Here is a 144179-nt window from a genome sequence, read left to right on the forward strand (position 1 = left end):
CAATTTACATTATCTTGAGCAGAATTATTAAATATGATAAAAAGAAAAGGTGAAAGTAAAAAAAAAACAGATACATTAACTTCTTTTTTTGTTCAAATATTAAAACAATCCTCAACAGCTGTTTACCCAATTTAAATTAAACCATTTAAATCAGGTGAATAAAAAAAAAACAAATATTTAGATCCACTTTTCGTTAGCGCTCATCATATATGATATATGGACATACGCACATACAAACATAAAACATATAACACAAGTGTGCACACATAATATGATACATACAACACATAACATAATTTATAGTAAAGGCCATATAGCTTTTTACAGGTGAAATCTCGATTGCAATGTATAAAAACTCTATAGTCAAAAAATAGAACTGATCAGCAAAACATTAACGTAGGTCTGTATGAGCTCAAAAGACAAAATAGAACTTCATGAAATGGGAAAGGGCAATAATAAAATAGATATTGAAAAAAGCATCCTGGTTCTGTTGCAAATGAAAGAATAATCAAACTGGAGTTTTGGATATTTGCTCTTATAAATTTGAGCCAAATCATCTTCTTTTGGTATGTGGAAATCAAGTTAGTTAACCTTTCTGGAATCGAAATCCACTGCTGTTGTCCCTTTAGAAACACACAAACAGACCCCCGACTCTAGAAAATCACTGGGTCAGGACCTTTACATTCTCCTGTTAGAATATCCTTTCATAGTACCTTGGCCTTATATACATCTTTTGGATACATATGCCTTACTGCAGCACTAAGTCCTGATGGATCCAAATTTAAAAGGTTTATAGTAAAAAAGGTTATTTTAAGGTTATCTTTGGGGAATATAAACCCATTCCCAATTCCCTCATTTTGCTTTAATAAGTACAGTTTAATACTTTGATGAGCTCTTTCAACTATACTTTGTCTCTGTTGATTGTATGAGACTCCTGTTACATGAGTAATGCCAAATGTTGAGCAAAATTATTTAAAAGAGGTAGAAGTGTAACCAGGCACAATATCTGTTTTTAACTGTTTTTAACACCCACAGTGGCAAAATTTTGTAAGCAATGAGCTATAATATCTTTAATTCTTTTCTCTAGCATGAAGGCAGCCCATCAAAAATCCAGAAGAAGTATCAACTTTAACATGCAATTATTTTAATTTTCCAAATTCTGGCAAGTGTGTGACATTCATCTTCCAAATATGGTTAGGTATCACTCTTTTAGGATTGACTCCAAGATTAACTTGTGGTAGAAAGGTCACAAAATTTTGACATTGTTTTATTATTTGTCTAGCTTTTTTCATAGTTATTTTAAAACACTTTTGTAAAGTATTAGCATTGACATGGAACTTTTTATTTAAATTTGTAGCTTCTTCTAGTGTAGAGAAAATATGTATGTCATGTGTAGTTTTATCTGCTAAATTATTGCCCAAACTAAGGGCTCCAGGCAATCTTGTATGTATCCCGATATGTCCAATAGAGAATGAATATTTCTGTCTCAGATTAGACTTTGTATAGTGAAAAGCAAAAAGAAAGCAGTAGAGGAAGAGGAAATCTTACCAGCAACTTCAAGGGATACTATAGCCTAAACAATATACTGACTATCAAAAAATAAACTAAATACAGAATCTTTAATCATCACAAAAGCTTGAATTACTGCATTAAGCTCTACCATTTGAGCTGATTTTTTGGGTACTAAAAATGTAAAAGTTTGATCAGGTGTAACTATTGCAGCTGTACCATTACTTGACCCATCAGTGAACGTATTTGGAGTATTCATGATACGTATTTTTCTTGTCATTTTTAAAAAAAAATGAAGAATGCAATGACCAAGAGACAATAAAGGATTAGATAGTAAGTGGTTATCAAATAAAACATTAATTTGCACATGATTATTCTCAAGTATTTAACTAATTAGCTAACTCATTAATTTGACCCATAGTATATGGAGTAATATTTTTATTTGGAGAAACTCCAAACACTCCCTTTGCTGCTTTTATTCCTTTGAGTATTAATTGTTCAATAGCATCAAGATACCTAGTAAGAATAATATTTGGAGACTAAGATAAATGTGTCTATAATAATAGATCTTTTTGCCAAAATAGTCCTGTAGGAATATTTTCGTTGGTATTACAATAAATAATAAAGGCAAACTTATATCAGTTCTATCCAAATGCATATTTTCCATATATGTTTCAATAATTTTTAATGCCTTTCTCGATTCAGGTGTTAACATTCTGGGTGAATTTGAATCTGATGGTCCTTTTAGGATATCAAAAAAAGGTCCCAATTCCCCTGTTGGCATGCCTAGATAAGGCCTTATCTATTTTATGTCTCCTAATAACTTTTGAAAGTCATTAAGTGATTTGAGTTGATCTACTCATATTTGAATTTTTGGTGGAAGGACTATTGTTGAGGATATTAGAACTCCTAAATAATTAATTGGAAAATTTAATTTTACTTTATCTATTGCTATATCTAGATTGTAATTTTTAATAAGTTTGTAAGTGTGGCATAACATTCTAGCAATGTGTTTTCATCTTTCTGTGCTAAAAATACATCATCCATATAGTGAAATATTTGTAGTTCAGGATTTTGATTTCTAAGTGGCTGGATTACGTTTTTAACATTAATTTGACACATAATTAGGCTGTTAGCCATCCCTTGAGGGAGTACTTTCCATTCATATCTCTGATCAAGACTATCCTCAGGATGAACTGGAATTTTAAAAAAAAAGTCTTTAATATCTATAATTAAAATATATCAGGTGTTTGGCAAAGCAGACAATTGAGGAATCTCTGATTAAGCAGGTCCAATAATAACCATCTCATTATTAATGGCTCTTAAATCTTACAATAATCCCCATTGACCAGGTCATGGGCTGCTTGTATCTTTTCTTTAGTCATGGCCCACATAGAAACCCATACTTGTCTTTCTGATTTCCAAGTAATTTTTATTGACTCAGTGGCCCCTTCTGAAAATCCAACCCATGTCTGTACGTTGCTTGATCTATTTTTATTTGTAATGCTATATCTTGTTCTTGTTTTTCTATAATTTTTCTTTTTCTAAAACCTTGTCTAGCCATAATAGTGGGTGCATTTTGATTGACATTATTTGTTAATATCATACCTAATAGATGTAGGACATCTCATCCTCATAAATTTATGTTAAGATGATCCAATACATATGTTTGTATAGGTAGTTCACATCCTTCAGGATCCTTCCAATTTAATACTTACCACTGCACTTCTATGGGGATTATTCTCCACTCCTTGGCCTCAAAATATTTGATTTGCTTGTTGTAATGGCTAATGGATGACAATACCTATTATAGAAGGTTGCCAATGAGGAATTCTGCAAGGAGTCGGCTAAGCAAAATGCAGCAGCTGGTAATCCTCAGAGAAATCTAGATGTGTTTTTAGGAAAGAGTCTTATGGGGATCAGCAGCAACAAATTGCATATGATCCTGGCGTATACTTACAAATTGCTATAAGTGCGGTTAGGGCATAGAAGACTTTACAATAACATGGAGGTTTACAAGGTCAATTATCTAAGGTAATAAAAGGAACTATTGAACCTTATGCTGAATCTGTAGATAGGATTATTCAAACAGCTACCAGAGGTTTACAAGGTCAATTATCTAAGGTAATAAAAGGAACTATTGAACCTTATGCTGAATCTGTAGATAGGATTATTCAAACAGCTACCAGTGTTTTGGGAAATACGGAACAAGCAATGCCATTAAAAAAAATTGGCACATGAGCGAGCAAATTGTTGGTGCAGAGTAGTCATTAGACCATGAAAACATGAAGATTTAAACACATATATTAAATTACGTAGAAACATTAATGAACAAGGGCAAATCGTGGCAGCTGCAGTACAACAGGTTTTAAATGTCAGGCCAAAAACATGCTACATTTGTATACAAACAATACACTTTAAAAGGAATTTTCCCATACGAGGAGGGTTTAACAAAACTAGGTATAAAAGGAATAAAATACCAGGTATTTGCCCACGATGCCATAGAGGAAGCCATTGGGCTAATGAATGCCATTCTTAAACCACCATAGAGGGTACTCCATTATTAAAAAATAAAAAAGAACCATAATATTGTGCAGAAAGGCATAGGGCTCCATTGCTAAAAAATAAAGAGGGAAGACCCAATGCTCCAGGACTCAAGACCACAAGTATATAGAGCACTGGAGGAACTCAGCAACCCCATCAGAGTATTGCCCAGGAGACATTGTCCATTAAATCCCTCACTACATAAACCAGAGGAAGCCCACTATTAAATATCTGCGCCTCTACCAGAACAGTACTAACTCCAGAGGTGAGATTTCAAATAATTCCCAAAGGAGTAAAAGGACCTCTTCCCCCCCAAAAAAAAGAAAACCCAGTAGGGTAAGTATTGGGGCACAGTTCTTATACTCTAAAAAGACTTATGATAAGTCCTGGGGTAATTGATAATGATTATTAATGTAAAATAAAAATTATAGCCAGTTATCCAAAGGGTATATCAGTAATTTCACCAGGAGATAGAATAGCAAAGTTACTAATAATACCTAGCATACATGATAAATTTTTCAGTTGTACTGTAAAAAGAGGTTCCAAGGGATTAGACTCCACAGGTGTAGACTGGGCTATGCTTTTTTTAAATTTAGATTCTCGTTTTACGCTAAAAACTAAATATGCAAGGACATGAATTTAATGATCTACTGGATGCAGGTGCAGACAATAGCATCATCTCTTATCAAAAATTGCCAAAACATTAGCCATTACAACAAGCAAATCAAACACTTTGAGGCCAAAGAGTGGCTAATAATCTCTATAGAAGTGCATTGGTAAGTATTAGATTGGAAGGATCCTGAAGGATGTGAAGGACCTATACAACCATATGTATTGGATCATCTTCCCATAAATTTATGTTGACAAGATGTCCTGCATTTATTAGGTATGATATTAACAAATAACGTCAATCAAAATGCACCCACTATTATGGTTAGACAAGGTTTTAGAAAAAGAAAAATTATAGAAAAACAAGAACAAGATATAGCATTACAAATAAAAATAGATCAAGCAACGTACAGACATGGGTTGGATTTTCAGAAGGGGCCACTGAGTCAATAAAAATTACTTGGAAATCAGAAAGACAAGTATGGGTTCCTATGTGGGCCATGACTAAAGAAAAGATACAAGCAGCCCATGACCTGGTCAATGGGGATTACTGTAAGATTTAAGAGCCATTAATAATGAGATGGTTATTATTGGACCTGCTTAATCAGAGATTCCTCAATTGTCTGCTTTGCCAAAAACCTGATATGTTTTAGTTATAGATATTAAAGACTTTTTTTTAAAATTCCAATTCATCCTGAGGATTGTCTTGATCAGAGATATGAATGGAAAGTACTCCCTCAAGGGATGGCTAACAGCCTAATTATGTGTCAAACTAATGTTAAAAACGTAATCCAGCCACTTAGAAATCAAAATCCTGAACTACAAATATTTCTCTATATGAATGATGTATTTTTAGCACCGAAAGATAAAAACACATTGCTAGAATGTTATGCCACACTTACAAACTTATTAAAAATTACAATCTAGATATAGCAATAGATAAAGTAAAATTAAATTTTCCAATTAATTATTTAGGAGTTCTAATATCCTCAACAATGGTCCATCCACCAAAAATTCAAATATGAGTAGATCAACTCAAATTACTTAATGACTTTCAAAAGTTATTAGGAGACATAAAATGGATAAGGCCTTATCTAGGCATGCCAACAGGGGAATTGGAACCTTTATTTGATATCCTAAAAGGACCATCAGATTCAAATTCACCCAGAATGTTAACACCTGAATCTAGAAAGGCATTAAAAATCATTGAAACATATATGGAAAATATGCATTTGGATAGAACTGATATAAGTTTGCCTTTATAATTTATTGTAATACCAACGAAAATATTTCTACAGGAGTATTTTGGCAAAAAGGACTTAGTCTTTGAATATTATTCTTGAGGCTATTGGACAACTAATACTCAAAGGAATAGAATCAGCAAAGGGAGTGTTTGGAGTTTCTCCCAATAAAAATATTATTCTTTATACTATGGATCAAATTAATGAGTTAGCTAATTAGTTAAATACTTGAGCATAATCATGTGCAAATGTAATGTTTTATTTGATAACCACTTACTATCTAATCCTTTATTGTCTTTTTGGTCATTTCTTTCTGTAATTTACACGTATTATCCCAATCTGCTGGCATCATATTCAAGTTGTTATTGAATTTGACCATGCTTACAGTAAAGGGTGCTTGAGGACCACAGGTTGTTACAGCCTTCTTTAGCTTCTTCACCTTTTTGAAACTTAAAGCATGGTGAATTTGCTGCGCTATTGCCTGCTGAAATACAGGGCATGTTAATATTTGAGATCCTGTCTTAGGATCCTTATATCAACTGTGAGGGTTTAGGGCCTCCCAGCATATGGTGGTGGCACTGTTTGTTAGACACTTATGCCCTCTGGTGATAGAAATCTGATAGTAGCAGTTTCCTGTAGAGGTAGCACTGTTGGTTGAAAACTTACGTCTTCTGGTGATAGAAAGGTGTTAGTAGCAGTCTCCTGTTGTAACTCTTCCTGATAGCTATTTCTGTTCTAAACTTTCTTTTTCTGTCTGACAAGCTCAAGAGAACTTCTCTTTTAATTGAATCTTTTTCTCTTTCTGACTAATTTGAAAGACCGTCTCTTTTACTTAAATCAATATGTCTTCTCCTTCCCCTACCATTGTCTGAACTGAAGGCTTTGGACTAAGCAAACAAGTTATGAACGTCCACAATGGAAATGTACCAACTGGCAGAGTCCCTGGGCTTATTAAAAAGTATTATTCTTTTTAAATCTTAACCATTATGGTTCCATTTTGATATATTTAACAACTTCTCCTTAAAAAGCCATGGGCTACATTTTTGTATTGTATCAATGTATGCCATGACTGCTCTTGATTTTACTGGGATGCCTCCTTCCTCTAACAATTGACTTAACACTCTTTTGGTTTGTTTTTTTACTAATTTCTAGTCCCATATTTCTACTATAATACAACCCAACAAGGTGATGCCAAACAAAACCGAGACAGAATGAAACAAAAATGGAACAACACAAAATCATTGTATCCACCGTTCTATCCTCCTTAAATGTCCATCTTTCCTTTCTCCCTATCTATTCTTCAAATGCAAGTAGTTTTTCCTCAGATGTGATCTGTTTTTCTTTCCTCTCAATCATCTCCAGGGACAGGCAACTTAAAACAAAAGTGAAACAAAACAAAAGAAGAATCCTAAAATGGATACCTATTCTCTTGCCCTGCCCTCAGAGACAAGTAGTTTACCTTATCACTTACCATCAGTTTTTCCGTTGCAGCCCACCAAATGTCCAACAGTCTGGCTGGGCACAATTCAGAAGCACCTTGTCAAAAGAAAAAAAAAAACCTTTATTTTTAGAACACACATGCCACACCACACTGCTCTTCAGGAAAACATTCATAGCTAAACTGCCTTCACCACCTTTCCACAAGCCTCTCAACCTCCGCCACACCTTTTTCTCTTGAGGCTAATTTGCTGGGTCACGTAAGTGGAGCCAAAATAAATTCCCCAATTAGAACCTCCATGGTCTGAAAGGGTGGGGAAACTACCCAATGAGCATCACCACAGAGGAGCCAAACAGATTTTGTGTTGTTCCATTTTTGTTTCATTCTGTCTCGGTTTTGTTTGGCATCACCTTGTTGGGTTGTATTATAGTAGAAATATGGGACTAGAAATTAGTAAAAAACAAACCAAAAGAGTGTTAAGTCAATTGTTAGAGGAAGGAGGCTGAAAGTTTGCTAAGGCTACTGTGAGCCAATTGTCAGCTGGCAGCTGGAAGTTTGCTGGCAGCTGGAAGTTTGCTGGGGCCCCTTCTGCTGAAACCACTGTGAGCCAATCATCAGCTGGTAGCTGGAAGTTTGCTGGGGGCCCTTCTGCTGTGGCCACTGGGAGCCACTCATCAGCTGAAGCTGGTGCTGGCAGCTGGAAGTTTGCTGGACTCCCCTCGGCTGTGGCTCACAAACTAACCCTAATCCTAAATCTAACCCTAACCATAACCTAATTCTAACCCTAACTTTAACCTTACCCTGAATACTAACTGTAACAATAACCCTAAACTTAACCTTAACATTAGCCTTAACACAAATCAAAACACAACTCTAACACAAAAAATAACACTAAACCTAAACCTTACACTAACTTAACACTAACACTATTTTCATACCCTGCCTTAGCCCTAAACCTTATGATAAACCTAACACTAAAACTAAACCTAACTTATACCCTAACCTACCACTAACCTCAACCCTAAAATTAATATTAACCCTAAACTTAAACCTAACAAAACACAATAGAATCTTTAAAACTAAACTTAATGCTAATCCTAACCCTAACACTAACCCTAACCCTAAACCTAACTGGACTTCTTACCTTAATTTTACAACTAAAAGTAACTAAAACAGTAACCCTAACCTAACACTATCCTTAACCCTAACTGTAACACTAACTCTAATTCTAAACCTAATCAAAACCCTAATACTAACCCAAACACTAAACCTAATACAAACCCTAGTTCTAACACTAACCCTATTTCTAACCCTAACCTTTACACTAACATTAAACCAACACTTACTCTAAGCTAACACTAACCTTAACTCTAACACTAAATCTAACCAAAACACTAATACTAATCCTAATAAAACCCTAAATTTAACCATAACCCTAACACTTACCTAAACCTAATAGGAACTCTCACCCTAACCCTAACACTAACCCTACCCTAAACCTAAAACTAAAATGAATTCTAACCCTGAACCTAAACATAACCTAAATCCTAAACCTAGACTATCACTAATGCTAACCCTAATAATAACCCTAACACTAATTCTAAATCTAATTCTAAACCTAAACCTAGCAGTACCCTAAATCTTATCTTAACATACACCAACCCTAACCCTAAATATTCCCCTAATCTAACCCTAACCCTAACACTAACACTAACACTAGAACTAAAGGTAACACTAATTCTTTTCCTAAAACTAACCCTATTTATAACCTAACCCTTACCTAAGCCTAAACACTAACACTAACACTAACAATTACCTTTAACCTTACAATAACAATAAACCTATCTCTAATCCTAACACAAACAGTAATCTTTACCCGAACCCTTATTCTAAAATGAACTCTTACCCTAACCCTAAAGCTAACAGGAATCCTAACACTAATTGTAACCTTGTTTATTTCTAACCCAATTCCTAATATGAACACAAAACCTAATCCAAACCAAAAACCTAAACCTAAACCTAATTTAACCCTACCCCTAAACCTTACATAACACTAACACTAACCCTAAAACTAATTCTAAACCCAACTCTATCCCTATCACTTAACCTAACCATAATCCTAATGCTAAACATAATATTAACTTTAACTATAACTAACCCTAAATATAACCATAACCTTTGCCTAACCCTAACCCAAACCATAATCCTACTCTAACCCCAAACCTAAAATTTTCCATAATCTAAACCCTAACCCAAACTCTAAGCCTAACACAAATTCTAACACTAAGCCAAACCCTAAGAATTACAGTAACCCTAAACTTAATCCTAACACTAACCCTAACCATAAACCTAAGACTAAGTGTAACCCTAACCCTAAACCCAATCATAAAAGTACCCCTAACCCTAACCGTAATTTAACACTAACCCAAAAACTAACCCTAACCCTAACAATATCCCTAACCCAAAACCTAACCCCAACCCTAACACTAACCATAAAACTAATCTAACTCTAAAACTAACCCTAACCATAACTCTTACATAAACCGTAACCTAACCCTAACATTCTCTCTAAACCCAACCCTAACCCTAAACCTAAACCTAACACTAACCCTAAAACAAAATCTAAACATAACACTAACACTACTCTAACTCTAACTCTTATGTTTATCCTAACCCTAACCCTAAACCTAACACTAACTTTAACCATAACCCTAAAATGCCTAAACCTAACACAAACCCTAACCCTGACATTAACCCTAAACTCATCTTAACCCTAACACTAACATTTTTGTAAACCTAAACCTTACCCTAACACTAAGCCTAGCCCTAAACATAACCTTAACCTTCATACTAATCCTAAACCTAACCCTAACCCTATTATAAGCTCTAACCCTAACACTAACACTAAACCTCACCATAAACGTAACCCGTTTCCTAACACTCACTCTAAACCTATCGCTAACACTAACCAAAAATCTAACTCTAACACTAACCCAAAATGTAATCCTAACCTTAATCTTAACCCTAACTGTAACCCTAACCCTAACAATAACCATAAACCTACATCTAACCCTAACACTAACCTTAATCCTTACTTTAACATGAATCCTAAATCTAATCTTAACCATAACACTTACACTAACCCTAACCCTAACTCTAACATGAAACCTAAATCTAATGCTAACCTTAAGCCTAACACTAACACTCAAGCTAATCGTAACCCTAAAACAAACCCTTAACTTTAAACTAACCCTAACACAAACACAAACAAACCCTAACCCTAACCCTGTAACTAACCCTAACCCTAAACCTAAACCTAATACTAACTCTAACACTAACTCTTGCTCTAATTCTAACTCTAATCTTAACTGTAACCCTTATGATTACCTTAACCCTAACCCTAACACTACCCCAAAAGCAAACTTTAACCCTAATTCTAAAACTAACTCTAACCCTAACATAAAATGTAAGCCTTAACCTAACCTTGTCACAAAAGCTAACCCTAAACCTAACACTAACATTAACCCTATCCCTAACTTGAAAACGAATGCTAATCCTAAGTGTTATTCTAATCTTAACTGTAACCCTAAGCCTAATCCAAACCTTAACCCTAACATAAATCCTAACAATGAACCTAACATTATTTCTAACACTAACACTAACTCTAACCCTAACCCTAATTCTAACACTAAACCTATCCATAAACCTAACATAGTCTCTAACACTAACCTTAACCCTAACACTAATCCTAACCCTAACCCTAACACTCAACTAATCCTAACTATAAACTTAACAATAACCATAACCCTCACCCTCACAGTAACTCAAACCACACCCTAACCCTAAATCTAATCCTAACATTAACCATAACCCTAAATCTATTCCTTACCCTATCCCTAATCCTAACCCTACTTCCATTCCTAATCATTACCTAAGCCAAACACTCATACTTATGCTACCCTAGTCCTAACACTAATTCTTATCTTCTCCCAAAGCTAACTCTTTTACTAGTCTGAACCCTCGGTTATGTTCTTGCTCTAGGCTTAACCCCAAACCTGACCCTTATTCTGACCCTAACACTATCCCTAGATCTAAACCTGACACTAACCCTAAAACAGACCCTAACTCTTCCCCTACCAGTAAACCTATACAAAAACCTAACATTAACACTAGCAGTAGACCAAACCTAATCCTAAATAGAGTCATAGCTATAGCCCTAGCCCTAAACAAAAACCTTGAACTAGCCCTAACAATAACCCTTAACCTAACACAAAGACTAATCTTATGCCTAGAAACAATGCTATTTCTAATTCTGGCCCTAACCCTAACCCAAACACAGTTGTTTACCTAACACAAACCTTAGTTCCAAACCTTACCCTAACCCAAAATCTAAACTTAACACTAGACTTATCCATAACTCTAACCCTAAAAGTATCCATAACTATAACCCATAGCCCTAACACTAGCCATAAACATCCCACATATCTAGCCCTTATCCTAGCCCTAAACCTAGCCCTAATTTTTACTCTAACCGTAACACTAGAACTAACCCTATTGCTAACCCTCCACCCAGTCCTAAACCTAGCTCAAACTCTAACTTTTTCTCTAATCATAACACTACCCTTAACCCTAAGCCTACTAAAACAAGTCCTAACCCTAGGCCTACCTCTAAAGCAAAACTGAGCCATAGCCCTAACCTAACCCTAGCCTAATGGTAATGCTATACCTGACATTAGCTCTATCCTTAATTATAACACTAGCCCTAAGAGAAAACCTAACCCTACCTCTAGTTCTAATCCTAGCCCTAATTTGAGTCCTATCCCTAACCCTGATCAGTAACACTGATCCTAACTCTGACCCTAACATTAACCCTGTCTCTAATCATCTCCCTAAACCTAAACCTAATCTAAACACTAGACCTCGACCTAGACCTAATGCTATCTCCAATTATAACCCTAGTTTTTACATTAGCCATTGTCCTACACTAGCCCTTACCTAAACATAAATCTAGTCCTAATCTGAGCCCTAATTCTTGTTTAATTATAACCCTAACTCTATCCCTAGCTCTAACAGTTAACCTAAACCTAAACCTAAACCTAGTCCTAAACTATAATCGAAACTAAACCATAGCCCAATTCCTAACTATAACACCTAGATATAATTTTATCCATTACCCTAATCATAATCCTTAGCAAATTCTAACCCTAGGCCTAACCCTAATCATAGCACTAACCTAAGCATAACCCAGTTCCAAATGTAGCTCTAATTTTTTTCATTACTGGAACCATATTTTTCACCAAATTCTATCACTAGGCCTAACACTAACCCTATGCCTTTCCCTAACCCTGTCCATTATACTAAACCTAACCTGAACCTGAAACCTAAACATATTCTTTATCTTAATCCTAATGCTAATTTTAGCCCTAACCCTAATCCTTAACTTAATTCATACCCTAATTCTGACTCTGACCCTAATATTACCCCAAGCACTAAACCTGATCCTAACCATCAACATAGCCCTTACAATAGACCTGGTCATAAACCTAAACCTAAAATTATTCATAACCATAACCCTAGAACTGACAGTAGCCATAGACCTAATCCTAAACCTATCCCTAGAACAAAATCTACCCCTAATCCTAGTCCTAAACCTAGATTAATTCTAATCCTAATCTTAACCAGAGCCCTAACCCCGATTTTATCCCATGCCCTAGCCCAAAATGTAGCTGTAACAACACACCTTAACCTAACCCTAACGCTAACCTGAACCCATTCCTAACGCTAACACTTATCCTAGCCCTAACTCTAGGCCAAAACACAACACTTACCCTACGGCTAATCCTAGCCCTAATTTAAACCTAATCCTAAAACTAATCTAATCCCTAGCCCTATGACTAATTCTCACCCTAGCCCTATCTGAAGTTCAAAACATATCCCTTTCAATGAATCAAAACCTAGCCCTATACTTTGCCCCAACCTTAACTCTACCCATCATCCAAGCCCTAAATCTGCTTGGAAACCCTAACCATAAGCCCAAACTTCAACCTAACATAACCCTAAAACTAATGGTAATTGGAATACTAGCTCTAACTCAACCTAGCCCTAAAACAATATCAAGTAATAATCTTAACTCAAACCCTTAATCTAAATCAAACACTAAACTTACACCTATCCCTAAACTTAGCCCTAATTTGAGCACTAATCCTAACCATAGAAATAACTCTGACCCTGACTGGGACCCTAAAAATACACCTAGCTCTATACATTGCCCTAATGCTAACACTAGAACTAGCCCTAATCAGAAAACTAGTTCTGTCATTACTCGTAGCCCTAATGCTAACACAAATCCTAGCATAATGTGAGCCCTGACTCTAAGCCTAACCTTAATCCTACCTCTAATTCTTTTCTTATACTAAGCCAAACACTCTCCCTAATGCTACTCTAGTCCTATTCTTAATCCTTGGCCTACCCCAAACCCTAACTCTATTACTAGCCCTAAATCTAGCCCTCATTCTAGCTTTAACACTAATCATAACCCTGACCCTTATTCTGATCCTAACACTAACCTTAGATCTAAACCTGACCCTAATCCTAAACCGAACCTTAACATTATCATTACCAGTAATCTTATATTTACACCTAACAGTAACACTAGCACTAGACAAAACCTATCTTAAATAGAGTAATAAATCTAGCCTTAGCCCTAAAAAACCCTAGCACTAGCCATAAAGATAACCCTTAACATAACATAAAGACTAAAAATATCACTAGACCAAATTCTAGTCATGATTGTGGCCTTAACCATAAAACAAATCCTAACCCAACAATGACCCTAAACCTAATAGAAACCTTAGCTGTAAACCTTATCCTAAACCAAAACCTAACCCTAATATAGACTTATCCATAATTCTGACCCTAACACTAGCCATAACCATATCCTAGCTCTTACATTACCTGTAGCCCTGACGTTAATACTAAATGTCACACAAAACTTAGCCCTTATCCTAAACCTAAACTTAGCCTAATCATAACCCTAACTCTAATGGTAAACCTTACCCTAGCCTTAACCCTACCTCAAACTCTAATCCTTAGCCTAAAGATAACCCTAACATTAAACCAAATTTTAGCCATGACTCAAACCCTAACCCTCGCCCCAGCCCAAACCTTAGTTCAAAGGTCTACACTTACTCTAAACCTAACACTAACATTAACCCTAGGCCTAACCCTGACCCTAACGCTAAACCTAACCCCAACATTTGCCCTTACTTTAGCTCTAACCCTATCCATTATTCTAAAGGTAAGCCTAACCCAAATGCTATCCCTAGGCCTAAGGATAACCCTATCGCTAACACTAAAGCTATCCATTAATCTAAACCTAACCGAAACCATAAACTTAATTCAATCCATTACTCTATCCATAACTCTAACCCTAAAGCTAATTCAATCGTTAATCCTAAAACTTAACCTATACCAAAATCCTCCCAAGACCATGACCCTAATAATACACCTAGCTTTAAACCTGATCCTTACTGAAACCTAACCCGTAAACTAGACCTAGCCGTAATCTAACCCTACAACTAACACTAACCATAAATCTAGACCTGACATTAGCCCTATTCCTAATCCTAGTTCTATCCAAAACACAAACCCTCATCCTAGCACGAAACATAGCCTTAATCTTAACTCTAGCTCTAATCCTAATTCTAACCCTCCCCCTATACCTAAACCTATCTACAAACTCATTCCTTCCCCTACTCATACTCTAACCCTAGGCCTAACTATAAAACTAACCCTAGTTCTAAATCTAGCTCTTACTTATCCCTAACTATAAACCTAACCCTAATCATAGCCCTTAGACTAACTCTAACTCTTGCTCTAGCCCAATTTCTAGTTCTAACTCTATCCATTAATAACCTAACACTAGCTCTATCCATAGCCCTTAATGTAGCCATAGCCCTAAACATAGATCTAACCATAACAGTAAATACAAGCCTAAACCTCACCATACCACTAGCACCAACATTATCGCTAATCCTAAAAGTAGCCCTAGCTGTAAATTAGAACTGTGACAAAGCCCTAATGCTAACGCTAACCAAACCATAATCCCAGACTTGACATTAGACCTATCCCTAATTCTTACCCTATCCCTTACACAAACCCTAACTCTACACCTAGCCGTAACGCTAGCCCTAATTTGAGTCTATCCCTAACTCTAATCAGTAACACTGATAATGACTCTGATGGTAAATGAACCCTATCTCTAATCATCACCCTAAACCTGAACCTAATCTACACACTAGATTTAGATATAATGCTAAACTTAACACTTGTCCTAATCATAACCCTAGTTCTAACATTAGCCCTAGTCCTAAATAGCCCTAACCTAAATCAAAACCTAGACCTAATCAGAGGTGTAACCCTAACTTTAATTTTTCCCAAAGAGTTAACTCAAACCTAACCATAAACCTAAACTTTGTCCAAACCAAAAATCTAACCCAAAGAATAACCCTAATCCTAACCATAATCCTAGCCCTATTCCTAGCTCTAATCTTATCCATTATCCTAACCATTACCATAATCAAATTTTAACCCTAGGCCTTACCCTAACCAAAGCTCTAATGTAACCTTACCCTAGTCCTAACTGTATCTCTAATCCAATCTATAACCCTAACCATAAACCTAACCAAATTCTATCCCGAAGACTAAACCTAACCGTATCCCTAACCCTAAACCTGTGCATTACTCTCATTCTAAACTTAACCCTAAACTTAACCATATCTATTACCCTAACCCTAACACTAACCCTAATGATAATTTGAGCCCTAAGCCTAATCCTTAACCTAACTCATATCTTAACCCTGACTCTTACCCTAAAAACACCGCTAACTGTAAACTTTAACCTAATAATTACAATAAACGTGGCCAAAACCCTTAGCCTAATGCTATGCCTAACCATAATCCTATACCTGACTTTAGCCCTATTCCTAATTCTAGCCCTAACCCTGACACAAATCCTAGCCCTAATCCTAGCCCTAACCCTAACACAAATCCTAGCCCTAATCCTATCCCTAAGCCTAGCCTTAATCCTAACCCTAACATTAACCCTAGCCCTAACCCTAGTTTTATGCTTTGCCCTAGCCCTAAATGTAGCCTTAACATCATACCTTACACTAACCCTAATGCTAATCCTAATTCTAGCCCTAAACCTAGGCCTAAACCTACCATTAACCTTGGCTCTAATCTTGCCTTAATTTAGTCCTAACCCAAAAGCTAACATTATCCCTAGCCCTAAGACTTACTCTAACCCTCACCTTATTCCTATCCCTATTTCTACAATTATCCATTACCATAACCAAAACCTTATCTCTATTTGTAGCCCCAACCCTAGCCCTAACGTTTATCCTAACCCTAAACCTGGATCTGACCTAACCTTTAGCCTAAAGCCCACTCTAACACTAGCCCTAATTAAAATGTTAATTAGAAAACTAGCCCTAACAGTATCTTAGACCTAAAACAAACTCAAGCTATAACCCTAACCCTAACCATTAACCTATAACACACCCTAACCCTAAACCTAGTCCGAAACATAGTCCTAATTTGAATGCTAACTCTAACCCTAGAAGTAACCCTGACCCTTACTCAGACCCTAACAATAACCCTGGCTTTAAACATTGCACTAACACTAACCCTAGAAGTAGCCCTAATCAGAATCCTAGTTCTTTCATTAGATTTGCCCTAATTCTAACACAAATTCTAGCCCTATTTTGAGCCCAAAACCTAGATTGAACCCTAAACCTTACCCTAACACTAATCCTCACTCTACCTCTAACCCTATTTCTTCCCCTAAGCCAAACCCTTACCCTACTTTTATCCTAGACCTAACCATAATCCTTAGCCTACCTCAAACCCTATCTCTATTACTAGTCCTAACCCTAGCCCTCATTCTAGCTCTAACCCTAACTTTAACCCTGACCCTTATTCTTACCCTAACACTAACTCTAGGTGTAAACCTGACACCCTAAAGTGAACCATAACCCTACCCTTACCGGTAAACCTATACCTAAACCTAACAGTAACACTAGCACTAGACAAAACCTAATCCTAAATAGAGTCATAAATCTAGCCTTAGCCCTAAGGGAAAAAAAAAAAAACTACCACTAGCCCTAAAAACAACTGTTAATCTAACATATAAACTATCTCTATCCCTAGACCCAATGCTAGTTCTAAATCTCACCCTCACTCTAAACCTAACCCTAACCCAAGCAATGACAATTACTCTAAAACAAACCCTAGATCTAAATCTTATTTTAACCACAAACCTAACTAGGAAACTATACTTATCCAAAACCTTAACCGTAAAACTAGCCATAAACATATCCCTATGTCTTAAATTACCCATAGCCCTAATGATAGCCATAAACCTCACACAAAACTTTGACTTTTTTTAGTCCTAAACCTAGCCCTAACTATAAGACTAGACCTAACCCTAACCCTAACTCTCGCCCTAATTCTAATTCTAGCTCAAACTCTAACCTTAATCTAAACATAACCATAACCCTAACCCTAACATTAGCTCTCACTCTAAACCAAAACCTCATGCTAGCCTAATCCTAGCTCAAATGCTAACACGTACAACAAACTTAATTAACCCTGACATAAACCATAGGCCTTACCCTAACCCTAGTCCTAATTCTAACCTTAAGTCTAGCCCTAAACTTAGCCCTAACCCTATCCATTACCCTAAAGTTAAGCCTAACCTCAGGCCTAACCCTAACACTATTGCCCTAGCCCTATAACACTATTGCTAACACTAACACTATTCATTCCTCTAAACCTAACCTGAACCCTAAACCTAACCCTATCAATTACCCTAACCCGAATTCTAACTCTAGTCCTAATTCTAACCTTAACCCTAGCCTTAAGCTTAGCTCTAACCCTAACCATTACCCTAAATATAAGAGTAACACAAATGCTAACCATAGGCATAAAAACACTAACACTATTGCTAACACTAAGCCTGTTTATTAGTTTAAACCTAACCTGAACACTGAATCTGACCCTATCAATTTACCTAAAGTGGACCCTAACGCTATCACTAATTGTTATTCCAGCCTTAACCCTGAATCTTAACCTAAACAAAACCCTACCTGAACCCTGACACTAATAATGCACCTAGCTTTAAATCTGACCCTTAACCTAAACCTAAACTTTTCACTAGACTTAGCCATAATCTAACCCTAAAATTAATCCTAACCCTAAAACCAGACCTGACGTTAGCCCCAGCCCTAATCCTAGCCCTAACCCTAACACAAACACTAGTCTTTATTTTAGCCTATACCTAGCCTTAATCCTAAACCAAACCCTAACTCTAGCCCTATCTCTAAATTTAACCCTAGCCATAGACCTGAACTTAGATTTAAATCTATCTTTTCTTTTAACCCAATCACTAACCCTAACATTAACACTAACCATATCTCTAGCCCTAACCATATGCCTAACATTAACTCTAACCCTAACCTTTGCTGAAGACTAAGTAAGTATCTCCAGTCCTATTTCTAGTTCTAACCCTATGCATTACAATAAATCTAACACAAATCCTAACCTTAGCCCTAACCCTAGCCCTAGACACTATATCTAAGCATAACTCTACATTTGACCCTAACCCTAAGCCTAATCCTTAACCTACCACTAGACCTAACATTATTGCTAATCCTAAAACTAGCCATAACCCTAGCCTTATCCCTTAAAAAAAAGAGCCATTGTTCTAATCCTAAATATTTACCTAAACAAATCCCTAGCCCTAAAACTTTCCATAATCTTCTAGCTCTAATTTATGTCCTAGTCCTAAAATTAACCCTGACTGTGACTTATATTCTAACACTAACCTTAATTCAAAATTTCACACTAACCCTAAAGATGATGCTAACAATAGATCTAGACCAATACTCACCCTAATCATAACCTTAGATCTTATATTAGCCATAGCTCTAACCTTAGCCCTAAATCTAACAAAAAGTCTAGCCCTAATCTGAGCCCTAATCCTAGAAGTAAACCTAAATCTAAACCTAACCTTTGCCCTAATCTTCCCCTAACACTAGCCCTAAACCTACCTCTAACTCTATCACTTACCCTAAGCCAAACCCTATCCATAATGCTAACCTTAGTCCTATTCCTAATCCATAGCCTAATCCAAATCCTAATCCTATTACTAGTCCTAAATTTAGCCTTCATTCTAGCTCCAACCCTAACTCAAATCCTTACCCTAATACAAACTCTCAGTCTAATCCGACCCTAACCCTGAACCAAAAACTACAACTAGCCCTACAAGTAAACTTATACTGGAACATACCCTAACACTAGCCCTAGACCTAAACCTAATCCTCAATAGCCATAACTCTAGACTTAGACTAAAAAAACCCTGAGCCCTAGCCCTAACATAATCCTTAACTAAATCAAAAACTAACCCTATCCCTAGACCTAACTCTAGTCCTAACTCTGCCTTTCATCTTAAAATTAACTCTAGCCTGAACACTGACCCTATCACTAACACTAAACCTAGCTCTAAACCTGAACCTAACCAAAAACCTAAACCTAACACTAGACACAGCCTTAACTCTAACCCTAATACTAGCTCTAATCAGATCACTAGATCTTACATTACACATACTCTTAGCCTGGGCTTTAACCAAGCAAAAACCCTAGGCATAATATGAGGCCTGAACTTACCTTATGAATAACCATAACCCTAAATGTAGCCCTTACCCCAATCCTTGCCTTTCACATAACCTAGCTCAAAGCCTAACCCTTAGTCTAAACATTACCCTAGCCCTATTCCTAAACCTAAACCTAATCTTAGTCCTAATCCTAAACTTAATCCTAATACTAACACTAGCTCTAACTCTAACATTACCATAACCCTACCTCTAACCCCAATAATAACCCTAGCCCTAAACCTAAGCCTAGCCCTAACCCTAATCATAAACCTAAAACTCAACCTAAACCTAAACTTAATACTTGCCATTAACTTAACTGTAAACCTTACCATAAATTAAAACTAAACCTATCCTTAAACCTAAATTTATCCATAACCTAAACTTAACCTTAAACCTAATCTTATATCTATTCCAATACATTAATTTAAAACTAACACTGACCCTAATGAAAACCCTAGCCCTAACCCAAACCCTAACCATAACCATAACAATATCCCTAACCCAGACCTAACACTAAACCTAACACTCACCCTAGCCCTAACCGTAGCTTAATCCCTAACCGTTACCCTAATACTAAAACTAGCCCTAGCTCTAACCATAACACTAACTCTAGCCCTAACCCTAACCTTAAACATAGCCCTTATGCTAGCCCTATTTAGCCCTATTTCTACTGGTAACATTATCCTAGAATTAAGATTAACTATAATTCGCACACAGTACCTATCCCTACTTCTAACCCTATCCATTATAGTAACTCTAGTCATAACCCTTGAACTATGATTAGCCCTAGTACTAACTCAAGATCAAAACCTATTCCTAAAACTAGCCCTAAACCAATGCCTCAGAGTAAACCTGAAACAAGCTGTAAACCTAATGCTAATCCTAAAATCAGCCCTAACCCTAGCCCTAGCCCTAAAACAATACTGAGCCATACCCCTAAAACTAAACCTTACCCTAGATCAAACCCTAACCAACGAAGCCCTGACCCTAGCCCTAATTTGAAACCTAACACTAACCCTAAACATAACCATGACTCTGACTCATATCCCAAACTAAACTTAGTTCTAAATATCAGCCTAACCTTAAACCTAACCCTAAAACTAGCCTTAGCCCTAAACCTAACTCTAAAACTAACCTTAATTGTAACCCTAGTTTTTACAATAGCCATAACCATAAAACTAGCCCTAACCCTAATATAAAACTAGTCCTATTTCAAGCCACAACATGAGCTTTAAACCTAAACCTAACACACTGACACTAATACTAGCTCTAACACTATTTTATACCCTAAGCCAAACCCTCACCCAAATGCTAACCGTATTCTTAGCACTAATCTTTAGCCAAACAAAAATCCTCAGTCTATAACTAGTCCTAACCTTAGCCTTCATTCTAGATCTAACCATAATCCAAACCCTAACCCTATCTCTGACCATTATTCTGACCCTAACACTGATCTTAGGTCTAAATCTAAACCTAACCCTAAACCAAAACCTAACACTAGCCCCACTGGTAACCTTATACCTAAACCTAACCCTAATACTAGACCTACACATAAACTTAATCCTAAATGTAGCTTATAACTCTAGCTCTAGACTAAAGACAAACTAGACGTAGCCTTAACAATAAACCGTAACCTAACCCAAACTCTAACCCAACCTCTAGACCTAACCCTATTATTAATTCTGGCTTTAATCCTAACCATTACCCTACCCGAGCACTGTCCCTGACACTATCAATAACCCTAATTCTAAACTTTATCCTAACCCTAAAACTAACACTAAAACTACATCTTGTCCTATCCTTAATCATAAAACTATTCCTAATCATTACATTAGTTCTTATATTAGTCATAGCCTTAATATATCATAAAAGCTAGCCTTAATCCAAGTCCTACCTTTGCTTTAACACTAAAGAATACCTTAACAATAATCCTAGTCCTAACCATAACTCTAAGCCTAACCCTAGACCTAATCTTAACCATAACCCTAGCCCCAAATCTAGCTCTAGTCCTATTCATTATAGTAAAATTAGTATAATCCTTATGCTAACCCTAGTCGGAACTCTAATCCTAGCACTAGATTTAACCCTTTCCATTACCCTACACCAAACCTGAACCCTAAACTTACTGTGTCATTACCTAATCCGTAAACATAGAACAAATTTGAGCCCTAAACCTAAACCTTAACCTAAGCCAAACCCTAATAATACCCAGAGCTCTAAACCTGACCCTAACATAAAATCTAACCTTTAGAATATACCTAGCCCTAAACCTAACCCTAAAACTATCCCTAACAATACCCTAGACCTGATATTAGCCCAATCTATAATCCTACTTCTAACCCTAATACAAAATTTAGCCCACATCCTATCAATGAACTTTGCCTTAATTATAATCCTAACCCTAACATTAGCCATAGCTTAACCCTGAATCTTACCCTAGTCCTAAAAGTAGCTATATTACCATCTCCTACCCTAAACCTACCCTAACACTAAACTGAGCAATAAAACCCTAAAACAGGTCCTAATTGTAAACCTAGTACTTACATTAGCTGTAATCCTAAGCCTAGCCATAACATAACCCAAAACCTAGCCCTAATCCAAGAACTCAACATAATTTTAAACCTAGCCTAACACCAACATTAGTCCTAATTGTAACCATAACTCTAGCCTTAAACTCATCTCTAATTCTATCCATTACCAAACCATAACCCTAAATATAATAATAACCCTAGGCAGAAACCTAACTTTATCTTGAATACTAACACTTCCATTATGCTGAACCTAAACTGAACCCTAAACCTAACCCTATTATTATTCTAAACCTAATCTTAAAACTAATTCAAGCCCAAACTTGAAACCTTAATATATCCCAAACCCTAACCCAGACCTTGACCCTAATTATACCCCTACCTCTAAACTTGACAATAACCTAACACCTAACCCTTAGCCTAGATGTAGCCATAAACCTAATCCTCAAACTATCTTTAACTATAATATTGGACCAGAAATTAGCTCTAGCCATAATCCTACCCCTAACCCTGAGAAAACACCTAGCCCTGATCCGGGCAACAGATCTAGCCTTAAGTATAATCCTAACTCTATCTCTACACCTAACCCTAATTCTTAAACTCACCCTACCTATAAACCTAGCTATAATGTAATCCCTTACCCTAAAATGAAACCTAACTTTAACCCTAACCCTAGGCTTAAGCTAAACAAAGAACCTAGCCCTAATCATAGCCCTAATTTAGCTCTATTATTACTCTATCCAAACCCTAGCCCTAAGAGTAACTCTAACTCTTGAGCTACTCTTATCCCTATACACTACCGTAAACCTAACCCTAGCACTTGCCCTAAAGTTAGTCCCAGCCCTGACCCTAACTCTAAATCTAATCTTAAGCCTAACAATTACACTATCCCTAATCCTAAAGCTAATTGTAAATCTAGCCCTAACCCTATTCCTAACAGTGAACCAAAACTGAACAATAGCCCTAACCAAAACCTTAACTTAAACCAAACACCAACACTACACCTAGACCTAAACCTAGCTCTAATTCACTTTAAAACTAATCCTGACCAGGACTCATATTCTAACACTTACCCTAGCTCTAAACAGCATCCTAAACTCAAATCGAACACTAACATTAACAATGGCCTTAATTCAAGTCTTAATGCTAATAATAATAGTAACCCTGACCCTGACTCCTATCTTAATAAAAACCATAGCTATAAATATTACCCTAACCTAAAACCTAACCCTACCACTCAACCTACCCCTAACCCTAACCATAAAACTAACCATAATAGTAACCCTACATCTTACATTTAGCCATTTGTCAAATTCTAGCCCTAATCCTAACACAAAAACTAGTCCTAAACCGAGACATATACATAGCTTTAGCTCTAACTGTAACACTAACAATAGCTCTAAGCCTAGATCTAAATTAATCCCTCACCCTATGTAAAATCCTGAACATAAGAGTTACCCTAGACCTATCCTTACTCCTTAAACTAACCAAAACCTTAACCCTGTTAATAGTCCTAACCCTAGCCTTCATTTTAGCTCTAAAACTATCTCAAGCCCTAACCCTAACCCTAACCCTGTCCCTTATTCTGACCCTAACACTAAACCTAGGTCTAACCCTAACCCCAAACCTAACCTAACCCAAAACCTAGCTTTAATCCAAGTCCTATACATAGCTTAAACACTAAACTTAAACCTAAACCCAACCAAAAACTAGCTCAAATCCTATACATAACCCTACCTCTAACCTTAGGTGTAAACCTATCCATTACCCTAACAATAACCCTAACCCTTAAGCTAAACCTAGGTCTAGCCCTAACCCTATTCATTACACTAAACCAAACCTAAACCTTAAACCTAACCTTGTCATTACCCTAAACATAAACCCTAACCTAATCCAAACCCTAACCCTAACCTTGATTCTAAAAATAACCCTAGATTTAAACCTGAATCTTGCCCTAAACTTATTCCTTACACTGGAATAAGCCATAAATCTAACACTAAATCTAGCCCTAACTTTAACCTGCGACCTGACATCAGCCCTAGCCCGAATACTATCCCTATCCCTAAAAGAAACCCTAAACCTCATCTTAGCCATTCACTGAGCCTTAATCATAACCGTTACCCTAACTAAGCCCTAACTCTAATATTAACCCTTGCCCCAACCCTAAACATAGCCAAAACCATATCCCTTACCCTAAATGTAATCCTAAATCTAACCCTAAACCTTTTTTTTTCTAAATTGCCCTATCCTTAGCCCTAGCATTAACACTAAATAAAAACCTAACTTTAAATCTAACCCTAACTTAATGCCTAAGCCTAAAACTAGCCCTAACTCTGATGCTAATTTTAAAACTAGCCCTAACACTAGCCCTAACAAAAACCCTAGCTGTAATTTAGACTTATCCCAAACCCTAACCCTAACCCTAGCCCAAAGAATAATTCTGACTCTCACACTGGCCCTTTTAATAGTTCTAATTGTATCCCTTTCCATAAACTTAACCCTATCCCACATTCTAGTACTAACCCTTACCCTATCTTTAACCCTAGCACTAACTTTAGATAAAAACCTAACTCTAAATTTAACCCTAAACTGAAGTCTAAACCTAAATCTAAGACTAACCCTAACAGTAATCCTAAAAATTTTACTAACCCTAACCTTAGCCCTATAACCAAACTGAGTCGAATCTCTAACCCTACACTTAGTTGTAACCCCAGACCTAATTAGAGTTTAAAGCCAAACCCTAAAACCAACCCTGACCCTTACTCTGACAATAACACTAACATGAGTTCTAAACATCACCCTAACCCTAAACCTAAACCTAATAGTAAACCTAGCCCTAAAACACTAAAATTAGCCATAATCATAACCCTAGTATTTACATTAGCCATAACCCTAATTCTGCACCAACGTAACCCAAAACCTAGCCATAATCATAACCATAACCCTAGCCCTTAACTGATTTATACCTCTATGCATTACTATAAACCTAACCTTAATCTTGATGCTAATTTAAGCCCTACTTTTCAACCTTAACCTGACCAAAACCCTAAACCCAAACTTGACCCTAATAATACCCCTAGCTCTAAACCTGACTCTAACCCTAAACCTAAAACTTACACTAAACATAACCAAAATCCTAACCCTAAAACTATATTTAATCATAATTCTGGATCTGAAATTAGTCTTAGCTGTAACCCTAACCCTAAAAAATAAAACTATCCCTCATCCTAACTTTAAACATAGCCTTAATCATAACCCTAACTCTAACCACGGCCCTAACCCTAAAACTAACCCTCACTCTACCTCTCAACCTAGATAAAATGCTATCCTTACCCGAAAATTTGCTTTTAGTTTAAACCTAAACTCTAAACTCTAACTCTAAACTGCAACCCTAAAACTAACCCTAATCACAACCCTAAACTAGGCTTAAATTAAACATTAAGCCTAGCCTAATCCTAGCCCTAATTTAGCCGTATCTCTAACCCTAACCCTAACCCTAGCCCTAAGACTAACTCTTGTCCTAGCCCTAGTTCTAAACCTATCCCTTAATATAACCCTAAACGTAGCCATAACCCTTGTAGTATCCTTAATTCTAGCCCTAACCCTGAATCTAACCCTAATTCCAAATATAACCCTAACCCTAAGCCTAAGCCTAACACTAACACTAGCCCTAATTCTAAGTCTAAGATAAAAAAAAAACAAGTATGAGCCCTAAACCTAGAACTTAACTTAAACCAAATCCTACCACTAAAACTAGACCTAACCCTAGCCCTAATTTTAGTCCTATTCCTAACCTTAAAACCAACTCTGACCCTGACTCGTATCCTAACATTCACCCTAGCTCTAAACACCACCCTCACAATAAACTGAACCCTAACAATAACCTAACAATAAATTGAACCCTAACAATAACCCTAGCCATAATTCAAGTCGTAACTCTAATCCTGAAACTAAGCCCGACCCTTACTTTTATCCTAACATGAAACCTAGCCATAAATATTACCCTAATCTTAAACCGAACCCTAACACTAAACCTAACCCATACCCTAATAATAAAACACTAGATATAGCCTTATCCCTAATTCTAAAACTAGCACTAATTGCAACACTAGTTCATACATTAACATAACCCTAAACCTAGCCCCCCAAAAGCCGTAATTTGAGCCCTAAACTTAGCTTTAAACCTAACCCTAAACTTAATCCAGAACATAGCCCTAAACTTTACCATAAACTTAGCCAGAATTTTAAGCATAACCCTCGCCCTATCACTAGCTCTATACCTATCCATTGCCCTAACCATAACCATAACTCTAATTTTATTCCTAGGCCTAACCTTAAACTTATTTCTAACCCTAACCTATTTTATTAACGTAAACCTAACCTGAACCCTAAATCTAACCGTATCATTACCCTAACTCTAGCCCTAATGCTAATGCAAGTCCCAATACTAAATCTTAACCAAACTCAAACCCTAACTCTTCCCTTTTCCATGATAATATGCCTAGTTCTAACCCTAATTCTACCCCAAAACCTAAACCTTAAACTAGTCCTAGACACAAACCTAACCCTAAAACTATTCTTAGCTATAATCCTAGACCTGAAATTTGCCCTAGCTCTAACTCTAACCCTAAACTTAACACAAAACAAACTCATAACCCTAACCCTAACCCTAACCATATCCATAGGCCTAGCCTTAAATTTAGCTCTAACCCTATCAATTACACTAAACATAACCCTAATTATAATGCTAAATAAATCTAACCCTAATCCTAACCATAACCTATCCATTATGCTAAACATAACTTGAAATTTAAACCAAACCCTATCATTATTCTAACCCTAAACCTAATGCTAATTCGAGCCCTAACCTTAACCCTAACCTAAACAAAACCCTAAACCTGACCCTGACCGTAATAATACCCCTAGCTCTAAACTTGATCCTTCCCCTAAACCTAACACTTAAACTAAACATAATCATAAACCTAACCCTAAAACTATCCCTAACCGTAACCTTAGATCTGACACTCACCCTAACACTAATCCTAGCCCTAACCTTAACACAGCCCTAGCCCTCATCCTAACCTTAAACCTAGCCTTAATCATAACTCTAATGAAACCCTAGCCCTAACCCTAATTCTAAATTTCACTCTAGCCCTATCTCCAGCTTTAAACTCATTGCTTACACTAAACCTCACCATAAGGCCAAAACTAACCCTACGCTTAAACATAACCATAAACCTAGCCCTATTACTAGCCCTAATTAAGCCCTATACCTAAACAAACACTAAACTTAACCATAAGGCAAACTCTCACTCTAACCCTAGCCCTATTTCTAGTTCTAACCCTTCCCATTACTATAATCCTAAACTTAGCCACAAACCAAGACCTAACAGTAGCCCTATTTTTAGGCCTAGACCTACTCCTAGATTTTATCCTAAATCTAAATTTAACTAAACCCTAAGCCTAAACCTAAACCTAACACTATCCCTAAACCTAATGCTAAGCCTAAAACTAGCCTTAACATTAGCCCTAGCCCTAAAATAAAACCGAGCCCTAACTTTAAAACTTAACCTAAACCAAAACCTAACCTGACACCTATCCCTAACCCAAGCCTTAATTCGAGTCCAAACCCTAACTCTAAAACTACTCTTACTTTGAATTTGACCCTAACACTAACCCTACATCTAAATGTTATACCTAACTCTACCACTAGACCTAGTCATAACCTTAATTTAATAAATTACCCAAATTGTAACCTAGTTTATACATTGGCCATAACTCTAAGACTGGCCCTAAGTGTAACAAAAACCTCACCTTAATGCAAGACCTAACCTTAGCTTTAACCCTAAAACTAAAGCTAACACTAGCCCTAACCATAACTTTAAACATAGCATTAATGATAATTCTAATCCTGTCTCTTACCCTAAACTAACCCTAACAATAATGCTAACACTAGGCCTAACCCTAATTTTTAGCCTAACCCAAAACCTCACCCTATTACTAGTCCTAACCCTAGCCCTTATTCTAGCTCTAACCATAACATAAAACCTAAACCTAAACCTGACACTTATTCTGACCCTAAGGGTAACCGTATGTCTAAACCTGACCCTAATCATAATCCAAACCCTAACATTAGCACTAGCAATAAACCCATACCTAAACCTAACCCTAACACTAGTCTTAGACCTAAACTAAATCCTAAATCTAGCTATAACTCCAGCCCTAAACATAAACAAAACCTAGCCCTAGCTCTAATGATAAAACTTAACCTAAGACAAATGCTAACGCTACCCCTGGACCAAATTTTAGTAATTATTTTGGGTTTAATCCTAACCCTAATTATAACCTGAACACTGACCCTGAACCCAACACTAACCCCAGCTCTAAACATCATAGAAATGGTAACTCTAACGCTAACATTTGATCTAGCTGTAACACTTTCTCAAAAAGTAGCCCTAATCATAATCCTGGTTTATACATTATTTGTAGACTTAACACTAGCCCCAACATAACCCAAAATCGGTCTCTAAGATGAGCTCTAACCTTACTTTTAACCTAATTTTAAAACTAGCCCTAATAAATATCCTAACCCTAGATCTAACCCTAGCTTTTATCCTGTCCATTGCCTCAAGCTAAACCCTAAACCTAAAGCTAAACCTAGTCCTAACCCTAATTCTTAGCCTAACCCAAACCCTTACCCTATTACTAGTCCTAACCCTAAACTTCATTCTATCTGTAATCCTAGCCAAACCCAATCCCTATCCCTGACACTTATTCTGACACTAAAACTAACTGCAGGTATAAACTTGATCCTAACCCAAAACCAAACTCTAACATTAGCCCTACTGGTAATCCTACACTTAAACCTAAACCTAACACTAGAACTAGACTTAAACCTAATCCTAAATCAAGCCATATCTCTAGCCCTAGAACTGAACAACAACCTAGCCCTAGCCCTAACAATAACCTTTAACCTAACTCAAACACTATTTCTACCCCTAGACCTAGACCTAATTCTAAATATGAAACTAAAACCAACACTAACTCTAATCTGAACACTGGCCCTGACTCTAAGATAATCCTAGCTCCAAGGCTCAGCATAAACTGAAATCTAATGCTAACACTAGACCTAGCCATAACCCTAACTATAAAACTAGCCCTAATCATAACCCTAGCTCTTACATTACCCATGGCCTTAATTCTAGGCATAAACTAACACAAAACCTAGTCCTAATTTTAGGCCTGTACATACCTCTAAGTGTAACACTAAATCTAATCCTTGCCCTAAATCTAACCCTAAGCCTCACTTTAGACCTAACGCTAGCTCAAAGCCTAACCTTTAAACTTAAGATAACCCTAGCCCTGTCCCTAGTCCTGTCCCAAACCCTAACCTAACACTAGCCCTAATCTTAACCATAGCGCTAAACATAGCTCTAAATATATCAACTACCCTAACTGTAGACCTAATCCTAAAAATATCCCTAGCCTAACCCTACCTCTAATTCTATCCATTACCCTAACAATAATCCTAAGCTTAATGCTAACCCTGGGTTTAATCCTAACCCTATTGCAATCCCTAAACCTATTCATTGCCCTAAAACTAACCTGAACACCTAATCCTAAGCCTATTCATTACCCTAACCCTTAACTCTAACCCTAATGCTAATTGGAGCCCTAAACCTAAACCTTAACCTAAACCAAATCTTAAGCCAAACACTGACCCTAATAATACACATAGCTGTAAACTTGACCCTTATCCTAAATCTAACCCTTATACTAGACCTAACTATAAACATAAACCAAAAACCTATCTCTAACTGTAACCCTGTACCTTACATTAGCCATAGCTCTAATGCTAGCCCTAATCCTAACACAAACACTAGCTCTCATCCTAGCCCAAAACCTAGCCTAATCATAACACTAACCATAATTCTAAACCTTTCCCTAGCCCTAAACCTAGTTATAACCCCATTGTTTACCCTAAACCTAATGCAAGCCCTAACCCTAACATTAAACCTAACACTAACCTTAACCCTAGGACTAACCCTATAACTAACCCTAGCCTGAATCTTAAACCAAACCCTAATGCTAGCTTTTAGACTAACTATAACTCTTCCCCTATCCCTAGCCCTAATTCTAACCCTATCATTAACCGTAATCTTATTCCTAGCCATAGCCTAAAATCACCCTAGCCCTAACCTTACACTTTGCCCTAACCCTAGATCTAAACATAACTCTAAATCTAAAACTAATTCTACATCTAAACTTAACCCTAACACTAGCCCTAACTCTTAAACTAATTCTAAAACGAATACAAAGCATAGGGTTAGCCCTAAAACAAAACTAAGCCTTATTGTAACCCAAAAACTAGACCTAACCTTAGCTTTAACCCTAACCATAGTCCTAACCCTAAAATTAACCATAACTCTAAATGTAACCCTAAGGCTAAACTCACCCTATCACTAGGAATAACACTAACATTAATTGTAAAACTACACTTAACTTTATCCTTAGTCTTAAAAAATAACAAGTCATAGCTCTAACCCTAACCCTTAACCTAAACCAAATATTAACCCTACATCTAGCCCTAAGTCCACCCATAATTCGAGTTCTACGCAAACCCTAAAACTAATCCTGAGGCTGACTCTGAACTTAACACTAACCCTAGCTAAAGAAATCACCTTGAACTTTAAACCTAACCATAAAATTAGACTTTGCTCTAACTGTAACCCTAAAATTAGCCCTAATCATAACCCTAGTTCTTACATAAGCTATATCCATAACACTAGTCTAAATGCGAGCCCCAACCCTAGCTTTAACCCTAACTCTAAATCTAAACCAAGTCCTAACCCTTACCCTAAACCTAACCCTAAATTTAATCCTTGTCCTAACCCTAAAACTAACACTAACCTTAACACTAACCCTAACCCTAACCCTAACCCTAGCTCTAACCCTATCTATTATCCTAACTTTAACCTTAATCCTAACCCTAACCTAACCCTTAGCCTAAACGTAACACATTTGATAACCCTAACCTATCCATTACCCTAAATATAACTCTAACTCTAATCCTAACCAAACAGTAAAGCTATACATAACACTAACTCTAAAACTGGTTCTAATTGTAAACCTAATTCTAACATTAGCTGTAGCCCTAAAGCTAACACAAAATCTAGCCAAGCCCTAATCCAAGCTCTAAACCTAGATTTAACCCTAATTCTAATCCTAAACCTAGCCCTAACAATAACCCTAACCCTAGCACTAACATTAGCTCTAACCCTATCCCTTACCAAAACTCTAACCCAAAAGCTACCTAGTTCTAAACCTAATTCCTAGCCTAACCCAAAACCTAACTCTATTACCTGTCTAACCCTAATTCTCAATTGACTACTCTCACTACCCCAAACTCTAACTTTCACCCTGACTTTTGTTCTGAACATAACACTAACCATAGTTCTAAACGTGACCCTAATCGTAAACTGACACCTAACATTGTCACTACCTGTTACCATAACACTAGACTAGACCTAAACTTAATCCTTTATCTAGTGATAACTCTAGGCCTAGCCCAAAACAAAAACTTAGTCCTAGCCCTAATAATAATCCTTAACTTAACCCAAATATTAACCGAACCCCTAGACCAAACCCTAGTTTGAATGCTGGCCCTAATAATAACCATAAACCTAAACTGAACACTGACACTTACCCTAACACAAATCCTAGCTCTAAACCTTATCCTAACAAGAAACATAACCTTAACACTAAACCTAGGCATATTACTAATCCTGAAACTAGCTATCACTATAGGACAAAACCTACCTCTAACTCTATCCATTACCCTAACCCTAACCCTAATGCTAACCCTAGCCTTAACCCTCACATTAACTAAAATTTTAATCCTCATCCTAGTCAAAACACTAACTCAATCCCTAATCCTTAAACTAACCCTAACACTAATCCATGACCTAAACCTTAATCCAATCTTAACCCTAGCCCTAATTATAACCTTAAACCTATCCCTAACTCTAGATCTAAGCCTACATATTACCCTAAATCTAACCCTAATCTTAATGATAACCCTAGCCCAACCTCTGCCTCAAAACCTACCCATTACCCTAACCCTAATTGTCACTGTGATGATAGCCCTAGCCCTTACCCTAAACGTACCCTAACCCTAACTCTAGACATAACCATAAACTTAACCCTTCCCATAGAGCTAACTCTTTTCAAAGCCTAACCATTACCCTAAAGTATTCCTAAACTTATGCCAAAACTTAAGCCTAACCCTAAACCTAACATGACATCAAACTCTATCAAATACCTTAAACCTAATGATAACCTTAGCCCTACCTTGACACTAACCTTGATCCAAACAATAACTATAGCCTATACTTAACCCTAAATCTAAAACTTGACATAGTGCTAACCCAGGCTCAAACTCTAAACCATATCCTAAATGTAAACCTAACCCTCACCCTAGGCCTAAATCCAAATCTAGCCCTAATACAAACAATAACCCTAGCCTTAAACCTATCCATTATCATAAGAACAACCATAACCCTAAGTTTAATCTTAGGACTAACCCTAACCCATTTGCTAACTCTAATCTTATCAATTACCCTACACCTAACATAAACCCTAAACCTTAACCAATCATTACCCTAACCAAAATCTAAGGCTAATTCAAGCTCTAGACGTAAACCTTAACCTAAACCAAACCCCAAACCTAATTCTAACCCTAATAATATCCCTAGCTCTTAACCTGACCCTTACCCTAAACTGACCCCTTACACTAGACATAGCCATTAATCTAACCCTCAATCTATTTTGAACGTAAGCCTAGACCTGACACTAGCCCTAGCTATAATTTTTGCCACAACCCTAAAACAAACCCTAGTCTTCAATCTATCCTTAATTTAGCCTTATTACTAAACCAAACCATAACCCTAGCCCTAACCAAATTCTATCCGTTGACCTAATCCTAAAACTAGCTCTAACCCCATACCTTTCTCTAAACCTAACCCTATCCCTAAACCTAAGCTTAAAACTAGGCCTAATGCTAATACAAACACTAGACCTGATCTTAGCCCTAATTTTTCCCAAAACCTAACCTAACCATAGCTCTAAGACTAACTCTACCTCTCTCCTTAATCTTATTTCTATTTCTAACCTATACCTTACCATAATCCTATCAATTGTATTTACATTACCTCTAACCCTAGCTCTAGCCTTGATCCTATTTCTAACCCCAACTCTAAATCTAACCCTAACCATAAGCTAAACCTCTTACTAACACAAGCTGTAACAATAATGCTAATCCTAAAACTAGCCCTACCCTAGCCCTAGCTCTAAAAATCAACTGAGCCATAGCCCTAAACCTAATCTTTAATATAAACCAAACCATATGCCAACACCTAGCCCTAAACCTAGCTCTAATTTGCGTCTTATCCATAATCCTAAAACAAACCCTTACCCTGACTCTACCAAAACATTAACCCTAGCTCTAAACATTACTCAAAACCTAACCCTAAACCAAACCCTAGACCTAGTCCTAACCTTAGCCCTAAAACTAGTTCTAATTATAACCCTAGTTCTTACATTGGCTGTAGCCCTAAACCTAGCTCTATCCTACCCAAAACCTATCTCTAATCAGAGCCCAAACATCACCTTTAACCATAATCATAACCCTAAATCTAACTCTAACCCTTACCCTAAACCTAACTTTAAACTTAATTTTTGACATGCCCCAAACCTAACCCTAACCCTAGCCTTAATTCTAACCATAAACCTAGCCCTCACCCGAGCTGTAACCTATCCATTACCCAATTCCTAATCCTAACCCTAATGCTAACCCTAAGATGACCCTAAACCTATTACTAACCCTAAACTTATAAATTTCAGTAAACTTACCTTAAGCCTAAACCTAACCATATCCATAAACATAATCCTAACCCTAATAATCTTAACTCTAAAACTATTTCTAATCATAACCCTAGACCTGACATTAGCCCCAAAACTAATGAAGACCTAAATCTAAAACAAAGTGTAGCCCTAATCTTAGCCCTAATCTTAGCCTTAATCCTAAACCTAACCCTATTCATAGACCTACCCTAATATTAACCTCACCGTAGTTCTAAAGCTAGATGTAACATCACAGCTAACAATAACCATAACCATAACCCTAGCCATAAACCTAGGCTCAGCCTTAATAAAAACCCTTGCTCTAATACTAGCCCTAATTAAGCCCTAATTCTAATCCTAAATCTAACTTTAACACTAACACTTACTCTAACTCTCGCCCTATCCCTATTCCTAGTTCTAATCCTATCTCTTATGATAAATCGAACCCTAGCCCTAACCCTAGCCCTAATCTTCACTGTAGTCCTAAACCTAGATCTACACATAACTATCAATCTAATCCTAACACTAAGCCTGAACCACACTCTAACACTAGCTCTAACCCTAACGCTAATTTGAAACTAGCCCTAACCCTAGCCCTAGCTCTCAAGCAAACAGAGCCATAGCACTGACCCTAAATATTAACCTAAATCAAACCCTAATCTTAAATCTAGCCATAAACCTTGATCTAATTAGAGTCCTAACTCTAACTCTAGAAATAATACTAACCCTGACTCTGACTTTTAACACTAACCCTAGCTCTATACATCACCCTTCCCTAAACTTAATCCTAACACTAGACCTCAACCTAATCCTAACCCTAAAACAAGCCCTAATCGTAATGCCAGTTCTTAAATTAGCCATAGCCCTAAACCTAACACAAAACCTACTCCTAATCCAAAGCCTAACCTTAGCTTTAACACTAACCCTGACCCTGGCCCTAACCTTAACCCTATCCCCACTCCTAATTCTAAATCTAATCATATTCCATGCCTGAAGACAAACCTTCAGCTTTATTGATACCCTAGTACTAACCCTAATTCTATGCTTACCCCAAACCCTAACTCTGCAACTAGTTCTAAACCTAGCCCTCATTCTAGCTCTAAACTTAATCTAAACCCCAAACATAATGCTGACCCTTATTCTTAACCTAACTCTAAACCTAGGTTTAAACCTGACCCTAACCCTTATCCAAAAACCTAACACTAGCCCTACCAGTAACCCTAACCCTAAATCTAAAACTAACACTAGCCCTAGACCTAAACCTAATCCTAAATATAGCCATAACCCTAGCCTTAGTGCTAAAAATAACCTTTAACCTAAACCAAATAGGAACTCTACCCTAGACCTAACTCTATATCTCATTCTAGACATAACCCTAAACCTAATCCTAACCTGAACCCTGACACTTGCCCTAACAAAAACCATAGCTTTAAACATTATCCTAACCCCAAAATTAATCCTAAAACTATACAAAACTCTAAATCTATCTATAACCATAAATCTAGCTCTTACATTACCCATATACCTAACACTAGCCCTAAACCTCACACAAAACTTAGCCCTAATTACAGCGCTAAACTAAACCCTAAGTATAGCCTTAACTCTAAACCTAGCCATAAATTTACCCTAAATATCGTTATAGCCCTAACCCTAGCCCAAAATCTAAACATAACCCTAACTATAGCTCTAATACTAATTGTAACCATAGCAAAAACCCTAATTTTACACAAACATTACACTAACCATAACTCTAAAACTAATACTAACCCTAACCCTAGACCTTTCCTTAACCATACTCTAGCACAGACTACAACCCTAACCCTTGCTCTAGCCCTAAACCTAGCTCAATCCCTAACCCTTACACTTAACCTAACTCTAACACCAACCCAAAACTTAACCCTATCCCTAATCTGAGCCCTAATCCAACCTCAATCCTAGCCCTAAACTTAGTTCGAACCCTACCCAATACCCTAACTCTAAACGTAACCCTAATAATAACATTAGACCTAAAGCTAAACCTACCCTAACCCTAAACATAAAACTAATTCTACAACTTACAATGAACCAAAACCTAATCCTAAATCTAAGATAGCTCAAACCCTAACTCTAATCCTAAACCTAAACCTAACACTAACCTCAACCTAACCCTATCTTTAACCTGAAATCTAAACCTATTACCATAATCCCAATGAAAACCCTGTTTCTAACTGTAACAATAACCATGACTATAACCCTAGACTAAACCCTAAATTAACCTTAGCCATAGCAAAAATCTTAGCTCAAACACTAAACGTTTCTTAAACCTAATCCTAAGTGTAACCCTCGGCTAACCCTAGGCCTAAACCTAAACCGATCACAATCCTTAACTATATCCATTACCTTAAACGTAACCTGAACCCTAAAACTAACCCTATCTATTACCCTAACCCTAATTCTAAACTTAATGCTAATTTGAGCCTTAACCCTAAGCCTTAACCTAAACCAAACTCAAAGAGTGACTCTGACCCTACAATACCCCAGCTCTTAATCTGACCCTTTCCCTAAACATAACATTTTAATTTGATCTAGCCATAAAGCTAACCCTAAAAATATCACTAACTATAAACCTATATCTGATATTAGTCCTAGCCCTAATTCTTGCCCTAAATCTAACACAAAACCTAGCCTTAACCTAGCTTTAAATCTAGCCCTAATCCTAACCATAGCACTAAGATAAAACCAAGAAACAGGCCTAAAACACAAACCTTACCTTAAACCAAACCCTAGCACTACACCTAGATCTAACCCTAGCCCTAATTCCAGTTTTTATCATAATCTTAAAAATAACACTGTACCTGACTTATATCCTAACACTCATCCTAGCTCTAAACACCACCCTAAAATTAAAATGAACCCTAAACCTATCTTTAACCCTAACCACAAACCTAACCCAAGCCGTAAACCTATGCCTTACCCTGAGCAAAACCTTAATTCTAATGGTTACCCCATACCTATCTCTAAACCTTAGGCTAACCAAATCTTAACCCTATTAATAGTCCTAACACTAGATCTCATTCTACCTCTAATGCTATCCCAGACCCTAACCCCAACCCTAATCCTTACTCTGACCATATCATAAACCCTAGGTCTAAACCTGACCCTAACCCTAAACCAAACCTTAACACTAGACCTACTTGTAAACTTATACCTAAGCCTAACCCTACCACAAGCTCTAGACCTAAACCTAATCCTAAATCTAGCCTCGACTTTAGCTCTAGACTTAAACATAATTCTAGCCCTAACCCGAAAAATAACTTTACTTAACCCAAAACCTAACTCTACCCCTAGACCTAACCCTAGTCATAATTCTGGCTTTAACTCTAACTTTAAATCTAACACAAACACTGATCCTGGCTTTAACACTAAACCTAACTTTAAACCTGCAACTACCCAAAATCCAAACCTAATTTTAGACCAAGCTATAACCCTAAATCAAAAACTAAATTAACTAATGTAAATTTGAGCAATAAACCTAAAACCTTATCTAAGCCAATTCCTAATAATTCCCCGAGCTCTAAACCTAACTTTCACACTAGACCTAGCTATATGCCTCACCCTAAAACTATCTTTAATTATAACACTAGATGTGGTATTAGACCTAGCACTAATCCTAGCCCTGAATCTGAAAAAAAAAAACTAGCCCTCATCCTAAACCTAAACCTAGCCTTAAACATAACCCTAAACCCAAACTTACCCCTAACCCTAACTCTAAACCTCACCCTTTCTCTAAACCCAGCTATAACACCATTCTTTATCCTAAACTTAAACCTAACCCTATTCCTATCACTAGGCCTAAGCTGAAGACTAATCCTAGCCCTAATTTTAGCCCTAATTTGACCCTATCCCAAACCCTAACTCTAATTTTAGCCCTATAGCTAACTCTAACTCTCACACTAGCCCTATCCATTGTTCTAAACTTATGCCTTACCATAACTCTAACCCTGGCACTAGCCCTTTTCTTATCCTGAATCCTAGCCTAATTCTAGGTCTAACCTAACTATACATGTAACCCTAACTCTAGGTCTAAGCCTAAAACTAAAACTAGCCTTAACTCTAACTCTAAAACTATAACAAAACCAAGCAAAAAACCTAACCCTAAACCTTAACTTAAACCAAACCCTAAACTACTACAAAAACCAATCCTAGTCCTAATCAAGTGTTAACCCTAACCTTAAAACTAAACCTGATCCTGACTCATCAGAACACTCACCCTAGCTCTAAACATGACACTAACCTTAAACCAAACTCTAACACTAAACCAAGCCCTAATATGAGTCCTAACTCAAACCCTAAAACTAACCCTTAAACTGGCTCTTATTTTAAAAATAACTCTAGCTCTAAATATTACCCTAACCTTAAATCTAACACTAACACTACAACTACCCACTAACCCTAACCCTAAAGATAACCCTAATTGTACTCCTAGTTCTTACATTATCTGTTGCCCTAACCCTAGCCCTAACACAGACAAAAAAACTAGCCCCAATCTGAGCCCTATACTTAGTTTTTACCCTAACTGTATCCCTACCCCTAACTCTAACCCTATCCCTAACCCTAAGCAAAACCCTAACACTAATTGTAACCCTAGACCTATACCTAATCTTTAGCCTAATCAAAACACTCTTCATATTAATAGTCTTAACCCTAGCCCTAATTTTAGCTCTAACCCTATCCCAAACCTTAACCCTAATCCTGACCCTTATTCTGACCATATCACTAACCTGGGTCTAAACCTGACCCTAATGCTAGACCAAACCATAACACTCGCCCTACCAGTGACCTTATACCTAAATCAGACCCTATCACTAGCCCTAGGCCTAAACCTAATTTTAAATCTAGACATAAATCTAGCTAAATAACAAAACAAAAACATAGCCTTAGCCCTAACAATAACCCTAAAATTAACAAAAAGACTAACCCTACCCTACAAAAAAAAAACTAGTTCCAATTCTGGCTTTAACCTTAACTCTAACTCTAACCTGAACACTGACCCTGCCTTTAACATTAAACTCTCTAAACCTGACACTAACCAAAAACTTAAACCTAACGCTGGACATAGACATAACCCTAACCCTACAACTAGCCCTAATCATAATTCTAGCTCTTACATTACCCATAGCCTTAACTCTATGCATTAATCTAACACAAACCTAGAGCGAATTCTAGTTCTAAATCTAGCACTAAGCATAACCCAACCCTAAATCCTAACCATAGCCCTAACACTGAACTTAATTCTATTTCTAAACTTAGCTCTAAACCTACACCTTTCCTAAATCTACACCTAACTGTATTGATAAACATAGCCTTAACCCTAACAATGAACTAACCCTAACCAGAAAACTAAAAATAGACCTAATCCCAAAACTAACACTCTCCATAACCTTTACCCTAGCTCAAAACCTAACATTTAAAATAAACCCAAATATAACTTTAGCCTTAACATTAACGCTAAAACTAAATCTAACCCTAAACCTAAACCTAAACCTACATCTGAGCCTATCTATCACCCTAACCCTTATTCTAACCCTAATTATTACCTAGCCCTAACTTTAATTCTAACTCTAAACCTACCATAATCCTGTCCCTAAAAATAACTCTATCCCAAAACCTAACTCCAATCCTACCCCTAATTCTAACCATAACGATAGCCCAAACCCTTGTTCAAACTTTATTACCCTAATCATAACCCTAAACCTAATGCTAGACCAAACCATTAGACATAACCCTAACACTAACTCTAACTCTATCCCTAGCCATGACTCTTACCTGAAGCCTCAAACCAGCCCTAACACTTACTCAATTCCTGACCCTTATCCTTAACTTAACTGTAAGAAAATAATAACCCTAACCTTAACCCTAATCCTAAATTTAAAGCTAGATTTAATCTTAGCTGTAATCCCACCCATTATCCTAACTCTAACAATAAACATCATGATAAACTTAGCCCTAAAGATAAACCTACACTATCCCTAACTGTAAACCTAATCCAAGAAGTAACCATAAACCTAATCTTTGCTATAGTCCTAATCCTAGCACAAACTCTAAAAATTATGCTAAACTTAACACTAACCCTGGTGCTAACCCTAACTCTAACCCTAATCTGACACCTCAAATTCTCCATTATCTTAACCCTAATAAAAAACCTAATCCTAACCCTATACCTAACCATAAACCTAACCCTTGCTATAGTCCTAATCCTAGCCCAAACTCTAAAAATAATGCTAAACTAACCACTAACCCTGGTGCTAACCATAACTCTAACCCTAACCCGACACCTAAAACTGTCCATTATCTTAACCCAATAAAAAACCTAATTGTAACCCTAGACCTAATCCTAAACCTAACCCTTTCCTTAGCACTAACCCTAGCTCAAACCCTAACTTATACCCTGAACATAACCCTAGCCTTAAAGTTAACCCTAACTCTAGCCCTAATCCTAAACATAAACCTAGCCAGAACCCCATCTCTAACCCTATCCATTACTCTAATGGTAACCATAAACTTAATGCTAACCCTAACACTATCCATTACCCTAAATCTAACCAAAGGCCTAAATCAAACCTGAACCTAAAACTAACCTATCCATTAACCTAACCCTAACTAAAATTTAATGCTAATTTGAGCCATAACCCTAAACCTCAACCTAACCCAAACCCAAAACCTTACTCTGACTATAACAGTACCTTTACATCTCAACTTGAACCTCACCCTAAACCTAATTCTAATTTGAAACCCAGCCCTTACCCTAGCAATGGCCCACAAACAAAACAGAGCTATAGTCCTAATCCTAACCCTTAACCTAAACCAAATCCTAATGCTACACCTAGTCCTAACCCTTTCCCTACAATGAATAATGACCCTGACTCTGACCCTAAAACTAACCCCACCTCTGAACATCATCCTAACCCCAAACCTAACCCAAACACTAGGCCTAGTCCTAATCCTAACCCCAAAACTATCCCTAACTGTAAAGCTAGTACTTCCATTAGCCATATCACTAACTCTAACAGAAAACCTAGAACTAATCTGAGCCTCAATCCTAGCTTTAACCCTAATCATAACCCTAACCCTAACACTAACCCAAACCCTAGCTCAAAACCTCTTTTTCACCCTAAGCCACCCTCTCACCCTTATGCTATCCAAGTTCTAAACCTAATCCTTAGGTTACCCCAAATCCTAACTTTATTACTAGTCCTAACCCTTGCCCTAATTCTATCTCTAACCCTAACTCGAAGCCTAAGTGTAAACTTTACCCTTATTCTGACACTTACACTAAACCTAGGTCAAAGCCTGATCTTAACACTAAACCGAACCCTAACACTAGCCCTACCAGTATACCTATACATAAAGCTAGGAATAACACTAGCAGTAGACCTAAACTTAATTCTAAATATAGCCATAACTCTAGCCCTAGTCCTAAACAAAAACCTAGCCCTAATCCTAAAATAACAATTAACCTAATGCAAAGGCTAACCCAAACCCTAGACATAACCCTAGTCTCAATTCTCACCCTGACAATTAAACCCAATGCTAACTCACACACTGATGCTTACCCTAACACAAACCCTAGCTCTAAACCTTATTTTTACTCAAAACTTAAACCTAAACCTAGATATATTTATAACCATAACTCAAAAATCTAGCCATAACCATTACCCTAGCTCTTACATTACCCATAGACCTAGCACTAGCCATAAACCTCACACAAAAGCTTGCCCTAATACATGCCCTAAACTTTGATCTAAGCATAACCTTAACTATAACACTATCACAAACCATTAAGCTAATGCTTGCACTAGCCCTAACCCTAGCACAAACTCTAACCCTTACTCTAAACATAACCCTATCTCTAACCTTAACCTAACACTATCTCTAAACCTAAATCTAACCATAGCCAAAATCAGAGCTCTAATTTTATCCATTTCCTTAAACATAATCCAAACCCTAATTATAACCCTAATTCTAAACCTCACCCTAACCCTAACCCTAACCTTAACACTAATTGTAGCCCTTTTTTCTAACCCTAAGCCTCACCTGAGACTTAACCCTTCCTCAATCCCTAACACTTAACCTAAACTGAACCCTAACACTAATCCAAGGAGTAACCCAAACCCTAGCCCTAATCATAAAATTAACCTAAGCCCTAACACTAGCACTAAACCAATCCATTACTGTAAACATAAGCCTAAACCAAATGCTAGCCCTAGTGCTAACCCTAACCCTATCCCTAACACTAATCCTATATGTTACTCTAAACCTAACCTAAACTGTAAACCTAACTCTATGCATTACTCTAACCCTAAACCTAATCCTAATGCTATATTTTGAGCCCTCAACTTAAACCTTAATCCAAACTAAACCCTAACTCATACTCTGATTTTAATAATAACCTAGCACTGACCTGACCCCTACACTAAAACAAACCCCTAAACTAGTTTTAACAATAAAACTATCCCTAACACTATTCCTAACCATAACCGTAGACCTCATATTATAGTTAGCCCTAATCCTAGCCCTAACACTAACACAAACCCTAGCACTCATCCTAGCCCTAAACCTAAACATAATCCTAACCTGAACCTTCACCCTAGCCTAGCCCTAAATTTAACCCTTGCCCTAGCACTGAACCTTTTCTCTAAAACTAACCCTAACCCTAGTCCTAAACATAGGCCAAACCCTAACACTAATTATAGCACTAATCCTAGTCCTATTTGAACCATAAGCTTAATCCTACCCCTAAACCTAGTTCTAAGACTAACTCTAACTCACACCCTAACTCTACTTTTATTTATAACCCTATTCATTACCATAATCTTCACAATAGCGCTAACCTAAACTCTAAGCCTAGCCATAGACCTAACGCTAGATCTAACCATTTGTCTAAGTCTAATCCTAATCTTAAGCCTAAATCTTATTCTACAACTAGCTCTAACACTATTGCTAATCCTAAAATTAGCCCTAATCTAAGCCCTAGCCCTAAAACAAAACTGAGTCATTGCTCTAACCCTAAAACTTAACTTAAAATAAATCCTAACCCATAACTAGCCATAACTTGAGCTCCAATTCAAGTCTTCGGCCTAATCTTAACCCTCACCCTGATTCATATCCAATCACAAACCCTATGCTCTAGATATCACCCTAACCCTATAACTAATGCTAACACTTGACCTAGCCAAAAACTAACCCTCATTGTAACCCTAGTTCTTTCATTGACCTTAGCCAAAACCTATCCCTAGTTCTAACACAAAAATAGTGCTAATCCATGCCTTAACACTAGAGTTAATTCTAACCCTAACCCTAAACTAGCCCTAAACCTAACCCTAATTCTAGCCCTAACCCTATCTCTAAATCTATTCATTACCCTAAGCAAAACCCTATACATAATTCTAACTCTAGTCCTACTCTTATTCTTAGCCACACCCAAACAATTACCTTTTTACTAATCTAACACTAGCCCTCATTCTAGACCTAACCGTAACCCAAAACTTCACCCTAACATGACCCTAAAACTAATTATAGATCTAAACCTGACCTTAAACCAAAACGGAAATCTGAAACTACCCCTACCATTAAATTTATTCTTAAATGTAACCCTAAGTAGCCCTAGACCTAAACCTAGTCCTAAATCTAGCTATTACTCTAGCCCTTGTCTTAAACAAAAACTTAGTGATAGCCCTAACAATAACCCTTAACCTAAAACAAACACTAACCCTAACACTAGACCTAACCCTAGTCCTTTTCTGGTTTCACCATAACCCTAACTTTAACCTGAATACTGGCCCTGAAACTAACGTTAAACCTAGCTCTAAACCTGATCTTTATCCAAAACCTAAAAATAATATTAGACCTAGCAGTTACCCTAACCTTAAAACTAACTTTAATCAGGACCCTAGATCTTACATTATACATAGCACTAACCCTAGGCCTAAACCTAAAACAAAATTTAAATAACCCTAACTCTAATTGAGGCTTAAACCTATCCTAAGCATAACCCTCATGCTAACCCTAACCCTAGTCCTAACCCTAACACTAACCCCCACTTTAGTACTAACCCTAGCTCGAAACATAACCCTTAGTCTAAAGATAACCATAGCACTATCCATAACCATAACCCTAACAATAGCCCTAATCCTAACCTTTACCCTAGACCTAACACTAGCTCTAATCTTAGACATTACCCTAACTCTAACCCTAACATTAATGATAACCCTATCTCTAAACGTAATTGAAATGTTAAACCAAACCATAAACCAAAACGTAGACCTAACCCTAAACTTAAAACTTGCCATAGCCTTAGCCTCATCTCAAACCCTAAATCTTATCAAAAAAACCAACAGTAAACCTAGCCCTAAAACTAAACTTAAAACTAAACCTAACATTAACTTTAAAGGTAACCTTCCATCTAACCCAGTCTATTACCTAAACCGAATCCTAACCCTAATAAAAACCCTAGCACTAGCACTAAAACTAACCCTGACCATAACAATAAACCCAACCTTCATCCTAGACCTAACCCATATGGGAAATGAACCAGTGACCTTGGCATTATCAGCACCATATGAGCCACCAAAATGCTGCAGTCTAGCTTGGCACAATTCACGAGCTAATTGTCAAGCAGAAATGAACTTTATTTTTAGAACTCAAACCGCGCCAAGTGAGCTCTCCAGGAATTCCTTCAAAGCCCAACTGCCACCACCAGGGCTTCCAGCCAGCCTCTCAACCAGTCTTAAGGCAGATTGGCTGGGTCACATGGACAGAGCCAAAAGAGTCCCTCAATGAGAAGCTCCATTGTCTAAAATGGTGGGGAAACAGCCCAATGAGAGTCACCGCAGAGGAGCCAATCAGCTGGAAGTACTAGACTAAAGCTGCTGTGAACCAATCAGCTGGAAGTTTTCTGGGGCCACTTTGGCTGTGGCTCTCAACATTGTAACACTTAGACATATCCCTAAAACTAACTAAAATCCTAGGCCTAATACTATCTCTAATTCTCACCCTAGCCTTAGCCCTAGTTCTAACAGTATCTGTTACCATAACAATAAACCTAGCCATAACCCTTGCCCTATATTTAAACCTAGCCCTAATCCTAGATCTGACTCAAAATCCAAATCTAACCCTAACTAAAAGCATAAGCTTAACACTAACACTAGCCCTAACCCTAATACTAATCTTATAACTAGCCCAAACTCGAAACCTAGGACTAAAACAAAACTGAGCAATATTCCTAACCCTAAACCTTAACTTAATCCAAACAGTAACACTTCACCTAGACATAACCCTAGCCCTAATTTGAACCTTAAAATTTATCCCGACCCTGACTCATATCCTACCACTGACACTAGCTCTAAAGACCACCCTAAAATTAAACCAAACCCTAAAAGTAACAACAGCCCTAATTAAAGTCATAACCCTAACCTTAAAGCTAACCCTGAGCCTAACTGATATCCTAACAGTCACCCTAGCTCTAAACACAGACCTCACCTTAAACCAAATACTAACAGTAACCCTAGTGCTTATTTCAGTCCTAACTCTAACCCTAAAACTAACCCTGATGCTTACTCATATCTAACAATAACCCTAGCTCTAAATATTACCCTAATCTTCAACCTAAACCTAACACTAGACCTACCCCTAACCCTAACCCTAAAACAAACCCTAATTGTAACCCTGGGTCTTACATTAGCCAATGCCCAAATCTAGCCCTAATTCTAACTCAAAAACGTATCCCTAATCAGAACACTAAACCTATATCGAACCCTAACCCTAACACTAGCATTAACTTTAGCTCTAAGGCTATTCCGTAACCTAAGAAAAACCCTAACCCTAATGGTAACACTAGTCCTATCTCTAATCCTTAGACTAACCAAAACCTTAATCTTATTAATAGTCCTAAACCTAGCCCTCATTCTAGCTCTAAACCTATCCCAAACCCTAACAATAAACCTGACCCTTATTTTTTTGCTAACACTACCTTAGGTGAAAAACTGAAACTAATCCTAGACCAAACACTAACACTAGCCCTAGACCTAAACCAAATCCTAAATCTAGCCTTAACTCTAGCCCTAGACCTATATGTAAACTGACCCCTAGCCCTAACAATAATTGTTAACCTAACTAAAACACTAACCTTAACCTAGACCTAAACATAGTCCTAATTCTGGCTGTAACCCTAACACTAACTCTAACCCAAACACTGACCCTGTTTTTAGAGTAAACCTATATCTAAATTTGACCCTACCCACAAATCTAAACCTAACACTAGACCTAGCCATAAGCGTAAACCTACATCAAGCCCTCAACATAACCCTAGCTCTTAAATTACCCATAGCCCTAAACATAGGCTTAAACCTAACAAAACCTAGAGGTAATCCTAGGTCTAAATCAAGCCTTAAGCATAACCCTACTTCTAAACATAGCCCTAACTCTAACCTAACCATCACATTTGTACTAATCCTAGCTCAAAGCCTAAACATTACTCTAAACATAAGCTTACACCTACCTCTTAATCTAACCCCAAAACTAGCCCTAATCCTAACCTTAACCCTAGCCATAAACCTAACTCTAAACCTACCTATTACTCTACACCTAAACCTAACCTTATTGATAATCCTAGGCTTAATGCTAAACTAAACCTAACTGGAAAACTAACCCTAGACCTAACCTTAAACCTCACACTTGCCATAAATATAAACCTAGCTTAAACCCTAACCCTTAATATAAACCTAAAAATAACCATAGCTCTAACTATAAGCCTAAACCTCAGTCTAACTTTAAACCTAGCCCTAAATATACATCTACTTGTATACATTACCAGAACCATAACCCTATCTCTAATGATGTCCCTACCCTAATCCTACCTCTAACTCAATGAGTACTCTAATCTTATCCCTAGAAGAAACCATAAACCTAACCCACACCCTAACCCTAATCCTAGCTCAAAACCTATCCCTTACACTGAACATAAACCTAAGCCTAACCCTAGTTTTAACCCTAACAATATCCCTAATTCAAGACCTATTTCTAACCATAAGCCTAGCCCTAAACTTAACTATAATCCTATCCATTATACTAACCATAGCCCTTACCCTAATGCAAACCATAGGCCTAACCTTAACCCTATTGCTAACCCTAACTCTATCAAATCTCATAAACCTAATATTAACTCTAAAGAAAACTTATCATTACCCTAATGAACACAACAGTGCTAAGTCATGCCCTAACCCTAAAACCTGACCTAAAACAAACTCTAACACTGACGCTGACCCTATTAAATCTCCTAGCCATAATACTAATCCTAAAACTATCCCCAATCATAAGCTAAAACCTGACAGTAGCCATAGCCCTAATCCTAGCCCTAAATCTAACACAAACCCCAGCCCTTATACTAGCTCCAACCCTAGCCTTAATCCTAACCCTAAATCTAACTTTAGACCTGACCCAAGAACTAACCCTAGCCCTAATCTTAGAACTAATTTAGTCTGATTCTTAACCCTAGCCTTATCCCTAGAACTAAGACTAACAGTAACTCTCACCCTATCCTCATCCCTATGTCTAACCATATCACTTAACAGAACCCTAATCCTAGCCCTAACCCTAGCCCTACCTCCAGCCCTATCATTAGATCTAGCCCTAATCTGGATCTAATTTTAACTCTGAATCAAACCCTAACTCGAAGCCTAACTCTAACCCTAACCCTAACATTAAATCTAAATTTAACCCTAACCCTAAAACAAAACTGAGCCATAGCCCTAAACCTAACCCTAATTCTTAAACTAAACCAAACCCTAACCCTAACACTAACCTTAACTCTAATTCTAGTTTTAAGTTGAAAACTAGAACTAACACTGACCAAGACTCTGATCATAATATTAACCCTAGTCTAAAAATCACCCTAACCCTTACCCTAAACCTAACACTAGACCTGCCACTAACCCTAACGCTAAATTTAACCCTAACTGTAACCCTGGTACCTACATTAGCCTTACCCCTAATCCTGGCACTAACTTAACCCCAAACCTAGCCCGAATCCAAGCCCTAACTCGAGTTTTAACCCTAGCCCTAATCATTACGCTAGCCCTAATCAAAACCATAACCCTGGCCCTAACTATAACTCTAACGCTATTCATTGCCATAACCATAACCCTAGGTCTAAACCTAACTATATCCCAAATCCTAAATCTATGCATTTTTTTAAACCATACATAAACCATAAACCTCATCCTATCATTACACTAACACTAACCATAATGCTAACTAGAGTCCTAACTTTAAATCTTAACCTATCCCAAACTTCTAACCCAGAGCTTGACCTTAATAATACCCCTAGCTCTAAACCTGACCCTAACCCTAAACCTAACCCTTACATTATATGTAGCCATAACCCTAACCCTAAAACTTTCTTTAACCATAACCCTAGGTCTGATATTAGCACTAGCCCTAACCCTAGCCCTTTTCTGAAATAAACCATAGCTTTAATCATAACCCAGCCCCAACCATAGCCCTAATACTCACCATATATATAAACCTAGCTATAACGCCATTCATTACCCTAAATTTAACCCTAACTCTAACCCTAACTCTAGGCCTAAGGTGAACACTAACTTTAGCTCTAATACTATCCCTAATTTGAAACTATCTCTATCCCTAACTCTAACCCTATCACTAAGACTAACTCTCACACTAGCCCTATCTTTACTTCTAAACCTGTACATTACCATAATTCTAACCCTATCTCTAAACCTAGCCATAATCATTGTCTAATCCTTATTCCTAATCCTCACCTTATATCTAACCCTAACTCTAAATTTAACCCTAACCCTAAGCCTAAGCCTAACATTAACACTAGCTCTAGCCCTAACACTAATCATAACACTAGCTCTAACCCTAACACTTGCAGTAAAACAAAACTTAACAATAGCCCAAACCCTAAAGCTTAACTTAAACAAAACCTTAACACTACACCTCAACCTAACCCTAGCCCTAATTCGAGTCTTAATCTTAACCTTAATACTAACCCTAACTATTATTAATATCCTAACACTCACCCTACCTCTAAACACCATCCTAAGTGAAAAACAAACCCTTTTAGAAACCCTAGTCTAAAACCTAGCTCTATTTTTATCCCTTACCCTATGCCAAAACCTATACCTAATTTTGAAACTAATACTAATCCTAATCTTTAACCAAACAAAAACCCTAAACCTGTTAGTAGTCCTGACCCTAGTCCTCATTTTAGCTCTAGCCATAAGCCAAACCCTAACCCGAAGAATGAACCTTAAACCTGGATCCACCCTCATTCTTGAGCAAGGTCATAGCAAATTTTCAAGGCAAGTTATTTTAACATGGGGTATGCTGGCAAAGAAATTTTGTTGCATCATTTCTACTTGGCAATTGCCCTTAGCATACCCTAACACTAATCATAGGTCTAAAACTGAACCTAAGCCTAAACTAAACTCTACCACTAGCCCTACTGGTAAACTTATACCTAAAATTAATCCTAACAATAGTCCTAGACCTAAACTTAATCCTAATCTATCCATAACTCTAGCCCTATACCTGAAGAAAAAACCTAGCCCTAGCCCTAAAAATAACACTTAGCCTAAAGCCAAACATTACCCCTTCCTTTAGATGTAAGCCTAGTCCTAATTCTGGCTTTAAGATTAACCATAACTCTAAACTGAACACTGACCAAGACACTAACAATAACTCTAGCTCGAAACATCACCCTTACCCTAATCCTTACCCTAAAATTATACTTAGCTCTAAAATTAATCCAAAAAGTGAACCTAATAATAACAAAGTTTTCACATTTGGCATATCCCTAACCTATTGAAAAACCTAGCCCTAACAAAGCTCTACCCTAGCTTTAAAGCTAACAATAAACCTAACCTTAGCCCTAACACTAAACCTAAGACTAAGCCTAACCCTAGACATAACTCTAAGCATAACATTAGCCTTATCACTAGCTCTAACCTTATCAATTACCCTAATGATAACCCTAATGCTTCTGCTAACCCTAGGCTGAATAATACTATTCTAACCCCTCCCTCTATCCATTACCTTACACCTAACCTGAACTCTAAACCTAAAACTATCATTAACCTATCTCTAACCATAATGATCACTCAAGCCTTAACCCTAAACCTTAATCTAATAAAAAGCCTAAACCTGACTCTGACCCTGATAATACCCATAGGTATAAACCTGACCCTAACAAGAAACCTGACCCTTACAATAGATGAAGCTATAAACCTAACCCTAACACTCCCCCTAACTGTAACCCTAAACCTGAATTATCCCTAGCTCTAATCCTAGTCTTCATCCTAACACAAACCTTAGACCCCATTGTAGCCATATATCTTGTCTTAATCAGAAACCTAACTCTAACCTTAACCCTAATTCTAATTCTCACCCTAGTCCTAAATGTAGCTATAATCCCAACTCTTAACCTAACCTAACCCTAATTCTAACCCTAACCCTTACACTATCGCTAGCCATAAATCAAGGCCAAACCCTAACACTAACCCTAGTCCCAACCCCACCCCTAATTTAGCACTATCCCTAACCCAACCATAACCTTAGCCAGAAGACTAACACAAATTCTCAGCATACCCTTATACCTGGTCCTAAAAATACCCTTAACATCACCCTAAACCTAGCCCTTAACAGCCGTAATACTAGCCCTATTCTTAGCCCTAGCTCAAAGTATCCATAAACCTAACACTAGATGTGGTTCTAAACCTGACCCTACCACTAGCTCTAATCATAACAGTAGTTAATACATTAACCATAGCCTTAACCCTAGCCCTAACCTAACCCCAAACCTAGCCTTAATCCAAGTCCTAAACCTAGATTTTTTTATTTTTTTTAATATTCATTTTTTTAGTTTTTCAGTGGACACAACATCTTTATTTTATTGGTATGTGGTGCTGAAGATCAAACCCAGCACCCTGCACATACCAGGTGAGCACGCTACTTGAGCCACATTCCCAGGCGCTAAAATGAGTTTTAACCCTAAACGTAAATCTAACCCTAACCAAAACAAAGCCCTAATCCTATACATAAACCTACCCCTAATCCTAGGTCTATCCCTATCCATTACCCTAATTATCACCCTATGGTAATCCTAGGCCTAACCGTAACACTATCCATTAGACTAAACAACACCTAAACCCTAAACCTAACACTCTTATTACCTTAACCTGAAACCCTAATGATAATTCAAGCCCTGATTCTAAACTCTAACCTAACCCAAACTCTCATCTTGATCCTGACCCTAATAATAAACCTAGCTTTAAAAATGACCCTTAGTATACACCTAAACCCTACACTGGACCAAGCCATAAACCTAACACTAAATCTATCTCTAAATGTAACCCTAGACCTGATATTACCTTTGCCCTAATAGGAGCCCTAACGCTAACACAAACTTTACCCTCATTCTAGCCCTAAACTTAGCTTTAATAATAATCCTAAAAATAACCATAGCACTAACCCTAATATTAACATTAACCATTGACCTAGACCTCAACCTAGCTATATAGCAATACCTTACCCTAAATGTAATCCTAACTCTAACCCTAACCCGAGGCCTAGAGGGTTCATGCTAACTGTTTGAAACTTCACATACTCAATAAGTTATCTGTGTACATTCTCTAGTTTCTTCCTTGTAAAAGTATCTATAAGCTGAAACACGCAAAACAAATTTATCCAAGACCACTTTAGGAGAAAACATGGCAATATTTATGTACTGAAATACCTCCCCCAATTATTTGGCCAGATTTCTTTGATACTGTGCAAGATTCATATGTAAGCTTTGCCCACTAGTCTCCCAATATTAAAACTTTTATGATAAACAATTCTCTTAACAGGTTAGGCTTAGGGTTATGGTTAGAGTTAGGGTTAGAACTAGTGTTAAAATTAGAGTTAGGTTTTTTCAACCTTTTGGATACTGGTCAAGATTTATCTTTTTCCTATTCTTAGTATGCTTCCCATATTTGGGCCTCCTATTAAAATGGTTTGCTCTCAGGAGCAGTTTTAATTTTCATGTTTCCCTTCATTTTGAATTATAGGGGTTTATAGAAATGGAGCTGAACTCAAACAGGGTTTGTGCTAGCTGCTTGAAACTTCACACACTCAATCAGTTCTCAGTGCACATTCTCTCATTTGTTTCTTGTGGTAGTAGCCCAAAGCTGAATTAGAAAGAAACAGCTTCATCTGTGAGCACTTTAGGAGCAAGCTTCATTTTTTTTTCATGGAATACTTTGATATTGTACAAGATTCATCCTTTTTCTAGTTATATTAGAAAACTCAAGTTAGGGTTTTAAATGTTTGTCAGTTTACTTTCAGGACAGTTATAATTTTTAAATTTCACTTTATTATTGGCTATAGACGTGAATGAATATGGGGCTGGAAATCAATAAAAAGTTAGTACTAGCTGCTTGAATCTTCACACACTCAATTAGCTCTCTGTGGACACACTCCAGTTTTTCCTTGTGAAAGTACCTTAAAGTGAAGCATGAAAAAGTAATTTATCCAAGAACCCTTTAGTAGAAAACAGAGAAATATGCACGTACTAAAATACCTTCTGCAATTATTTAGTCAGATTTCTTCAATACTAGACAAGACTCATCTGTTAGCTTGCCCCACTGGGGTCCTTTATTTGGGGATTACTTTAATCAATAGTTTTATGACAGGTTAGATTAGATTTACTATTAGTACTGGGCACGATTCATCTTTTACCTGGCCTTACTATATTCTTCAGTTTCGGGCCTCTTGTGTAAGGGTTTTGCTCTCCTGAACACTTTGTAATTTAGGTTTTCATTTCATTTTGACTTATTTGTATAAATGAAAATGGAGCTTGAAATCCAACGGGGTTGGTGCTAGCTACTTTAAACCTCACAAACTCAATCAGTTTTCTATGATAATTCTCTGTTTTTTTTTTCTTGTTAAACTAGCCCTAAGCTGAAGCATTCAAAGCAACTTAATGTGAGAGCACTTTAGGGTAAAACAGGCAAATATGCATGTACTGAACTACCTCCCCAGTTATTTAGTCATATTTCTATGATATTGTGAAAGATTAATCTGTTAGCCTACACAACTTGGCTTCCCAATTTTGGGACTTTTAGGATTAAAGGGACTTTATACAGGTTAAAGTTAGTGTTAGGGTTAGTTTTAGGACTAGGATTAGAGCTAATGTTAAGTTAAAAATTAGTTTGGTTTTCAAATATCCATGATACTGTACAGGATTAATCTTTATCATATTTTGATTATACTTCAAAGGTTTGGGCCTTCTACATAAAGGGTTTCACTTCAGGAACAGTTTCAATTTTTATGTTTCTCTTCTTTTTGCCCTGTAGGGGTGAATGGAAATGAAACTGGAAATCGAACATGGTTTTGGCTTCCTAATTGAGACTTTTCACACTCCATAAATTTTTAGTGAGCATAATCTATTGTTTGCCATGGATCTAGCCCTAAAATTAAGTAGAAAGTAACAGCTTAATCTCTGGGTTCTTTAGGAGCAAGCAGAATACCCATGTACTGAAAGAGCTTGAATTTTTTTTTTTGTTGGATTGATTTGATACTGTAGAGGATTTATCCTTGACCTACCCTTAGTAGGCTTCCCAAGTTTGGGTCTTCAAGGTTCAATGGTTCAGTGTCAGGAACAGTTTGAATTTTTAGGTTTCACTTCATTATGGCCTATAGGTGTGAATGCAATGGAGCTGGAAATCAAACAGGGTTGGTGCTAGCTGCATGAAACTTCACACACTAAATCAGTTCTTCTTGGCACTCTGGTTTTTCTTTGTGAATGTACCTTAAGCTGAAGCATGAAAAACAATTTATCCATGAGCACTTTAAAAAAAAAAACAGGGAAATATGAATATATTAAAATACCGCCCCCCAATTTGTTAGTTAGGGTTTGATCCAGCATTATGGTTTGGGCTAAGTTTAGTGTTACAGTAATGGATATAATTAGAACTAGGGAAATGGCTAGAACAAGAGTTAAGTTTAGATTTAGAACTAGGCTAAGGATTAGGGTTAATGTTAAAGCTAAAATAGGGCTAGGATTAGGGCTAAAGTTAATGTTAGGTTTAGGCCTAAAGGTAAGACATTGTTTAGGATTAGCATTGGAGTTAGTATTAAGTTTAGGGGAATGAATGAGTTATAGCTAAATTTAGGGATAGGGGGTGGTTTAGAATAAGGATTAGGGCTAGGTTCAGGCCTAGAGGTAGGGCTAGTTTTAGGATTAACATTGGGGCTAGGATTAAGATTAGAGAAGTGGGTGGAGTTATAGATAGCTTTAGGGCTAGGAAGAGGGTTAGAATTAGTATTAGGCATAGAATTAGTGTTTAAGTTAGGATTAAGGCTAGGTTTAGGGATAGGGTTTTTGTTACATTCAGGGCTAAAACTAGGGCTAGGGCTAATGCCAAGTCTAGGGTGATGATTAAGGATATTTTTAAGTTAGATTATGGCTATGTATAGTATCAAAGCTGTGTTTAGGTTAAGAATCAGTTATAGAGTTACGGGTATTATTAGGTTTAGGGTAAAGTTTTGCATTTGGTTTCAGTCAAAGTTTAGGTTTAGGGCTTTAGTTAGTGTTATGTTTAGCCTTAATCTTAGGGTAATGGATAGGGTTAGGTTAAGGTTTCAGTTAACATTTAGGATAATGGATGGATTAGGTTTAGCAATAGGGTTAAGGTTAGCTTTAGTTGAGGATTATGTTTAGTATAATGGATAGATTAAGAGCTAGTGTTAGGGCTAGGTTATGGTTTGGATTAAGTCTAAAATTAGAGTTAGGTTTAGGGATAGGGATAGGGTTTGGTTTGCTGTATGTGTTAGGTTTAGGGCTAGGGTTATAATTAGGTTAGGGTAAGAGATGCAGTTTTAGGTAGGGTAATGGGTAGGGCGAGGATTAGGTTTATGTTCACGTCTATGGATATGTTTATGGTTAGGATTTGGTTTAGGGTTAGGGTTATGGCTAGCTTTTTCAATACAGTTAGGGTTCAGTTTAGGGTAATTGAAAATATTAGATTTAAGTTTAGGGTTAGGGTTTGGATTAGGAATAATCTTAGAATTAGGTTTAGTGTAAGACAATATTTCTGCTAGGGTTATGGCTATGGTGAGGTTTAGGTTTATGGTTAGGTCTTGGGATATGTTTATGGTTAGAGTTAGGTTTAATGTTAGGGATTAGGTTATAATTAGGGTAATTGACAGGTTTACAACTAAAGTTTGAGCTAGGATTAAGGTTAGAATAAAAGCTAGGGTTAGGTTTATGGTTTAGGATAAGGCTAGGGTAATATTTAGGGAAAGGTTTTGTCTTTGAGCTAGTGTTGTCTAAGGCAAGTATTAGTTTTAGGGTTAGTGTTAGGGCTAGGGTTAGGTTTAGGATTATGCATAGGGCTAAGTTTAGGCATAGAATTATGGCCAGATTTTGTGTTAGTTTTAGGGCTAGGGTTAGGACTAAGGTTTGGGTGAGGGATACTGTTAGGTTTCAGATTAGTGTTAAAATAGGGTTAGTGCTAGGCTTATGTTTAGGAGTAATATTAGGGTTTGGGTTATGGCTAGGTCTAGTGTTAGGACTAGGTTTTGGGTTAGGGTCAGGTTTAGAGAGAGGTTAATGTTAGGATAAGGTTCAGTGTCTTGGATAAGTTTAGAGTTAGGGTTAGAGCCAGAATTAAGACTAGTGTTAGGTCTATGGGTAGGGTAAGTGTTTAGTTTAGCTTAAAGATTTTTGTTAAGGCTAGAGATAGGATTTTGTTTAGGCTTGGGGCTAGAATTATAACTATATCTAGGATTAGTTTTTGGTCTAGATCTATTTTAGGGATTAGGTATCCGTATAGACTTACCTGTAGGGCAAGTGTTAGGGTTTGGTTTAGGGTTAGGGTCAGGTTTAGACCTACGGTTACTCTTAGTATCAGAATAAGGGTAAGGGTTATGGTTAGAACTAGAATGAGGACTAGGTTTAGGACTAGTAATACTGTTAGTGTTTTAATTAGGCTAAAGATTAGGGTTAGGAGTAGAGTTAGTATTTGGTTTAGAGTTTGGCTTAGGGTAAAGTAAAGGGATAGGCCTATGGTTAGGAATAGGGTTAGGGTTAGAATTAGGGTTAGGGCTAGTGTTAGGTTAAGATTAGGATTTAAGCTAGGGTTAGGGCTAAAATTGAGGTTAGAATTTGTGTTAAGGTTAGGGCTAGGGTCATGACAACAACTAATGTATGAACTATGGTTAAGATTAGGGCTAGTTTTAGGAATAGGGATAAGGCTAGGTCTTGTGTTAGGCTTAAGTTAAGGTTAGGGTGATGTTTAAAGCTAGGATTAGTGTTAGGATTAGTGTCAGGTTCAGGGTTATCCTTAGAGTTAGGGTTAGGGCTAGGTGTAGGTTTATGGTTTGGTTTAGGTTAAGGTTTAGTGTTAGGAATATGGCTTGGTTTTGTTTTAAGTCTAGGGCTATTGGTAAGGCAAGTTTTAGAATTAGCATTATTTTTAGGGCTAGTGATAGAATTTGATTAAGGATTTTGGTTATGGTTAAATTTAGAGTTAGGTTTTAATTTAGAATTAGTTTTAAAATCAGAGTTGTGCTAGGGCTAAGGATAGAACTAGGGATAGGGCTAGGGCAAGAGTTAGAATTAGTCTAAAGGCTAGCTTTAGGGTTGGGATAGAATTAAATTAGGGTTAGTGTTAGGCTTATTGTTAGGGTTAGGACTAGGGTTAGAGCAAGAATTAGTGCGAGATTTAAGATTATGGGTAGGTTTATGGTTATGGTTAGGTTTACAATAAGGGATGGGGTTAGTTTTAGGGCTAGGGAGAAAGTTAGAATTAGGTTTAAACCTCAGGTTATTGTTCAAGTTAGAATTAAGGCTAGGTTTATGGCTAGAATTAGGGTTACTGCTAATTTCATATTCAACTTTACAGTTAAAGATAGTTTAGGGTTAGGTAAGATGTAGTGTAAAGGTTAGGTTTAGGGTTTCATCAGATTTAGAGCTAAGAGTATTGTTTGGGTCAGGGTCTTGATTAGTGTTTGGGATGGGTTAAGTTTTAAATTTAGGGCTCAAATTACCATAGGTTTTGGATTAAGGTAATAATATAGTTAGGTTTAGGTTTCAACTTAGGTTTGGGGTAATGTATAGGGTTAGGATTTGGGATATGATTAGATTTAGGCCTAGGGTTAGAATTAGGGTTAGGATTATGGTTAGGGTAATAGATAAGGTTAGAGCTAGGTTTAGAGCAAAGGTTATGGTTATTTAGTGCTAGATTTAGGGTTACAGTTAGGGTTAGGGTTAAAACTTGGTTTAGAGCTCAGATTAGGCTATCATTTGGGTCAGTTAGGGCTAGGGTTAGGATTATAGGTAATATAAGTACTAGAGTTATATTTAGGGCTAGTTTTAGGGTTTGGTTGAGGGTTAGGGATAGGTCTAGTATTATGTTTAGAGTTATATTCAGGGTGATGTTTAAAGCTAGGGTTAGTGTTAGTATCAGAATCAGGGTTAGGGTTAGTTTTAGGGTTCTGCTTAAAACAAGAATTAGGGCTAGGTTTAGGCCTAGGTTGTAGGGTTAGGGTTTGGTTCAGGTTAAGGGTTAGGGTTAGGGCTATGGCTCGGTTTTGTATTAGAACTAGGGCTAGAGTTAGGGCTAGTTTTAAGAGTAGCTTTAGGGTTAGGGTTAGGGTTAGTTATATGATTAGAATTAGGCTTTGCATTAGAATTAGATTTAGAGTTAAGGTTATATCTAGGGTTAGGTAGGGCTAGAGCTAAAAAAATGGCTAAGGTAAGGCCTGGGGTTATGGCTAGGTTTAGAGTTTTAATAAGGGATAGGGTTACAAGTAGCTTTATGGTTAGGGAGAGGGTTTGACTTAGTTTTCGGGCTAGGGTTAGGGTTAGGGTTAGGTCTAGAGTTTGCTTTCTGTTTATGGTTAGGATTATGATTAGGGTTAAGGCTAGGGTTAGGGTTAGGTTTAGGGTTAGGGTAATAGGTAAATTTAGAGATAGGATTAGGGCTTATGTTAAGGTTAGGTTTAGGACTAGGTTTAAGGTTAGATTCAGGAATATTTCTAGGGTTATGTTTATAGTAAGTGTTAGGTTTTGAGCTAGGGTTAGGTCTAAGGTGAGGGATAGGTTTGGGTTAGGGCTAGGGTTAGGGTTAGAGTTATGGTTAGGGCTAGTTTAAGGCCTAGGATTAGCCCTGGGTTTTTTGTTAGGTTTAGGCCTATGGTTAAAGTAAAGTGGAATGTAAGAGCTAGGATTATGATTAAGGCTAGTTTTAGTGTTAGGGTTATGCCAAGGTCTAGTGTTGGGTTTAGATTTTCAGTTAGGTTCAGGTTTAAATGATGTTTACTGTTGAAGTCAGAGTCAGGGTTTGGGTTAGAGTTCAAGTTAGGGTTACAGCCAGAATAGGATTAGATTTAGGTCTAGGGGTAGGGTTACTCTTCGTGTTAGAGTAAGAGTTATTGTTAGGCATAGGACTACGTTTTGTTTGTTTGTTTGTTTGTTTGTTTGTTTGTTTTTTAGGTCCAGGCCTAGTGAAAAGGCTAGATGTGGGATTAGCTTTAGGTCCAGGGCTAGTATTAGGTTTTTGACTAGTGTTAGGGTCAGGTTTAAAACTAGGGTTTGTGTTAAAGTAAGGATAAGGGTCAGGATTGGCATTTGGGTTTGGGATATGATTAGAACTAGAATGAGGGCTAGGATCAGGACTATTAATAAGGTTAGGATTTTGGTTACCCTAAACTTTAAGCATAGGTCTAGGACTACTATTAGGGTTAAGGTTATTCATAGGGTAAGGAATAGCCTTAGAGCTAGGATTCGGGCTAGAGTTAGGGTAAGGGTTAAATATGTTTACGACTTAGATTAAGGTTAGTTTTTGGGTTAGGGTTAGAGCTAATTATAGGGCAATGGCTAATGTAAAAACTAGGATTACAATGAGGATTAGTTTTAGGTTTCAGATTAGGGGAAGGTGTAGTGTTTGGGTTACGTTTAAGATTACAATGATATTTAGAGTTAGGGTTAGTGTTAGGATATAAGTGGTGGTCAGGGTTAAGGTAAGGAATTGAATTAAGAATAATTTTACTTTTAAGTTTTAGTTTAAGGTAAGGAGGGTGTTTAGAGCTACGATGAGTTTTAGGATATGGGTCAAGGTCACGGTTAGATTTAAAAATAAGGTTAGGATTCGAATTAAGGCTATTATTAGGTCTAGGTGTAGTGTTAGGATTTAGTTTAAGTTAAGATTTATGGTTAGGATTATTGCTCAGTTTGTTTTACTGCTAGGGTTAGGGTTAGGGCTAGTTTTACCATTAGCATTAGGGTTAGGGCTAGTTTTAAGTGTTTGGCTTAGGCTTATTTTTAGTTTTAGATTTTTAGTTAGGGTTAGATCTAAGGTTAGGTCTAGAACTAAGGATTAGGGTTAGAGTTATTGTAATAGATAGGTTTAGACCTAGGGATAGGGATAGTGTGAGAGTTAGAGTTAGTCTTAGGTTTAGCGTTAGGGTTAGGTTTCGGTATAAGTTTGTCGTATTACCAGTGTTAGGGTTTTCTCTAGGTTGAGGGTCAGTTTTTGATCTAATTTTTGTGTTAGGCTCAGAATAAGGGTAAGCATTAATGTAAGGGTTTGGGATAGGATTAGAGTAAATGAGGGCTAGGGTCAGGACTATTAATAGGTTTTGGATTTTGGTTAGCCTAAGGATCAGGGATAGATCTAGTTTTACCATTAGGATTACAGTTTCACTTAGTGTAAGGGAAAGAGTTAGAGCTAGGTTTAGGGCTAGAGTTAGGGTAGGGTTAGGGTTAAAGTTAGGTTTTGGTTTTCGATTAGTGCTAGTTTTGTGTGAGGGTTTGGACTAGGGTTAGGGCAATTTCTCATATAAAATCTAGGGTTACAATTAGGGTTAGTTTTAAGGTTAGGGTTAGAGTTAGGAGTAGTTTTAGTGTTAGAAAAAAGTTTAAGGGTAGGGTAATATTTAGAACTAGGGTTAGTTTTAGCATATGAGTCAGAGTCAGGGTTAGTGTTAGGACTCACATAAAAGCTAGGGTTACTGTTAAGTTTTGGTTTAAGTTTAGGATGGTGTTTCAAGCTAGGGTGAATTTAGCATATGAGTCAGTGTGAGGTACACTTTTAAGGTTAGGGTTAGGACTCGAATTATGGCTATGGTTATGTATAAGTGTGGTGTTAGGGTTTGGTTTAAGTTAGGTTTAGGTTTAGGCCTATTGCTCAATTTTGTTTTACTTCTAGTGGTAGGGTTAGGGCTAGTTTTATGATTAGCATTAGGATTAGGTTTAGTGTTAGCATAAGGCTTAGGCTTAGGGTTAGGCCTAGGACTAAGGATTGGGCAAGGGTTATGGCTAGGGTTAGGGTTACGGTAAGTTCTAGAATTATAACTAGTGATAGGGCTAGTGTGAGAATTATGGTTAGTCGTAGGGCTAAGGTTAGGTTTAGGTTTAGGAATAGGCTAAATTAGGTCTAGGATTAGGTCTATGGATAGTGTTCAGTTTAAGCATAAAATTAGGGTTAGATTTATAATTTAGTTTAGGGTAAGAGATGGTATTATGCTATTTTTTGAGGTAAGGTGATGTTTAGAATAAGGGTTAAAATTAGGGTTATGTTTAAGTCTAGGTTTATGACTAGAAAGAGAGCTATGGTTTGTTTTAGGATTAGGGTTAGGATTAAGAGTATGGCTAATTTCAAGTCTAGAATTATTCTTAAAGATAGTTTTATGGTTAGAATTATGGGTACATCTAGTGTAAGGTTTAGGTTTAGGGTTAGGGTCAGGTTTAGGGCTAAGGGTATTGTTAAGGTGAAGGTCTAGGTTAGGGTTTGAAATAGGTTAAGGCTTAAAGTTAGGGATTGAATTAGAAATAGGGTAAGAGTTTGGATAATGATAGCCTTCGAATTAGGATTCATGTTAGGTTTAGGAAAATGAATAGGAATATAATTAGAGATAGAGTTAGGTTTAGGCCTAGGGTTAGCAATAGGGTTAGGGTTATTATTATGGTAATGTATAGGGTTAGGGATAGGGTTATGGTTATTATTAGGGCTAGGGCTAGGTTTAGGGTTATTATTGGGGTTTAAGTTCAAGTTAGGGATCAAATTAGGGCTAGGATTCGGGTTAAGTTAGTGCTAGGGTTAAGATTTCAAGTAATGTAAGTACAAGAGTTACGATTAGGTCTAACTTTAGGGTTAAGACTATGGTGGTTAGGTTTAGTGTTAGGGTTAGTGTTAGAATTAGGGTAATGTTTACAGCTAGGATTAGTGTTAGTGTGAGAGTCAGTGTCATAGTTAGTTTCAGGGTTTGGCTTAAAACTCGAATTAGGGCTAGGGTTAGGGTTAAGCATATGGGTGTATGGTTAGGGTTTGCTTTTGTTTAAAGGTTAGAAATTGAGCTTATGGCTCAGTTTTGTTTTAGGGCTAGGGCTAGGATTTTGGCTACTTTTAGAATTAGTTTTAGAGTAGGGATAGGTTTAGGTTTAGGCTTACGCTTCGGGTTCAGGGTTAGATTTAGAGATAGATTATGATCTAAGGTTAGTGCTCAGGCAAGGGATAGGGCAAGAGTTAGGACAATATTTAGGGTTAGGGTTAGGGTTACGTTAAGGGATAGGGTTAGAACTAGTGATAGAGCTAGTGTGACAGTTAAATTTATTTTTAGGTCTAGGGTTATGATTAGATTTAAAGACAGGGTGACATTAGGGCTAAGATTAGAGCTGGGGTTAGTATTAGTGTTAGAGCTAGGGTTAGGTTTAGGATCAGGATTAATCTAGGTTTAGGGCTAGGATGAGTGCTGGGGTTTTTGTTCATGTTAAGGCCAGGGCTAATTTCACATATGAGGTTATGGTTGAGAAGAGGACAATTTTAGGATTAGGTTAATGATTAGGTCTAGTTTAAGGATTAAGTTTAGGGTTAAGGGTCAGTTATAGAGCTAGGAAAATTATTAGGGTCAGGATCAAGTTATAGTTTGGTTGAGGTTAGAGTTTAGAGTTAGGGCTCAAATAAGCATTAGGGTAAGGGTTAGGGTAATGATAGATTTCTGTTTAGGGTTCAGGTTAGCTAGATGGTTATTGATAGGATTAGGTTTAGCAATAGAATTTGTGTTAGGCCTAGGGTAAGCATTAGGGTAATGGTTAGGAAAATGGATAGGATAAGAGCTAAGTTTAAAGCTAGGGTTATGATCCAGAATAGGTGTTGAGTTAGGCTTTGGGTTAGGGTTAAAACTAGGGTTAGTGTTAGGGTTATGCTTAGCATAAGGGTTAGGTTTTGAGCTAGGGTTATGGTTAGGGCAAGGGTTAGGTTTGGAGTTAGGTCTAGAGATAAGATTAGAGTATGATTAGGGTTAGCATTGGATTAGGAATAAAATCTTAATTATGGTAGGGTTAGGGTTAGAGTAATGAATATCGTTAGATGTAAGCATAGGGTTATTGTTAGTGTTAGATTGAGGTTTAGGTTTAGGGTTATGGCTATCGTTATGTTTAGGCTTGTGGTTTGGGTTTGAGTTTGAGCTAGAGTTAAGTCTATGGAAAGTGGAGGTTAAAGGTTAGGTCTAGTGTTAATTTTCTTGTTAGTTTTAGCGTTATGGTAAAGCCTAGGGTTATAAACATGTTTAGGGTTAGTTCTAGGGTAATGGGTAGGTTTAGAGGTAGGTTTAGAGCAAGGGTTAAATTTAGAATTAAGGCTAGCTTTAGGGTATATTTAGGAATAGGTGTAGGTTTATGTTTAAAATAAGGGTCAGGCTTTGAGCTAGGATTAAAACTAATCAAGTGTTAGGTTAAGATTTGGATTAGGGTTATGCTTAGGCCTAGGTTTAGCTCTAGGTTTTGTGTTAGGTTTAGGTCTGGGGTTAGGAATGTGAGTAATTTAAAAGCTAGAGTTATGATTAGGGCTAATTTAATCGTTAGGATTTTGGCTTGGTCTAGTGTTGGTTTAGATTTTTGGTTAGGGTAAGATTTAGAGTTAGGTTTACTCTTAAAGGCAGGGTCAGTGTTTTGGTTAGAGTTAGAGGTAGGGTTACAGCCAGAATTAGAACTAGGTTTAGGTCTAGGGGTTGGATTAGTGTTTGCGTTAGGTTAAGGGTTACTTTAAAGTGCCAGGGATAGGTTTTTGTTTAGGTCTAAATCTAGTGTTATGGTTTGGTATGGGGTTAGGTGCAGGATTAAACCTAGGATCACTGTTAGGGTAAGAATAATTTTCAGGTTTAACATTAGGGTTTGGATTAGGGTTAGAGGTAGGGTTACAACTATTAATAGGGTTAGGGCTTTTGTTAGCTTAAGGATTAAGGATAGATCTAGAATTACCATTAGGGTTTGTTTCACATTGGGTAAAGAATAGGCTTAGAGCTAGGGTTAGGACTAGAGTTAGCATTGGGGTTAGGGTTAATCTAGGTTTAAGATTCAGATTAGGGCTAATAATTGTGTTAGGGTTATGGCTAATGTTATGGCGATGGTTAATGTAAGAACTAAGTTACAATTAGGGTTGGGGTAGGTCTAGTGTTAGAGTTAAGTTTAATATTAGGGTGATATTTATAGATAGCTTAGTATTAGGATATAATTAAAAGACAGTTTAGGGTTAGGGTTAGAACTCAAATAAGGTTTACGATTTCTTTCAGGGTTCATTTTAAGGTGCGGGCATTCTTTAGAGCTAGGGTGACTGTTAGGATATGAGTCAGTGTCGGGGTTATTTTTAATGTTAGGATTATGACTCAAATTAAGGCTAGGATTACTTTTAAGGTCTAGTTTAAATTTAGGTTGGTGTTTAGAAATAGGGTGAGTGTTAGGATATGATTTGTGGTCGGGGTTAGTTTCAGGTTATGGTTAGGACTTGAATTAGTGCTAGGGTTAGGTCTAGGTGTAGTGTTAGTCTTTGAGGTTTAAGATTAGGACTATTGCTCAGTTTATTTTTTAGAAAAATATATAGAGAGAATTTTTAAATATTTTTTTTTATTTTTTTAGTTTTTGGTGAACACAACCTCTTTTTTATTTTTTTAGATTATATTTTAATTGTTGCTGAGGATCAAACCCAGCACCCTGTTCATGCCAGGCAAATGCGCTAGCGCTTGAGGCACATCCTCATTTTCTATTGCTCACTTTTGTTTTAGTCCTAGGTAATATGATTACCATTAAGATTAGGATTTGTGTAAGCTTAGGCTTATGGTTAATTAAGACTTGGAGTTAGGATTAAATCTAGGATTAGGTCTTGGTCTAAGTATAGGATAAGGGTTAGGGCTAGGTTTAGGGTTATGGTAAATGATAGGGATAAATTTGGGATAAGAATAGGGTGAGAGTTCTAGTTAGTCTTAGGGCTAGGGTTATGGTTAGTTTTAGGGATAGGGCTAAATAAGGGAAAGGATTAGAACTAGGCTTAGTGTTCAGCTTAGGCCTAACCTTATGGCTGGGTTTAGGGTTAAATTTAGGGTAAGGGATTTGTTATAGCCACGTTTAAAGGTGGAGTGAGGGTTTGAATTAGGATAAGGGCTAGGGTAGGAATAGGGTTATGATTAAGGCTAGGTGGAGGGCTAGAATGAGGGCTAGGGTCTATTTTAGGGTTATGTCTAGAATTAGGGCTATTGAAAATGTCAGGTCTAGTGTTACAGTTAGGAGTAGATTTAGAATTAGGTCTATGTTTTAATCTAGTGTAAGTGTTAAGTTTAGGGTAAGGGTCAGTTTTATAGCTAGGGGTATTTTTAGGTTCAGGATTAGGGTTATGGTTTGTATTAGATTAAGATTTATGGATAGGTCTCAAATGAGCATTAGAGTTAGATTTAAGATTAGGACAATGAATAGGGGAGGTTCAGGGTTCAGGGTAGGTTAAGGGTAATGAAGAGATATAGGGTTTGCAATAGGGTTAGGGTTATGGTAAGGCCTAGGGTTAGCAGTAGAAATAGGGTTAACATAAGGGTAATGTATAGGGTTAGGGTTAGTGTTAGGTTTAGGACTAGGGTTAGGGTAATTGTTAGAAATAAGGCCAAGGTTATGTTTAGGCCAAAGGTTAGGCTCTGGGCTAGGAATGGTTTTAGCATTTGCTTTATTGTTAGGATGATATCTAGAGCTAGGGCTAGTGTTTGGATGTGACTCAGAGTAAGGGTTAGCTTTAGTCCTAGGACGCGAATTTGAGCTATGGTTATGTCTAGTGTTAGGGTTAGGGTTTGGTTTAGGTTAGGATTTGGGTTAGGGTAGTGGCTTAGTTTTGTTTTAGGGCTAGGGCTAGGGTTAGGGTTAATTTTATGATTACTGATAGTGTTCAACTAGTGTTTGAATGAGGTTTAGGCTTAAGGTTAGGGTTAGATTTAGAATTTATAACCATAATTTAGAGTTATGGTTAGATATTAGGGTTAGGGCTAAGGTTAGGGCTAGTGTTAGGGTTATGGTAATGAACAGGTTTAGAAATAGAAATAGGGCTTAGTTGAGAGTTGGTGTTATTCTTAGGGCTAGAGTTAGTAATTTGCTTACGGTTTGGGCTAATTTAGAGCTAGATTAGCACTAGGTTTAGTGTATTGGTTATTCCTGTGGTTAGGGCTTAAATTAGGGTTAGTGTTAGTGTTAAGTTTTGGTTATTTGAGGGGAAGGGATGAGGTTATGGCTAGTTTAGGGCTAGGGTGAGGGTTAAAACTAGGTATAGGAATAGGGTGAGTGTTCGGGTTAGGATTAAGGCTAGGTTTAGGGCTAGGATGAGCATTGAGTTTGTGTTAGGGTTAGAGGTAGGATTAGAGATAGGGGTAATGTCAAGTATAGGGTTATCTTTAGGAATAGTGTTAACTTTAGGTTTATGGCTAGGTCTAGTGGAAAGTTAGGTTTAGGGTGAAGGTCAGGTTTTAGAGCTAGGTGTATTATTATGGTCAGAGTCTGGTTTAGGGTTTGGTTTATGATAAGGTTTAGAGTTAGGTCTCAAATTAGTGTTAGAGTTAGGGTTAAAGTAATGGATAGTGTTAAGTTTAGGGTTCAGGTTAGGTTTATAGAAATAGATAAGATTAGTGTAAGTGATAGGATCAAGATTAGGCCTAGGGTTGGCATTTGAGTTTGGTTAATGTTTAGATTAAACAATAGGGTTAGTGCTAGTGTTGGGGCTTGTTTTAACATTAGAATTTTGGCTAGGTTTAGAAATAGGTCTAGAGTTAGTTTTAGGTTTAGCAGAAATGTTAAAGTCTCACCTAGGGTTAGGGTTAGGGTGAGGGTAACAGTTAGAATAAGGGTTATGGTTAGGGTTAGAATCAGTTTTATGGCTTGGGTTAGCATTAGGGTTAGGATTATGTTTAACTTAATGGATAGAATTTGTGCTAGGATTTGTGTTATGGTTACAGTTAGGGTTAGGGCTAGGTTTAGTGTTAAGTTGAGCGTTAGGACTATTGTTATGTTTAGGGTAAGGATTGGAGTTTGAGTAGGGTTAGGGCCATGGCCAGTAATAGGGTTAAGGTTAGTGCTAGGGACACAGTTAGGGTTATTCTTAGTTCTATGTTTAGGGCTATGATTAGAGCTAGATTGTGTGTGAGGTTTAGAACTAGTATTAGGTGTATGGGTAATGTAAGAGCTAGGGTTATAGATTATGTTTGTGGTAGATTTAGGGTTTGTCTAGTGTTGGGGTTATTTTTCCAGTTAAGAAAAGTTTAAGAGCAAGAATTTGTGTTACGGTAAGTCTCTAGAGCTAACTCTAGGCTTACGGTTAGGGATAGATTTAGGGTTATGTTTATGGTTAGGTGTAGTGTAAGGGTGAGATTTAGGGTAAGGGTCAAGTTTAGAGCTAAATGTATTATTAAGGTCAGGGTGGCTTGCAGTTCTGTTTAGGTTAAGGTTTAGGTTTAGAGCTTTTATTAGCGTTAGATTTAGGGTTAGGATAATAAATAGGTATAGGATTATTGTACAGGTTAGTTTTAGGGTAATGAATAGTTTTAGAGAATGTGATAGTGTTAGGGTTAAGCCTAGGGTTAGAATTAGAGTGAGAATTATATTTAGGGTAATGGATAGGTTTAGAGCTAGGTTTAGGACTATGATTATTATTAGGATTAGGGCTAGGGTTAGGGTAGTGTATAGAATTAAAACTATGGTTAGGGATCTGTTTAAGGTTACGATTAGGAATAGTGTTAGGTTAGGGTCTGGGATAGGGATAGGGTTATGTTTAGGGTAAAGTTTTGGCTTTGAGCTAGGTATAAGGGGAATGTTAGGGTTAGGGATAGTGCTACAGTTAGTTTAAGGTTACACTTAAGGCTAAGTTTAGGCCTAGGAATAGGGCTAGGTTTTTTTTTTTTTTTGGAATAGTATTAGGGCCATGGGTAGTTAAGAGCTAGGGTTATGTTTAGGACTAGTTTTAGGGCTAGGGTTATGGCTAGGTGTAGTGTTAGGTTTAGGTTTTGAGTTAGGGGCTAGGTTTATGTTAGGGTCAGTGTCAGTGTTCATGTTAGAGTGAGTGTTGGGGTTAGTGCCAGAATAAGGACTAGGGTTAGGTCTAGAAGTAGGGTTACTATTTGGGTTATGTTAAGGGTGATTTTTAGAGTTAGCACAAGATAGTTGTTCAGGTCTAGGGCTAGATTTATGGCTGGATTTAAGATTAGGTTTAGGTCTAAGACTAGTGTTAGGTTTAGGTTTACATATAAGTTTACCAGTAGGGCTAATGTTAGAGTTTGGGTTTGGGTTACGGTAAGATTTAGACCCACAGTTTGTGTTAGGGGAAGTATAAGATTCAGGGTAGAATTAGGTTTTGGGTTATGGTTAGAAATTGAATGAGGGCTAGGGTTTGGACTAGTAATAAGGTTACAATATGGGTTAGGCTATGGAATAGGGTTAAGACTAGGGTTAGCATTAGCTTTATGGTTTGGCTTAAGGTAACAAATAGGATAAGAGTTAGTGTTAGGGAAGTGTTAGTAACTGGCTTATGGCTAGGTTTAGTGTTATGATTAAATTTAGGGTTAGTTCTCGGATTAGGGGCAGGTTTGGGTTAGGTTAAGGCTAGTATTAGGGCTACAGCTAATGGGTGAACTAGAGTTATGATTAGGGCCATTTTGGGGGGTTAGTGTTATGGCTAGTTCAAGTGTTAAGGTTAAGGTTAGTGTTAGCATAATGTTTAGAGCTAGAGGTAGTGTTAGGGTCAAGGTCAGTGTTCAGCTTAGACTTAGCTTTAATATTAAAGCCAGAATTATCATTAGGGTTAAGTTAATGGGTTGGGTTAGTTTTTGGGTTAGGCTAAGTCTTATTATTAGGGCCAGGGCTAGGTTTTTGTTTATGTCTAGGGCTAGAGATATGATTAGAATTAAGATTAGGTTTAGGTCTAGGGTTAGTGTTAGTGTTAGGTTTAGGAATAAATTTATTTCTAGTGCTAGTGTTATGGTTCAGTATAGGGTTACAGTCAGGTTTAGACCTACGGTTACCATTATAATCAGAATAAGTGTCAGGTTTAAGTTATGGTTAGAGCTAGAATGAGGGCTAGAATTAAGACTAGTAATAGGATTATGGTTACGATTAGGGTTACTGTTAGGGTTAGGGTTAGCTTAGGATAAGGGATAGGGTTAGAACTAGGGTAAGGGCTACAATTAGGTTAGGGTTAGGGCTAGTGTTAAGATTAAGTTTAGTGTTAAAACTAGGGTTAGGTTTCAGATTAGGGCTAAATTTTGGTTAGAGTTAGGGCTAGGTTTAGAGTTGGAGCCAATGTTTGCAGTAGAGTTATGATTTGGGCTTGTAATAAGATTGAGGTTAGGACTAACACTAGTTCTAGGGTTAGGTTTAACATTTGGTTGATGTTTAGAGCTAGGGTTATGATTAGGATCAAAAGTAATGCCAGGGGTAGTTTTAGGGTGAGGGTTTAGACTCAAATTAAGTCTAGAGTTAGGGCTAGCTGTAGAGTTAGGTTATGGTTTAGGTTAAGCTTCAAAGTTAGGGCTATGATTTTGTTTTGTTTCAGGGCTAGTGCTATGGTTAGGGCTAGTTTTAAGTTTAGCATTAGGTATAGGACTAGAGTAGTAACCCTAACTCTAAATCTCACTCTAAATCTAAGATTAGCACTATAAATAAACTTTTTTATAAATCTAACCCTAACACTAATCTTAGGTTTAGAGTTAAATTTACAGTTAGGGTTACATGTAGGGTAAGATCTAGGGCAAAGTATATGGCTAGCATTAGTTCTAGGTTTATAACTAGAATTAGGGTTATGATAAAAATTTGGTTAGTACTAGGGATCGGGCTAGGGCTAGAGTGAGATATAGTCTTAGGGCTATGTATACTGTTAGGTAAAGGGCTTAAGTAGGGCTAGGAAAAGGGCTAGGTTTATATTTATGTTTAGGCTTAGGGTTAGTTTTGGCCTTAGGTTTAGGTTTAGAGTAAATAATGGGGTTAGACTTTGGTTTAGGGCTAGGACGAAAGTTAGAATTAGGGTTAGGGCTAGGGTTTTATTAGAGTTATGATTAAGGCTAGGTTAAATGATAGGATGAGTGCTGGGGTTTGTGTGTTGGTAAGGGCTAGGGTGAGTGTTAGGGCAAATGTCAGTTTTATGGTTAACATTAGGGATAGTTTTAGGGTAAGGTTTATGGTTATGTTTAGTGTAAGGGTTAGATTTAGAGTAAGGGTCAAATTTAGAGCTAGGAGTATTATTAGATTCAGGGTCATGTTTAGGGTTTTGTTTAGGTTAGGGTTTAGAGTTAGGGCTCGAATTACCATTAGAGTTTGGTCAGGAAAATGTTAGGGTTAGATTTAGGGTTCAGGTTAGGTTTAGCATAATGGATAGGGTTATGGTTAGGCATAGGGTTAGATTAAGACCTTGGTTAGCATTAGAATTAGGGCTATGTGTAGGGTAATTTATAAGCTTAGAGCTAAGTTTAGGTCTGGGTTTATAAATAGAATTAGGGCTAGGGCTAGGGTTAGGGTTAGGATTATGATTTATATTAAGGTTAGTGCTAGGATTACAGCTAGGGCAAATATTAGGTCTATAGTTACATTAGGAATAATTTTACGGTTATGTTTATGGCTAGGTCTAGTATAAGGTTTAGGTTTAAGGGTAAGTTCAGGGTTAGAGTTAGGTATATTATTACGGGAAGGGTCATAGTTAAACTTTGGTTTAGGTTAAGTTTAGGATTAGGGCTAAAATTAGCATTAGGTTTAGGGTTAGGTTAATGATGAGGTTACGTTTAGGTTAATGACTAAGGTTGGGATTAGCAATAAGGTTAGGGTTAGGCCTAGGGTTACCATTAGGGTTATGGTTTGGGTAATGGAAAGGGTTAGAACTGGTGATAAGACTAGGATCATGGTTAAGATTCTTGCTAAATTTAGGGTAAGATTTAAGGCTAGATTTTTGGTTAGGTTTAGGGTTGAAACTAGGATTAAGTCTCAAATAAGGGCTAGGTTTTATGTTTTGTTAGGGCTAGTGTTAAGGCTATGGCTAATTTATAAACTACTATTACAATTAGTGCCAGTTATAGGGTTAGGGATAGGGTGATGTTTAGAACAAGGGTTATATTTAAGGTCAGTTTCAGGGTCAGGGTTAGTTTTAGTGTTAGATTCAGGACTCAAATTAGAACTAAATTTAGTGCTAGGTGTAGGGTTAGGTTTTGATTTAGTTTAAGGGTTATAGTTATGGCTATGGCTCAGTTTTGTTTTAGGGCTAGGGTTAGGGTTAAGGCTAGATTCTGGGTTAGTGTCAGGTTAGGGCTAGTGTTAGAGTGAAATTTTGGCTTAGGTTTAGGGTTAGATTTAGAGTTAGGGTTGATCTAGGTTTAGGGCTATGCTAGGGCTAGGGCTAGGGTTAGGGTTATGGTAAGAAATATTTTTAGAACTAGAGATATGGTAGGGTGAGAATTAGATTTAGATTACTTCTAAGGACTAGGTTTAGTGTGAGGGTTCGGGTTATGGTTTAATTAGGGCTAGGATTAGGAGTAGGGTTAGTGTTAGGTTTAAGCCTATGGTTTCTGCCAGGGTTAGGGTTAGAACTGGGGTAAGGGTTAAGTTTAGAGTTATGGGTGGTGTTATAGCTAGGTTTAGGGTTAGGGTAAGGTTTAGAATTAGGATTAGACCTAATGTTATAGTTCAGTTTAGGATTAAGGCTAGGATTATGGCTAAGATGAGGGGTAGGTTTCCTGATAAGTTTAGAGCTAGAGATAATATCAGGTGTAGGGTTATGGTTAAGTATAGTTTTAGGCTTAGATTATGGCTAGGTCTAGTAAAAGGGTTAAGTTTATGTTAAAGTTCAGCTTTAGAGCTATTATTTGTATCACGGTCAGGGTCAGGGTAAACGTTTGGTTTATGTTAAAATTAAGGGGTTAGGCCTAGAATTAGCATTAGGGTTAGGTTTAGGGTTAAGGTAATGGAAGTGTTTACTTTAGGTTTAAATTAAGGTTTAAGTTAATGGAGGGGTATGGATTCAGCGATCAGGTTAGGGTTATCATTAGGGTTAAGTTTATGTTTAGTGAAATGGATAGTTTTAGAGCTAGGGTTAGGGCTAGGTTATGGTTTGGATTAAGTCTAAGATCAAGTACCGGTTTAGGGATAAGGCTAGGGTTTGGGTTAAGGTGAGTATTAGGGTTAGTGTGTTAGTTTAGGGTTAAGTTTATAATTAGGTTAGGATAAAGGTTAGTGTTTGAGCTAAGGTTAGTACAAGGGTTAGGTTTAGGTTCACTTCTGAGTTTAAGATTATGGTTAGAGTTCGGTTTAGTGTTAGGGATAGGGTTTTAATCAGGGTTACGGTTAGGGTAATGGATATGGTTAGAGCTAAAGTTTGGGCTAAGGTTAATGTTAGGATTAGGGCTAGGGTAAGAATTAGGATTTAGGATAGGACTAGGGTTATTTTTAGAGTAAAGTTTAGGCTTTGAGCTAGGATTAGGTCTATGGAAAGAATTAGAATTAGAGTTAGGATTAGGGTTAGAGATAGGTTTAGGTTTATGCTTAGAGCTTAGTTTAGGCGTAGGTTTAGGGCTAGGGTTAGGTCTATGGGTAATGTAAATGCTAGGGTTATGTTTTGAGCTACTTTTAGTTTAGGGTTATAGGTAGATCTAGTGTTATGTCTAGATTTTATTTAGTGTCAGGTTTAAAGCTAGTTTAAGTGTTAAGATCAGGGTCAGTATTCAGGATAGGCTTAGGTTTATGGTTAGAGCCAGAATTAGGACGAGGTTTAGGTCTAGGGGTAGGGTAAGTGTTTGATTTAGGTTAAGGGATATTGTTAGGGATAGTGCTAGAATTTTGTTTAGGTATAGGGCTAGAGTTATAGTTATATTTAGGATTATCTTTGGGTCCAATTCTAGTGTTATGCTTAGGTATAAATATAGGTTTACTGATAGGTCTAGTGTTACATTTTGGTTTAGGGTTAGGTTCAGGTTTAGACCTAGGGTTACTTTTAGGTCAGATGAGGGTCAGGGTAATGTTTAGAGGTATAATGAGGGTAGAGTTAAGACTAGTAATATGGTCAGATTTGAAGTTAGGCTAAAGTTTAGGGTTAGGACTAGGGTTAGCATTTGGGTTAGGGTTTGGCTTAGGGTTAGGGATAGGGTTAGAGCTAGGATTAGGGTAAGGGTTAGGAATAGTTTTAGGGTTAAGATTAGGGTTTAAGCCAGTGTTAGGACTAAAATTAGGGGTAGAATTATTTTTATTGTTAGGGCTACGGTTAGGGTAAAGATTAAGTTTTAAGCTAGTGTTAGGGCTAGAATTAAAAGTAGAATGTTTTTTAGGGTTAGGGATAAGGTTATCACGACTAATGTATAAACTAGGGTTACAATTAAAGCTAGTTTTAGGGTTAAAGTTAAGGTTAGGTCAAGTGTTAGGGTTAATTTCAGTTAGGGAGATTATTAAAGCTAGGATTATTGTTAGGGTCAGCGTCAGGGTTAGAGTAATTTTTAGAGTTAGATTTAGGGTTAGGTGTAAGGTTTGGGTTTGATTTAGGTTAAGGGATATGGGCTAGAGATATGGCTTGGTTTTGTTTTATGGCTAGGGCCAGGGCTTGGGCAAGTATTAAGATTAGCATAATGATTAGGGGTAGTGTTAGGGTTTTGTTTGGCTTATAATTACACTTAAATTTAGAGTTAGGTTTAGATTTAGAGTTAGGTTTAGATCTAGTGTTAGGATAGGCCTAAGGATAGAAGTAGTGCTAGGGCTAGGAAAATAGTTATATTAAGTTTTAGGGCTAGGTTAAGGATTAGGATAGGACTAAATTAGGTTTAGGTTTAGTGCTAGACTTAGTGTTAGTATTAAGCCTAGGGTTTGGTTGGGACTTAGGGTTAGGTTTAGGGTTATGGTTTGGTTTATGGTAAGGGATGGGGTTATAGGTAGGTTTAGGGCTAGGGTGAGGGTTAGAATTAGAGTTACGACTTAAGTTATGGTTCAGGTTAAGATTAAGAAGAGGTTTAGGGCTAGGATTATGGCTATGGTTAAATTTAGGTCTAGGTTTATGGTTAAAGATAGTTTAAGGTTAGGTTGTTGGCTACGACTTTTATAAGCATTAGGTTTAGATTTAGGGTCAGGTTTAAAGCTAAAGGTATTATTAGGGTCATGGTCATGAATAGTCTTTTGGATAGGTTAAAATTTAAAGTTAGAACTCAAAATAGCATTAAGGGTAGGATCAGTGTAATGGTAGGATTAGGTTTAGGTTTCAGGTTAGATTTGGGATAATGGATAGGGTGAAGATTAGGGATAGGTTTAGGTTTAGGCCTAGGGTTAGCATTAGGGTTATGGTTATAGTTAGTGTAATGGATAGGGTTAGAGCTTGGCTTACAGCTAGGTTTAGGGTTAAAGGTAGGGTAAGGGATCTAAATAGGGATAGAATTTGGGTTAAGTTAAGGCTAGGTTTAGGGTTACGGCTAATGTAAATACTAGGGTTATGATTAGGGCTAATATTATTTTTAGGGGATAGGACTAGGTCTAGTGTTAAGTTTAGGTTTAGGGTTAAAATGATGTTCAGACCTAGGGTTAGTGTTAAGGTCAGAGTCAGGGTGAGGGTTAGTTTAGGATTTGGCTTAAGACTCAAATTATTGCTAGAGTTAAGGCTAGGTGTATGATTATTGAATGGTTTATGTAAGGATTAAGATTAGGCCTATGGCTTAGTTTTATTTTAGAGCTAGGGCTAGGGTAAGGACTAGGTTTAGGTTTACAATTAGGATTATTGCTAGGGCTAAATTTATATTTAATGTTATATCTAGGGTTATGGACAAGGATATGAATAGGGCTAGTGTTAGAGCTATGGTTCAGGCTAGGATTAGGCTTTCAGTAAATTATATGGTTAAAACTGGAGTTAGGGCTAGGGTGAGAGTTATAGTTAGTGTTATAGTTAGTCGTTAGGCTATTGTTATGGTTAGGGTTAGGGAAAGGGCTAAATTAGGGCTAAGATTAGGGCTAAGGTTAGTGTTAGGATTAGGTCTAGGGTTAGGGTTAGGGTTATGATTAAGGCTATATTTAGGGCTACAATAAGGACTAGGATTTGTACTAGGGTTAGGGCTTGGATTATGGCTAGGGCTAAAGTAGGATCTAGGGTTATGGTTAGGAATACTTTTAGGGTTAGTATTATGCCTAATTCTAGTGTAAGGGTTAGGTATAGGATAATAGTCAGGTTTTCAGCTAGGGGAATTATTAATGTCAGTGTCAGTGTTGGGCTTTGGTTTAGGGTTGAGTTTAGGGTAAGAACTGGAATTAGCATTAGGCTCAGCATTAGGATATTAGGATAATGATAAGGTTAGGTTGAGGCTTCAGGCTATGTTTAGGGTAATTAAGAGTTTTAGGAATAGTGATAGAGTTAGGGTTTGACCTAGGATTACATTAGCATAAATGGTAATGATTAGGATAATGGATACAGTTAGAGTTAAGATTATGGCTAGGGTTATGGTTCTGATTTGATTTTGAGTTAGGGTTAGACAGAGGGTTAGAACTCGGGTAAGGTTTAGGGTTATGTTTAGTGTAAGGGTTAGGTTCTGAGCTATGGTTAGGCCTGGCCTAGGATTTAGATTCAGATTTAGGGCTAGGTATAAGATTACTATAGGTTTTGGGTTAGAGTTAGGGTTATATTTAGACCTAGGATAAGTAGTAGGGTCAGTATAAGGGTAAAGGTAAGGGTTGAAATTTGGGTTAGGGTTAGAGCTAGAATGAAATAGAGTTAGGGTTATGTTTAGCCTAAGAATTTGGGATAGGTCTAGGGTTACCCTGAGTCAGGGTCAGTGTTAGTTTTAAAATTATTGTTAGAACTTGAATTAGGGCTAGGAATAGGTCTACGTTTAGTGTAAGGGTTTGGTTAAAGTTAATGTTTAGAGGTAGGGCTATTGCTTGTCTTTGGTTTAGTCCTAGGGTTAGGTTTAGGGATAGTGTAAGTGTTTAGCTTAGGCTTAAGGTTAGGGTTGGATTTGTAGTTAGGTTTAGATCTAGGGTTAGGACTGGGACTAAGAATATGACCAGGGTTAGAGCTAGGGATATGGTTATGGTAAGGGATAAGGTTAGAACTAAGGATAGGTATAGGCCGAGAGTTAGAGTGAGTCTTAGGGCTAGGGTTGGTGTTAGGGTTGGAGATAGGGCTAAATTAGTGCTATGATTAGGGCTAGGTTTATTGTTTGGCTTAAGCCTAGAGTTAGGGTTAGGCTTAGGTTTAAGTTTAGGATAAGAGATGAAATTATAGCTAGGTATAGAGGCAGGGTGAAAGTTAAAATTTGGGTTTGGTGTAGGGTTAGGCTTAGGGTTATGATTAAAACTAGGTGTAGGGCTAAGTTGAGGGCTTGGGTTTGTTTCAGGTTTAGGACTACAATTAGGGCTAGGACTAATTTCAGATCCAGAATTATGGTTAAAAATAAATTTAGGGTTAGGATTATGGCTACATCTAGGGTAAGGGTTAGGTGTAGGGTTATATTCAAGTTTAGAGCTAGGGGTTTTATTAGGGAAAAATTCAGGGTTAGAGTTTGGGATAGGTTAAGGTCTAAAGTTAGAGATTGAATTACTGTTAGTGTTAGTGTTAGGGTTATGATAGGGTTAGGTTTAGGTTCAGGTTAAGTTCATGGTAATAGATTGGGTTGAGATTAGGGTTCATGCCTAGGCTTAGCATTAGGATTATGGTTTTGGTTATTGTAATGGATAGAGCTAGAGATTGGTTTAGGGCTAGGTTTATGGTTACAAATAGGGCTAGGGTTAAAACTAGTATTAGGGCTAGGTTTGGTGTTAAGTTAGGGATAGGGTTAGGCTTAGGGCTAATGTAAGTACAAGGGTGATGTTTAGTGCTTGTTAAGGGTTTTAGGTCTAGAGTTAGTGTTAGGATTAGATTTCGGGTTAGGGTAATTTTTAGAGCTAGTAGTGCTAAAATCAGTGTCAGGTTAATTGTTAAAGGGTTTGGCTTACAATTCATATTAGGGCTAGGTTTAAGGTTAGGGTTATATTGTAGGTTAAGGGTTAGGGTTATATTTAGAGCTAGATTATGTTTTAGGGCTATGGCTAGAGTTAGAGCTAGTTTTAGGATTAGTGTTTTTGTTTGGGCTAGTGTTAGGGTTTGGCTTAGTCTTCAGTTTAGTCCTCAATTTAGAGTTAACTTTTGTCTAAGGTTAGTGCTAGGGCAAAGGACAGGGCAAGGGTTAAGGCTAGGGTTAGGTCTATGATAAGGAATAAAGTTAGAACTTGTGAAAGGTCTAATGTGAGAGTTAGAGATAGTCTTAGGACTATTTTTAGGGATAGGGCTAAATTAGAAATCAGATTAAGGCTAGGGTTAGTATCAGTGTTAGGCCTAGAGTTCTGGTTAGGATTTTAATGAGGGCTATGTTTAGGGCTAGAATAAGGGCTAGGGTTTGTGTTAGGGTTAGTGCTAGAATTATAGTTAGAGCTAAAGTCAGGTCCAGGGTTAAATTTAGGGATAGTTTTAAGGAAGGATTTACAGCTAGGTCTATTGTAAGGGTTATGTATAGGGTAAGAGTCAGGTTTAGAACTAGGAAAATTATTGGGACCAGGGCCACTGTTAAGACTTGATTTAGTTTAAGTTTAGGGTTATGGCTCAAATTAGAATTAGGGTTAGGATTACGGTAAAGATATGGTTAGGTTTAGGATTCTTGATAGGCTTTTGGGATAGTGATAGTGTTAGGGTTAGTCTTAGGGTTAGCATTAAGATAAGGGTTTTGTTTAGGGTAATCAATACAGTTAGAATTAATGTTAGGGGTAGGGTTATATTAGCATTAGGTCTTAGGTTAGGGCTAGGGTGAAGTTTACTATTAAGGTTATGTTTATGGCTTAAATGAGGGTTTGTGTTTGGTGAAGTGCTAGGATTAAGTCTAGGGATAATCTCAGGTCTATCATTAGAGTTAAGAACAGTTGTAGAGTTTAGTTTTGAATAGTTGTACTGTAAGGGTTAGATTTAGGGTTAAGTCAGGTTTATAGCTAGGTGTATTATTACAGTCAGGGTCAGGATAACCCAAACCATTTGATTAAGGTTTAGGGTTAAGGCTCAAATTAGTGTTAGGTTTAGAGTAATGGATATGATTAGAGTTAGGCTTCAGGATAGATTTAGAGTTTTGAATAGCCTTAGGGATAGCCATAGAGTTTGGTTTAGTTCTATTGTCAGCATTTGTGTTAGGCATAAGTTTAGGGTAAAAGATAGGATTACCAGCTAGGGTTAGGGCTATGTTTATGGTTAGAAATAGAGATAGTGTTAGGGTTAGGTTTAGGGTTAGGGTCAGGCATAAGGTTAGGGTTGTTTCTGGTAAGTGTTATGGTTGGAGCTAGATTTAGGGCTAGGGAAAGGGTTAGGGTTAGAGCAGGTCTAGAGTAAATGTTAGGTTTAGGGCTACATTTAGCATTATGGTTAGGGTTAGAGTTATGATAATGGATAGAGTTAGAGCTATGGTTTGGGCAATGGTTACAATTAAAAATAGAGTTAAAGTTAGGGTTAGGGACAGGACTACGTTAATATTTATGGTTAGGATTAAGGCTCAGTTTAGAGGTAGTGTTACGGTTAAAGTTACTTTTTTTCAAATATTTTTGAAAGAATCCAGAAATTATCTTTAACTAACTTTACTCTGTTTCCCAGGTTTAGGAATTTTGGTTTAAAGTTTTGGTATCCAGAACAGTTAATATTTTCATTTTACTTAATTTTGACCTATATGAGTAAATGTAAATAGACCTGGAAATCAAACAGGGTTTATGCTAGCTTCTTGAAACTGCATACACACCCTCAATTATTTGTTGAGACACTCTGGTATGTACCTTGTGAGTGTAGGCCTAAACTTAAGCATGCAAAAACAACTTTATCCGAGAGCCCTTTAGAAAAAATCAGGGAATATGCATGCACTGAAATTCCTCCAATAAATATTTTGTCAGATTTGTTTGATACTGTATAGGATTTATTATTTAGGTTGCCCCAAAAATCTCTCCATGTGTGGGACTTCTAGGATCAATGGTTCTATAATCAGGATAGTGCTAGTTTTAGGTTTGGGTTTAGGAGTAAGATTAGATGTAGTGTTAGGGTGAGAGTAAATTTTGTACAAATTTCTTTGATTCTTTGAAGGATTCATATTTTACCTAGCCTTAATATACTCCTCAGGTTTGAGCCTTTTAATTTCAAGGGTTCACAAACAGGGACACTCTGTGTTTTAAGGTTTCACTTTATATTTACCTAAATAAAAATGGAGTTTGAAATCAAACCCGGTGGTGCTAGCTACTTGAAACTTTAAACACTGAATCAGTTCTCTGTGGGACCTCTTTGGTTTGTTCCTTGTGAAAACACCCCTAAGAGAAAAATGTCACAACAACTGTATCCAAGAACCCTTTAGCAGAAAACAGAGAAATATGCGTGAACTGAAATACTACCTCAATTATTTGGTCGTATGTCTTTGATACTGCATTGGATTCATCTGATAGCTTAGCCCCCTAGGCTTCCCATGTTTGGAACCTCTAGGACCAACAGTTTTTCAAACAGGTTAGGGTTTGTGTTAAGAATAGTGTTAGGGCTAGTGTTAGAGCTAGTATTATGTTTAGAGTTAGTTTTGTTCAAATTTATTTGATACTGGGCAAGATTTATTTTTCTCCCATTTTTCCAATACCCCACTATTTTGGCCTCCTAGGTTCAATGGTTCACTGTAATGAACAGTTTGTATTCTGAAGTTTCAGTTCATTTTGTCCTATACAGGTAAATAAAAATGGAGCTGGAAATCAAACAGAATTGGTGCTAGCTGCTTGAAACTTCACATTATATCAATTCTCTGTGAGAAATTTTTGGGGTTTTTTTTTTGTGATAGTAGGCCTAAGCTGAAAAATGTAAATAAAACTTTATCCAAGAGTCTTTTAGAAGATAACAGAAAAATATGCATGTGCTGATATACTCCATCAACTTTTTGGACAGATTTATTTTATATTGTCCAGCTTCATCCCATAGCTTGTTCCACTAGGCTGCCCATGTTTGAAAATTATATGATCAAACGTTTCATAAATAAAGTTAAGGTTATGGAAAAAGCTAGGTTTAGAGCTAGTGTTAGGGTTAGAGTAAGTTTTATTCCAAATTATTTGATACTTGGAAGTATTTATGTTTTAGCTACATTTACTCTGTTCTCCAGGCTTAGGCCTTCTCCATTCACAAGTTTGCTGTCAGAAAAAAAAATTTATTTTATGATTTCACTTCATTTTGACCTATATAAGAAAGGTAATGGAGTTGAAAATTAAACAGGGATTGTGCTAGCTACTTGAACTTCAAACACTCCATCAGTTCTCTTTAGGGACTCTGGTATGTTTCTTGTAAAAGTAGGTCTTTGCTTTACCATGCAAAAACAACTTAGTCTGAGAGCCTTTTAGGAGAAAACAGAAAAATATGCATGTACTGAAATACCTCCAGTAATTATTTGGTAAGATTTTTTTCATGGTGTGTAAGATTCATCACTTAACTTGGCCCACAAGGCTCCCCAAGAGTGGGAATTCTAGCATTAATTGTTCTCTAATCAGATAAGGGTTAATGTTAGGTTTAGGGTTAAGTCTATGGCTAGGGTTAGAGGTAATGTTAGATTGAGAGTTAGTTTTGTTTAAATTTCAATGATACTGGGCAGGAGTCATCTTTTATCTAGCCTTAGTATGTGCCCAAGGTATTCTTTTCAAGTCAATGGTTCACTGTCATGAACACATTATATTTTAAGGCTTCACTTTATTTTGACACCTATGAGTAAATGGAAATGAGGTGGAAATCCAAAAAACAGTCCTTCCCCTAAACCTAAACATATAAATAGCCCTAATATCAGGCCTAAGCCTAACACTAATCCTAGATATTTCTAGCCCTAATTTAGTCTTAACCCTAACCCAAACACTTGCTCTAAAACTAACTCTAACTGTCGCCATAGCCCTATTCCAAGTTGTAACCCTATCCTTTAATGTAACCAAAATACTAACACTAATCTTAGCTCTAACACTAGATATAGCCATAACCCTAGAATTAACCATTACTCTAAATATACTCTTAAGACTATACTCACCCTATTAGTAACAATAACACTAACAATAATCATAAAACTACCCTTAACTTTAGCTTTAGTCCTAAAATAAAACCAAGCCATAAAACTAACCCTAAACCTTAACCTAAAACAAATTCTAACTCTAAATGTAGCCATAAGCCTACACCTAATTTGACTATTATCCCTACCCATAAAATAAATTGTGATTCTGACTCTAACCTAACACTAACTCTAGTAAAAAAAAATCACCCTAAACCTAATCATAATCTCAAAACTAGACTCAGATATAAATGTAACCCTAAAACTAGCCCTAATTGTAACCCTTACTTCTTACATTAGACATATTTCTAGGACCCCTAACGTAACCCCAAACCTTGCCCTAATCTAAGACCCAACCACAGCTTTAACCCTAACTTGAACCCTAAACCTAGCCCTAACCCTTACCCTATACCTAACCCTAACTTTAATAATTGTACTAAGCCTAAAGCTAACTATTTTGACTCTAACCATAACCCTAGCTCTTAACCTACCTCTAACCCTATCCATTACTCTAACCCTAACCCAAATGCTAATCCTCAGCCTGATCATACCACTATCCCCAAATCTAACCTATCCATTAACATAAAACTAACCTTAACATAAACCTAAAAATATCATTACACTAACTGTAACCTTAAGCCTAATGCTAACTCAAGATCTAAAGCTAACACTAAATCTAACACTTACCATAAACCTAACCCTGACACTAACCCTAATCCAAACATTAAAACAAATGGTAAAACTGAACCTAATGCAAAAGCTAACCCTACAATTAACCCTAATCCTAATACTAACACTAAAACTAAACCTATCCCTAAGCCTATCCCAAACATAACACTATCCCTAATCCTACCCCTCACACTAACTCTAAACCTATTCCTGAACTTAAGAGAATTGTTAAAACCTAACTATAACCCTAAACCCAAACCTAAAACTAACACAAACTCTAACCCTAACCCTAACAATAACCCTGACACTAACACTAACCCAAACACTATACCTAACCCTAATCCTAAACCTAACACAAAACTAAAACAAACCCTAGTTCTAACCCAAAAACTGACCCTCATCCAAACCTAACCAAAACACTAACATAACCCTAACATTAACACTAACACAAAACCTAACACTAAACTATCTAAAATCATAACCATATCCTACACGTAACCTTAACCTAACACTTACCATAAACCTAAACCTAACCCTAAACATAACCCTAAACCTAACCCTGACACTAAACTTAACCCTAACACTGACCTTTACCCTAACCCTAACCCTAACACTGGCCTTTACCCTAACCCTAACCCTAATACAAACTTTAACACTAACCTTTACCCAAACATTAAGGCTAACCCTAACATTAACCATAAACCTAACCATTATTCTAATCCTAACGCTAAACTTAACCCTAACCCAACCCTAACACTAACCCTAACCCTAACCAAAATCTAACAAAAACTTTACCGTAATCTTAAACGTAACAGTAATCCTAACCCGAACTTTAACTCTAACGCTAATTTTAACCATAATCCCAATGCTAACACAAACCCTAACCATAACCATAACATTAAACCTAACCTTAACCCTAAAACTAACCATAAACATAAGGCAAAACCTAAAACAAACCATAATTCTAAACTTAATCTAACCCTAACCCTAACCAAAAACTAACCCTAAATCTAACACTAACCCTAACAGTAACCCCAAACCTAACCCTAACCCTAACACCAACCCTAACTCCAAACCTAAACTTATCATTGACCCTAACTGTAAAAGTAACCCTAAACCTAATGCTAACCAAAACCCTAACATTAACAATAACACTAACATAGACCATAAACCTAACCCTATACTTAAACCAAAAACTAACAGCAACCCTAATAGTAACCCTAACTCTTAACTTACCCATAAAAGTAACCCTAACTGTAACCCTAATCCTCTCTGTAACCCGAACCCTAACCCTAAACTTAACCCTAAAAGAAACCTTAATCTTAAACCTGAACCTAACATTTAAACTAACCCTAACCCTTACCATAAACCTGACTCTTAGTGTAACCCTAACCCTAACACTTACCCTAACACTAAGCCTAACCCTAACCCTAAACCTAACACTAAACCTTATGTAAATCTTACCATAATGCTAAACCTTACCCTTACCCGAACATTAAACCTGACCCTAACCCTAACAATAACACTAATGCTAAAACCAAACCTAACCCTAACAGTAAACAAAAGCATAACACTAAACCTAAAACTAATCCTAACACTAACATTAATGGTAACCTTAATACTAAGCATATACCTAATCCTAAAGCTAACACTAACAATAACCCTATCATTAACCATAAACCTAAAAATAACAATAACACTCACCTGAAACCTAACAATAACTGTAACTCTAAAGTTAACATAAACCCTACCCTAACACTACCCTAACCCAAACATAACCCTAACCCTAACAATAGCTCTAACACTAACTAGAAAACACACACCTTAACACTAACCCAAACCATTATCCTAATCCTTCATGTAAACCTAACCTAACCCTAAACCTAACCTTAACCCTAACACTAAACCTAAAACTAATCCTAACACTAACATTAATGGTAACCTTAATACTAAGCATATACCTAATCCTAAAGCTAACACTAACAATAACCCTATCATTAACCATAAACCTAAAAATAACAATAACACTCACCTGAAACCTAACAATAACTGTAACTCTAAAGTTAACATAAACCCTACCCTAACACTACCCTAACCCAAACATAACCCTAACCCTAACAATAGCTCTAACACTAACTAGAAAACACACACCTTAACACTAACCCAAACCATTATCCTAATCCTTCATGTAAACCTAACCTAACCCTAAACCTAACCTTAACCCTAACACTAAACCTAAAACTAATCCTAACACTAACATTAATGGTAACCTTAATACTAAGCATATACCTAATCCTAAAGCTAACACTAACAATAACCCTATCATTAACCATAAACCTAAAAATAACAATAACACTCACCTGAAACCTAACAATAACTGTAACTCTAAAGTTAACATAAACCCTACCCTAACACTACCCTAACCCAAACATAACCCTAACCCTAACAATAGCTCTAACACTAACTAGAAAACACACACCTTAACACTAACCCAAACCATTACCCTAATCCTTCATGTAAACCTAACCTAACCCTTAACCTAACCTTAACCCTAACATAAAACCTAAAAATAACACAAGCATCAACCCTAAACCTAAGCCTAAAAAAATGCTATTTGCAGCCCTAAACCTAACCCTAATACTAACATTAACCTGAAGCCTTCCTTTAAACCTAAACTTAACACAAACACTAACCTAAATGTAAAACTAATCCTAAGTCTAACTCTAACTGTAACACTAAACATAACCCTAACGGTAACCCTCACACTAACTCTAAAATTAACCCTAATGCTAACACTAACACTAAATTTAACACTAACCCCAAACATAAAATTAAGCCTAGGATTAATCTCAACCCTATCGATAACCAGAACCCTATCAAAAAAACTAACATAAACCATAAAACTAAACAGAACCCTAAACTTAATCCTAACCCTAAACCTAATATTAAAACTAACCCAAACCCTCACACAAACACTAACCCTAACCCTAACATTAAAATTAACCCTAATGCTAACCATAATTATAATTATAATTGTAAACCTAAACCTAACCTAAAAAAAAATCCTAAACCTAGCTCTAACCCTAACATAAAATCTAACCATAACCCTAAAACTAACCCTAAAACAAATCCTTACACTAACCCTATCCCTAAAATTAACACTAACCCAAACACTAATCCTATTCCTAAAATTAACACTAACCCAAACCGTAAACCTAAATTCAACACTAAATGTAACACTAAACCTTACCCTAACACTAACTTTAAACCTAACCCCAAGCCTAAACCAAAGCCTAACTCTACCATAATACTAACCCCAAACCTTAACCAAAAACCCTAATTTGAAATCTAACATTAACCCTAACACTAACCATAATCCTAACACTAACACTAACACTAAACTTTACACTAACCCTAATCCTAAACCAAACACTAAACCTAACCTCAACCCTAATGCTATTACTAATTCTAACCCTAACCCTAAAACTAAACCTAAACCTAACACTAACCCTAACCCTAACTCTAAACCTAATCATAACCTGAACACTAAACCTAACCCGAACACTAACCTTAAATCTAACCTAATCACACTTGTATACCTAAGACTACCTGAACCCTAACCCTAACCCTAACCCTAGAACTAACACTAAAAATAAACCTCACCCGAAAATGAACCCTAACTCTAACTCTAAGTGTAACACTAAACCTAACCCTAACCTTAGCTCTAACCCTAAACCTATCCCCAACCCTAACACTTCCCCAACCCTAACCCTAACACTAACACTAAAGCTAACCCTAAACTTAATCCTAACCACAATACTAACCCTGAATCTAATCCAAACCCTACACCTTACACTAACCCCAAACTAACCTTAAACCTAATACTAACTCGAACACTAAACCTAACCCTAATACTAACACAAACCCTAACCCCAATGCTAAAAATATTGTAACGCTAACCCTACGCCAAACTCTAAACCTAACAGTAACCGTGCCCATAACCCTTACTTTAACCCTAACACTAATGCTATACCTAAATTACCTGTAACCCTTAAACTAACACTAACCCTAACACTACACCTGACTCTAACCCTTATTGTAATCATAGCACAAATCTTAATTTTATATCTAACCTAAGAAAAAGCCTAAACCTAACTTTTACCCTAACACAAACCATAATTCTTAAAACGAACACCAAGCTTAACAATAACGCTAAACAAAACCCTAAACCGAATTCTAGAACTGACCCTAACCCTAACTCAAACTTTAACCCAAAAAGTAATCTTATCCATAAACCTAAACCTTACACTATCACTAACCCTAATTCTAATTGTAAACTTAAAAGTAACCCTAAACCTATTCCTAACCCTAAAAGTATTTTAACCCTAACCCTAACATTAGCACTCAATCTAACTCTTAACATAACTCTACCCATAATTATAACTCTAAACCTAAACCTAACATTAACACTAATCCTAACCCTAATCCTAAGACTAACCCTAATCTAAAAGTAACCCTAAAATAAAAGCTAAATCTAAATTTAAATCTCACTCTAACCTGAATCCTAATGATAACCCTAACCCCAAAGCTATCTTTAAACCTATCACAAATCCCAACCTTAACCCTTACCCTAATACAAACCATATTCCTCAGATGAACACAAATCCTAACACTAACCCTAACCCTAACTCTAAGTGTAACTCAAAAACTAATTGTAACCCTAACCCAAATCTAATCTTTACCCTAACACTAGAGCTAATCCTAACACTGAAAATGAACCATAAATTTAACTCTAACCCTAAATTTATTACTAACCCTAACCCTAAACCTAGCATTAAACCTAAATCTATCTCTAAACCTAACACTCTCTCTAACATCAACACTAACACCACAGCTAACTCTAAACCTAACCATATCTTAACACTAACCGTGAAACTTATGCTAACCCTAACTCTTACACTAACACTAATTCTAACACTAACTCTAACCCTAATCCTAACACTAACCATAAACCCAACACTAACCCTGTCACTAACCCTAATTCTAAACCCAACCCTAAAACTATCACTAACCCTATTTCTTACCCCGACTTTAACTCTAACCCTAATCCTAACACTAACCATAAACCCAACACTAACCCTATCACTAACCCTAATTCTAAACCCAACCCTAAAACTATCACTAACCCTATTTCTTACCCCGACTTTAACCCTAAAACTAATACTATACCTAACCTTGACACTACACATAAAATACTCGTTATACTAAAACTAACCCCAACCCTAATTCTCACTCTAACCCTCTTTCTAATCATAACCAAAACTCTAATTTTAACTCTAATCCTAACACAAAACATAAACCTAACCCTTACCCTAACACAAAACATAAACCTAAACCTTACCCTAACACAAACCATAATTTTTACCCTAAAACTAAGTTTAATACTAACCACAACACAAAACCTAATCCTAATTCTAAAATTAATCTTAACCCTAACCAAATCCTAATTCTAACCCTAACACAAAAACTAACCTTAACCATAAACCTAATCCTAACCCAAAACTAAACCTAACCAAAACCCTAACCCTAACCTTAACACTAACCTTAACCCTAACTCTAACCCTAAACCTAAAAGTAACCTTAAATCTATTCCTAACACTAACACTATCCCTAACCCTATCACTAACACTAACACTAACACTGAATATAACCCTAAATCTACCCCTACTCCTAAATCTCACCTAATACTAACCCAATCACTAACACAAACACTAAATCTGAATCTAACCCTAAACCTACCCCTACTTCTAAATCTCACCTAATACTCTTACCTAATACTAACCCTAACACTAATCTTAACCCTAACCCTAATACTACACTAAAACCTTGCCCTAACACAAATCATATCACTTACACACACACACACACACACACACACACACACACACACACACACATACACACAATCCTTACACTAAACCTAAGCCGAATCCAAACTCTGAAACTAACCCTAACTCTAACCCAAACCAAAACTCTAACTCTAATCTTAAAACTAACCCTAAACATAACCCTAAACCTGAATCTAAAATAAATCATAAAAGGACTCTAACCCTACCTGTAACACTAACACTAACCCTAAATATAGCCCTAATCCTAAACCTATGCATAACCCTAACACTCTCTCTAGCCCTAACTCTAACACTAATACTAAGGCTAACCTTCAACCCAACCCTAAACCTAACACTAACTCTATACTTAACCCTAACACAAAACTTAACACTAATCCTAACACTTACACTAACCCTAAACATAATTTTAACCCTAACGCTGACCTAATAATAACCCTAACAATAACATTTAACCTAACACTAACCCTAACCCCAACTCCAACCCTAATTTTATTACTAACCATAGCCCTAACCCTAAACCTAAACCTAACACTAATCCTAACACTAACCATAACCCTAAGCCTAGCCCTAAATCTAACTCTGATCTTAACCATGACCCTAATGATAACCTGAACCCTATCCCTATCACAAACACTAACCTAACTCTAAGAGTAAACCTAACACTAACCCTAAACCCAAGCCTAATTCTAACCCTAAATGTAACCCTAATTCTAACCTGAAGCCTTACCCTAAACCTAACCCTATAATACACACTAACATTAACTCTAACTCTTACCCTAACCTTAACCCTAATAGTCCCCCTAACCCTAACTGTAAGCCTAATATTAACTGTAAAACTAACCCTAACCCAAACCCCAGCCATAACACAAACCCTAAAACTAACTTAACACTAACCCAAAATCTAAGCATAATTCTAACCCTATCACAAAACTGAACCCTAGCCCTAAGCCTAATTTTAACCCTACCACTAAACCTAACCTTAATCCAAACCCTAACACTAACATCAATTTTAAAGTTTACCATAAACCTGAACCTAACCCAAATACTAACAATAACCTTAACGCTAAACATGAACCTAACACTAACCATAATATCAAGCCTAACACTAACCATAACCCAAACACTAAAATGAACCATAACCCTAACCCTAAACCTAATGCTAACACTAACCTTAATCTTAACTCTATTCCTTATGCTAACCATAACACTAACCCTAAAAATAAACCTAATTCTAACTGTAACACTGGACCTAATCCAAACACTTACACTAAAAAAATAACCCTAAGACCAACCCTAACCCTAACACTAATCCTAACCCTATTGCTTTTACACTATTCCTAACTCTAACCTTAAACCTAACACTAACCATATCTCTATCTTTAACCCTAATGGTAATTTTAATTATAACCCTAACCTTAAACCAAAAACAAACCCTAACTCTTTTCATAACAGTAACCCTAACCCTAAAGCTAACCCTAATACTGACACTAATCCTAACCCTAACACATTTAGTAACACTAACCCTGACACTAACCATTACCCTAAATCTAAACTTAACTCTAATTCTAACCATAACCCTAACTCTATCATTCACCCTAACACAAACCCTAACCTTACCCTAAACCTAATCTTGTCCCTCACCCTAACCCTAACCATAAGCCTAATATTAACCTGAAGCTTAACATTACTATAACTCTAACACCTAATTATTTCCCTAAACTTAACACTAACCCTAACTTTTAACCTAACACTAACCCTAAACTTAACTATTACCCTAACCCAAACACTAATGCTAACCCTACCATTAACCCTAACGCTAATACTAAAAAAAATTAGCAACCCTAACCCTAAACCTAGTGCTAAAAGTAACCCTAATTCTAACCTTAAAGGTAACCTTAACACAAACCCTTACCCAAACACTAACCCTAAACTAACCCTAACCCTTAATCTAACATTAAACCTAAACCTATCCCTAACACTAATATTGAATCTCACCATAAACCTAACCGTAACATTAACATTAAATCTAACCATATCCCTAACACTAACAATAAACCTAAGTGTAACCCTAACCTATTCACTGATCCTAACGAAACTCCTAAACATAACTATAAAACTAACCCTAACCCTAACCATAAAAGTTATATTTTACCCTAACACTAACCCCAAACCTAACCTTAACCCAAACCTTAAAACTATCCTACATCCTAACAATAACCCTAATAAAAAACCTAACTTAAACCCTAAACCTAACACATACCCTAACCCTAACCCTAACACTAACTTAACCCTAAATCTTACCCTTGCCTAACCCTAACTCTAACACTAAACTTAACATTAACCATAAAACTAACACAAATCCTAAACCCAACCATAACTCTATAACTAACATTAACTCTAACCCAAGTCTAAACCTAAGACTATCCCTAAACCAAACCCTAACTCTAACCATAACACTAAAATTACCTCTAACCATATCCCTAACCATAATACTAACACTAACGCTAATCCTAACGCTAAATCTAACCCTAATGCTAATCCAAACCCTAACCCTAACACAAACCCTAACCCTAAACCTTAGAATAACACTAACACTAAACCTAAACCTAACTCTAACTAAACCTAACACTAACCTGAACCCTAACCTTAATCCTAACCCTATCAGAAACACTAACCCTAACCCTATGCCTAAACCTAACACTAACCCTAGTACTAATGCTATTCCTTATTTAGCCCTAACCCAAACCCTACTCTTAACATAAGTCAAAAGACTAACTAGAACTCTAAACCTAGCCAAATTCCTAGTTCTAACCTATCTGTTACCATAATCATAACACTCACCCTAAACTTAGCCCTAACCCTATCCATAGCCATAAACCTAGATCTAACCATAACAATAAATCTAAACCTAAACTTAACCCTATCATTAACTATAACATTATTGCTAACATAAAAATAGCCCTAACCCTAGAATTAGTTCTTAAACAAGACTGAGCAATAGCCTGTTTGTAACCCTAAATAAGCTTAACCTAGACCTGATATTAGCCCTATCCCTAGACCTAATCCTATTTTTAAACCCAGCCTTAATTCTTATCCTTATCTTAACACCAGCTCTATCCAAATTTTTACTCCTGTCCTAGAACTATACATAGCTGTAACATCATACCTTACCATAACACTAATGCTAATATTAACACTATCCCTAAACCTAAGCCTATACCTAACACTAACCCTAGCAATAATCCTAGCCCTAATTTAGGCCAAACACTAAATGTAACCCTATCTCTGTCAGTAAGAATATCTCTAACTCTCACCCTAGACCTATCCCTTGTTCTAAATCTATCCCTTACATAACCCAAAACCTAGTCCTATCTTTAGCCTAACCTTAGCCCAAAACTTTGCCCTTTGCTTAAACCTGAATCAAACCAAAAACTTAAGGGTGAATCTCACCCTAACACTAGCCCTGTCTCTAATGCTAATTGGAAAATTAGCCCTAACAATAACTTCCTCCTAAAACAAAACTGAGCAATAAACCTAATGCTAACCCTTTACCTAAACAAAACATTAACCTTAAATTTAGCCCTAAACTTGCCATAATTTGAGTATAAACCAAACCCTAGGAGTAACCCTGTCCCTGAATCGAATCGTATTACTAAACCTAGCTCTAAACATTGTCTTAATGCTAAACCAAGAAGTAGCCCTAATCAGAAATTAAGTTTTTTATTAGCCATAGCCCTAATTCTAACCCGTAAACTAGCACAAATCTGAGCCCTAACCATAGGTTTAACTCTAAGTGTAACCCTATTCCTCACCCTATCCCTTAGCATATTCCTAATCCTAAACCTACCTCTAATCCTAAACCTTACCCTAAGCCAAACCCTCAACTAATGCTACCTTAGTCCTAACACTATTCCTTAGCCTATCCCAAACCCTACTTCTTTTATTAATCCTAACCCTAGGACTCATTCTAGCTCTAGCCCTAATCCAAACCCTGACACTTATTCTGACCCTAACACTAACCCTAGATTTAAACCTGACACTAACCCTCAACTGAACCCTAACTACCTCTACTGGTAAATCTATACTTAAACTAAGAGTAACACTAGCACTAAACCAAACCTACTCCTAAATGGAATTATAAACCTAGCCCTAGCCCTAGACACAAACCTTGAATTAGCCCTAACAATAACCCTTAACCTAACAAAAAGACTAACATTATCCATAGACCCAATGCTATTCCTAATTCTGGACCTAACCCTAAACTCAACACTGATGATTACCCTAACAAAAACTGTAGCTCTAAAAATTTTCCTAATCCAAAACCTAACACTAACACTAGATTTATCCATAACCCTAATCTAAATAAAAGACATAACCATAAACTGAGCACTTACATTACCCATAGCTCTAACTCTAGACATATATGACACAAACCTAGCCCTTATCTAGCCCTAAACCTAGCCTTAATTGTAACCCTAACTGTAACCCTAGACCTAATTTTAACCATAACCCACTCCCTAGTCCTAACCCAACTCAAACTTTAAACCTTTCCTTAAACATAACACTAACCCTAACACTATGTCTAGCCCTGACTCTAACCCTAACCCTTGCCCTAGACCTAACCCTAGCTCAAACCATAATACTTACCATCTAACCCTGACACTAATCCTAGGCCTATCCCTAATCCTACTCATAAACTTAACCTTAATTCAACTTAACCCTTACTTTATATCTAACCCTATCCATTAACCAAAAGATACGCCTAAACAAAATGCTAACTCTAGGCCTAACACTAATCCTACCGCTAACAATAACCCTACCATTATTCTGACAGTAGCCCTAAACCTTACCCTATAAATTACCATACCCTAAGCCAAATCCTAATTGCTAATACAAGACTTAACCCTAAACTTTAACCAAAACCAAACCATATGCAGACCATGACCCTAATAAAACACATAGCTCTAAACCTGGCCCTTACCCTAAAGCTAACCCTTACACTTGATCTAGCCATAATCTAACTATAAAACTACCACTTACTTTGAACCTAGACCTCACATTAGCCCTAGCACTAATCTTAGCCCTAGCCCTAACACATACCCTCATCCTGGCACTAAATCTAAACTTAATCCTAACCCGAAACCTAACCTAGTCTTAAATCAAATTCTAACCTGTACCCTAGCTCTGAAGCTAGCTATAACCTCATCCTTTCCCTAAATCTAACTCTAACTCTAACACTAACACTAACCATAACCCTAGCCCTAACCCTAGGGCTAACCCAACCTTAACCCTAGTATTAATCCTGGCCCTAATTTAGCCCTAACCCTAAACCTTCTCCTAACCATAGCCCAAAGAATAACTCTAATTGCACCAGGGTCTTATTTCTGCTTCTAACCCTATCTGTTACCGTAACCCTAACACTAGCCCTAACCTTAATTTTTATGCAGGTCCTAGCCCTAAACTTAGATCTAACCATAACAATAGATCTAAACCTAAACTTTATCCTAAAACTAGTCGTAAGACTATTGCTGATAGTAAAATGAGTCCTAACACTAGCGCTACCTCTAAAAAAAAACTGAGCCATAGCCCTAACCCTAACCCTAGACTAACAGTAATCGTAGACCTGACATTAGCCCTATCCCTAATTTTTACCTTAACACTAAAACAAAACCTAACCCTACACCTAGCCTTAATTCTATCCCTAATTAAAGTCCTATCACTGACCCTGATCATTAGCACTAATCCTGACTCTGACCCTAACACTAATCCTAACTCTAATCATCTCCCTAAACCTAAACCTAATCTAAACACTAGACCTTGATCTAGACCTAATATTATCTCTAAAACTAGACTTAATCTTAACTCTAGTTCTTACAATAGCCATAGCCCTACCTTATCCTTAACCTAACACAAAACCTAGCCCTAATCTGAGCCCTAAACCTAGTTTTAACCCTATTCTTAACCATAACAATTGCCCCAACATTTAATCTAAACCTAACCCAGAAACTAAACCATGAACTAATCTGAATGATACCCTTAATCTTAACCATACCTCTAGACCTAACCCTAGTCCTAATATTATTTATTACCCTAACCATAACCCTAACAGAAACTGTAACCATAGGCCTAACACTAACCATAGCCTTAACCTAAAAATAACCTAGCCCTAATTGTAGCTCTAATTCTATCCATTACCCTGTACATAACATTTTCTAAGTGAATTATATCCCTAGGACTTAACACTTCCCTAACCCTAATGCTGTCCATTACTCTAAACATAAAGTTAACCCTAAACCTAACTATATCCATTACCCTAATTCTAACATTAACTCTAATGCTAATTTGAGCCTTAATCCTAAACCTTTACCTAAAACATACCCTAACCCTGAATCTGACCCTAATAATATCTTAGCTGCAAAGCTGACCCTAACACTCAACTTTACCCTTACAATAGATCTAGCTATAAAACCTAACCCTAAAATATTCCCTAACTATAACTCTAGACCTGAAATTATTTCTAGCCACAATCCTAGCCATAACCCTAACACAAATCCTAGCCCTTACCCTAGCACTAAACCTAGGCCTAGAACTAGCAGTAACCCTACATCTAATCCTAGCCCTAATTTAGCCCTTACCCTAAACCTAAACCTATCTCTAGCCCTAAGAATATCTCTCTCACCCAAGCCCTAACTCTACTCCTAAAATTATCCCTTACCATAAGCCGAACTCTAGCTCTATCCCTATCCCCAACCATAGCCCTAAGCATTGTCCTAGCGCTATACATGAATATAACTCTAACCTTAAGCCTAGAGCTCTCCTAACACAAGCCTTGACCCAAATGCTAATTGGAAAAGTAGCCCTAACTCTAACCTACCCCTAAAACAAAACTGTGCAATAAACCTAACCCTAACCCTTAACCTAAGCTAAACACTCACCCTAAACTTAGCCCTAAACCTTGAAATAATTTGAGTGCTAAACTTAACCCTAGGAGTAACCTTGACACTGACTCAGATCCTAATACTAACCCTAGCTATAAACATTGCCTTAATGCTAAACCAAGAAGTAGCCCTAATCTAAAATTAAGTTCTTTCTTTAGTCATAGCCCTAATGGTAACACATAAACTAGCACTAAGTCAAGCCCTAAAACTAGGTTTAACTCTAAAGCTAATCCTAAACCTATCCCTAACCCTATTTCTAATCCTAACCCTACTTCTAATCCTAACCCTACCTCTAATCCTGTCCCTTACCCTAAGCCTAACAGTCACCCTAATGCTAACCTAATCCTAACACTAATCTTTAGCCTATCCCAAACCCTAACTCTAATACTAGTCCTTACCCTCGGCCTCATTCTAGCTGTAGCCCTAATCAAAACCATGACCCTTATTCTCATCCTAACACTAACCATAGATTTATACCTGAAACTAACCGTAAACAGAACACTAACTCTACATCTACAGGTAAACCTATACTTAAATATAAGTATAACACTAGCACTAGACCAAACCTAATCTTCAATAGAGTCATAAATCTAGCCCTCATCCTAAACAAAAACATTAAACTAACCATAACCATAACCTTTAACGTAACAAAAAACTAACAGTATTCATAGACCCAACGCTATACCTACTTTTGGCCCTAACACTAACCCAAACCTTGACGCTTACCCAAACAAAACCCTAGCTCTAAACCTTATCCTAACCCAAAACCTAACATGAACACTAGACATATCCATAACCCTAACCCCTAAAATAGCCATAACCATAACCTGAGTTCTTACATTGCTGATTCTAACGCTAACCCTCTCCCTAGACCTAACCCTAGCTCAAAGACTAATACTTAACCTAAACCTAATCCTAACAAAAAGCATAGGCCTAACCTTATCCTGAGCCATAATCTTAATCTTAATTCTAGCAGAAATCCTAGAATTCTTAGCTCTAATCCTATCCATTACCCTAAAAATATGCCTAAAACAAATGTGAACCCTAGGGCTAATGCTAATCATATCACTAACAATAACCCTATCTATTACTTTGACATTAGCACTAAAATTAACCCTATCTGTTACTCTAAATGTAAACTGAACCCTAATGCTCTTACAAGACTTAACTCTAAATTAACCTAAATCAAACTATATCCAAATGCTGACCTTAAAAAAACACCTAGTATTAAACCTGACTCTTACCCTAAACCTAACCCTTACACTAGACCTAGCTATAACCTAAGCATAAAACTACCACTTACTTTGAACCTATACCTGACAATAGCCCTAGCCCTAACACATACCCTCATCCTGGCACTGAAACTAGCCTTAATCCTAACCCGAAACCTAACCCTAGTCCTAAATCAAATTCTAACTGGAACCCTCGCTCTAAACCTAGATATAACCCCATCCCTTCTCCTAAATCTAACGTTAATCTTAAACCTTAACACTACCATAATCCTAGGCCTATCCTTTAACTTTAACCCTAGCACGAATCCTAGCTCTAATTTAGCCCTAATCCTATAACTACCCCTAACACTACCCCGAAGAATAACTCTAATTGCACCCAAGTCCTATTTCTAATTTTAACCCTGTTTATTACTTTAACCCTAACACTAGCCCTAACATTAAACCTAATGCAGGCCCTAGCCCTAAACCTGGATTTAACCATAATAATAAATCTAACCCGAAATCTCCTTCTACCACTAGCTCTAACACTATCGCTAATCTGAAAACTAGTGCTAACCCTAGCCCTAGCTTTAAAACAAAACTGAGCCATAGTCCTAATCCTAACACTAGCCTAACGGTAATGCTAGACCTGACATTAGCCCTATCCCTAATTTGTATCTTAACCCTAACACAAAACCTAACCTTACACCTAGACTTAATCCTAGCTGTAATTTGAGTCCTATCCCTAACCCTGATCAGTAACACTGATCCTGACTCTGACCCTAACACTAACTCTTACTCTAATCATCTCCCTAAACCTAAACCTAATATAAACACTAGACTTTTACCTAGACCTAATGCTGTCTCTAAAACTAACCTTAATCTTAACTCTACTTCTTATGATTACCGTAGTCCTACCTTATCCCTAACTTATACCAAAATCTAGCCCTAATCTGATCCTTAACCCTAACCCTACCCCTATCACTTAACCTAAAACTAACCCCAAAAAATAAATCTTGAATTAACCCGAACCATGGCCTTAATTCTAATCATAACCCTAGCCCTAACCCTAGCTCTAATCTTATTCATTATTCTAAACATATTCGTATCTGGATACTAACAATAGGCCTAAAACTAACTATAGCTCTAACCTGTCAATAACTCTAGCCCTAGCTGTAGCTCTAATTTTATCCATTACCCTAACCATAACCCTAACTGAATTCTATCCTTAGGCCTAACCTTAACATTATCCCTAACCCTAAAGCTGTCCATTACCCTAAACATAAAATGAACCCTAAACCTAACCATATACATTACCCTAACGCTAACACTAACTCTAATGCTAATTTGAGCCCTAACCCTAAACCTTAACCTAATACATACCCTAACCCTGATTTTGACTCTAATAATACCCTAGCTTCAAAGCTGACCCTAACACTCAACCTAACCTTTAAAATAGATCTTTCTATAAACCTAAACCTAAAACAATCCCTAACTATAACCTTAGACAAGACATTAATCCTACTTAATCCTAGCCAACATAATCCTAGCCCTAGTAATAATTTTATCCCTTGACCAAGCCCAAAACACAGCTGTAACATCATATCTCACCCTAACTCTAGCACTAAACCTAGGCCTCAGCCTAACACTGATCCTAGCACTAAAATTACTCCTAATTTAACACTAACCCTAAACCTAACCTATCCCCAGCCCTAAGAATAATGCTCTCACTTTAGCCCCATCTGTAGTTCTAAACATATCCCTTACCATAACCCAAACTCTAGACCTATCCCTAGCCCCAACCTTAGCCCTAAACTTTGCCCTAACCCTAAACGTGAATATAACCCTAACCTTAAGCCTAATGTGCACCCTGACACTAACTCTGTCCCTAATGCTAATTGGAAAACAAGCCCTAACCCTAACCTAGCCCTAAAACATAACTGAGCAATAAACGTAACCCTTATAATAAACCTAAATCAAATACTCACCCTAAACCTACTCTAAATCTTGCCATAATTTTAGTGCTAAACCTAAACCTAGGAGTAACCCTGACCCTGACTCAGATCGTAACACTAACCCTAGCTCTATACATTGCCCTAACACAAACCCTAGAACTAGTTCTAAAAAGAAACCAAGTTTTTCATTAGCCAAATCCTTAAAGTTAACACAAATCCAAGTGCTAATCCAAGCTCTAAACTTAGGTTTTACCCTAAGACTTACCCTAACACTTACCATAGCCCTGAAGCTACTGCTAACTCTAATCCTACCTCTAAACCCATTTCTGTTTCTTAGCCAAACCATCATCCTAACAAAAAACTAACTTTACTCTTTAGCTTACTCCAATACCTGACTCTATTACTAGTCCTAACCCTAGCTTTCATTCTGGTTGTAACTCTAACCAAAACCCTGACACTTCTTATGATTTTAACAGTAACCCTAGAACTAAAACTCATGCTAACCCTAAACAAGAACCTACCCCTACCCTTATCAGTATACCTGTACCTAAACCTAACAGTAACACGAGCACTAGACCAAACCTAATCCTAATATAGTCATAAATTTAGCCTTAGCCCTAAACAATAACTTTGCACTAGCCTTAAAAATAACCATTTACCTAACTCAAAGACTAACCCTATCCCTAGACCCAACACTAGTCCTAATTTTGGCCCTAACTATAACCCCAACCCTAATGCTAACTGACAGCCTAAATGCTAGCCATAAACACCATACAAACCTAGACTTATCCTAGCCCTTAACCTAGCCCTAATCATAACCCTAACCATAACCCTAGCCCTGAGTCTAACCCTAGAATTGCCCTAGCTAGGGTTAGGTGCCTAGCTCATATCCTCAGACTTATTCTAAACCTAACACTGACACTAATCCTAGGCCTAAACGTAACCCTAGTCCTAATCCTAAACTCAACCCTAGCACTAACCTTACATCTAACCTTATCCATTAACCGAAAAATGAGCCTAACTTAAATTCTAACCCTAGGCCTTAACCCTAACACTAACACTAACCTATTCATTACTAGAAACTTAATGTGAACCATAAACCTAACCCTATCCATTACCCTATTTCTAATCATAAACTAACCCTAATTCTAATTCAACACTTAACTCTAAACATTAAACTAAACCAAACTCTACCTGACCCTGACTCTAATAATACGCCTAACTCTAAACCTGACCCTTACCCTAAATCTAATCCTTAAACTAGAACTAGCAATAACCTAACCCTAAAACTATTCCTAAACAAAACCCTAGACTTGACTTTAGGCCTAACCCTAATCCTAGCCTAGACCTAACACAAAGCCTCAAATATAGCCTTAAAGGTAGCCTTAATCATAACCCGAACCCTAACCTAGCCATAACCCTAATTTTACTTTTGCCCTATCCCTAAACCAAGCTGTATCCCCTTTCTTTTCCCTAGACCTAACCCTATCTCTAACACTAAAATAACGCTAACCCTAGCCCTAACCCTAACACTAACCCTAGCATCAAACATAGCCTTAATTTAGCCCTAACATTAAGCCCACCCTTAACTCTAGCCCTAAGACTTACTCTAAATCTCACTTTGGCTCTATTTCCAGTTCTAACCCTATCAGTTATCATAACCATAACATTAGTCCTAATTTTAACCCTAGCATAGCCCTAGCCCTAAACCTAGATCTAACCATAAAAATTAATATGATTTAACCTCACCTGACTACTAGCCCTAACACTATTGCTAATCCCCAAAATAGCCCTAACCCTAGCCCTAGCTCTAAAATAGAATTGAGCCATAGCCTCAACCTTAACCCTAATCTAAATGTAACCCTAGACCTGACATTAGCCCTATCTTTAATTCTTACCCTAACCCTAAAACAAATCCTAACCCTATACCTAGGCTTTACCCTCACTCTAATTTTAGTCCTATTCCTAATCCTAAAATAACACTGATCCTGACTCTGACCCTAACACTAACCCTATCTCTGATAATCCCACTAAACATAAAGCTAACAAACACTAGACCTTGTCCTAATGCTAACCCTAATAGTATTCCTAATCACAACCCTAGTTCTTACATTGACCTAGTCCTAAACTAGTCATAACCTAATCCAAAATCGAGCCCTAATTGAAGCCCTAACCCTAGTTTTAATTAGAGCCCTAACCCCATCCCTAGCCCTAACACTTAACCCAAAAATAACCCTAAACCTAAACCTTGTCCTAACCCAAAACCTAAACCAAACCATAGGCCTATTTCTAACCATAACATTAGTTCTCAACTTAGATATAAATTTATTCATTACCCTAAGCATATTTTTAAGAAAATTCTAACCATAGGCCTAACTCTAACCATAGTCTTAACCTAACCACAAAACGTTCTTAAATGTAGCTCTAATTCTACCAATTACTTTTTACCAAATTCTATCCTTAGGCCTAACTCTAACCCTATGCCTTACACTAACCCTGTCCATTAAACTACTAAACCTAAACTGAACCTAAAATTAGCATTAGGGTTAGGAAATATCCATTTCCCTAACCCTAATGCTAATTTTAGGGTTAGGAAATATTCATTTCCCTAACCCTAATGCTAATTTTAGTCCTAACCCTAAACCTTAACCTTACCCATACCCTAACTCTGACTTTGACCCTAACAATACCCCTAGCTGTAAACCTGACCCTAACCCTCAACATAATCCTTATAATAGACCTGGCCATATACCTAAACCTATAACTATCTCTAACCATAATTATAGAACTGACCTTAGCAATAGACCTAATTCTAGCCCTAACCCTATTACAAACCCTACCCCTAATCCTTGCCTTAAGCCTACCCTTAATCCTAGTCCTAACCTTAACCATGGCCCTAACCCTAATTTTATCCCATTCCTTAGCTCAAAATATATCAGTAACATCATATGTTACCATTATCCTAACGCTAACCCTAACTCTAGCCCTAACTCTAGGCCAAGACCTAACACAAACACTAGGGCTAATCCTAACCCTAAATTAACCCTAATCCTAAACCTAATTTTATCCCTAGCCCTAAGACCAACTCTAACTCTTGCCCTCGCCCTATTCAAAGTTCAAAACCTATCCCTTACCATATCCCAAAACCTAGCCCTATCCCTACCCCCAACCCTAACTCTAACCATCACCCTAGCCCTAAGCCTTGTTGTAAACCCTAACTTTAACCCTGAAGCTCAATCTAACACTTGCTATAAACCTAATGCTGATTAGAAAATTAGCCCTAACCCTAGTCTTACCCTAAAACAAAACTGAGCCATAATCCTAACACTAACCCTTAAGCTAAAGCAAAAACTAACCTTACAACTATCTCTAAACTTTTCCCTATTTTGAGTGCTAACCGTTACCATAGTAATAACGAAGACCCTGGGTTTGATTCTAACAGTACCCATAGCTCTAAAAATTGCCATAACACTAATCCTAGAAATAGTCCTAATCAGAAAATTAGTTGTTTCATTAGCCATAACCCTAATGCTAACACAAATTCTATCCCTAATCCAAGCCCTGATTCTAACCCTAACCCTAACCATACCTCTAACCCATTCTCTACCCTAAGCCAAACTCTCGATCTCATGGTAGTCCTAACCTTAAGGTTATCCTTAGCCTACCCCAAAACATAACTCTATTACTAGTCCTAAACCTAGCCTTTATTTTAGCTTTAACCCTAATCTAAACCCTGACCTTTATTCTGACCCTAATACTAACGCTATATCTAAACCTGACCCTTACCTTAAACTGAATCCTAACACTACCCCTACTGGTAAACCTATACTTAAACCTAATGTTAACACTAGAACTAGACCAAACCTAATCTTAAATATAGTAATAAATCTGTCCTTAGCCCTAAACAAAAACTAGCACTAGGCCTAACAATAACCCTTAACCTAGTGTAAAGACTAAATTTATCACTGAACCAAACGGTAGCCCAAATTGTGTCCCAAACCATAGAAACAACCCTAACCCAATGGTGACCCTTAATTTAATAGAAACCCTAGCTCTAAACCTTATCCTTACCCAAAACCTAACCCTAATACTAGACTTATCCATAACCCTGACCCTAACACTAGCCATAAATATATCCCTAGCTCTTATATTACCCATAGTATTAACATTAGCCCTAAACATTACACACAACCTAGCCCTTATCCTAGCCCAAATCATAACCCTAACCATAAGGCTAACCCTGACCTACACCTAAATTTAGCTCAAACTCTAATCATTAGTATAAACATAACCCTAACCGTAGAGCTAACACTAGACCTGACTCAAAACCTAAACTTCGCCCTAGACCAAACCCTATTTAAAATGCCTACATTTACTCTAAACCTAACCCTAACATTAACCCTAGTCCAAACCCTAACCCCAACCCAAAACATAACCTCAAGCCTAGCCCTAACCTTAGCTCTAACTCTATCCATTACCCTAAAGTTAAGCCTAAGCCAAATGCTATCCCAAGGCCTAACAATAATACTATTGCTAACGCTAACCCTATCCATTACTCAAAACCTAACAGGAATCATGAACCTAATTTTGACCATTAGTCTTACCCTAAGTCTAACCCACTGCTAACTCAAGAATTAACCCTAAATCTTAACCTAAACTAAACCCTATCAGGACCCTGAGCTGAATAATACATCTAACTCTAAACCTGACCCCTACCCTAAACCTAACCCTTATACTACACATAGCCATAACCTACCACTAAAACTAAAACTTACAATGAACCTAGATCTGACATTAGCCTCAGTCCTAACACTAGAACTAGCCCTAACACAAACCCTTAGCTTAACCCTAAGCCTAGACTTAATCCTAACCCAAATTCTAACCTTAGTCTTAACCCTAATTCTAACCCTTGCTCTAGCCCTAAACCTAGTTATACCCTTATCCCTTCTTCTAAACCTATTCCTAAGCCTAACACTACTTCAACCCTAGGCATAATCTTAACACTAACACTAGTGCAAATCTTTATTTAGCCCTAATACTAAACCTACCCCTAACCCTAGTCCAAAGACTAACTCAAATTCTTAATCTAGCTCTATTTCTAGTGCTAACCCTATCTGATACCATAACCCTAAAACTAGCCCTAAACTTAGCCTTAACTCTAGCCATAGCCCTAAACCTAGATCTAACCATAACAATAAATCTAAGCCTAAACTTCGCCCTACCACTTACTCTAACACTTTCACTAATCAAAAAACTAATCCCAACCGTAGGCCTACTTCTAAAACAAAACTGAGCCATAGCCCTATCCCTAACCGTAGCCTAAACTTAACCCTAGACCTGACATTAGTCCTATCCGTAGACCTATCCTAGTTCTAAGCCTAGCCTTAATCCTACCCCTAATTTTAAACCTAGCCCTAACCCTCATTTTATCCCTTGTCTTAGCACTAAACATATTTGTAACATCATACCTTATTCAAACCCTAATGCTAACCCTAACCCTAGCCCTAAACATAGGCCTAAATCTAACACTAACCCTAGAACTACTCCTATCCTTAATTTAGCCTAATAGTAAACCTAACCCTATCGTTATCCCTAAGAGTAACTCTAACTCTCACCCTAGCCCTATCCCTTAATCTAAACCTATCCTTTAACATAACCCAAAAGCTAGGCCTATCCCTAGCCCCAAACTAAGCCATATCCTTTGCCCAAGGCTTAAATCTGAATCTAAAACTAAAATTAAGTATAAACCTCAACGTAACACTAGTCCTTACCCTAATGCTAATTAGAAAACTAGCAATAAATCTTCCCTAACCCTAAAACAAATGCAAGCTATAACACTAACCCTTAACCTAAACCAAACCCTAAAGTTACACCTAGTCCTAAACCTAGCCCCAATTTGATTTCTAACCCTTATCCTAAAAATAACTCTGACACTAACTCAGCTCCTAACTCTAATCCTAGCTCTAAAAAATGTACTAACACTAATCCTAGAACTAACCCTAAAAAAAACCTAGTTTTTTTTTTATTAGCCATAGCCCTAATTATAACAAAAATTCTAGCCCGAATCTGGGACCTAACTCTATTTTTTACCTCAAATCCTAACCCTAACACTAGCCCTAAACCTAACCCTAACCCTAACCCTACTTTATCCCCTATTTTTTCCCTAAGTAAAACCCTGACCCTAATGATACCATAGTCCTAAAATTAATCCTTCACCTCCCACATAACCCTAAATCCATTATACTCCTATTCTAGTGCTCTTTCTAGCTCTAAGCCTAACCTTAACCCGGATCTTTATTCTGACCCTAACCCACTAACCCTAAGTCTAAACCTGACCCTAAAACTAAACGGAAACCTAACACTCTCCATACTGATAAACCTATACTTACATCTAACAGTAACACTAGCACTAGACAAAACCTAATGTTAAACATCATCATAAATCTAGCTCTAGCCCTAAACAAAAACCTAGAAGTAGCACAAAAAATAACCATTAACCTAACTTAAAGAGTAACCCTATCCCTAGACCCAACACTAGTTGTAATTCTGGCACTCACCCTAAACCTAACTCTATCCTGAAGAATAACTCAACCCTAAACAAACTCTGACTTTAAATCTTATCCTAACCAAAATCTAACCCTAACACTAGTTATATCCTAACTGTGCCCCTAAAACTAGCCACAAACACATTTCTAGCTATATATCCCATACCCCTAATGTTATCCCTAAAGATTATACAAAACCTAGCCCTTATTCTAGCCCTAAACCTAGCCCTAATTGTAATCTTAACCATAATCATAGACCTACGCCTAATCCTACACTCGCCCTAGCCCTAAACCAAGCTCAAATTCTAAACTTTACCCTAAATATAAACCTAACCCAAACTTTAGCGCTGACTCTAACCCTAACCCTCACCCAAGATCTAACCCTTTCTCAAATGCTAATACTTACACTAAAATTATTCCTGACACTAACCCTAGGCCTAACCCTAACCCTAGACTTAATCGTAACCTTATCCCTAGCTCTAACACTATCCATTTCCCTAAAGATGAGCCTAAATTATATGCTAACTCTAGGAATGAAGCTAACACTATCGCTAACACTAACCCTATACATTACTCTAAATCTAACTTAACCTTAAACCTAATCCTATCTATTACACTATCTGTAACACTTACTCTAAAGCTAATTCAATCCTTAACCTTAAAACTTAACCTAAACCAAAGCCTACTCAGATTCTGATCCTAATAATACATCTAGCTTTAAACCTGACACTTACGTAAACCTAACCCTTACACCAGACCTAGCCATAGTCTAACCCTAAAACTAACACTAACCATAAATCTAGACCTGACTTTAGCCCTATCCGTAATCCTAGCACTAGCCCTAACACAACCTCTCATACTAGTGCTAAACATAGCCTTAATCCTAACAATAGTTCTAACCCTAATTCTAACTCTTGCCCTAGCTCTAAACCTAGCTATAACCCCATATTTTCTCTAAATCTAACCCTAACACTATCCATAGCCCTAAATCTAGCCCTATTTAGCCCTAACACAAAACCTAACCCTAACCCTAGCCCTAAGACTAACTGTAACTCTCGCCCTATTTCTAGTTCCTACTCTATCCATTAATAATCCTAACACTAGCCCTAACCTTAGTCCTAAATCTAGTCATAGCCATAAACATAGATCTAACCATAAGAATAAATCTAAGCCTAAAAATTACCATAGCACCAGCTCTAACACTATCACTAATCCTAAAATAGCCTTAGCTGTAAAACCAAACTGTGACAAAGCCCTAATGCTAACCATAACCAAAGTATAATCCTAGACTTGACATTAGATTTATCCCTAATTCTTATTCTAACTCTTACACAAAGCCTTACCCTACCTCTATCCTTAACGTTTGCCCTAATTCTATCTATATCTCTGATTCATAATACTGATCCTGACTCTGATGGTAACACAAACACTATCTCTAATAATCACCCTAAGCCTAAATATAATCTACACACTAGATTTAGATATAAATCTAAATTTAATACTAGTCCTAATTTAGACCTAACCCTTAACCTAATTCTAAACCTTACCCTAACACTAACCATAACCCACCCTAAAACTAACCCTAAAGGTAACCCTAACAGTAACACTAACTTTAACTCTTAACCCAATTCTAAACCTAAATCTAACCCTAAACATATAACTAATCCTAATCCTAAAGTTAAACCTAACCCTAGCATAAACCCTGAGTCTAACCCTAAGCCTAATCCTAACTCTAAATTTAACCCTAACACTAACACTTACCATAACACTAACCCTAACACTAACACTAACTTTAACTCTAAACTTTACTGTAATCCTAACACTAAACCTAACCTTAACCCTAACTAAATCCAACCCATAAACTTAACCCTAACACTAATCCTAACCCCATTCCTAATGATAAACCTAACTGTAACCCTAACCTTAACTCTAACCTTAATTCTAAAAATAACCCAGCCTAAACACTAACTTAACCTTAACACTATAATTAAACATAAACTTAACCCTAACACTAATCCTAACCCCATTCCTAATGATAAACCTAACTGTAACCCTAACCTTAACTCTAACCTTAATTCTAAAAATAACCCAGCCTAAACACTAACTTAACCTTAACACTATAATTAAACATAAACCTAACCCTAACACAAGAACTAACAGAAAAATAAGCCCAACCCTAAACCTTATCCTAATACTCACCCTAAACCTAACTCTAACACTAACAATTAACATAACAGTAACCCTAACACTAACAGAAACCATAAACTTATTTTAACTATTGCCTTATTCCTAACATTAATCCTCAAATTAAACTTAAACCTAACACTAAATCTAAACCTAACCCAAACCCTACCCTTAATTCTAACATTAACCCTAACCATAAACCTAATCTTAACACTAAAGCTAACACAAAATTTAACACTAACATTAACCCTAACCCTATCCTAATCGTAACTGTAACCCTAACACTAAAAATAAACCTAACCCTAATTTTAACTCAAATCCTAAACATAAAACTGACCTAACTAATCCTAACCTAAATTTTAACCCTTAACATAACCCTAACATGAATTTAAACTTAATCCCAATCTTAAATCTTATTCTGAGTCTAAACCTACCCTATCTCTAACCCTAAATGGAACCCTAATCCTAACCTTTACCCTAACTCTAACACTAAACATAATCCAAACCATAATCCTAAATCTAACAAAAGCCAAAAGTTTATCCCTAACCCTAACACTAACACTAACCCTAACACTAACAGTAACACTAAGCCTAATCCTAAAATAAAAAACCTAAACACAAATCTAATCTTATCACTAATTCCAACACTTAACATAGGCTTTAAACTAACACTAACACTAACCACAACCCCAAACATAACACTAACCATAAATCTAACCGTAAACCTAAACCTAACACTAACACTAACCCTAACTCTACACCTAACCCTAACATTAACATTAACTGTCACTCTAAACCTAATCATAATTCTAACACTAAACCTAACCCTAATTCTAACCCTAAACATAACTCTAATCTTTTCCATAATCCTAACACTAACACTAACCATAATTCTAATCCTAAACCTTACCTACTCTAACACTAACTCTAAACCTATTCCTAACCCTAACAGTATAATTCTCCATAACCCTAAAAGTGTAATTCACCATAACCCTAACAGTATTATTCACCCTAACTATAATATAAAAATAATCCTAATTCTATACTAACACTAAAACTCACCAAAACATGAACCCTAACAAGAACTCTAATTATCATACTAACACTAACCCTAACTCTAATTCTAACCCTTACTTTAATCCTAACACTAATACTAAATTTAACATTAACCCTAACCCTAAAACTAACCTTAAATGTAACTACAACCCTAACACTAAACTTGAAATTAACCATAAACCTAATTTTAAACATAACCCTAACACTAACACTAACACAAAACTTAACACTAACATTAACTCTAAACCTATCCTAATCCTAATTGTAACCCTAGACCTAACAGTAACACTAAACCTAATTCTAACTCTAAGCCTGAACTTAACTCGAACACTAAACCTAACCTTAACACTAACCCTTACCCTTACCCTAAAACTAACCTTAACTCTAAACCTACCATATTATTAGTCTTAACCCAAACCCAAACACTAATCTTAACTCAAACACTAATCATAACACTCACCCCAAAACTAAACCTAAATCTAAAACTAACTCTAAACCTATCCCTAATCCTTACAACTTAATCAACCCTACCCTAACCCTAACACAAACACTCTTTCTAAACCTGACATTAACCCTAACCCTAAACTTAACCCTAACACAAAGCTTAAAAATAACCCTAAACCTAACTTAACCCTAAAACTAACCGAAACACTAGTACTAATTCTAACCCTAAACCCAACCCTAAACCTAACTCTAAGCCTACCCCTAATCCTAACACTAACCCTAATGCAAATTTTAATCCTTAATCTATAAGAAACTATATGTTTAACCCTAACCCTAACACTAACCCTAACACTAATTCTAACACCAATCCTAAACATAACACAAACTGGAAACCTACATGCAACACTAATCCTAACCCTAACCTTCATCCTAACCCTAACCAAAAACTTACACCTAAACCTAACACTAAACCTAGCTTTAACCCTAACACTAAACATAACACTAACTCTAACAGTATCTCTAAAACAAACCCACAACCTAATACTAAACCTAACACAAGCCATAACCCTAATCATAATCATAACACAAATTATAACTCAAACCACAAAAATAACAACACCTAACCTTAACCTAACCCTTACCTAAACCTAACCCTAACCCTTACCCTACCTCTAACCCTAACCCTAACCCTAATCCTAACACTAACCATAATCTTTACCCTAACCTAAACCATAACAATAAAACTAAACTTAACCCTAAGCCTAACATTAACCTTAAACCTATCTCTAACCCTAAAGCTAACACTAACACTACCTCTAACCCTAAAACTATCTCTCACCCTAATCATAACCATAAAACGAACCCTAAGCCTAATACTAACCCTAAACACAAAACTAAACCTAGTTCTTATCCTAACACTAAACCTAACCCTAAGCCTAGCCCTTACCCTAAAACTAACCCTAAACCTAATCTTTTGTCTAAGCCTATTTTTAACCCTTTCACTAATCCTAACCTTAACCTTAATACTAACTCTAACTCGAATCGTACTCTAACCCTAAGTCTAACCCTAACACTAACAGTATACTTAATCCTAACTTTTACCCTAACAATAACCCTAACCCTTACCTAATACTAACCTTAAACCTAACCCTAATCTTATCATTAACCCTAAATATAATTCTAAACCTAACACTGAACCTAACATTAAAACTAACCCTAACCCTAACACTAACACTAACACTAACCTCAATCATATATCTAATTGTAAAAAAAACCCTAACTCTATACTCAATTCTAACACTAACTGTAACTGTAACCCTAATTCTAACCTTAATCCAACCCTAATCCTTACCTTAACTATATCCCAAACTCTAACTCTAACCCTCAATCTCACTCAAACCATAACAATATCCCTAACACTGACCCTCACACTAACCTTTATTATTACCCTAATCCTAACTCTAAAACTAACCTTAACCTTAATATGATCACTAACCCTGGTCCTCACCCTAATCAATACCCTAACAATAACCCTAACCATTCCCTAATACTAACCCTAAACTTAACCCTTTCACTATTATTAACCCTTATCAAAATAGTTACCTGCAGCAGTATGGCTGGGCACAAAATAACAGAGCCACCAAGAGGAACTTTTAGATTCAAACAGGAACTCCTTTATTGCTCAAACTTCACTGGCTCTCCACGTACAATCCCTTGGAACTCTGAACCATGCTCCGTGAGAACTCAACTGGAACTCCAAGAGAACTCAAAAGTAGCGGGTGCAGGAGGCAGTAGGAGCCACCTTCTTGCCAAACAGCAGGAGTCTATATACAACTGAATACACAGCCTGTTTCAATCCAGCATCATCTAGTCACAGCAATTATACACAGCTTAACTTAATTTTCATCATCTTAATGGCTTGCTAGCATCACCTCTCAACCACTACTTCTGGCCAAATGCCAGGGGCCATCCGGACTGGGCTATGGCTCTCAACATCTCTCCCTTCTGTTTAATTAAAAAACAAACATGTGGCTTAGGGTCTGTGCCTGTCTTAGCTTGTCCAGTACTACATATGGTCCTTACCCGTCATTGCATAAGCTGATCTTAAGGTGTCAGCCTTCTGTCTTAGGTTGGTACCATTGCAATTGGATCTTAAAAGTCATTGACTACAGGCCCGGCATAAAGCCAACTTGTGGATATGCCTTTGCACCAGTAGGGGCATGAGGTTCTTTGCCTCACCTCTGTTTGCCCCCACATTTTAGCTGAACAACCATCATAAGCAGAAGGGAGGAGGATACAAAATGCAATGACACCAAGCCAATTGATGGCTTCTTTAGAAAAATTATACCACCAATGACACCATCAGCAAAAATATTTTTGCACTACCAAAAGTCACTGCACTAACAGATAGTACACAATACAAACAAGTGATACATAATCCAGGCAAGTTCTGCAAGCAGTTCAAAGCAGAGGAATCCATCAATATGTCCATTTTCTCTCAATGCAACTTGACTTCTTGATTGAGCATAACTTGTTAAGTTACATTATTTATTGATGCATCAGTTTATACGGTTTATTTTGGTAGGTATAGCAGAAGCTCTAGTTTGGTTTTATCTTTGTCTTCACCAGCACTGGGATGACGATATGAATTCTGGCAATGATGGCTAAAAAAAATATGAAACATTTCAGTAGGCACTAAAAAAAAGCAATTTTTTAAACAATTTAGTATCCTGAGTAGAATTAGATATAATGAAAAGGAAAGAAGAAAGTAAACAAACAGATATGTTAACCTCCTTTTTTGTTCACATATTTAAAAAATCTTCAACAGCTGTTTACCCAATTTAAATTAAACCATTTAAATCATGTGAATAATAAAAAAATGGATCCATTTTGAAATGAACACTCCTCATATATGATATGAACATATGCACATATGGACATACAATACAAAACACAAATGTGCAAACATAATACAAAACATAAAACATATAACATAATAGTAAAGGCCTTGTAGGTTTCAAATAGAAAATCCCCATTTCAATGCTCAAAACTCCACAGTCAAAAAATAGAACTGATCAGCAAAACATTAATCTAGGTCTGTATGAGCTCAAAAAAATAAAATAGAACTTCACGATGTGGAAAAGAGCAATAATAAAATAGATATTGATAAAAACATCCTGGTTATTTTCTGGCATTGACTCTTCTTTTGATATCCCATCTTTCTTCCTTTAACTTGCATACGGGTTTGAAGATATTCCCACAAGTTACCTCAAGGTTTTTACATTTGAAATAGGCCTTAATGGTGTTCATTATTCATTAGCCTCCAGATGTGAGAGAACCACTGTCACAGATGTAAGGATAGCCAAACTGGAGTTCTGAATATTAGCTGTTATGGATTTGAGCCAAATCATCTTTATTTTTGGTATGTAGATATTGCTTTAGTTAATCTCTCTGGAATAAAAATCGGCTGCTGTTCTGCTTGTGAAAACACATGAAAAGACCCCCATCTCCAGACAATCACTGGGTCAGGATCTTTTCATTGTCCTGTTAGAATAGCCTTCCAAAGTACCTTGGGCTTATGTGCATTTTTTTGGACAAATGTGCCTTTCCACAGCACTAAGCCCTGATGAATCCAAATTTAAAAAGTTTAGAGTAAAAATGATTTTTTTTTTTGTTTATCTTTGGGAATTATATACCCCGTCCTAATTCCCTCTTTTTGCTTTAATAAGTACATTTTAATAGTTTGATGAGCTATTTCAACTATGCCTTTTCCCTTGGATTGTATGGAAATCCTCTTATATGAATAATACAAATGATTAGCAAAATTGCTTAAAAAGGTGGAATTACAGCAAGGGCCATTATCTGTTTTTAATTGTTTTGGAGTGCCCACAGTGGCAAAATTTGTAAGCAATAAGCTATAGTAATATCTTTAGTTTTTTCTCTGGCATAAAGAAAGCCCATCAAAAATACAGAAGAAGTATCAACTGTAACATGCAAATATTTTAATTTTTCAAATTCTGGCAAGTGTGTTACATCCATCTGCCAAATATGGTTAGGTATCAGTCCTCTAGGTTTGACTCCAAGATTAACTTGTGGTAAAAAGGTCATACAATCTTGACATTGTATTATTGTTTGTCTAGCTTGTTCCTTAGTTATTTTAAAATGCTTTTTTAATGTATTTGCATTGACATGGAACTTTTTATGAAAATTTGTAGCTTCTTCTAGCAGAGAAAAAATATTATATCATGTGTATTTTACCTGCTATATCATTGCCCAAACTAAGGGCTCTAGGCAATCCTGAATGTGCCTTTATATGCCCTATAAAGAATGGATATTTTCTGTTCCAGATTAGACTTTGTATACTAGAAAACAAAGAGAAAATAATAGAGGGAGGGGAAATCCTACCAGCATCTTCAAGGGATACTATAGCATTAACTATATACTATCAGAATAAAAATTAAATACAGCATATTTAAACATCATAAACACTTTTAATACTGCAGTAAGCTCTACCTTTTGAGCTGATTATTTGTAAAAGTTTAACTAGAGGTAACTACTGCTGCTCTACCATTATTTGACCCATCAGTGAATATATTTGGAGCATACATAATAGGTGTGTTTCTTTTCATTTTTGGAAAAAATTACAGGATGCAATGACCAAAAAGACAATAAAGGATTAGATGGTAAGTGGTCATCAATTGAAACAATCAATTGATTATTGCCCAAGTATTTAACTCATTAGCTAACTCATTAATGTGATCTATTGTATATGAAGTAATAATTTTTTTGGGAGAAATTCCAAACACTCTTTTTGCTGCTTTTATTTCTTTGACTATTAATTGTCCTACAGACTCAGCATACTTAGTAAGAATAGAGTGTTGGAAGAATAAGAACAATGTATCCATAATAATGGACCTTCTTGCAAAAATACTCCTGTAGGAATATTTTTTGTTGGTAGTACAATAAATAATAAAAAACTTATATCAGTTCTATTCAAATGCATGTTATCCATATATGTTTCAATTATTTTTAATGTCTTTTGTGCTTCAGGAGTTAACATGCAGGATGATTTTGGATCTAATGAACCTTTTAGGATATAAACTAAAGGTCCCAACTCTTCTCTTGGTATACCTAGATAAGGCCTCATTCAATTTATGTCTTCTAATAACTTTCAAAAGTCTTTAAGTTATTTGAGTTGATATACTCATATTTGGATTTTTGGTGGATGGACCATGGTAATAATAGAACTCCTAAATACTTAATTGGAACATTTAATTGTACTTTATAATAACTGTGGTAAAATTACTGATATATCCCTTGGAGAACTGGCTATAATTTTTATTTCACCTTCATAATCAGGATCAATTACCCCAGGATTTATTATAAGCTCTTTTAGAGCAGAAGAACTGTGTCATAATAATAAGCCTATTCTTCTGTGGGGAAGAGATCCTTTTACCACTTTGGGAATGATTTGAACTCCCATCTCTAGAGTTAGCACTGCTCTGGCAGAGGCACAGATGTCCAATCCTGTGCTACCTCTAGTTTGTATAATGAGGGATCTAATGGATAATGTGTCCTGGGAACTACCCTAATGGTGTTGCTGTGTTCCTTCATTGCCCAGTATATTTGTGGTCATGCACCCCGAAGCATTGCCCCCCCCGTCCATTTTGTGGCAATTGAGCCGGATGCTTTTCTCTATGATATTGTGGGTAAACACCTGGTCCTTGTCCATCTTTTGATAATGGAGTACCCTGTATGGTGGTTTGAGAATGGCATTCATTAGCCCAATGTCTCCCTCTATGGCATTGTGAGCAAATACCTGGTATTCTACCCCTTTGATTATATCCAGTTTTGTTAAACCCTCATCCAAAGGAGTAACTACTTCTAAAATGTCCTGTTTATCCACAATTTTAACATGTTTTTCCCCTGGCACCAAAAGCCTGTTATACTGAAGCTGCCAAGACTTGCCCTTGTTCATTAATGTCTCTACATAATTTAATATATGTTTTTAAATCTTCATGTTTTCATTATCTAATGACCTAGCACCATCTATTTGCTGGTTTATAGACTAGCTGTTTAATTAATGGTATTGCTTGCTCTGTATCCTCAAAAACTATGGTAGCTGTTTGAGTAAGTCTATCTCCAAATTCAGTGTAAGGTTCATTAGCTCCTTGTATTTCCTTAGATAATTGACCTTGTAAATCTCCATGTCCTTGTAACGTCTTCCACATGCTAACCACATATGCAGCAATTTGTGAATATATGGCAAGATCATATCCAATTTGTTGCTGCTGACCCTTAAAAGGCATTTCACTTAGCCATTTCTGTTAAATAATTCCTGATTGGCAACCTTCCATAACAGATATTGTCCTCCATTTGTCCCAGCTTTGCACATACTAGCTCAATCTGCTAGTGTCATGTCCAAGTTGGTAATGGATTTGACCATACTTACAGTGAAGGGTGCTTGAGGGCCATAGGTTGTCACAGCCTAATTCAGCTGCTTCACTGTTTTGAAATCTAAAGAATGGTGAATCCGCTGCCCTCCTGCCTGCTCAAATACAGGGCATGCTAATCTTTGAGGTCCTGTCTCAAGATCCCATTCATCAACTATGGGGATTGGGGGCCATCCCGACTCGGCTGTGGCTCTCAACACTAAACTTCTACCTGACACTAACCCTAACTTTAACACTAAACCTAAACCTAACTCTAACCCTATAACTAACCCTAACCCTAACCCTAATTCTAACTCTAAACCTACCCTAATACCTTATAGTAATCCTAATCCTAAATGTAATTTCAAATATAATCCAACCACAAACCTACACTTAAGCTTAACACAAATCGTATCCCTAAATCTAACCCCAGAAAATACCCTAATACTAACCCAATTCCTAACACTGACCATAACCTTAAATGTTACCCTTAGCCTAACACTAAACCTAACCCTAACCCTAAATCTAATACAACACTAACATTACACCTAACACAAACCCTAACCCTATCCCTAACTCTAGCCCAAATTCTAACCCTAAGCCTAACCCTTAACTAACCCTATTCCTAACACTAAACCTGACACTAATACTAACTGTAAATCTAACCCTAAATATACGACTTACTCTAACACTAACCCAAACCATAACACTTACATTAACCCTAATCCTAACCCTAACCCTAACCCTAATACTAAACCTAACCATAACCCAAACCCTGACTCTTAACAATAAAACAAACCATAAGCCTAAGCCTAAACCTAACAAAACACTAACCCTAACACTACCACTTACCCTAAAACTAACCCTAAACCTATACTTAACTTTAAAACTCACCCTAAACCTAACCCAAAACCTAACCCTATTATTTATGCTAACCCTAATTCTAACCCAAATCTTAACACTTACTGTAACACTAACCATAACCATAACCCTAACCCTAACACCAACACTAACCCTAAAACTATTTCTAGCCCTATTTCCAACCCTAACCCTAACAATAACACTAAAACTAACCCTACCACAGAACCCAAACCCTAATCCTAACCTACCACTAACTTTAACACTAACCCTAAACTAAACCCTAACACTAACACTAACCCAAAAACTAACCCTAAACCTAATTCTAACATTCATCCTAACTCTAACACTACCTGAAACCTGAACCTAAAAAACTAAACCTAAAAATAACCCTAACACTAAACCTTACATTAACACTCAACCTAACTCAAGCTCAAAACCTAACACTAACTATAACAATAACACTAACACTAATACTAACTCTAACCCTAACACTAACTCTAATTCTAATTCTAACCATAAACTTAAACCTAACTTGAACTTTAACAATAACACAAACCCTAATCCTAAGCCTAACTCTAACCCAAACACTAATGCTAACGCTAACCCTAACCCTAACCCTAACCCAACCATAACACTAAACCTAAACCTAACCCTATTATTAACACTAGTTTTAGAATTAGTGATAGGGTTAGGTTTAGGGTTAGTGTTAGGTAAGCATTAGAATTAGGGTTATGTTACATTTAGTTTTATGGTTTCATTAAAGTTTGTTTCAGTCTTAGGTTTAGGGTTATAGTTAGTGTTAGTGTTAGGGTTAGGGTTAGTGTTAGGGTGTTAGGTTTAGTGGTAGGGTTGGTTTTAGAGTTAAGAATAGGTTTAAGATTAGTGATAGGTTTAGTTTTAGGTCTACGGTTGGTTTTAGGGTTAGAGTTATGGCTAGGGCTAGATTATTGTTTACAGTTAGCATTACCGTAATGGTTAGAGTTAATGTTAGGTTTAAGGTTAGGATTACTGATAGGTTTAGTGTTAGTGTTAGGTTTAAGGTTAGTGTTAGAAAGAGTTACGGCTAGGTTATAATTTAGGGTGAGATTTAGGGGTTCACCCTGATGGTTAGAGTGTCAGGTTTAAGTTTAAAATTTAAGTTTTGGTTAGGGTTAGTGTTAGGTTAGTGTTCAGGTTAGTGTTCAGGTTAGTATTAACACTAGCCCTAACCCAAATTCTAACACAAATTCTAACCCCATCGCTAAGTCTATCACTAACCTAAACCTAAACCTGACACTAATCCTAACCCTAAATTTAAACTCAACCTAATTTATAAACCTAATCCTAACCCTAAACCTAATCCTAACACAACCTGAAACCTAACCCTAAACCTAACATAAACCCTAACTCTAATCCAAACACTAACCTCTACACTTACTATACCTAATGATAACCCTAAATCTAAACCTAATTTTTACATATCCCTAACCCTAACATAAACCTAACTGTAACACAACCCCTTAACCTATCACTAAACCTAATACTAACCCTAACCCATACCCCAACACTAACACTAACCCTAACACTAAACCTAATGCAACCCTAACCCTAAAACTAATTCTAATTGTAATCTTAATCATGACACTTACACTAATTCTAACACAAACCCTAACATTTACCCTAACCCTAACCCAAAGCCTAACCCTAAACCTAACCTTAACCTAAATGCTAACACTAAACCTTAACCCTAACACTCACGTGAAAACTAAGCCTAAACCTAACCTTAAACATAAATCTAACACTAGCACTAACTCTATACCTAACGCAAAACCTAAACCTAAAAATAACACTTACACTAACCCTAATTCTAAAACTAACCCTAATCATAACCGTAACCCATGAATTACCTTAACTCTAATCCTAACCCTAAATCCAACCATTCTGATATCTGTAACCCTAACTGTAACCCTACACCTAACCCTAACACAAACTCTAACACTAAATCTAACTCTAAAAAAATCCTAAACCTAATCATAACCATAACTCTAACCCAAACACTAACCATAACCTGAACCCCAACCCTAAAACTAACATTCACCATAACACAAACCCTAAACTTAACCATAATTTTAACCCTAACCTAACCCTAATTCTAATCCTATCTTATCCCTAACCCTAAACCTAACCCAAACCTAAACCTAAATTTAAACATAACCCTAACTCTATTCCTATACCTAACACTAAACCTAACCATAAATCTAACCCTAAGAGAAATCCAAACCCTAACCTAACCCTAACACTAAACCTAACCCTAAAACTAACATTAATGCTAAACTTAACCCTAATTTAAATCTAACCCTTACACAAACCCTAAACCTAACACTAAATCTAACCTTACCCTAACTCTAACTATAACCCTTATTCTAGACCAAATCCTAATTGTAAGCCTAAACCTAAACTTAACCCTAAATTTAAACCTAACACTAATCATTTTCCTAACCCTAACACTAACCCTAAACCTAACCCATCCCTAACTAGCTCTAACATTAATCCTAAGCCTAAAACTAACTCGAATCATAAGCCTAACACTAAAGCTAATACTTACCGTAAAGCTAACCCTGTATCAACCCTAACACTAATAGTTACCCTAACCCTCATACTAACCCTAAATCTAACCCTATCACTAACCAACTCAAACATTAACCTTAACCGTAAAGTAACATTTACACTAACCCTAAAACTAACCCCAAACCAAACCCTAACCCTAACCCTACCATTAACCTTACCCTAACCCTAACAATAAACCAAAAACTAACCCGAACCTGAATCCTAACCCTAAAAATAACCCTAACTTTAATCCTAACAGTAAAACTCAACCTAACTCTAACCCAAATTTCAAACCTAAACCTAACCCTACTCCTAATCCTAACAAAAACCCTAAGGCTAAACTTAAACAAAAACCTAACATTCACAGTAACTAACTGTAACCCTAACACTTACCCTAACACTAACCCTGACTTTAAAACTAACCTTAACACTAACCCTAACACTAAACCTAAACCTAACCTTAAAGCAAACCCTAATACTAAACCTATACCTAATACTAACTGTAAACATAACCCTAACCCTAACTCTAATGCTAAAACTAATCCTAATTTTAAATCTAACCATGACCAAAACAATAACCCGATCACAAACCAAAATACTAACACTAACACAAACCCTAAACCAACCATAACCCTAATTATAACACTAATAATATCCAGTAATTATACCTCTAAACCTAACCTAACACTAAACTTAATATAACCAAAAATCAAAATATAACTGTAACCATAACACTAATCCTAATGCAAACCACAGCCCTAACTCTAATCATAATCCTAGCCTATATGTATCCCTAACCCTATCTTTAACCCTAAAACTAACACATAATTAAGTCTTACCAAATTCTAACTGTAACACAAAAAGTAACCCTCACCATAACACTAAACCTAACTCTAACTCTAATTTTAATTATAACCATAAACTTAAGACTAACCCTAACATTAAACCTAAACTTAACCCGAAACCTAACAATAATCCTAACCCTATATGAAAACCTAACATTAACCCTAACTCAAACAATAACCCCAAACCTAAATCTAACCGTAACCAAAACACTAACTCTAAACCAAACCCTTACATGAACCCTAACTGTAACCCTAACACTACCCTAAACCTAAACCTAATGCTAACAATAGCACTAACGATAACCCTTACAAAACCCTAAGAGTAACCCTAAACCTAACAAAGAATCTATACACCAGCCCTATTCTTAACCTTAACCAAAATCCTTATGCTAATCCAATCTGTAATCCCAACCCTAACCCTAATCCTAATCCTAACAAAAACATTAAAACTAACCATAATTAAAACTTAAGCCTAATCCTAATTCTAACATTAAAACTAACCCAAACCCTAACACTTCCAGTAAACCTGACACTAACCATAAGCCTAACACTAAACCTAACCATAATGCTAACTTTAACTGTAACCCTAACCAAAACCATAATTCCAAATGTAAACCTAAAACTAACACTAACCCTAAAATTAACACAAAACATAACCCTAAACATAACTATAATGAACCATAATTCTAACTCTAGCACTATCTCCAAACCTATCACTAAACCTAAAAATATCCTTAATCCTAACCCTACCTCTAACTCAAACAGTGAAACCAAACCTAAATTTAAACCTAGCCCTCAAACTTATGCTAAACCTCACCCTAACATAAACCCTCACCCTAACCCTAACAATAACCCTAACAATAAACATAATCATAACCCTAAATCTAATACTAAACCTAAACTTATCCCTAACCCTAACCCTAACATTAACTATAACCATAAATCTAACCCTAACACTCACCCTAACACTAACTCTAATGAAAAGTTTAACACTAACACTAACCCTGACCCAAACACTAATTCTAACTGTTAATCTAGCCCTAACCCTAACCCAAATCCTAATCCTAGCTCAAGCCCTAACATTAACTCTAACACTAACCCTAACCCTAACCTGTACCCAAACACTAAACCTAACTCTAAACCTAACAAGAACCCTAACCCTAACCCTAATCATAATTATAACACGAACTAAACGTAACACTAACCTTAATACTAACTCTAAACATATATAGATCTAACAGTATACCTAACCATAACACTAATCTTAACACTAACTGTAATCTGAACCCTAATAATAATCCTAAATCTAAGTCTAATCCTAAAACTCTGATGAAACTTAAACCTAATCCTAACACTTATCCAAACCCTAACCCTAACTTTAAACTTAACACTAACCCTAACACTAACAGTAACCCTAATTCTAACCCTAACACTAACCCTAATCTTATACGTGACACTAAGCCTAATGGAAACCCTAACACTAACACTAACCTAACACTAACCCTAATCCTAATGGTAAACCTAACAGTAACACTAATCTAATCACTAACACTAACACAAACACAAACAAAAACCCTAACAATAAAACTAACCCTAAACCTAACCCAAACACTAACTCTAGAACTGACTCTAATCCTAATTGTAACTCTCATAATAACAATAACCCTAAACCTAAAAAAAAAAACCTAACAGTAACCCTAACCCTACGTGTAACCTTAACTCAAATCCAAATGCCAAAACTAACCCTAAACTTGTCTGTAAATTTAAACCTAAAAAAAACCTAACATTAAGCCTTAACCTAACCCTAAAGCTTACCTAAAAACTTACCCTAACTCTAATTTTAACCATAACACTCACCCTAAGAAAAACCTAAACCTTACCATAACCGTAAAACAAACCGAAACACTAAACCTATAACTAACCCTAAAACTAACCCTAATCCTAACCCTGACCATAAACCTAATTCTAAACCTTAATCTAAATCTAACCCAACTCTAACACTAACTCTAATACTAATCCTACATCTACACATAACACTAACCCTTAACCCAAACCCTAAACCTAACTCTAAACATCTCCCTAACATTAACACTATTGCTAACTTCAACCTAAACCATAAATCTAAAAATAACCCGACCCTATATTTAAAGTTAACATGAACCCTAACCCGAACCCTGACACTAAAACTAACCCTAACCCTAAACCTATCACTAATCCTAAACCTAAAGCTAACTCTAACACAACCCTAAAACTAACACTAAACCTAACCTTAATGCAAACCCTAACACTAACACTAACCCTAACCGCAACCCTAATCCTACTTGTATACCTAAAATAACACTTACTCTAAACCTAACACTAACACCAACCCTAATCCTACATGTAACACTAACCCTAAACCTAATTCTTAATCTAATCCTAAACCTTACCCTAACCCGTACACTAACCCTATCCCTAATCTTAACCATAACACGAAACCTAAGAGAAAACCTAATCCTAACCACAACCCTAAATGTAACCCTAACCCTAACCTTATCACTAACCCTAAAAATAACACTAATGCTAACCCTAACTCTAACCCTAAAACTTAAACAAACCCTAAATCTTTCTCTAAACTTAACCCTAACATAAAAATTAACCCTAAACTAAAACTGAATGTAACCTTTACCCTAACCCTAATTCTAACCATAAACCTAACCCTATCCCTAACTCTAATTTGAATGCTAACATTAAAGTTAAGCCTAACCAAAACCCTAACCATAACACTAACCTAAGGCTTACTCTAATGCTTGTACTAACCCTAAACAAACCTAGCCCTAACACTAATACCAACTCTAAATATAATCTTAACTGTAACCCTAACCCCATTTCTAACCCTAAAATAAAACCTAACCCTAACATTAACCCTAAAATAAAACCTAACCCTAACCCGCACCTCTTTCCTATTACTAAACCTAACACTAACTCTATCCCTAACACTAAATCTAACTCTAACACAATTCCTTATAGTAACCATAATGCTAACCCCAACTAACCCTAAACCGAACCCTAACCTAACACTTATCCTAACCCTAACCCTAAAACTAACCATAAAACTAAACTTAACCCTAAATATTTTGATAACCCTAACAGTATCCCAACCCAAAACCTAACCATTAATCTAACCCTAACACTAACCTTAACTCTAACACTAACCCAAACCTAATCCTACACTTAACTATAACCTGAATCCTAATTTTAACAATGACCCAACCCTAACCTTAACGCTCACACTTACAGAAACTCTAAGAGAAACCATAAGACTAACCCTAACAGTAACCATAACCCTAAGCCTAACACTAACCCTTAACCTAAACTTAACACTAAATCTATTCGTAATCATAACCCTAACACTTACACTTACCCTAACTATAATAAAAAGCCTAACCGCAATGATAACCCTAACCCTAAAATGAACCCTAAGATAACCCTAATAGTAACCCTAACACTAAACTTAACCCTACCCCTAACACTAACATTAAGCCTTACACTAAACCTAAACATAACTCTAATACTAACACTAACCCCTATCCTAACCCTATCACTAACACTAAAACTAAACAAATCCCTAAACCTATCACTATCAATAACTCTAATCCTAAACCTAACCCTAACACTAACACTGATTCTAACTCTAAATTAAGAGTAACACTACCCCTGAACATAAACCTAACCGTAAACTTAACCATAACCCTCACTTTTACACTAAACCTAACCCTAAATCTAAACCTAACACTAAACCTATACGGAACCTTAACCCTAACCATAACACTAACTCGCACCCTATGCCTAACATAAACCTTAAACATATTCATAACCATAATATTAACCCTAATGCTAACTCTAACACTAAATCTCAACCTATCACTAATTAAACTATTGCTAACCCTAATCCTAACACTAATACTAACTCTAACCCTAAATCTAACCCTAACCCTAAACCTAATTCTAAAACTAACCCCAACAAAACATTCTTACACTAACCCTAACAATAACTCTAGCCCAACCCTTACACTAACCCTAAAACTAAACCAAACCAATTACTAACCCTAGTACAAACCCAAACACTAACAATAACCCTACCCCAAACCCTAATCCTACATGTAACCCTGTTCTAACACTAACCCTAACACTAGCACCTACACTAACACTTACCCTAACACTAACCCTAAAACTAACCTTAAACCTAACACTAATCCTAACACAAAACCTAACCCTACCCTAACTTTAACCAGAACCCTAACTCTAAACTTCAACCTAACAAAAATTTTAAGCATAACTTTCACCCTAACACTAACACAAACACTAATGTTAAACCCAACAAAAACCTAAACCCAATGCTAAACCTAAACCTAACACTAAACCTAACCTTATACATAACCCTCATCCTAACCCTAACTCTAACAATAAACCTACACTCAACCTAACCCTAACCCTTACCCTAACCATAAACCTAACCCTAATCTTAACTGTAACCCTATCCTAATTTGTAACCTAAACACAAACCCTAAGACCAACCCTAATCTTAACTCTAACACAAGCACTAACCGTAACCCTAACACTAACCCTAAACCTAACCCTAACCCTAAATCTAACCATAAAACTAAACCTAAGCCTAACCATAAACCTAACCATAACCATAAACCTAACACTAACACTAAAGCTTACACTAACCCTAACACTAACCCTAACCCTAATGCTAACCCTAACAATAACCCTAACCCTAACACAACCTGAACACTAACCATAAGACTTTTCCAAACTCTTACACTAACCCTAACATTCATTCTTACCCAAACCCTAACCTTAATTTTAACCCCAACCTAACGCTAATTCTAACTGTAATTCCAAACCAAACACTTACTCTAATATTTACACTAACCCAAACCCTAAAAAACTAAACCTAACCATAACTCTAAACCTAATACTAACACTAACCCTGACCCTTGCACTAATCATAATCCTAAGCATTACACTAACCCTAAAACTAATCCTAAATTTAACCCTAACCCTAACACCAAACCTAACTGTAACCCTAAACCCAACCTTAAAACTAACCATGACCCTAACACTAACACTAACCCTAATGGTAACCTTAACACTAACACTAACTCTAACATTTAACCAAATCATATTTCTAACCCTAACCCTAACACTTACCCTAAACCTAAACCTAAAGCTAACCCTAACACTAGCAATAATCAAAACTGTAACCATAACTCTAAAACGAACATAAAGTCTATCCCTAACCCTAACCCTAACACAAACACTAACCATACCAATAATTTTAAACTTATCTCTAATTCTAACCCTAACAATAAACCTAAACCCTAACCTAATACTATCACTAATTCTATCCCTAACGATAAAACCCAAAGTAACATCAACACTAACCCTAAACATAATCACGACACTAACACAAATCTTAACTCTAACCCTATGTCTAACAGTAAAATTAACTTTAACTCTAAGCCTAATCATAATCCTAACACTAAACCTAAACCTAATTCTAACCCTAAAAGTTACCCTAATCTTATCTGTAACCCTAACACTAAGACTAATCATAACCCTAATCCTAAATGTAACCAAAACCCTAACCTTAACACTAACTAAAACTATCCCTACCTGTAACAGTATAATCAACTCTAATCTTAACCCTAACACAAACCTAACACTAATCCTAATCCAAACAGTAAGACTCATCCTAACCCAAAACCTAACACAAACTATAATTCTATCACTAACGCTAACCCTAATTCTAATCCTAACCCTTACATTAACCCTAACACTAACCCTAAAATTAACATTAAATCTAACCCTAAAACTACACTAACGGTAAACTTAAACCTAAACATAAAGCTAAACCTAATAATAATCCTAAAACTAACTCCAACATAAAACTTAACACTAACATAAATCCTAACCCTATTCTAATTCTAACTGTAATCTTAACGCTAACAATAATCCTAAACCTAATCGAAACTAACACTCTAAACTTTAACCTAACACTAACTCTAAACTTAACCCTAACCTTATCCCTAACCCTTACTCTAAAACTAAACCCTAATCCTAACCCTATAACTAATCTTAACCCAAACACTAACACTAAATCTTAACTCTAACACTAATCTTAACCTTAACACTAATGATGACACTAAATCTAAACCTAACCCTAATCCTAAAAGAAACTCTAGACCTACCTCTATTCCTTACAGTATAATAAACACTAACTCTAACCTTAACACAAACTCTAATACTAAACCTAACCCAAACACTAATACTAAATCTTAACTCTAAAACTAATCTTAACCCTACCACTAATTATAACACTAAACCTAAATGTAACCCTAACCCCAAACTAACTCTAAACCTATCCCTATTCATTATAGTATAATTGACACTATACCTAACCTTAACACAAAAACTAACACTAAACCTAACCCTAACCCTATCATTTAACCTAACCTTTACTCCAAACCTAACACTCACTGTAACCTTCATCCTAACATGAAACTAATTTTAACCCTAACACTAACACTAAATTTAAACTTGTTCCTAACATGAACCTTTAACTTAATCCTATCCTAACTACAAAACAAACACTAAAACTAAACCTAAACTTAACACAACACTAAACATAACCCAAACCCTAACCCTAACACTAACCTTAATCCTAACTATAACCCTAACTCAAACAGAAAACCTAAGTATAACCCTAACCCTAAAACTATCCCTAAATCTACCCCTACCACCAACACCAATCATAATACTAATCCTAACCCTAACCTTAACCCTAACAATAAACCTAACCCCAAACCTAATACTAAACCTAACCATAACCATAACATTAACCCTAAAAGTAACACTTACCCTAACAATACTCCTAATACTAACATTAATGTTAACTCCAACTCTAAACCTAATCATAATCCTAACACTGAACCTAACCCTAATTCTAGCCCTAATTATAAGCCTAATCTGATCCATAAACATAACATTAACCATAATCCAAACACATTCACAGACCCTAACACTAACCCTAAACCTAATTAATTCTAACTCTAAAACTAATGCTAACACTACTCCTAACACTAACCCTAAACATAACCCATACCCTAAAAATAACCCTAATCATAACTCAAACCTTAACACTATCCATAAAGCTAGAACTAACCCTAACCATAACACTAACCATAACCCTAAACCTAAGCCTAACACTAACTCTAAACCTAACTCTAACACTAACTTTAACCTATCCCAACCCTAACACTATAATTAACCCTAACCATAACAAAAACAAAAACCTAACCCTAAACCTAACACTAATCCTCACCCTAACCCGAACCCTAAAACACACACTAATTTGAACACTAACACTAATCCTAAACCTAATTTTAACCCTTACCTTTACCCTAACATTAACTCTAAACTTAATCCTATCCCTAACTCTAAAACTAACCCTAATGCTAATTGTAACACTAATCTTATCCCTAAACCTAATCTTAACACTAACCCTAACATTAAACCTAACCCAAAATTTAACATTAACATTAACCCTAATCCTAACCCAATCCTAACTGTAACTCTAATTCTAAAAATAATTCTAACCCTAATCTTAACTCAAATCCTAAACCTTACCCTAACACTAACCCTAACTCCAACCCTAAACCTAACTCTTAACCTAACACTAAACGGAACCTTAAACCTAACCTTATCATTAACCTTGGCCCAAATGCTAACTCTAAACCTAACTGTTACCATAACATTAACTCTAAACATATCCCTAACCATAACAATATAATAAACCCTAACCTAAATCCTAAAACAAACACTAACACTAAACCTAATCCTAACCTAATCTAAACCCTAAAACTCATCCTAACCCTAACCTTAACGTGAACCCTAATTCTAAACTGAACATAAACCTAATGCAAATCCTAACCCTTACCTTAACCCTGACACTTACCCTAAACTTAACCTGACACTTAACCCTAAAACTAATTCTAATTCTTACCCTAACATGAACATTAAGCCTAACCCTAAATGCAAAATTTAACACTACCACTAACCCTAATCTTGACATAATTCTAACCATAAATCTAATGCTAACACTACCCTAACACTAATCCTAACTAAAATTCTAAACTTAATTCTACAACTAACATACCCTAAGCCTAACCCTAATCTTAACCTATACTCTAAGGTTAACGTTAACTGTAATCATAACCCCAACACAAACCTTAACCCTAACCAAAACCCTAACCTAAAAAGTAATCCACACCTATTTAAAAAAAACCGAAAATGATTCCTAGCCCTAAACCTTACCCTAACACTAACACTAAAACTAATTTTAACATTAACCATATACCTAGCCACTACACTAACCCTATTCCTAACCATAACCTTAAGACGAACAATAACTCTAAGCCTAACACTAATCCTAACCCTAAACATAACACTAAACTTAAAACTAAACACCAACACTAAACCTAACTCTAAATATAATCCTTACATTGACTTAACCCTTAACCTAACCCTAACCTAAAAATAAACCTAAACCTAACCCCTATGCTATCACTAAACCTATCCTTTATGCTAAATCAAACACTCACCCTAACTCTAACCCTACCACGAACCCTAACCTTAACCCTTATTGTAACCATAACCATAACAGTAATACTAACCCTAACCCTAACCTCAACATTAACTTTATCATTAACCTTAATTCTTACACTATAACTTAACCCCGACACTAAAACTAACCTAAGCATATATCTTTCACGAACCCTAATGCTAAGCCTAAACTTAACCCTAAACCTAACCCTAACACAAAATCTAAGCCTAATTTTACTCTCACAAGAATTTGAACTATAACCTTTAACCTAATACTAAACCTTAAACTAACCTTAACCCTATACCTCATTCTAACACTAACTTTAACATAACCCTAATATTAACCCAAAATTAACCCTAAGCGTAGCACAAACACTAACTCTAATATAAACCCTAACCGTAACATAACCCTAATCCTATCCCTAAACAAACACAAACCCTAAACCTATACCTAATTCTGAAACTAACCCTAACTTATATTTTAAATTTAACACTAACGCTATCCTTAACCCTAAAACAACCCTAAACCTTAAACCTTATCCTAACTGTAACACTAACAGTAACCATAACCCTATCTTATCCCTACACATGTCACTAAGCCTAACCACAAGCCTACGATTAACACTAACCATAAACCTAATCCAAACATGAAATCTAACCCTAAGCCTAACAGTAATCAAAACCCTAACCATAAACCTAACCTAAACCTATTTCAAAACCTAAAACAAAACCTAACACTATACCTAATTTAAATACTAACCCTAAACCTAACCCTAAACCTAACCATGATCCTAACACTAAACCTCACCTTAACTCTAAATCTAACCCTAACACTAAACCTAAACTTATCACTTATGCTAATTTTAACCATAAACCTCACCCTAACACTTAACTTCAAATTAAACATAAACAAAAAACTAACCCTAAACTAAAACAAACACTAAGCATAACCCAAACCCTAAACCTAATGTAATACTAACACTTACCCTATCTCTAACCCTAATCCTAACCTTAATCATAATTGTTAACTGTAACCATAGCCCTAACTCTAATGCTAACACAAACGCTAACCTTAATCCTAACCCTTACCCTAACCTTAACATGCAAATTGTAACTGTAACACTAATCCAAACCCTAAACCTAATCCTAACCCTAACACTAACACAAATGATAATCCTAAAACCAACCCTACTATTAACCCTAAACCCAACCCTAAATCTAACCCTAACACTAACTCTAACCGAAACCCTAACCCTAAGCCTCACCCTAACCTTAACCCTTACATAACACTAACTCTAAACCTAACACTAAACCTAACACTAAATCTAACCCAAATGTTACCCATAATGCTGAAACTAACCCTAACAATAAACCAAAGTCTCAATAAAACCCTAATCCTAACCCTAACACTAAACCTAATGCTAAACCTTAAATGCACAACTAACCCTATCCTTAAACCTTATGCTAAACCGAATCCTAACTGTAACCCTAACACTAAAACTAAAACTTACCTAAACATAATCCTATCCCTAACTGTAACCATAGCAATAACCCTAACCCTAGATCTATCCCAAAACCTAACCCTAAACTTCACACTATCCTTAACCCTAAACCTAACATGAACACTAATCCAAATCCTAACACTAATGATAAACGTAACTATAACCCTAAACAAAACTCTAACACTAAATCGAAACTTAACCCGTACCTTAACACTAACCCTAACCCTAAACCTAACCTAATACTAACACAAACTCTAAACATTACACTAACACAAAGCCTCACACTATAACTAAACTTAACCTAACTCTATCCTAAACCTAACCCTATGTCTAACCCTAACAGTAAACCTAATCCTAACCCTAACCTTACCACAAACACTAACATTAACTAAAACTATAACTATAACACAAATCTTAGCTTAACCATAATCCTGAACCAAATCATATCCTAACACTTACCATTACCTAACCGTAAAGTAACTCTATCACAAACACTAATCTTATCTCTAATCCAAACCCTATCTCTATCCCTAAACCTAAACCTAACTCTAACATAAAAACTTGTTCTAATTTTAACCATAACACTAATTCTAACTCTAACCCTAACACTCACCCTCACACTTATCCTAGACCTTAACCTAACCCTAACACAAAGCTTAACCCTAAACTTAAACCTAAACCTAATATTAACACTAACACTAACTCTAATCATAAACCAAACCCTAAACCTAACCCTGACACTAACCCTAATGCTACCCCTTACCCTGATGATAAACCTAAATATAACCCTAAGCCTAACCCTAACCCTCATTCTTACCCTAACCCTTACACTAAACCTAACACTAACAATAACCCTAACCCTTACACTAAACCTAAACCTAAATGTAACCTTAAATCAAACACTAAATGTAACCCCAATCCTAACCCTAACACTCACCATAACCCTAACCTAACCTAACACTAACCATAAACTAACCTTAACCCTAACCCTAACTTTTTTATAATTCTATACCTAACCCTAACCCAAACCCTAAACCTAACCATAATAATAACCTTCCATAAAACTAACCTTAAACCTAACACAAAACCTAACCCAAAATCGAACCCTAACACTAACCCTAATCATAATCTTAAGCCTAACAACAACTCTAACCCAAATCAAAAATCAAAATTTTACTTAACCCTGACACTAGTGCTTACCTAATAAAACTCAAACTCCAACAGTAACTCTAACACTAACACTAATGATAAACCTAAAAAAAAAACTAAACCTTACCATACCACTAAGACTAACCCTCACCAAAACTGTAACCCAACCCTTACACTAACCCTAAAACTAAACCTATCTATAACCCTAACAGAAACCCTAACCCTAAGTCTAACCCTAAACCTAAACCTAAACCTAAATTTAACTCTAACCTTAACCCAAAAACTAATTCTAATTATAACATTAACACTAATCCTAATCTAACCCTCATCATAACCCTATTCCTAAACCTAACAATAATCTTGCCTTAACAAAACCTAATATGAAACCTATCCCGAACCTTAACACTAAACTTAACCATAACTCTAACCTTAAACCTAACACAAACCTAACACTTAAACTAGCACGAAACTTCACCCTAACCTTAATTCTAACTTTAACTCTAAACATAACCCCTAATTATAACCCTAACATTACCACAAACCCTAACCCAAACCCTAACACTAACCCTAACCTAATGCTAACATTTACCTAAACCTAACTATAATCCTAACCCTAACACTAACAATAACTCTACTCATATCTTTAACGTAGACTCTAAATCTAACCATATCATTTAGCCTAACCCTTACCCAAACCCTAACCCTAAATGTAACACTAATCCTAAATGTAACCCTAACCCTAATCCTAACATAAACCCTAACCCTAACCTTAAACCTAACCCAAACACTAACGCTAATCTTAACCATAAAACTAACCCTAAAACTAACCCAAAACCCCCAAACTAAACCTATAACTAACTCTAACCCTAACCATAAACCTAACCAAAGCACTAGCCCTAATCTTAACCATAACACTTACCCTAAAACTAACATTATGCTAACCCTAACCCTAACAATAAAACTAACACAAATCCTATACCAAAACATAAACCTAACAATAACCCAACACTAACCCTAACCCTTATGTAACTGTAACTCTAATACTAACAATAACCCTAACACTAATCTAACACTAACCCTAAAGCCAACACTAACCCTGTCATTAACCCTAAACCTAACCTGTCACTAACTCTAACCCTAACCCTAATTTTAACACTACCAGTAACACTAACCCAAACACTAACACTATACCTAACCTACACTTAACCATAAAATTAACTCTAACCCTTACTTACACATCACTCTAACCCTTTTCCTAACCATAAACTTAACTGTAACACTAAGCCTCACTCTCACCCTAACAATAACAATAAACCTAATTATAACATTAACCCAAAGAATAATCCTTAACCTAACCATAACCCTAAACATAACACTAATCCTAAAACTAAACCTAACAGTAAAACTCTCTTTTAACTCAAAACCTGAAAGAAAATCTACTTCTAACCTTTACCCTAACACAAATGATAATTTTTACTCTAATACTAAACTAGCACTAACCCTAAACCTAACCCTATCACTTAATCTAAAACTAACTCTTACCCTAAAACGAACACTAACTCTAATCCTAACCCCAAAGTTAACCCTAACTCTAACATTAACCAAACTTTAACCCTACCATAAAGTAATTCTAGCCTTATCCCTAACCCTAAAAGTAAACTTAAACATATCCCTAACCATAACACTATCCCTAAATTTAACCCTAATACGAACATTAACAAATACACTAAACCTAACGCTAACCCTAACCCTCAAACTAACCCATAATCTAACCTAAAGTCTAACCCTAACTCTAACCCTACACTCACACTAATCTATCCTACCCATAACACTAAAACTAACTCTAAACCTAATCTTAAGCTTCATTCTAACTTTAATCCTACTTCTAACCCTAATCTTAAACCTATCACTAACCCTAAAAAAAACCCTAAACATAACATTTACCCTAACACAAAACATGTTAATATTAACACTAACGGTAACCTAAACCTAACCAAAAACCTAATCCTAAACCTAAAACTAATCATAACCATAACTCTAAATTTAACTCTAAATCTAACCCTAACACTAACCTTACCATAAACATAATAACTCTAACCCTAACTCTAACACTATCCATAACCTTAAGCATAACACTAACACTAAATTTAACCCCAAACTTAATCCTATCCCTAAAACTAACCCTAACACTAACACGAATCCTATACCTAACACTAAAACAAACCCTAACCCTTACACTAATCCTAAAACTCACCATAACAATAACCTAACACTAATCCTAACCAAAACCCTATCCCCAACCCAAATTCTGATAATTACTGTAACACTAACCTTAATCCTAAAGCTAACCCTAAATTTAAAACTTACCCTAATCCTAACACTATCCCAAACCCTAACCCTAATATTAACATAAACCCTAAACCTAACACTAAAACTAACCCTAGCTTTAACTCTAAAACTAACACTAAACATAACCTTAACACTTTCAAGAAACCTAAATCTTAACCTAACACTAAACCTAACCCTAGCCCTAAAACTAACACTGACACTAACCCTGAATCTAAACCATATTCTAACCCTAACACTAACCCAAAACCTAACCTAACTCTAACCCTAATCATAACCGTAAACCTGAACTAATCCTATCACTAACTTTAACTCTAACCCTAACCTAAAATTAACCCTAACTCTAAACCTAAACCTAACCCTTATCCAAACAACAACTCTATCTCTAATCCTTATATTAACACTTACCTAAGCCTAAAATGAATTCTAAAGCTACCAATAAACCTTACCTTTACCCGAGCTCTTACTCTAACTCTCATCCTAACCCTAACCCTAACTGTAACCCTATCCTAAAAATAACAGTAACACTAACTTTAACTCTAACCCTAACTAAAATTTATCTCAACTTAATCTTAACATGTATCATAACCCTAACCCTATACCTAACCCCTAATATTAACTCTAAAATTGTGCCAACATTATCACTAATCCTAAAAGTAGTCTTAGCTCTAAAACAAAACTGTGACAAAACCCTAAGTCGAACCCATAATCCTAGACTTGACATTAGACCTATCCCTAAATCATGACCTAACCCTTACACAAACCTAAACCTACACCTAGCCTTAACCCTGGCTTTAATTCGAGTCTATCACTAACTCTGATCAGTAACACTGATCTTGACTCTGATGGTAAATAAACCTTATCTCTTATATAATGTAAACCTAATCCTAATCTACACACTAGATTTAGACATAATGCTAAACTTAACACTAGTCATAATCATAACCCTAGTTCAAATATTATAACCAATCCTAAATAGCCCTAACCTAACTCAAAACTTAGACCTTATCAGAGCCCTAACCCTAGCTTTAAAACCCAGCCCTAACCCTAATCCTAGCCCTAACAGTTAACCTAAACATAACCATAAACTAAACATTTTTCTAACCAAATGCTTACCCTAGGCCTAATGCTAACACTATTGCAAACACTAACCCTATTCATTTCTCTAAACCTCACCTGAACCCTAAACCTAACCCTTACAATTACCCTAACCTGGACCCTAACCATATCCCTAATCCTAATTCTATTCTTAAACCTGAATCTTAATTTAACCCAAATCCTACTTGAAGCCTGGATATAATAATACACCTAGGTTTAAACCGGACCCTTAACCTAAATCTAAACCTTACACTAGACTTAGCCATAATCTAACCATAGAAATAACAATCACCATAAACCCATACCTGATATTAGCCCCAGCCCTAACCTTAGCCCTAACACTGATACAAACACTAGTACTCATCTTAGCCTATAAATAGTCTTAATCCTAACCCAACCCCTAACTGTAGCCCTATCTCTAAATCTATACCTCACCCTAGACCTGAACTTAGGTATAACACCATGTATTTTCCTTACCGTATCACTAACTATAACCCTAACACTAACCATATCTCTAGCCCTAACAATAGGCCTAACCCTGAAACTAAACTTTGCACTAATTCTAGCTCTAATTTAGCCCTAACTCTAACTTTTCCCCTTACCTTGGCTTAGACTAACTTTAAATCTCTCCAGCCCTAATTCTAGTTCTAACACTATCTATTAGAATAAACCTAACACAAGCTCTAACCTCAGCCCTAACCCTAGCCCTAGACCCTACCCTAGATCTAACCATAACTCTACATTTGACCCTAACCCTAAGTCTAATCCTCAACCTACAACTAGACATAATGCTATCACTAATCCTAAAACTAGCCATAACCCTAGCTTTATGCCTTAAAAAAATCTAGTCATTGTCCTAAACCTAATTATTAAACTAAACCAAATCCTAACCCTAAGCCTTGCCATAACCTTCTAGCTCTAATTTATGTCCTAGTTCTAAAATTAACCCTGACCCTGACTTATATTCTAACACTAACCTTAATTATAATATCACACTAACCCTGAAGACAATACTAACACTAGATCTAGAACAAATACTAACTCTAATTATAACCTTATTTCTTATATTATCCATAGCCCTAACCCTAGCCCTAAACCTAACAGAAAAAAACTAGTGGTAATCTGAGCCCTCATTCTAAAAGTAAACATAAACCTAAACAAACCTTAGCCCTAACTGTAACCCTAACTCTAGCCGTAACCCTAGCTGTAACTCTATCACTTGTCAAAATCCAATCCCTATCTATAATCCTAACCTTATTTCTAATTCTAATCCATAGCCTAATCAAAACCTAACACTATTACTAGTCCTAACTCTTGCCCTTTTTCTAGCTCTACGCCTAACTCAAATCTTTACCCTAACACCAACTCTTAGTCTAAATCTGACACTAACCCTGAACCAATCCCTAATACTAGCCGTACAAGTAAACTTATACATAAACCTAACCCTAACACTAGCCCTAGACTGAATTCTAATCCTAAATATAGCCATAACTCTAGACCTACACCTAAAAACCTCCTGAGTCCTGGCCATAACACAATCCTTAACCTAAAGCTAACAACAACCCTATTCCTAGACCTAACTCTAGTCCTAATTATGCCTTTCACCTTAAATCTAACTCTAACCTGTGCACTGACCCTAACTCTAACACTACACCTAGCTCTAAACCTGAACCCTAGCCGAAACCCTAACCTAACTCTAGACATAGCCATAACTCTAACCCTAAAACTAGCTCTAAGAAAAAACCCTAGATCTTACATTAGACATAACCTTAATCTTGGGCCTAAACCTAACACAAAACCTAGCTATAATCTGAGGCCTAAACCTTTCATAAGCATAACCATAATCCTAAATGGAGCTCAAACTCTAACCCTTGCCTTACACATAACCCTAGCTTAAAGTCTAACCGTTAGCCTAAAAATAACCCTATTCATATTCCTAAACCTAAACCTAAATTTAGACATAATGCTAATCGTAATCCTAGTACTAATACTACCTATAATCCTATCAATACCCTAACCCTACCCCTTAACCTAATAATAATCCTAGACCTAAACCTAACCTTATCCCTAACAGTAATCATAAACCTAAAGCTCGACCTAACCCTAAACCTAACCCTTGCCATAAACTTAACAAAAACCCTTACCATACATCAAAACTAAACCTATCCCTAAACCTAAATTTAACCATAACCTAAACTTAACCCTAATCCGAATCTTACATCTAATCAAATACTTTACTCTAAAACTAAACATAACCCTAATGAAAACCATAGCCCTAACCCAAACTCTAACCCTAAGCATAACCATAACCCTAATCCAGACCTAACATTAAACCTAACCCTCATCCTAGCCCTAAACATAGCTTAATCCCTAACCCTTACCCTAACACTAAAACTAGCCCTATCCTTAACCATAATGCTAACTCTAGCCCTCAACACTAAACCTAGCCATTATCCTAGCCCTAATTTAGCCCTATTCCTAACCCTAACCCTAATTCTAGAATTAAGACTAACTATATTTCTCACACAATACCTATCTTTACTTCTAAACCTATTGATTACCATAACCCTAACCCAAGCTCTAACTCTAGTAATAACACTTGCACTATCCTTAGCCCTAGTACTAACTCTAAATCGAAACCTATCTCTAAAACTAACCCTAACTCAGCCCAACCTTAAAACTAGCTCTAACCCTAATGCTAAATCTAAAATTAGCCCTAACCCTAGCCCTATCCCTATAATAATATTGAGTCATACCCCTAAAACTAACCTTTACCCTAGACAAAAGTCTAATCCTTCACCAGCTCTAACCCTATACATAATTTGAAAACTAACCCTAATGCTAAACATACCCATGACGCTGATGCATATCCAAACACTAAACATAGCTCTAAATATCACCCTAACTTTCAAACTAACTCTAACACTAGACCTAGCCCAAAACCCAACCCTAAAACTAACACTAGTTTTAAATATAGTACTTACAATAGCCGTAACCATAACACTAGTCCTAATCCTAATAAAAAAACTAGCCCTAATACGAGCTCTAATATGAGCTTTAACCCTAAATCTAAATCTAAGCCTGATTCTAACCCTAGCTCTAATCCTATCCCTAATTATAGTCTAATCCTAACCCGAAAACTAACCCTTTCTCTGACTCTGACCCTAACACTAACCCTGGCTCTAAACATCATCATCACCATAAAACTAACCTTAACACTAGACTTAGATCTAACTCTAACTCTATAACTAGCTGTAATCATAAACTTATTTCATACATTAGTGGTAGCCTTAACACTAGCCCTAAACTAACCCAAAACCTAGCCTCAATGTGAGTCCTAAACCTAGCTTTAACCTAAACTTAAACCTAACACTAGCTCAAACACTAGCTTTAATCCTATACATTTTCCTAGCCCTAACATTAGGGCTAACTCTGTCCATTACCCAAACAATTAAGCTAAACCTTCTGATAACCCTAGGCCTAAATCTAACCCTATTCATTACAATAAACCAAAGGTAAACCCTAAACCTAATGCTGTCATTAAACTAACCATAAATCTGACACTAATTCAAGTCCTACACATAAACACTAACTTAATCAAAACCCTAATCTTTACCCTGACTCTAAAAATAACCCTAAATTTAAACTTGACCTTAACCAAAGACCTAACCCTTACTCTGGACCAAGAAATAAACATAACACTAAATCTATCCCTAACTGTAACCCTAGATCTGACATTAGCCATAGCCCTAATACTATACCTAACCCTAAATCAAATCCTAGTTCTCATTGTAACCCTAAGCATAGGCTTAATCATAACCCTAACCCTAACGGTAGTTCTACCCTAATACTAAACTATGCATTGCCTAAAACTAGTTATAAACACAGTCTTAGCCTAAACTAAACTCGAACTCTAACCCTTAATCTAATGGTAACCCTTACCTTATTCTTAGCCCAAGCAATAACCCTAGATTGAAACCTAACCCTAATTCTAACCCTAGATTGATGCCTAAGCCTAAACCTAAAACTAGCCCTAACCCTAGCCTTAACATTATCCTCACTGTAATTTAGCTCTATCCCTAAATCTAACCCTAACCCTAGCCCTAAGACTATCTCTAACTCTCACACTAGCCCTATCACCCCTTCTAACCCTCTCTCTTACCATAAACCTAACCCTAAAACTAACCGTAGTACTGATCCTTTCTCTATACTTATCCTACCGGGGGCCTGCCCCGGCGGGGTCCAGGGAGTCCTGAAGGAGAAGTGGCATCGGCGAAATGATGAGACAGGAGTCGTTCCATTTGAGCAATCTTCAGAGAGAGAGAGCTAAAGCTGCTTTCTCTGGGTCCCCTTTTAATTACAATTTTTCTCATCATTATAGATTCACAATACGTCATTGATTATATAATTTAAAACTTTGCCAAGACATGACATTTCCTTAACCATGATTGAGAGCACACCGATCCACATTTTTCCAGGATATGACCCCAGCCATACAATTATCAAAGTACAGAATCATCAATAAAACATGTCACCAATTTACTTCCTTCTAATTTTTCCAAGATTTACTATTTTTCCCAAGATATGTTATTTTCTTATTAACTAATGCCAAACTACGTAACCAGACTCTAAGTCTCCTAGCCAATCATTAACCTAAAGTATACCTGTACTTTATTTTTAACCTAAAACTCCCATCTAAAAAAGTCCCTTTAAATATTATGTTTAAAATGTCCTAAAGTTTATGTATCATCCTTAAAGCATATCAGAAACCTATAAAACTAAATACTTAAGAATTTCTAAACTTAAGAATCTAAATAAAATAATATTTCTAACATTATTTTAAAACTGTGTCTTATAAAGCTATTTTAATTGATTCCTAAATTTATTCTCATAAAACTGTTTGAGCTGCTTTCTCGAAGAGTTTCTTTGTTTCTCAGTCAAGGTACACTAGTTCTCAAAGAATTTGTTTCTCAGTCAAGGTACACTAGTTCTCAAAGAGTTTATTTTTCAGAGGATGATTGTTGTCTGATATTAGGTTTGTCCACAATGTACTAAGATAGAAGAATAGCCTTCACTTTGTCCTTGATATGCTGAGTGGTGGGTAGCAGAACAGCTTCCAAGGCATGAACTACCTGTTCTGTTCTAGCCATCTGAAATTTAATTTATTTTGCATTTAACATACTCATGCCTCTTGTGAGAAACATAAGCATGAAAATGCAAAGTCCCAGTTACATTTAAAAAAAGGTCTCATGGTTTCGGTTACCCACCAACCAGCGTGGCTTTGCCAGCATTCATCCTCACTGTGACCCTGTCAAGACAGTGAGTGGGGGATCGCCTTCACCATTATCCCTAGCACTAATCTTAGGTAAAATAACTCTAAATTTAGCCCTGACCCAAAGCCTAAACCTACCCCTAACACTAGCCCACACCATAATACTAATTTTAAAACGAGAACTAACAATAGCTCCAGCCCTAAAACAAAATTGAGCCAGAGCTCTAACCCTAACCATTTACTTAAACAAAACCCTAACCTTACTCCTAGACCTAACCCAAGCCCTTATTTCACTTAGATGTTGAACCCTTAAACTGACCCTGAACCTGACACTGACTCTAACACTTCCAACTCTAAACATCACCCTGAACCAAAACCTAACCCTTACACTAAACCTAGCACTAAAACCATAAAACAAACCCTAATTGTAAACCTAGTACTTATATTATCTCTAATCTTAAGCCTAGCCCTAATATTGCCCAAAACTTAGCTCTAATCCAAGCCCTAACCCTAGTTTTAAACCTAACCTAATCATAACACTAGCCCTAATTGTCACCATAACTCTAACCTTAAACTGATATCTAACTATTTCCATTACCATAACCTTAACCATAATGATAAACCTAGGCATAAACCTAACCCTATCCCAAATTCTAAAACTTTTGTTACCCTAAATCTAATCTGAATCCTAAACTTAACCCTATAATTACCCTAACTGTAATACTGAAATTATTTCAAGCTGAATGTTAAAACCTTAACCTATCTCAAACCCTAACCCAGATCTTGATTTTAATAATACCCCTAGGTCTAAATTTGACCATAACCCAACACCTAACACTTAGCCTAGACGTAGCCATAAACCTAATCCTAAGACTATCTTTAAACATAATTCTGGACCTGAAGTTTGCTCTAGCCATAATTTTATTCCTAACCCTAAAAACATACCTAGCCCTAATCCTAGCCTTGAATCTAGTCTTAATAATAACAATAACTCTAACGCTACACTTAACCTTAATTTTAACTCTCACCATACCTCTAAACCTACCTTTAATGTCATCCCTTACCATAAATTTAAACCTCTCCCTAACCCTAATCCTAGGCTTAAGATTAAAATGAATCCTAGCCCTAATCCTAGACCTAATTTAGCTTTATCTCTAACCCTATCCAAACCCTAGGCCTAATACTCTTGGTCCATCCCTATCCCTAAGTCTATCCCTATATGCTACCAAAAACTAAAAACTAGCCCTAGCCCTTGCCCTAAAGTTAGTCCCAGCCCTGACCTAACTCTAAATCTAACCTTAAGCCTAACACTAACACTAGCCCTAATCCTAATGCTAATCGTATATCTAGCCGTAACCCTAATCCTACTAGTAAACCAAAACTTAATAGCCTTAACCTTGAACCTTAACTTAAACCCAATCCCAACACTACACCTAGACCTAAGCCTAGCCTTATTTTGAGTCCTAATCCTCTCTTTAACACTAATCCTGACCCTGACTCGTATCGTAACACTCACCCTAGCTCTAAACCTGCCTGAAACTCAAATCGAACACTATCATTAACAATGGCCCTAATTCGAGTCTTAACACTAAACATATAAGTAACACTGACCTTGACTCCTATTCTAACAAAAACCATAGCTATAAATATTACCCTAACCTTAAACCTAACCCTACCACTTAACCTACCCTAACCCTAACCCTAAAACTAACCCTAATTCTTATATTACCTGTTGCCCTAATTCTAGCCCTAACCCTAACACAAAAACTAGTCCTAAACTGAGCCCTAAATTTAATTTTAACTTTAAGCTTACCCTAACCATAGCCCTAACCCTAAATCTAAATCAATCTCTCACCCTAAACCAAACCCTAAAACTAAGAGTAACCCTAGACCTATCCCCAGTTTTTAGACTAACCAAAACCCTAACCCTAACCTTCATTTTAGCTCTAACACTACCCTAAAACCTAACCCTAATCCTGACCCTTATTCTGACCCTAACACTAAACCTAGGTCTAACCCTAACCCCAACCCTAACCCAAAATTTACCATAACTAAATCTGAACCTAACTCTCAACCTAGCCCTCATCATAGCTCAGAACCTAACCCTTATGCTAAACATAACCCTAAACGTAATCCTAGTTCTAACCATCATCTTAGCCTAAATATAGCCTTAATCTTAACCCTAACCCTAACAGTAGTTCTAATTCTAATACTAAACTTTGCCTTGCCAAAACCTAGGTAAAACCACAGCCTTAGCCTAAACTAAACCCTTACTCTAACCCTAACTCTAATGATAACCCTTACCTTATTCTTAGCTCAATCAATAACCCTAGATCAAAACCTAACTCTAAATCTAACACTATCTTGATGCCTAAGACCAATTTTAAAACTAGCACTAAACCTAGTTGTAACATAACCCTAGCCATTATTTACATCTATCCCTAAACCTGACCTGAACCCAAGCCCTAAGGCTATCTCTAAATCTCACACTAGCTCTATCACTACTTCTAACGCTGTCTCTTACCATAAACCTAACCCTAACACAAGACCTAATCCTAACCATAAACCTAGCCCTAAATAAAACTCTAACTGTATCCATTACACTAAAATTAAACTTTACCATAATGCTAACTCTAGGCTTAACCCTAACTGTATTACTTCCCCCAAAACTTTCAATTATCCTAAACCTACCCTGAACTCTAAATCTAACCCAATCATTATGCTAACCCTAACACTAATGTTAATTTGATCTCTAATCTAACCTCAAACTTAAACCCTAACACTGACATTGACCCTAATAATTCCTCTAGATATAAACTTTATTCTTACCCTACCTAAATCTTACTCTAGACCTACCATATACCTAAGCCTAAAACTATTTTTAACCTTAACCCTACACCTGATATTAACCCTCGCCTTAATCCTATCCCTAATCCTAACAAAACCATAGCCCTTATCCTAGCCATAAACATAGCAATAATTGTATCCAAAACCCAAACCCTAGGCCTAACCCTAACATTAGCACTTTCCCTAACTTAGCCTTAATTTAGTCCTATTCCTAACACTAACCCTAACTCTAGCCCAAAGACTAATTCTAACTCTCACCCTAAATCTAATCCTAGTTCTAACTCTATACCTTACTAGAATCCTAATTCTATTCCTAAGCCTTGGTGTAACCCAAGCCCTATTCCTAGACCTGGCCATAACCCTAGATCTAACACTAACCATAAATCTAAGCCTAAACCTAAGCCTAACACTAATGCTAACCCTAAAACTAGCTCTAACCCTAGCTCTAGTGATAAAACAAAACCGAGTCATAGCCAACCCTAAACCTTAACTTAAACCAAACCCTAACCCTACAACTAGCCCTAAAAATACCCCTAATTTTAGTCCTAACCTTTACCTGTAAACTTACCCTGACCCTGACTCTGTCCCTAAGCTAACCCTGGCTCTAAACATCCCTCACCATAAACCTCAACCTAACACTAGACCTAACCCTAACTCTAAGCCTATAATTAGCACTAATCATAACCCTACTTCAAACATTATCCATAGCCTTAACCCTAGCCCTAACCTAACCCAAAACCCAGTCATAATATGAGTCCTAAACCTAGCTTTCCCTGTAAAGTTAAATTTAAGCCTAATCCAAAACTAGCGCAAATTCTATACATAACCATAACACTAAACTTAGGTCTAAACCTATCTATTAACCTAATAATAACCCTAACCTTAAGCTAACCCAAGGCTTAACCCAAACCCTATTTATTACACTAAACCAAACCTAAACCCTAAAACTAACCCTGTCATTACCCTAAACCTAAACCCTAAAGTAACCCAAACCCAAACCTTGACAATGACCCTAAAAATAACCCTAGATATAAACCTGAATCTTACCCTAAACCTCATCCTTACACTGGACCAAGCCATAAATTTAACACTAAATCTACCCTAATTATAACCCTCGACCTGACATTAGCCAAGCCCTAATACTACCCCTCACGCTAACACAAACCTAAACTTTATCCTAGCCATAAACCTAGCCTTAATTATAACGCTAACATTAACTAAGCCCTAACCCTAATACTAACCCTCGCCACAGAACTAAATCTACCCAAAACCACATCCCTTACCCTAAACATAACCCTAACTCTAACCCTAATGCTTGTCGTCACAATAGCCCTATTTTTAGCCCTAGCTATAACAGTAGATCGAAACCTAATTTTAAATCTAAACCTAACTTGATGCCCAATTCTAAAACTTGCCCTAACCCTGATGCTGTCTAAAACTAGCCCTAACCCTAGACCTAATACTAACCGTAGCCGTAATTTAACCCTATCCCTAACCATAATCTTAACCTTAGCCCTAAGAATAACTCTAACTCTCACATTGGCTCTATCACTCATTCTAATCTTACCCCTTCTCATTAACTTAACCCTATTGCAAATCCTAGTTCTAATCCTAGCCCTATCCTTAGCCCTAGCACTAACCTTAGATAAAAAGCTAACTCTAAATTTAACCATAACCCGAAGCCTAAGCCTAAATTTAAGATTAGCCCTAACCCTAACACTAATTCTAATAACTTTACTAATCCTAACCTTAGATCTAAAACCAAACCGAGCCAAAGCTCTAACCCTAACACTTAACCTAAATAAAGCCCTATCCCTACACCTAGCCTTAACTCCAACTCTAATTCGAGTTTTCAGCAAAAATCTAAAACTAACCCTGCTCTTTACTCTGACAATGATACTTACCTGAGGTCTAAGCATCACCCTAAACCTAAACCTAAACCTTACAGTAAACCTAGCCCTCAAACAATAAAATTAGCCATTATCATATCCCTAGTACTTACATTAGCCATAACCCTAATGCTGCCCTAACTTAACCCAAAACCTAGCCCTAATCATAACCATAACCCTAGCCATAAACTGATTTCTAACTCTATCCATTACCATATCCATAACCCTAACCATAATGCTAATTCAAACCCTTTCTTTCAAACTTAACCTGTCCCAAACCCTAACCCAGAACTTGACCCAAAGAATACCACTAGCTCTAAACCTGACGCTAACCCTAAACCTAATTCTTAAACTAGACATACCCATAATTCTAACCCTAAAAATATATTTAACCATAATTCTGGACCTGAAATTAGCCCTATCACTAATCTTAGCCCTAACCCTAAAAAAAGCCCTAGCCCTAAACCTAGCCTTAATCATAACCCTAACCCTAATCACAGACCTAACCCTAATTCTAACTTTCACCCTACCTCTGAACCCAGCTATAAAGCCATCCCTTACCCCAAACTTTGCCATAACGCTTAAAGAAAATGTATATTGTAACTCTAAATTTTGCCCTAAACCTAACCCTAACCTTAACCCCAACCCTAGGCTTAAACTAAACACTAAACCTAGTCCTAATCCTAGCCCTTTCTCTAAGCCTAACCCTAACCCTAACCCTAGCTCTAAGACTAACTCTCACCCTAGCCCTATCCCTAGTTATAAACCTACCCATTATTATACCCCTCAATATAGTCATAACCTTTACAGTATCATTAGTTCTAGCCCTAACCCTAGATCTAAACCCTAATTCCGAATTTAACCCTTACCCTAAGTCTAAGCCTAACACTAAAACTATCCCTATCACTAACTCTATGACTA

This window comes from Ictidomys tridecemlineatus, chromosome Y (genome assembly GCF_052094955.1).
Source record: "Ictidomys tridecemlineatus isolate mIctTri1 chromosome Y, mIctTri1.hap1, whole genome shotgun sequence".
Lineage (NCBI taxonomy): Eukaryota > Metazoa > Chordata > Mammalia > Rodentia > Sciuridae > Ictidomys > Ictidomys tridecemlineatus.